This window comes from Lactuca virosa, chromosome 4 (assembly GCF_052849685.1).
Source record: "Lactuca virosa cultivar CGN04683 chromosome 4, Lactuca_virosa_CGN04683_v6, whole genome shotgun sequence".
Lineage (NCBI taxonomy): Eukaryota > Viridiplantae > Streptophyta > Magnoliopsida > Asterales > Asteraceae > Lactuca > Lactuca virosa.
In genome coordinates, this window is record NC_136429.1 from 46,774,497 (window position 1) to 46,894,361 (window position 119,865).

The following is a 119,865-nucleotide window of genomic DNA, read 5'->3' on the forward strand; positions in this document are numbered from 1 at the left end:
TTCAAGTTGGCTTTGCATAGGAGTTCTGAGAGTTCTCAATTGGTTGCACAACTACTTGGAAGCAATGGCAGGCACCTGAGCTGCCAAATGGCAAGAATTTAAGATTGCACAAGTTTAATCAATATGAGTTTGGATTTGTCACTAACCTTGTCTTGTGATTATGGTTTTGACAAATTCACATGGATAAGAACACATACACTATTAAATCTAAGTGTCATAAGGTTTCTCTCCGATTCATGAAAATGATGGTGAGGAAACACTTTCACTAAGTAGATTTTAGCTAGATAGCAATTGTGATATTTGCATTCTCAAAGTCGTTAGTGGAGCGTGTGTGGTTTACCGGCACACTAACATGGACTTGTGAGAAGTGGCAAAGGTCTAAACAATTGAGACTATGATTACGACATCCCTTTTCATAGTTCTAAAATTGATTAGACACACATGTGAGCTATCTAAGAGAGGTGTATGATTTTGATAAAGTTTTATCAAAACAATCTAGTATTAGAAATCTGAACTTTGGTAAGAAAGTCAGCTGATTTCTGAGTACATGTCAAAGCTAGTGGGAGCATAAGTGTTATGCTAATAATCATCATGTTAGTGGGAGCATGATAATTATGACAAAGGTTGCAAGTTAGCAATGTTAATTATAGAAAACAAAAGTTTCAATTCGTGAGGTTGCAGGGGTTGAAAAAGTTGTTTTGCTATAATTAAGGGAGAGGAAATTATACTTCATTTCAATTCTAAAAGCTTAGATTGAGATTTTAATCGTATTTAATCAAGGATATATATATGAATTTCATGTTGGAATGGCTCAACATAAGGAAATTCTATATATGGGTCCATTATTTGCGTTCTAAAATTCGATTATGATTACGGCATCCCTTTTCATAATCTGAATTTTGAGAACTTGGCAAATTGAAATGGAAATATTATAGCAAAAGACTGGTTTAGTCTTTATTTGAGTTCTAAAATTTGATTATGATTACGGCATCCCTTTTCATAATCTGATTTTTGAGAACTTGGCAAATTGAAATGGAAATATTATAGCAAAAGACTGGTTTAGTCTTTATGTGAGACATCATGAATCGTGTCCCATATGCTTCGGATATAGGATCGATTACATGTGCTATATTCATCCTTTCTAAAATTTTCCAAATGCCTGGGGCATTATGAAGGGAAAAGGTCTAGAATTGGATATGACTAAAATGATTAAGCAATTGTCGAGGACAATCTAAGGTTTACCAAAGATTGGTTGCTCAAGGACAGTTGGAAGTATAATGTTAATTCTGGAAGGACCATATTGACATAATCTGTAAGGAGGCAACTCTTGTTCAGAAGTGATAGTCAAAATGGAATATGGAAATGTTTCAAAGTTAGAAATTATTCAATCTGTGTAAGATTAGGAAACTTAATGAAAGAAGGATGTTTCCAAGGAGCTGATCTCCTTTGGAATGCTCTGTAATGATTGTTGTCAAGTCTTTCTGACTTTGTGCATAATCATTAAGAGGATCAATGCATATAAGTTTAGAATCTAACAGATTTCAGTAAATGGCATGAATTTGGAATTCTTGCATTTGCAGTAAGGATTTGGGACTGTGAAAAGAGGATCATTGGAGTGATGTTCAATTGATCTATTTTACAAAGTAAAGATCATAGACAAACATAGTATGCATACTTGGTGTATGGCATGACTAGTGTTTAGAAAACATAGTGTACATGCTTGGAGCATCGGACAACTATTGTTTTAAATTCAAGTATAAAGTTGATAAAACCGAAACAATGAATAATGAGTAATCAGTATGGTGATAAATAAAAGTGTTTATTTATATTCATAGGGTTTGATACCATATTTGATTCATTTATTCTTGTGTTTCACTTTGCATGTTTTGACTTCCAGAATAACTAAGTCGCTCTTCCTGAATGATTAAGTTATTCAAACCATCCACAGTCGGTCATATGTTGGAAGTAGATATGAATCAAGACTGTCATGGGTTGGTTTGTAGAGGTCCAAGTTGGTGGACAAAGTGGTGCTACAACACTCATGAGTGCTCATAAGTTCTGAGTATTTGATTCAACCCGCGCTCATTTGAATCACTTCATGGATTTTATCACGAGTGATCATGAGACGATAATATCTTATATTCTTCAAACCTAGAGATATGAGTTGTTACTATGAGTTGGTTATACATTGATTGCACGAAAACGCATTGGTAACTCGATGTTATAAAACGTGCCTTTGTGTATGATTCAACAAGTAGTAGAACAAGCCATATGAGTCGAAGTTTATCCATTCCTTTTACCTTCGGGATAAAAGCGATATCTGTGGGCCCTTCGATGATTTAAAGATGATACATGTGAGTGCTTGGCCAAGCCAGGACTGATTTGATTTGTTCAATCAGTCAGTCATCATGAATCGGAAATCGGGAAACAACAAATGGACAGAGAGAATGATTGATAATCCATGTCTCAGTCCATATGATATCTAGAATGGAGGAATATATGATCCCTTATCTAATGGACAAGTCATTGACAAAGGTCAGAGTTCATCGACAAGGTCAGAGTTCGATAGAAGCTTTTGAGAGCTACGATTGCTGATCGGTTCCTGAAGTCATACGCAATAATAGTTTTAGACTTATCCAAGTGGGAGACTGTTGGATTAATGTCTAAGTCCATAACTATAATTGGTAAGACTTGACCCGACCCGGCATGGTCCATTTGGGTTGCATGGCATCATGCATTTGGATAGACTATAATGAGAGAAATAACACTTAAGGTTGGTTAATATATTATAAGTTCTAATATATTAATAAGGTTATTTAATTAGTATTGATCAAGAATTAATTTGGAATTAATTAAGTGATCAAAAGGAGACTAATTAAATATATGGGTTGATTGTGTAAATCATTCATTCTTATATATGTGGGCTTGTGATCCAAGATTCCTTATGTTGGACTAAGTCCATGGGGTGACCCATGGATACTCCTGTTGGATTAATGTCTAAGTCCATAACTATAATTGGTAAGACTTAACCCGACCCGGCATGGTCCATTTGGGTTGCATGGCATCATGCATTTGGATAGACTATAATGAGAGAAATAACACTTAAGGTTGGTTAATATATTATAAGTTCTAATATATTAATAAGGTTATTTAATTAGTATTGATCAAGGATTAATTTGGAATTAATTAAGCGATCAAAAGGAGACTAATTAAATATATGGGTTGATTGTGTAAATCATTCATTCTTATATATGTGGGCTTGTGATCCAAGATTCCTTATGTTGGACTAAGTCCATGGGGTGACCCATGAATACTCCATGGAGGTTAAAATCCATGGAGCATAAGGAATGGGTAAAGTTATGAGTTACATGGTGTAACCCTAATAGCCACCATATAAAAGAATCCCATGGCTCAAGAAATCGTGCACTAATGTGTGAGTGTGAGGGCTAGACGATTTCAAGGAGTGTTCAAGTTTCTCTCAAGTTATTCCAAGTGTATTTGGTGTTGTGTGAACCATTTGAGGTGTCACACTTGGGGCACTAGGCACTCAAGCTTCATGGAGACAAGCTACATCAAACAAAGGTATGTATTCTATCCATTTGATTACCCAAGTATCAAGTATTGTATGCTAGATAGGGTAATACCTTGGAAAGTTCATAATTGCATGTATACTAGAGAAAACATAGATCCAAGGTATTTAGGGTTGCATGTACACTTAGGAGTGTTAGAGTGCTCAAAACCCATCAACTCCATAAAGGTTAAAATCCATGGAGCATAAGGAATGGGTAAAGTTATGAGTTACATGGTGTAACCCTAATAGCCACCATATAAAAGAATCTCATGGCTCAAGAAATCGTGCACTAATGTGTGAGTGTGAGGGCTAGACGATTTCAAGGAGTGTTCAAGTTTCTCTCAAGTTGTTCCAAGTGTATTTGGTGTTGTGTGAACCATTTGAGGTGTCACACTTGGGGCACTAGGCACTCAAGCTTCATGAAGACATTCTACATCAAAGAGGTATGTATTCTATCTTGTTATATTTATTATTTTGTATGCTAGATTAGGATAATACCTTGGATGTTCATAATTGTATGTATAATAGAGAAAACATAGATCCAAAGGTATTTAGGGTTGCATGTACACTTAGGAGTGTTAGAATGCTCATAACCCAACACCCTTATCTAATGGACAAGTCATTGACGAAATCAGAGTTCAGTTACAACGTCAGAGTTCGACAGCGGCTTTTGAGAGCTATGATTGCCAGTTGGTTCTTGAAGTCATACGCAATAATAGTTTTAGACTTATCCAAGTGGGAGACTGTTGGATTAGTGTCTAAGTCCATAACTATAATTGGTATGTACTTGACTCGACTTGGCATGGTCCATTTAGGTTGCATGGCATCATGCATTTGGATAGACTAAAATGAGAGAAATAACACTTAAGGTTTATTAATATATTATAAGTTCTAATATATTAATAAGATTATTTAATTAGTATTGATCAAGAATTAATCTAGAATTAATTAAGTGATCAAAAAAAGACTAATTAAATATATGGGTTGATTGTGTAAATCATCCATACTTGTATAGTGGGCTAAGACTCCATGGATTATCAAGTTGGGCTAAAACCCATAGGATGCTCCATGGATGCTCCATTGTGTATTTGAACCCATGGATCCAAGGAAATGGAAAGACATGACAATTAGGGTTTACCCTAATTGTGACACTATATAAAGATCATATTCTTGGGAAAAATCGGCCGACAAGTATGTGAAAGAAATGGCAAGCCGATTTCATGAAGTATCATTTCTCTCTAAGTCTTTACAAGTGCATATGATTTTGTGTGAACCATTTGAGGTGTCACACTTGGGGCACTAGGCTCTCGAGCTACATGGAGTCAAGCTACATCAACAAGGTATGTATTTCTATCTAGTTTATTACCCAATAGATTAATGTTTTGTATGCTAGTTAGGGTAATACCTTGGATATTCATATTTGCATGTATAATAGAGAAAACATAGATCCAAGGTATTTAGGGTTGCATGTACACTTAGGAGTGTTAGAATGCTCAAAAGCCAACAACATATACATGCATACAATCAATGGCTCACGACCTTTCGCTGATCCACCAATAATATGTGTATCTAGACTTACGGCCTACCTGCCATTTCCTCGTCAACACACGGGTCTATAGGCTCCCGACCTGTCGCTGTTCCGCCATCAACCCCTAACTTAACCGTAATAACTTAAATATAATAACATTTAAACACATAGAGGTTACATTTTCGGCTGTACTCAATAACTCGAGTATAATAACATAAAGCACATAAAGACTATAATTTTACTCTACTAGTTTTCTATCCTAACATACATGAATATATATTGTAATACATAGTATAGTGAGATAACTCACCTGAAAAGTCTCGAAACTTTTAGAGTTTTGCTAATTAAACTATGAATTGAGAAGTCGGATCACAAGGGATTGAGATATCGTAAAAGAAAGAAAATAACTTTAATGTAGATTGAGATCGTATGAATTGAAAATAAAGACCACACATCTATTTATAATAAGTGTTTGGAAGTATGAATGCTTAGTCATTCTCCCAAAAACTAACACGTATTATAACTACTATTATTTTAATGAGTTAGTTTTTCTTTGAACATATTCATTTCCTTTTACTTAGCCACCAAGTATATTTGTTTAATCATATTTTTTTTATCCAATAACCCTATATACGTGTAACCATTAATTACCGTAACTTGAAGTCCAAACATCAATACTTATGTCTTGTTTAATTGGTTTCTATCATAAATTCTAATATATCTTTTTATTATATACATATACTATTTTCTTTCTTTTTTGTTAAAAACAAAACTTAAATGAATTAAATTATATAATACGATTAATTCATTTTAATTGATACACACGTATGTATTTATCAAATGTATGTAATGATTACTTATACTTATATACATATTTTGGTAAAAATAATATAAATGGTAAGTTATGAAATATGCGTTGATAAATTTCAAAGCAATATAATATTGGAATACAAAATATTATCCGATATAATGGGTGTTATTTTACGACCTATTTAAATTTTATAATTTATAATTGACACTGTAAAATATAACATATAACAGGTTAATTGTTTATTGATAATACGAGTGTTACAATCAGCAACCCCTCTGTATTACTTTTCCGGAAGCTCAGAAGTTTGAGTTGAAATCTGGGCTGATACATCTTCTTCCTACATTCTGCGGTCTAGAAAATGAAGATCCACATAAATTCCTCAAGTAAATTCATGTGGTTTGTTCATGAATGAAGCCACATGCGATAACTGAAGACCAGATAAAGTTAAGGGCATTCCCCTTTTCACTTCAAGATTCAGCAAGAGAATGATAATACAAGCTCCCATCAAGTTCCATTAGCACTTGGACAGAACTCGCGAAGCTATTTTTAGAGAAATATTTTCCAAAAGCGCGAGTTTCCTGTCTCCGAAGAGAAATCATTGGGATCAAACAAGGAAAAAGAGAAGCTATACATACTTACTGGGAAAGGTTCAAGAAACTTCTGGTTCGGTGTCCACAACATGGGATCAACGATTATCAGCTCTACAATTGCTTTTGTGAAGGTTTGACACCCATGGAGACGTGCCTGATAAATGCTTCCGGTGGTGGTTCCTTAAGAGATATGACGCCAACTGAAATCCGGTAGTTGATCGACAAGTTGGCAATAGAATCAAAACATTCCGAAAACGAAGACAAGTGGTATCCAAATCAGCCAAGGGGTGTCAAGGAAGTCAGCAATGTTCATCTGGAAGCCCAAATATCTAAGCTGACGAAGGTTGTTCTGCTCCTAAAAAAAGAAAAAACAGCAGTGAAGAAACAATGTGGTATCTGCCTCAAGACTGAACACCCAACAAATATGTGTCCAATATTACAAGATGATGTTGCTCCAGTCAAAGCTTTCGGAGGATATCAACAACTGAAAAACTTTAATCAGCCTCCAAATTTTTATCAGAACAATTATCAGCAATAACATCAATTTCAACCACCGCTGGGTTTTCAGCAGACGAACGTTCAACAAAATTCTCATTTTTAGCCCAACTTTCAAAATCTGAATCAATAGAATTTTCAGAGTCTGAATTTTTAGAACCAGACTTCACAACGGCAACCCAGCAATTCCAGTGTGGCCTTAGAAGATATTGTGAAGAGTCTTGCCACAAGCACCCAATCATTCCAGACAGAAACCAGAGCTAGTATCAATAATCTGGAACAACAGGTGTCTCAGCTTGCCCCTTCTGTGGGTCGTCTGGAATCTCAAGGAAAGTTACCAGGACACACATAAAAAAATACAAAGCACAATGTGAGTGATATTTTCTTGAGAAGTGGGAAAAGTTATGGAGACCCAGACACATCTGAACCAGAAAAAGAAGCTGAAGAGGAATATGAAGAAGTTGTGGTAGAAGAAGGAGATTTAAAAGAGTCAGAAAAAGAAGAAGAAGAGTATGAAGATGTGTTGGTTGAAGAAGAATTTGAAAAGATGAAAGAAAAAGAAACTTCAACACCAGTGAAGTCAAATATGAAATAATACAAGCATTTACCTCCATTCCCATCAAGACTGAAGAGTTCGAAACATGAAAGAGAGGATGAGGACATTATGGAAATTTTTCGCCAAGTTTTAGATGTTATCAAACACATCCCTCGATATGCCAAGTTTCTGAAAGATTTATGTATTTCTAAGAAAAAAATGAAATTTAGTGAATCTATAAAAGTTGGAAAAAATATATCTTTAATTTTGCAAAAAAGGTTTGCCTCCAAATTGCAAGGATCCGGGTATTTTCTCGATTCCTTGTAAATTGGGGAACCTTAATTTTCCAAAAGCCATGCGTGACTTATGATCTTCAGTCAATATCCTTTCTTTTTCTGTTTTTGAAAAATTAAAAATCGAAACTTTACAAAAGACCATGACAATTATCCAGTTGACTGACCACTTGATAGTACACCCAAAAGGTGTACTGGAGGATGCTCTTGTCCAACTGGATAATCTGATTTTTCCCGCTGATTTTTACATTCTGGACATGGGTAATTTGGGCACTTCAAATACAAAATCTACGATTTTGGGAAGGTCATTTATGAAAACTGCAAAAACAAAAATAGATGTTTTTAATGGCATGATTTCAATGGAGTTTGATGAGGAAGTGGTTAATTTTAAAATTAATGATGATAATTTTTCTTCTAATAATATTTTTGTTAATTATCTGGGCACCAGCAGTCCTTTATCTGATGACTGCTGTGAATTTTCTAATGTCTCTGTGCAAGAAAAATTTATAGACAGAAATTTATCAGACATATCAGAAGAGCTAGAAAAGGGTAAGCTTGAGGAAAAAGATGAGAAGTTAGCTGCCAAGATGGAGCTGATCAGAAATAAGCTTGTAGAGGAAGAAGCGAAGGTCTCTGGAAAAAGGATTAAAGAAAAAGTGGTGATTTTTTATGAGAATGTTTCTGAAAAGAAAATTCTGAAAAGAAAAAAATTTAAATAAAAGAAGGAAATGGTTTCTGGAAAGAAAAAGAAGATCATAAAACGAAAGAAATCAAATCATATGAAAAACTTATCTGAACACAATATGGAGTCTTTCCAGTTTGCCGAGCAAGTTTCAGATCCACCCATATTGCCATAATTGAAGGGATCTGGAGTGACAAGGAAGAGAGTTGAGCTTCAGAGAAGTCCCAACCACATCAGTTAACAAATTCGGTTGGGCAAAGTTGAGCCAACGACTTTAAAAATGGGCAGCTTTCCGGGAGGCAACCCAAGGACTAGTTTTAGTTTTTTTACACTTACAATAAAGATATGGTCCTAGTCCCAACCAAGCTTGGGGAAATCAGAGAATCGATAGAGTTGTTGAAATTTAGAGTTTTTGTCACCATTAATCGTCAAAATCAGAAATTTCTACAAAGTTATCAGGTATATTCATTCCTAGCTGCACCTTTTTTTCTTTTATAAGTTTTATTGAGTTGTTCATGATGGGTTTTGAGTACTACAACAATCCTATGGTGTACATGCAAAACCCTAAAGCTTTTGGATCTAGTTTGTCTAATGAACATGCAATAATCATCCAAAGCTTATAAACCCTAGATCTAGCATACAATAATCGAATTAACATATGAATTAGGGTTTAGATCTTACCTTTCAATGGTTACAAGAGTTCTTTGATCTTCAAGAAGCTTAGTGTCACATGTGTCACACCTCTAATGGCTCACAAACACCAAGAGCAAGAGAATGATGAAGAGGAGAGAGGATGAGAGGCACCAAAAACGTCTAAGAACCCTTAGGGATTACTTCCACGCGTTTTTGGGGCCTTAGGGGTTCCTTATATAGTTAGGCTATTAGGGTTTTCAACCAGGAAACCCTAATCTGACTACTTAGGCCCTAAGCAGCCCATTGACTCCCTCCTTAGAGGCCTTGGACGAATTCTAATGGGTTTCCCCATAGATTTCGTCTACTCCAACTTTTATGTAGTCCATTAGCCCAATTTATGCAATTATCTTATAATTACAGTATCAGTCCCCCTTATTTAATTAATCTCTTTTAGCCACAAAATTAATTCTTATTAATTCTTGACTAATATTAATTAAACAATATGATTTCTCTTTTAATATATTATTCTCATAATATATTAATAAATCATAATAACCTTTCTCTTCATAAATCATCCTATCAAGTTGCTTTGGTGAAGGCAACCCAAAAGGACCATGCATAACCGGGTCAAGTACATACCAAAATAGTTACGGGCTTAGACACTAATCCAACAGTCTCCCACTTAGATAAGTCTAGTAACTATAGTGCAAGTACAATCCGATTAGCAATCGTAGCTTCTCAAAGACGCTGTCGAACTCTGATCTTATCAATAACCTGTCCTTTAGATAAGGGATGATATATTCCTCCATTCTGGATATCGTATGAACTGAGACATGGATTTAAATCATACTATATGTTCATGTGTTGTTTCCCGATTTCCGATTTATGAGGACTGATAACAGACTACAAGTGAACACATCAACTTAGTCCCGGCTTGGCCAAGCGCATAGGGTGTCATCACTAAATCATCGAGAGGCCCACATATATCGCTTTTATCCCACATTGGGTAAAAGGAACGGATAAACTTCGACTCAATGCTCGCTTGTACCTACTCATCAAATCACACACAACAATATGTTTTATAACACCAAGTTACTGATGCGTTTACATATTATCAATGTGCAACTGATTTGCAGAATACAACTCACACATCTCGGTTTCAAGAATATAAGATATTATCGTCTCACCAATCACTCGTGATAAAATCCATGAAGCGATCCAAGTGAGCGTGGGTTTAGTCCAATTCTCAAATCTTAATTCATAAGCACTCATGAACGTTGTAACAAACTTTTTCTATGTCTAATACGCTTTAGAAATTCTACAAGCCAATTCACGACAGTCTTCTTTCATACCTACTTCCAAAGTATGAGCGACTGTGGATGGTTTGAATAATCTTGTTATTCGGGAAGTCAAAACATGCAAAGTGAAACACAATAATAATTTACTCCAATATGGCCCCAAACTTTTGAGTAAAATAAAACCCCTTTTATTTAGTCACCATATTGATTACACATTATTCATTGTATAATGTTTCGGATAATCAACTTATTACTTGAATTATAACAGCAGTTGTCCCATGCACCAAGCATGCACACTCTGTTTACCTATGGTCCATACTTTGTGAAATAGATCAATTGAAAACATTTCTAATGATGCTCATTTCACAATCCCTAATCCTTATCGTTAGTGTAAGAACACAAAGTTCTCGCTACTACTAGAATATGTTAGATTCTAACATTTTATGCAATGATCATTTTGTAATCTTATTGCACAAAAGTCACCAAGACTTTTCCAATGCATTTACAAAGTGTTCTATTGGAGATTGATACAAGACAATTCCATAGATTTGAAGTCTCACATTCAAAGTACATTCCTTTGAACATCCTTCTTGCATAAAATTTTCTAATCTAGACATAAATTCTTAACATCCAACTCCCAATATGGAAACATTTCCATATTTTCCATATGACAACTCATTATTAATAGAATCATATCTAATCATAATAATTTCATTATGGTCCATTCATTATTATACTTCCAACAGCTCACAACCGATCAATCCTCAGCGAACCTTATATTGTCCTTGACAGTTGTTTAATTGTTTTAGTCAAATCCGGTTCTAGTCCTTTTTCCCTCTTAACGCCCTAGGCATTTGGAAAATTTAGAATGTTCGAATATTACAACATATGCAATCGGTCCTATACCAGAAGCGTATGGGACACGATTCACAATGAAAATGTGATACTTTACCAATTTCTTGCTATAATATTGCCATATATAGAATTCCTTTATGTTGAATCTTTTCAACATAACATTCATATATGTCCTTTGACTAAATTTGATTAAAATTTCTCGATCCAAGCTCTTAGACTTTGAAACGAAGTATAATATTCTCTCCCTTAATTATAGCAAAACAACTTTTCAACCCCTACAACTTTGCAAAGTGAAACGGTTGTTTTCTATAATTAACATCGCTAACTTGAAATACTTAAAATAATAATCATGCTCCCACTAACATGATGATTATATCCTTACCAGCATAACACTTATGCTCCCACTAGCTTTGACATGTATTCAGAAATCTGCTTCTAGAAAACAATACTTATTGATTTCCAAATATCATATTTCTAATACGATACGCTTTGACAATCTTTTATCTAAGCTTCTAGAAAACAACTCATACACCTTTCCTTAGATAGCTCACATGTGTGTCTAAACAATTCTAGAACTTATAGCAATAAGTCTCGAATGTTCAAACTAATTGTCAATTCTCACAATTCGAACTATGAAGAGGGATGCCGTAGTCATAATCGAATTTGAGAATGCAATTTACATAATCGCTATCTCATTAACATCTTCCTAGTGAAAGCGTTTCCTCACAATCATTTTCATGAAGGAGAGAAACCTTATGACACTTCGATTTTATGGTGTATGTGTTCCTATCCATGTGAATTTGTCATAACCATAATCATAAGATAATGTTTGTGACAAATCCAAACTCTTATGGACAGAACTTGTTCATTCTTTATTTCTTGCCATCATGGGTCCCACCATTGCTTCCAACTCTTTTAGTAGTTCGCCCCTACCTATCAATTTACTTTCCATTTATCAAGATGCCTTGCCTCTATGCAACCATTTGATAACTCATAGAACTCATATACATAGTTGACTTAAACTGGAATGGCACAGAAACAAAAATGTGTCAACACGATAGGTTACAAACCTCGAGTCGTGTGCTAGTGTTTAACAATAGGTTTACCCTTGATTAGTTATTGAAGTTTTTCAAGATCATTTAGACTCCCAGTGACCTCTTGACATATAAGATTCTCTTGTCAAGAAACATTTCTTGACAAAACAAATATTCAAGAGTTAGTGTAGGTCCTTATCAAGGCAAACACTACACACAATTGGTCTTAGTTGGTCTTTGCCTTATCCAAGACATCACAACTTACCAATTTCAAATGTGCAAGATTAAGAAAAACATTTTCTTCTACTCCACATTTGATGAGTGTGTTAAAACTTCTTAAGATGTGTCACTCAAGTCACAATCTTGGAGTATGACTCTAAGACTTGATTTTGGAACGAAGTATGATTCACCTTTTGATTTAACCATTTCAACAATTTCTGATTCCTCTTCTTATCCATACTAGTGTACTAAGGTGTCCTTAGAGGATCAATTGTGATACGGTTATATAATCACTAAGTTAATCATAAAACAGATACTTAAGTACTCTCCCATCTTTTCAGGTTGGAGAAACTTTTATCTTTCTGCTTAATTGATTCTTCTTATTCATTCTGCTACTCATTGAAACTTTTCCAATGATTCAGAATCATACTTAATCTTTTAAGTATAACCACATCTACCATTCTTTTAGAAAATCATGACGAATATTTTATCGTTCTTTGTGGTGGACTCGACCAGTGCACAACATTGTGTACCAGATCTCCTAGTCCTTCACTTGACTCACATACTTATGTGAACAAGGAATTAGTCTAAATTTCCCAAATACGAAGGTTCTCATTCATCACATAATATCAGTTGCATGATTCCAAGTTTCTGTCCAATTGAAACTTGGCCGATGAGAATCTTTCCTTATTTGGTAAATTTCTAACATTACCACAAATAACATAACTAAGAATCAAATCCATTCACAATATTGCTAACAATAGAAACATTCAAACACCAATTTTCATAAAATCCATCGCAAGGAAACATAAATAAGACTAAATCAAAATTTATTTTATTGCGGAAAAATCTTGTCCTTACAATGCGATTACAAATGAAAACTATGTAAGTATTATTTAGCAATCTGTCCTAACTCTAAAGTAGCAGCTAAAAATCCGATCTTTGAATCATGCGATCGAAATCCATTTCTTCATGACCAGATTCAGCTCACTTCTTTTAAGCTTCCTTTTTCTTCGATCCTACAAAACACCAAATGCAATCTTATCACCTTATGTATTAAGAATCTAAAAATGAACTTAATAGAGTTAAATAGTGGATTTTACCTGAAGTAGAGTCATACATCTTGACTCTCCCATCTCTTAGATCTCTCGGGTAGTCAGGGCAGCTTCGTAACCAATGCCCCCTCTTTTGGCAGTAGAAACATATGGATTCTTCTGGGATGGTACACGGGACTATCTCAGATTCATCCTTTCTCTTGCGTAGAGAAAACTTTCCTTGACTTCCAATGTTGCCATTTCCCATAGAAGGATGAGACATTGATTTTCCAGACAAATTTGCTTGACCAGTGCGCCAAATCATCGCTGATTCAGCAGCAATAAGCAAATAAGTCAAATCAATGAGGGTTACGTCATGGTCCATCACATAGTACTCTCTAATGAACTTACTATATGATTCGGGAAGTGACTGAATAACCAAATCAATAGCCAACTTCCTTGAGACATCGACACCCACCATTCCCAATTTATCAATATGCAACTTCATATCCACGACATGAGCACATACAAACTTTCCATCTTTGTGTCTTTTTGCCAATAGGGCTTGAGTAACCTTGAACTTTTCAAGTCTTCGAACATGTGGGTCAGGGAGAATTATTGGAGGAGGTGGAGGAAGTGAAGCATGATTTCCATTTCCACAATCCAATCATGTAACATCATCTTCATGTGAAAAAAAATTCTTAAGGATTCGGGAAGACCATAGTTGTCAGACTTTGACATCTACAAAATGGGAGAAATTCAAGTTAGTTGATTGAGTCCTTAATAAAACACCCAAATGAGATATTAAGGCTAGGATCCAACACAATATTCTACAACTTGGAAAAGGGATGTCGTAACCCAATTTGTAGAACATTTGAAGGTAGGTAAATGACGATTTACCAATTTTCACCATTAAAAACGAAAATTGAAGGTTTAAGTTTTAAATGAATTGAAATTCCTAGATCCTTTGAGATTCATTGAACTTTTCAATTGCATGTTTAATCTCGATTATGCCCTTCATTTGTGACTGGGATGCCGAGGATCACAAATAAGGTGTGAATAACCATGCGAATGTACGTGGTGCCCTCAATGTTACAGTCACCTAATCAACGTGCCGGTTAACCACACACGCTCCATCGATTCATGACAAACATTGAGTCACCCTTTGCCACCAATGTCAATCCCAACTTAGTGTGACGGTTAACCACACACGCTCCACTAATTGTCTCGACAAGGGTACAATGTGTAATTCCATGGAATTGCATCAAATTCACTTTTTCCTAAAGTAACTAAGATTTGGGAATTTATAAAAGCGTTTAGTTACTTCGTATTTCATTCTACTTATAATGGAAGGTTGTGTCATATCCTACCCGTTCGGCTAACGACCCTCCACTAGTCAAGAGTGCAGTGAGTAAGAGTGGATACCCATTCAATCGCCATTTTATAGGCAATTTCCTTAAACACCCCTTAAAGACCAGCTTCGTGAATGAGGCCTACTAACGGTAAGACTGACTCTTTACTCATACATATATAATGTGTTAAACTTTTAAATGTTATATAGTATAAGGTGTATTTTATACTTTTAAAATACTAGGTGGTCTAATTTAATAAATTATACTTTTAATTTAATTACATATAAACCAAAACATTTATGGAATTATTAACCCTCCTTTAATTATACATTTAATTAAGTTAATAAAACCATAAGGGTGTAATTTGAACTTTTCAAAACTAGGGTTTCAGAATTTAATATTTCAAAATTAAACTTTTAATCAAAATATTCAAATTCCAAAACTTGAGGGCAAGTTTTGAAACTTTTCAAAACATTAGGGTTTAGAATTTAAATATTTCGAAATTAAACTTTTTAATAAAATTTAAATTCAAAAACTTGAGGGCAAGTTTTGAAACTTTTCAAAACATTATCAAGAACATTCTAGATCAAATAATAACAATTAAACAATTAATTGGTGGTTATCTAAATTTGACCTAATCCAATTTCTTGCAAGACAATTCATCAAATAATTCAAATAATAAAATTTTATCATATAAGGAAATAATAATTCAATTAAATGACAATTATCTTCTATTTTGGCAATGATAATCACACAATATCAATAAAAGTCGGATTTTATCAATAAAAAACGTTTATGGTAATTATCTATCATCAAAATCAGCCAAAATCCGAAAAAATTTCGAAATATCCTTTGTCTGACCCCTGGACTCGCCGAGTCAGGGACTGGACTCGCCGAGTCAGGGACTGGACTCGCCGAGTCAGTCAGGCAGAGGACACAAAACTTCGATTTTCAGGCAAATAATGAACAATTAAGCATCAAATACATCAAACAAACAGCCTAGGCTCTGATACCACTGATGAGTTTTGAGCACTACAACAATCCTATGGTGTACATGTAAAACCCTAAAGCTTTTGGATCTAGTTTGTCTAATGAACATGCAATAATCATCCAAAGCTTATAAACCCTAGATCTAGCATACAATAGTCGAATTAACATATGAATTAGGGTTTAGATTTTACCTTTCAATGGTTACAAGAGTTCTTTGATCTTCAAGAAGCTTAGTGTCACATGTGTCACGCCTCTAATGGCTCACAAACACCAAGAGAAAGAGAATGATGAAGAGGAGAGAGGATGAGAGGCACCAAAAACGTCTAAGAACCCTTAGGGATTACTTCCACACGTTTTTGGGGCCTTAGGGGCTCCTTATATAGTTAGGCTATTAGGGTTTTCAACCAGGAAACCCTAATCTGACTGCTTAGGCCCTAAGCAGCCCATGGACTCCCTCCTTAGAGGCCTTGGACGAATTCTAATGGGTTTCCCCATAGATTTCGTCTACTCCAACTTCTATGGAGTCCATTAGCCCAGTTTATGCAATTATCTTATAATTACAGTATCAGTCCCCTTTATTTAATTAATCTCTTTTAGCCACAAAATTAATTCTTATTAATTCTTGACTAATATTAATTAAACAATAGGATTTCTCTTTTAATATATTATTCTCATAATATATTAATAAATCATAATAACCTTTCTCTTCATAAATTATCCTATCAAGTTGTTTTGGTGAAGGCAACCCAAAAGGACCATGCACAACCGGGTCAAGTACAAACCAAAATAGTTACGGGCTTAGACACTAATCCAACAATTCATTCCTCTCTAAGCATTGAGGACAATGCATCATTTTAAGCTTGGGGAGGGGGTTAGTGTAAAATTTTGCATTTAAAAAAAAATAATTTTTCAGTTTTTTAGGTTAAAATTTTCAAATATTATTTTTCTTTTTTCATTTTATTTGCATTTGCATATAAAAAATTTGAAAATCCAAAAAATTTTCCGTTTTATTTTTCTTCATTTATAAAAAAAACCAATAAGATTTTATTTCTAGTTATTTTTATTTTTTATTTTCTACATATTCTAAAATTTCCAAAAAATCAAAAAAAAAAATACATGAGATGGGGATATCTTTTTACATTCGATGGATCTGTTAAAGATAAAGTGTGATAGTTACCAAAAATAATAGTCTCGTTACAATCAATTTTGAGAATTATATTTTTAAGTGCTTTAAACACTTTTAATATGAACCCACATATGAGTAGCATAATTTTTACAATGGAAGTGTGGGATGAAAAAACGAACAGTGTTTTGAAAATAAATTCATTAAATGCCTTAAAAAGAACCTAGATTGGATAACCCTTTTCTTTCCTTGAAGTACTGAACCTTATAGTTTCTGCGCCTTTTGAGGTTGGGAGGGAACTCTTGTTATATCCACAATTTATTATCATTTTTGAAGTATTGAAGATATGGTGGGCCTCAAAGTAAAATCTATGCCCAGTCGATATATTTGTTAGAAATGGTATATCAAGCAACTTGAAGAAATCTGCAATTCAAAGTTAAATCCAAGTCAAGTTCAAGTCGAAATCAAGAAGCAATCAAAGCTAAATTTGAAGAGTGGATCAAGACAAAGAAGATGTATGGTATAATGAGATAGATCCCTCGATAGTGGAATCATAGGGGTAAGCTTGGATTTTCTGTCCATAATGGAGCTTACCGTGTTTACTAGACTAGTTCGAAAAAATGATAGGTTGGTCAAGCTAAGTTTTTATCAACGAATTTTCGTGAAATTTTTTTTAAAAATACACTATTTTCACAAATTTAATTTGGCGTAAAAATTATTTGCTCAAGCTTGGTTTGACTTAAATATAAATTTTGAATCGTCAAAATAAAGGTATTAAGACTGTTTTCTAGGTAGTGATTTCATTGGAGCTTCCTCGTTGTGAAATTTAATCATGTGAAAAAACAAAAGAGTGAAGTATTTTTATTTTCTTTATTTTATTCTAAATTATTTTTAGGTCATCTGCATCTTTCCAATTGTTTATAATGTTTAATTCTTTTTTCTTACTTGAGGGAAAGTAAGGTTCAAGCTTGTGGAGATTTGATAGATACCATTTTTTGCATATTTTAGGGTAGTTTTTATTATCATTTAGCATCATAATTTGTACATTTGCATGTCATTTGTTGAAATAGTGTTCAGCTCATGTGTTTTATCAGAATTCTCATACTGCTAGCATTTTTGTGTCAATTTCAGATAGTTTGAGTGAAGCAGTACTATAGGAGCAGTTGGATGCATATTCTGGGCCTAAACGAAGTTAGAACTGAAGGAGAATGTTGAGGAATGATTAGAAGATGTTTTGGTCAAGAAACATTCGATCAAATTGATCATACGAAGATATATTGTTACAATCTGAAGCTAAAGCATGTTGCTGGCAGATTTGACCCCCTGTCAGTATTTTGACCATATCTCATTAACCATAACTCTAATTGATGATATTCAAAATGTTCTGGAAACTAGACAAAATTTTGGATGACATAGGCCAAACATGCAATCGCAGGTTGGGCTTATGTGATCGCAAGTTGTCTTCGAGTTTTTTTCGTGCCAAAAATTCATCTGAGGAAAAAATCAAAAAGATGTGATCGCATAAAAAAACCTGCAGTCGCAGGTTTGCCAAATAGTCCCAGAAAAGCAATGTACATCATTAAATCAGCCCGATACGTGTTTTTATGAAAATATGAGATCGCATAAAACCAACCTGCGATTAAAAATTTCGGTTTCTTTCTCCGGAAGTTTCTGTCTCGCATATAAATACGACTCTCATTATCATATTCGAGAGTTAGACGATTCCAGACGAAATTAAACCCTTCTGAAGACGATTTCTAATACTTGCCAACAATTTTTGAAGATCTGAAGACTGCAAATCATCTGATTCGTTTAGATTAGAAGATTTATCAGTAATGTTTCTTTTATCTAGTTTAGTTTCGTTTTTAGCCATGTATGGCTAAACTTTAGTTTTCAGTTCTACATAAACTAGTACTTTTCATGTGATTGGTTTTCAGATTTTGTTTTCGTTTCGTGCTTCTATTTATATTTTTCTGTTTTGAGCTTAATGAACGTTTGATTTTTAAGTCTTGTTAGTCTGATCAACTAGCTAGGGTTTTTATCATTCCAGTTAATTAGTTAATAGAATCCGTAATTGTTCTTGTCAACCGGTAAAAGTAACAAGTATCAGATTGGTTCCGTTTTGGGATGTAATTCTGATATAAACAATAAAAATCATATCTTTATGCTTCCGAGCTTGTGAGAAGTATTGGGTATTCCTGCGAATTTTACACAGAACTTAATGCAATCTTTCTGATTTAATTAAGAGCTTATTTGATTGAACACTAAAAATTTACGGTTAATTCAAAGAGCTTGTTTTTTATTAACTAATTTAGGTAAAAGAGATTATATAGAGCTTGGTAGTTTTTCTCAGTACTAGCTTAGATAGAACGCATTTCAAATAACCAGATCTGAGCTAGTTGCATGATTAGGAAAGTCGCAGCATAGCTGAAATCTTTTTTATTATTGATTTTCGTTTAATTTAATATCACTGCAAATTTTTAGTTTTTGGTTTTAATCAAAATCCCCCTTTATAATTTATGTTTTTCACTAGAATGTGCCTAATGCAAAAATGTATTGACCGTTAGGCTGTGTCCCTGAGGATTCGACCCTGCTTCTCTATGTTATAGTTTTAGTGCAACCAGCAGTGATGAATTTATTTATTTAAATCGGATGTGAATACTGTTTTAACAATTATCATACCTTTTATTTTTAATAGCATGAGATTCAATCATTAATTCTAATATTTGTGTAATACAATCTGGAGGACAATACAAATAATTTTTACAAAAGACTTTTCTTACCCGATATTAATTTTGTAATATTGAGATACTATTTATTAACATGATTAGTTGTTTCAACATGATATCCATTAGACCGGATATCCTTAAAACATAATAAATTTTTTGGTGATTTGGATGAAAATAATGCATCACCAATTGTAATTATTGTCCCTTCTAGTAATACTATATTCGCTCTTCCAATGCCTTTAATCATTTTTTCACTACCCATTATTGTATTAACATTTGCTTATCCAATTGATAAGTAAGCAAAATATTTTTCATTATTAAAAATGTTAAGTGTTGTTGCACTGTCTGCAAGACATATATCTTCCTCACTTCTTTTGTGAATATCCATATTTCTCTTCAAAATAAATAAATAAGAAATAATCGACTCAGAGAAATAAAGTCATATTTTATTAATTTGAGAAGAACCATCTAGATCTCTTCTCATGACTCGACTATGACTCAAAAATTATAAAAAACATTAAACAAAACTAAATTTTATTCTTGACCTTGACGATGACCCTAAACGAACATAATGCAAAAATCAAATGATATTAGAAACCCAACAATTTTATGATATAGCGACATATCCATCTCCTTTTATGGGAAAAATTGGATACTTCCATCATATCCATAGCACCGCTTGTCCCTTCCGTGTATTTTGTGTAGACAAGATAATCGACAACACCAAATGTCCCATTTCTAGTTGATCTTCGAAAAAATTATTGTGAACAAAATTTGTTTATGCTTTTTTTCTTTCTTTAGATTTTAGAGAATCTTGATAAAGATCAAAAAAATGCTTTGGAGTGCGACATGTACGAGACCAATTACCGGTCATTCCACATCAGTGACAAACATTTTCAATTTTCTTTTTGCCTTGACCACTTTTATCACTAGGATGTGGGTTTTTGTTATTTTCCCACTTTTGGTGGTTGCATATATTCTAGTTATTGCTGGGATGATAATTATGACGGCCTCCACCATGTTCACGACCTCATCCATGACCATGGTCGTGACCACGGTTAGACCCATGACCTTTGTAATTAGATGATGTTGCATTAACTTCAGGGAATGGACTAGAACCGGCCAGATGTGGTGATTTTTCATTAAGAGCACATTATTTTGTTCACAAAAAGACATGAAATTAATTCATAATATTTTTTAAAACTTTTCTCACGATATTGATGTTACAGGAGTATGTTAGTGTCATGAAAAGTAGAGAAAGTTCTCTCTAGCATGTCTTCATCAGTTATAATCTCACAACATAGTTTTAGTTAAGAAGTAATTTTAAACATGGTTGAGTTATACTTACTCACAAATCTAAATTCTTGTAGCCGAAGGTATAACCAATCAAAACGAGCTCTAAAAAGTATCACTGTTTTTTTATGATCATACCACTCTTTCAGATTATTCCAAAGATCAGTTCGATCTTTCACAGTGAGGTATTCTACTTTTAATCATTCATCGAGATGGTGGCAAAGTAATGAGGAATCCAATGGTCATTCATAAAATAATATTTCATAACATAATGAAATTGTAGTTTTAACATTATTTCGCAAAAATCATATCCATTTGAATCAGCTTGATTACCAAGAACACAACCATAAGATGTTAGAATATGTTACTTTGCTTTGTAGGGATCCTTTGATGTAGGTATAATGATCAAAGCAAAGCATGTGATATCCTCTAATTTTTAGAACCAATTAAACTTTTCTTTACGCTTTAAAAATCATTTATTTATATTTTTGGAAAATCCCAGTACAAAAAAGTCATTTTGATTACAAATGTTTGTTTTCAAAATTTTAAAACCCTAAAGATGTCATAATCAATATAGATACATAAGTTACAGTGTAAAGACTGATGGTCTTGAATACTATTACAGGTTATCTCTTAATCACTCAACATCCTAATCAAGTTCCACTGGCTTAAGTCTTGATACCTGTGATGCATAAAAAGTACGTGGGTCAGTTTGAGGAAACCTGGTGAGATACAAAAGGATTTCAATCCCATAATATAGATGTAACACTCAGTTTCAGAGTTGCTCCGTTGCCTGGGGAGGCGGCCTAGTCATCAGCTGTCATGAGGCTTAGGGTTTCGAGAAAGGAAGGATTTAGCCCATTTCAGATGTATACGCCATGTTATAAGTGATCCAAGTATTCAAGTGTGTTTGCGGAGCCAAGGGTATGATTGTAATTGGGTATCTCGGTATTTTATAGATTTTGAGTTTTGTTCGGGAGGTTTTAAGGCTTGGGTGTGTTGTTAGGAGAGTAGGACTTCTCGCCACCTTTTCATGGATATAAGGTCTGTTGGAAACGGACCTAGAATGAGGGAGTTATGGTATTTTGAAGAATTTGGCAGATTTGGTCCCTAATGTAAATTTATGGCAAGGCAGTCCCATGCATGCAAGGATGCATGCGCGTGTTGGGCTGGTTACGCCCAGTGTAAGATTGGTATTGGACACAAGACTTAGAGTTGTACGCCCAACATACAAAGACTACGCCCAACGTAGTGGGCTGAGTACCAAAACCCTAATTTTTTTAGGGTTGGCTTACTATTTAAGCTCCTTAAGTCCATGGTGTGAGCCTCTCTTTCATCCTCCAGTGTCTTAAACCCTAAATCTCGAGCTATAGCTGCATCCAAGAGTGTTGTGAGCCTTATAAGTGCATTTTTGGTGGATTCTAGTGCATTTCCAGAAGTGGGAGCTTGGTACAAGGTGGTGGTTCAAGGAAAGGCTTGTGGATCTGGACTATTTGCTACGTTCTCAGCTCATAAAAGGTAAAAAGTTCTTAACTTGCTCATTAGAAGTTGAGATCTAAGATTATGTGGGTTTTGGTACCATTTTGACCTCAAGAGTGAGATCTAATGGTTGGACACCACTCCAGAAGCTTTGAGTTGCCACTCTTGGCAGATCTAAGGTTATAAGTTTATAAAAAATGATTGCTTGATGCTTAGATGAGGTCTATACATGTTCTTGTTGGGTTTTAATAGATTAAATTGGTGATTGGGTCCCATTGAGTCATGTAAATGCATAAAGTTTCCGACTTTATGCATTAAGAGCTTTGTAGGAAGGTATCATGAGGTTTTGACGGAAGGACTTAACGGATTAAGTCCTAATATGAGTTTTGGAGAAATAGCGGGTACGCCCCGCGTACTGACTTGAGGCCCCGATCTATATCTTCGAGTACGCTGAGTGTACCTAGGGGTACGCCTCGCGTACGTTCAGCTGTGGACTTTTGGGTTTATTATCGTTTGGGCTTCGGGCTTTGTGTGTTGGGCTTATTGGTCAGAGGAATTTTATAGCCTTGAACTCTTGATTAGGCATGTGTAGTTGGGCCAAGGTTTTGTATTGGGCCTCGGTGGGCCCAATGGTTTCGGACTTTGGTGGGCCCAATGGGCTTGGGTCTTTGGGCCAACGAAGAATTACTATTGGACCAAGAATTGTTGGGCTTTTGGGTAAGGCCCATATGGATTGGGCCCAATTTGGAAAATTGGGCCATTAATGGGTTTTTATGGATCTTATAGTTTTGGGCCTTGTTCGTTTTGGGCTTGGGCCTTGGTTGTAAGTCTTGTTGGGCCAGGGGTAAAATCGTCATTTTACCCCAAGTTTGGATTATGGATCATGGTTTGGAACCCAATTGCTAATTGGGTGATATTTTGGTATTGATAGCTCGAGAAGGCATCATAGCAGCAACTAGGGATTTCTTTCAGTAAGCTCCTGCATTCGAGACGAGTCTCCCTTCGTAGAATACGTGACTCGAAGGCACCAAGTCCGGCCCACTTGTATGTTATAGTACGATCATTGTCTGTGTGATAATTGTCAGTTGTGCATGTATTGCTTGATTCTTTATGTATGATATCATGTGGTAGTGGTATGGGGTGAAATAGACCCGGTATCTGGTTGAAATAGACCGAAGGGGTAGGTCGGGCACCCAGATATGTCTGACAATATGTTATGTATGATATTATGTGGTAGTGGTAGGGGTGAAATAGTCCCCGTATTCGGTTAAAATAAACCGAAGGGAAGGTCGGGCACCCAAATATGCCTGACAAGAGTAGGTCGGGCACCCAGATATGTCTGACAAGGGTAGGTCGAGCACCCAAATATGCTCGGTAGTATCCAGTTGAAATAGACCGAAGGGGTAGGTTGGGCACCCAGATATGTCTGACAGTATGTTTACATTATATATGGTATTTGGGGAACTCACTAAGCTTTGTGCTTACGGTTTTCAGTTTTTGTTTCAGGTACTCCAGTTTTCAAATGAAAGAGCTCGGGACAATCGCAGCACATACACTCGTGTTTTCCGTAATATATGATCTTTGGGATTAGACTCTGATATTTGTTTTAATTGAAATGTTTTTCAATGTCTTGAACAAAGTTACATTAGTGTTGTGGTTATAATGAAAATGAAATTTTTACTTTGGATTTTTGGGTCGTTACAATAGATATGATAATATTCCATAATTATCAGACCTGCAAACCAACCGTTACCATACAATAATCATATAGGCTTACATTCCTACATATCTATTCCTACCTATCCTCACAAATCCTAGGCTATCCATTTCTATCGATCCTCACAGATCCTAGACTATGATTATTAGGTAAAAATAATCTCGCGTGATGAATAATTGAGATTGACTACACAGCGAGGGACTTCCTTGGTTTGTGTAAGTCAAAAAGTCTTATAGGCTTTCAAAGTATTTGATGAATATGTTTCCAATTCATCTACGTCTGTGAGTAATGAGCTCACAGTAGCAACATAATTCACAAGACCGTCTAGAAATATCAAGTGTTGTCACCTACTCTGGGTTGATAAGACATATCGATGACAGTTGCCTGATCGGGACCCACCATTTATGGTCATCACATATGGAGTTACCGTACATCAACACCTGATAGTGTCATGGAACAGAACTTTACTCTCTGTTCCTAGGTTACGCACATTCTCCTAATGAGACTACCTAATATCAAACTTAATTGAGCTAGGTATCTTCCATGAGTCTAAGTTTATCCTTAGATTAGATTACAGAGCCCGTAACCAACTTTTAATACCAACTCTATTCTTGGGTGACACTAACCTATCTTAGTGTATATCTATTCCATAAGATTATTATGTATTATTAATCATTTATCTTCTCAACAAATTTTTTTTATCTTGAATATTATTATATAATATTATCTATTTATCCTAACATAAAATAGAACCATATATGGTTCACACATAGCACGTTAATATATATATATATATATATATATATATATATATATATATATATATATATATATATATATATATATATCCTAACATCTAATCCACACAATAAGCATATAATTCACATATGACTTCCAGCAAATATTTAGTATTTTAATCAATACTGATATTAAATCATATTCGTGAAAGGGACTATGCACTCACTTGATGAAATTGGGCGACTAACGATTTCAACAACGCTTCGCTTCGTACTTTGGAAAGACCTAGACGTATAAAGTATTAAGCCTTAGTCTAGTTTCGTAATCCTGGTGAATATAATAATTATAGTCTGGATTTGTCACTAATCCTAATTTCTACATCAAGATTTATCAGATAAGGATCAGCCAGACAGGATTATTGGGAGGCAGGATCATTTTGACATAATACCTTTTCTAAAATCCAACAATCAAGCCAACATGACCATTCTAGACACATCTCCCGTAAATAGATCAATCAGTATAATGACATGAAATTACTGATAAACTTTATTTATAGGTTCATAATAACGATTTATGACCATAAGTTACACCGAAAGCCATAGAGTGTAGCTTAACTTACAAATGATTTAGCGAAAAGCTAGGAATTATGTGGGCAGAATTCTAATCCTAGAGCTTCTATTCATCGTCTATCTGAAAGCGCATGGCTTCTACTTGATAGCTACTACTACTTCAGAGATCATAGGGCTTCACTGAAGCCTAAAACTAAAGGAAAATGGGGCAAAAATTGAAGGAAATCGAAAGAGAAAATGTGGGTGGTGTGAAAGAGAATGAGGCTGGGCACATCTATTTATAGCCCATATGCATGTCGTGCACATCGCGCACTCCAACTACATCGATACTCTCATTTTTCAACACATGTCAGGTCCAGATTTGTTCGCGTGCCTATGTCGGCAACCTACCGTGTGTCGTGCCCCTTGCACACACGCATGTGAGTTTCTGACTTTTCAAAAGTTCATATATTCTTCATATGAGCTCCATTTTCGATGTTCTTTATATCACCGAAAAGCTGTCGACGAGATCTACAACTTTCGTTTACACTCTGTCGGCTAATTTTAACTTTATTTTTAAAGCTATATTTTTAACAGGCTTAGACTGTTAAAGTCTGTTAAAAATTCAAAACTTTCTCATATGATATCCGTTCTCGAGTATCTTTATATCGATGGAACCATATGGACGTGATCTTCAACTCTCATGTAGATTGTTTTTCCTAACAATCAACCAATCTTTACTTCAGTATCTGAGTCGTATACTGTTGCGTTGAAGCTTCTAGAAATCCTAACTTCCTCTTACGAATTCAGATTTAGACGTTCACTATATTAATTCACTCAGTTTAGCGACTACTACGACTTTCATTTAGACCTCTTAGGCTAGAAAGCAATTTATCAAAAATTCACTTTTTACGATACGTAGAGCCGTGTCGGTTGAATCACGAAACTTCGAAGAAGCATAAATTCTTCATAGGAAGTTGGATTTTAGTGTTCTTTATATGTACAGAACCCTTGTCACATTCATTATGACTTTGGCTAAGATTATTTATCCTAAATAATCTTTTATCAGAAAGTCATTTCTACGTTTATTATCTCTAAAATGATAAGCCCGAATCTGTGGGCGTTACAATTATCTCCCCTTAGGATGATTACATCCTGGAATCATCAACAAAATAGGGCTTGTGTATTGACTCTGCACGTTACCGTTCCATCCTTGGTTGTAATCGTAACTCTTATGTCTTTTCTATTGAGTTTCTAACTCTTAGACTTCTTGACGAGTGACGACGTTGCATCAATTCTTCCTTATAGATTCGATCTCCATTGGAAGCTCCTATTCTTTCTTGAGGTAAATTAAGGTCCTCACTTTGACTATTGTAACAAACTGATGGTTCATGTCCTTAACGACCTATCATTAATGATACAACGGTTAGACTCACGTCTTTTTGAGTCAAACTCTTAACATGGCGGATATCTTTTCTTCATGTTATAACATGATACAATCACATTCTAGCATGTAGCACTTCTAGCTACAAGCTACGTCGTCGGTGATACTTCTATCGATCGCTTTGACTATCTCTTCCTTCAATCTAAAGTCGGACACTATGACGAACTTACTTCGTAGATTAGTCGGACTCGATTTGCTCTGACCACTAGGTTCGGAATAGAAATCATTGATGAGACAAAGGTAATGATGGAAATTAACAAGAATGAACGCAATCACAAGTGCGTTTGTAACCTTGTGACTCCGCCTGATCTAAGTACGAGTCCTTTGCTTCCGGTAGTATGGGCCCATATTACCTTCTACACATACTCATACTCGTCCCAAAAGTTGTCTTGCAATTTTCCTAAGGATCATAAAAGCGATTAACACATATAGATGTGTCCAAGTAATCATATACAACAAATTTCCTAGACTTTACTACGATATCTTTCATGCGTATCCTTAACCGTAATTTTACTCTCCAACCATAGGTATAAATTCTTTCTCGTGTGGTGTCCTGCTTTACAAGGCCCATTATACCATAATTTATTCTTAACCAACCCATTATGTTCAACTCATAATTTCTTAATTCTACACAGTGATGTAGCATAACTAGAAATTTCTTAACTTTGGCAAATGATTACAACATTTATTCTTACATTATACCTCTCTATATTAGGCTTCTCATCCTACTACTATCTATATAATAAACGACTACTCCATATCTTGAATTTGAGTATGTAGCTTCTTACCCCTAACTTCCTGAAGTGCCATGTGCTTCTTCCTTTACTATATTCAGAGTCGTTTGGAATGCTCGTGCCACTCCTTTCTTATTCATACAATCCTCCTTGAAATGCCTGACTTCTCCATACTTGAAACATGCCATAACTACACACTGGTTATCATAGTGACAACATTTCCCACACCTAAAGTAGGTTACAGCTTCTAAGCATTTTCCAAAATGAGTCATTTACATTTTTTGCACCATATTGCTTCATTTCCATCTACGGGTTTCTTTCCGTTAGGGTTACATTTCGGAAATCGTCCCCTCTTATTGGGTTCTGAAATTTCATTACCCTTCCTCTTCTCTTCAGCTTCATCCTTGGTGGCGATTTTCCTTTCAACTATGTATTCCAAGGACCTGGCAACATGGCTAGCTACTCTCAAGGTAGTTGCTTGCTTTACCAAAGGATCGAAATCTGTTGGTAATCCATTAGCAAATTTTTCTATCTTAGAAAGTTCAGTAGGAACTAGGTAAGTGACTAATTCCATGTTTTCAAAAAAGGCTCTAGCGTACTCTCTGATGTTCATCTCTCCCTTCTTCAGGTTTTGGAATTCATCTGCAATTTCCAGAAGGTCTATTTCTGAGTAGTACTCCTCCTTCAATTGCACAAGGAAGTTTTCCCATGATATCTTCCTTGCCTCTCCTTTCGGCATAGCATTTTCCAGCCACTTCCAACAACTCAATACTCCATTCTTTAGTTGTCTAGTTGCGAAGATTGTTTTCCATTGATCACCACAATCACAGCTCTCGGCACTGCCTCCATTTCGTAGATCCAATCCATGACTACTACTTGTGTGGTTCTCCAAAAATTCTTGGTGGTTGGGATGCCATGAAGTCTTCATACTTGCATCCATCTCTATCAACCTCTTTCCCGAAGTCGTCCTTCCTAACCGTTGACGATTCTATATTCCCACTGTAGTCACCTTCCTTGGAATGACCTTCATTTAACACTTGTTCCATACACAGTGCAGTGGGTTCTTTCCTATTTCCTTGGAATAGTTGTATAATCTCCTTTATATGTTCTTCCAGCATTGCTCGATTCATAGCTTGAACTTCTGCCCTCGTAACCGATTCAGGGCTTCGGTCTCCTATATCCTTTCCCACTCTACTACACGTCCTGGCCATGAAATTTTGTATTCATTCATTCTGAAGTCCCTTGCTTCCAGGGTTTATCCTTTCCCACTCTACTACACCTTAACAAATATGTTGGGTCTACCCTAGGAGTCATCTATCATGTATTCATTCATTCCGAAGTCCCTTGCTTCCAGGGTTTATAAGACAGGCACTAAGTCCACAGCTGCCAATGCTCATTTGTAAAGCACTAAATACAAAGTTGCTAAAGTTCGTTCATCGGGTACTAAATCCATAGCTACCAGTGTTTATATAATAGGTACGAAGTCCATAGCTACCAACGTTTATCTATCAGGTACTAAGTCCATAGCTACCAACGTTTATCCATCAGGTACTAAGTCCATAGCTACCAACGTTTATTCAATAGGCACTAAATCCATAGCTGCCAATGTTCACTCATATCATCTTTTATCTCTCATCCTTCATCTACCAATGTTATATCCAACATATTTGTAGATATAAAATACGTATACAGTTTAAATCATTTAAAGCATGTATAAAATCGTTCATCCATCATAGATAGCAAGTTTACATGTTATATGCACACATAGCATGTAATTTATATAAAATACTTCATATCTATGTGTAAGATGAAAGTAACTATGCACTCACTTGTTAAGGTGGTGATTCCGAACTCAGACAGCGCTTCGCTTCTTAAAAATAATTTCCTTCGACGAAACCTAGTATTTTACTACTAGATTTTAGTCTAATATTTACCGTGACTAATTATTAGTCTTATTATTATTATTATTATTATTATTATTATTATTATTATTATTATTATTATTATTATTATTATATAAGCGTTTAAACAATATTTTCCAACCACTATGTACAGACAGGGGCCAGACATAAAACACCGGAGGGCAGGACCATTTTGGCATATAGCACTTCTGAAATCCAACAACCCTATGCGGCCCTTTAAACCAGATTTCCCGTACCGCGAGTGGTTAAAAAGATATTATAACGACACTTATATAACTCATAATAATAGCCCAAATATTTATTATAAGGTCCTAATAACATTACTATATTTAAAAAACTATATTTAAAATAGCGTAGGCGTATCTTACCTACGAGGGGGTTTGGCTAGAATCCGGGCTCTACAGGGGCAGAACTTCCGAGTCGAAAGCTCTTCTTTTCGGAGCCGTCGAGCGCTCCAGGGCTTTCTTCTAACGCTAGGGGAGTTTTGGGAGGTTTAGAAAGAGTGTAGAGAGAAGAAAGAATGGGAAAGGTGTGAAGAAAATGAGGGTGAGAGAGGTTCTATTTATAGGGTGAAATATGGCTGAACTTGGTGCCACATGTCACCATCTGGTGGCAAGACTTGGGGAGAAAGCAATGGTCAAGATTGTGCCACGTCACCCATTTTCGCACACCACACTTCCGACTTCTAAAATCCGTAACTTTCGCATACGAGCTCTGTTTTGACGTTCTTTATATCCACGCGTAGGTAAAAATAAGATCTACAACTTTCATTTTGACTCCATCGGCTAATTCTCAGCCGATCTTAAATTTAACAGTAGGAGGAGATTATACTGTAAAATGACCGCGAAAAATTCGTAACTCCTTCATACGGACTCCGTTTTCGTCTGTATTTTTATCGTTAAGTTCCTATTAATGAGATCTTAAACTCTCATTTAGGTCGCGTAGGCCAAAAACCGCTCGATCTAAAATTCGAGTTTCGGGTCGTGCACTCCTATGCCAAATCTTAGAAAATTCATAACTTTCTCATTTGAAGTCATATTCGGGTGTTCTTTTTGTGGACGATCTTGGTTTAACATATTCTATGACTTTCGTTTAGATTACTAAGGCCAAAAAGTCATCTATCGTAAATTCACTATTTACATCTCCAGGTGCCGTGCCGGTTTTGCCGTAAAACTTCGACGGGCCATAACTTCTTCGTTATAACTCGGATTTCGACGTTCTTTATATGTACGGAACCCTTGTAACATATACTACCATTTGGTTAAAATTCTTCCTTGTAAATAATCATCCATCAAAAACTCATTTTTGATGTTTATTGTCTCTAAATTGACTAGCCCGAATCTGCGGGCGTTAAAATTATCTCCCCTTAGGATGATTACGTAACGGAATCATCAACGAAACAGGGCTTGTGTAATGACTCCATACGTTATCTCTTCATCCTAGGTAATAATCGTAACTTCTATGTCACTTCGAACGAGTATCTAACTCTTGGACTCCTTGACTGCATGTGGTGCTTGATCTTGCACTTGTTCCCTATCTCACGCTAGACTCCAAATTATGACCTTCAAGTCACGGTCTCGATCCTTACTGGAGACTCCTTCTTCTTCTTAACAAACTTAAGATAAGTTATTTTGACTTCCACAATAGACCGATGGGTCACGTTCTAATGACCTCTCATCGTATGTTGCAACGCTTAGAATCAGGTCTTTTAGAGTCAAATTCCAAAACTGACTACTTCTTCCTTCATGTTCTAATGTGATATAATCACATTCTATTATGTAGCATTTCTAGCTACCAACTCCTTTAACAATTAGCACGATACCTCTATTGATCGCTTCGATTATTTTTCACTTCAATCTTCTGGCTTAAGTCAGATGCTACATCGAACTTGGTTCTATGATCCACGTAACATACTCGTCTTAGTCGGACTCGATTTTATATGAACACTAGGGTCGGAATAACAACAATCTTCTTAGTCATTACCAAAACAATGGTAACGACATACTTGAATAAAACGAAATCAATTACTAGCTTCTTGGTAACCTTGTGACTTTCCCTGATCCAAGTGTGAGTCCTGTGCTTCCGGTAGTATATGCCTCTACTACCATTCACACCTACTCATACTCATCCCAAGTATTGTCTCGCAGTTTTCCAAGTCACCATACAAGAAAATCACATAACATTTTAACACACCAGATAACAAAACGAAGGTTTTATTATTATTTCTTGAAACTATTACATAGGTGTTCAAGTTCACCCTAGACTATGCCTCTAATAGGCTACATTATATGATTATATCCCCTTGGCTACTTCATAACTCGATCTTCGGGTATAAATTCCTCATCCTCGATTCCTTGCGTTGTTTTCTGCTTCGTCGAGGATCATGTGGAATGCCCTTGGCCTTAGTGGGGTTTCTGGCCTTGCTGCCTCGTTTTTCTCCGGGCAGTCTTTAGAAACGTGCCCTTCTTTGTTACATCTGTAGCACACCCTCTTGTTGGATGCGCACTTGCTGGCGTAATTCCCTGTCTTTCCACATTTGTAGCAAGTCACCTCCTCGCTACATTTCCCGAAGTGTTTCTTTTTACACTTCTCGCACCACTTAACTTCACCTCCTCTTCCTCCTTCAGTCTTTGAGAATTTCCTTTCTTTGTTGGATTTTAAAGATCCTTCATACTTCCTTTTCTCGCCAACTTCAGCTCTCTCCAGACCCTTTTCCCTAATCTGGGTCTCAACATTCCTGGCTGCTCTAACGGCTGTTTTCAAGGTAGTTGCCATTTTGACTGTTGGGCCAAAGTCTGTGGGCAGTCCGTTAGCAAACCTATCGCTCTTAGAGAGTTCAGTAGGCACCAAGTAGGGGAATAGCTTCATCCTCTCGGTGAATGCGGTGGCATACTCATCCACACTCATCTTTCCTTTCTTTAGGTTCTGAAATTCGTTGTTTAGGTCTATTAGATCTATCTATGAGCAAAACTGCATTTTCAACTGCTCCACGAATGTTTCCCAAGACATTCTCATGGCTTCTCCTCGTGGCATTGTATCTGCCAACAACTTCCACCAACTTAGCACTCCAGTCTTTAGTTGTCTGACTGTAAAGACGGCCTTTTGCTTGTCGCTACAGTCACAGCTCTCAAACACCATCTCCATTTTGGAGATCCAGTCCATAACCTCAACCGGCTTCGGGCTTCCGGAAAGGCTTGGTGACTTGGCACCCAAGAAGTTCTTATACATTCGTCCATCCTTGTCGTTTCCTCTCTTTGGGCCAGTCCTTCCTTCTCCTTGAGTCCCAACTTGACTCACAGGGCGGCTATAGTTCCTTTCCTCCGATTGCTCGGGAATCAGATCAGGTTGCTCAATGGGCATGGTAGGTTCGTCCCTATTTTCATGCAACATCCTCCTCATTTCTTCCCTTTGTTCAGCTTACATAGCCCGAATCATGGCTTGTACTCCAGCCATGGTGATTGGTTCAGGTGCAGCTTCTACTAAAATAGGTATTTGCTCAATCAATGGGGTTGTTGATTCCTATTTCCATTTGCGTTCCTGACTCCACTTCGGGTTCTTGCCATTTCGATCTATACACCAATTCAGACGTTCGGTGTCTAATGACGAGAATTAATATAGGAAAGATTTTATTTACGATCGACGTGTAAATTTCCCTATCACTCCGAAAAGTTACATGCCAGTTCTAATATCGTAATTATACGTTTAGAAATCTGAACACATAAAGTTTCCAGATCCGGTCGGCAACAGACCATAGATCCGATCAAAGGATAGCATAAAGCATCACAAATCATTTAGCACATAAAATCATGTTAGGCATTTTCCCTAAATAAGCTAGTGCTTGCGTCTATTTAGGTGTACTACCTAAAATATATTAGACACACTCCTCACAATCTTCGCTTAGCATTCTAAGTTTAAGTCTAGAAATAAATCCTTATTCCTAGTTCGCTTAAACTAATGCTCTGATACCAACTGTGATATCCCCATTTTCACGGCCAGAAAAGACCGATTTTGTTTATGCTTTATAAAAATCAGAGCACATCTTTTAATAAAAATGTTGCGGAATTTGTTCCCAGAAAAACATGATAAATACGTTATCAAAGCATTTTCGAAGAAATGTATTTTTATTCATTTTAAAACATTGGGATGTCATCGTCAACACAGAAACATAAGCATAAACAGAACTTACATTCATTATCACTAGTGATCTACATCTCTTTTAAATCTCTCGGTGTAAAGTAGCTTCGTATCGACACCTGTGATACACATAAGCTTGAGTGGGTCAGGTTGGGAAACCTGGTGAGTACATAGGGTTTTCAAACCACAATAATATAATTATTATGTTTAAACATCAAACAATCAACCCAATTACCCATCCCCATTATCTTCCTCACTCTTAAGGGTCTACCCTAAGAGTCATCTATCCTGTATTCATTCATTCCGAAGTCCCTTGCTTCCAGGGTTTATAAGACATGCACTAAGTCCATAGCTGCCAATGCTCATTTGTAAAGCACTAAATACAAAGTTGCTAAAGTTCGTTCATCGGGTACTAAATCCATAGCTACCAGTGTTTATATAATAGGTACTAAGTCCATAGCTACCAACGTTTATCTATCAGGTACTAAGTCCATAGCTACCAACGTTTATCCATCAGGTACTAAGTCCATAGCTACCAACGTTTATTCAATAGGCACTAAATCCATAGCTGCCAATGTTCACTCATATCATCTTTTATCTCTCATCCTTCATCTACCAATGTTATATCCAACATATTTGTAGATATAAAATACGTATACAGTTTAAATCATTTAAAGCATGTATAAAATCGTTCACCCATCATAGATAGCAAGTTTACATGTTATATGCACACATAGCACGTAATTTATATAAAATACTTCATATCTATGTGTAAGATGAAAGTAACTATGCACTCACTTGTTAAGGTGGTGATTCCGAACTCAGACAGCGTTTCGCTTCTTAAAAATAATTTCCTTCGACGAAACCTAGTATTTTACTACTAGATTTTAGTCTAATATTTACCGTGACTAATTATTAGTCTTATTATTATTATTATTATTATTATTATTATTATTATTATTATTATTATTATTATTATTATTATTATTATTATTATTATTATTATTATTATTATTATATAAGCGTTTAAACAATATTTTCCAACCACTATGTACAGACAGGAGCCAGACATAAAACACCGGAGGGCAGGACCATTTTGGCATATAGCACTTCTGAAATCCAACAACCCTATGCGGCCCTTTAAACCAGATTTCCCGTACCGCGAGTGGTTAAAAAGATATTATAACGACACTTATATAACTCATAATAATAGCCCAAATATTTATTATAAGGTCCTAATAACATTACTATATTTAAAAAACTATATTTAAAATAGCGTAGGCGTATCTTACCTACGAGGGGGTTTGGCTAGAATCCGGGCTCTGCAGGGGCAGAACTTCCGAGTCGAAAGCTCTTCTTCTCGGAGCCGTCGAGCGCTCCGGGGCTTTCTTCTAGCGCTAGGGGAGTTTTGGGAGGTTTAGAGAGAGTGTAGAGAGAAGAAAAAAGAATGGGAAAGGTGTGAAGAAAATGAGGGTGGGAGAGGTTCTATTTATAGGGTGAAATATGGTTGAACTTGGTGCCACATGTCACCATCTGGTGGCAAGACTTGGAGAGAAAGCAATGGCCAAGATTGTGCCACGTCACCCATTTTCGCACAGCACACTTCTGACTTCTAAAATCCGTAACTTTCGCATACAAGCTCCGTTTTTGACGTTCTTTATATCCACGCGTAGGTAAAAATAAGATCTACAACTTTCATTTTGACTCCGTCGGCTAATTCTCGACCGATCTTAAATTTAACAGTAGGAGGAGATTATATTGTTAAATGACCGCGAAAAATTCGTAACTCCTTCATACGGACTCCGTTCTCGTCTGTATTTTTATCGTTGAGTTCCTATTAATGAGATCTTCAACTCTCATTTAAGTCGCGTAGGCCAAAAACTGCTCGATCTAAAATTTGAGTGTCGGGTCGTGCACTGCTATGTCAAACCTTAGAAAATTCATAACTTCCTCATACGAAGTCAGATTTGGGCGTTCTTTTTGTGGACAATCTCGGTTTAACATATTCTACGAAATTTTTTTAGATTACTAAGGCCAAAAAGTCCTCTATCATAAATTCACTATTTACGTCTCCCGGTGTCGTGCCGGTTTTGCCGTAAAACTTCGACGGGCCATAACTTCTTCGTTATAACTCGGATTTCGACGTTATTTATATGTAAGGAACCCTTGTAACATATACTACCATTTGGTTAAGATTACTCCTTCTGAATAATCTTCCATCAAAAACTCATTTTTGATGCTTATTGTCTCTAAATTGACTAGCCCGAATCTACGGGCGTTACATTTTAATTAGGGAATAATTATTGTTTTGTGAAAATAATAGTTATAAGAGAGTATAAATAGTTATTATTTCATATGGTATGAATTAATAAGTCATGCACAATATTTTGGACTAGTTGGATTCTTTTGTCTTTTACCTAAAGACAAAGATTATATTTTATAAACTTAGAGTTTATAAAAAATAAAGAATTCACCCTCTTATGAGAGGTATGGACTAAATATATATAATATTATGGAGGTTGCTTGTCAACCTCCATGTCTTGCCCATGCTTCTTGAAAATAAGAGAGTTACTTTATATTATTTTAATGTAAAACCTTTACCTTCCATGGTCTATATAAGAGATGCATGAGGCTTGCATTTGAAACAAGTGAAACACTCTCTTCTTCTCCCTTTCTTCTCACCAAAACCGTAAGTAGAGCTACTTCTCTTGTTTTTTCTTGTGAATATCATTCAAGTCTTTGGTGGTTCAAAATGCTTCTCCTTTAGTGCTTATTTGATTTAAGCACTTAAAGGCTTAAGAAGTACTTTATACAAGAAGGAGCTAACATTCCAAGTGCCTTAATCTTGATAGTGGATACTTGTAGAGAAGATCATGTTCTTTGATCTTTACATCTTCATCAACACCCCAAAACCAAGTGGGTTCAAAGGCTTCAAATGTTATCTCTAAAACATCTTATGGTTGTTTTTATTTCATTCTAACCTCTATAAATGGATCCATGATGGTTTGGTTTTGTTATGAACTAACAATAAACTTGTTATTTTTAAAGTCTTTCGTTGCCTGTTTTTGTGAAAAACAAACTTATATTTCGTATCAAAACCCAACAATATATATATATATATATATATATATATATATATATATATATATATATATATATATATATCCTAACATATAATCCAGGAAATAAGGACATAATTCACATATGACTTCCAACAAATATTTAGTATTTTAATCAATAATTATATTAAATCATGTTTATGAAAGGGACTATGCACTCACTTGATGAAAATGGACGACTGAACATTTCGACAGCGCTTCGCTTCGTACTTTGGAAAGACCCAGACGTATAAAGTACTAAGCCTTAGTCTGGTTTCGTAATCCTTGTGACTATAATAATTATAGTCTAGATTCTTCACTAATCCCGAATGTCTACATCTAGATCTATCAAGTAAGGATCATCTAGGCAGGACAGTTGGGATGCAGGATCATTTCGGCATAATAGTTTTTCTGAAATCCAACAACTAAGCAAACATGACCGTTCTAGACACCTCTCTCGTAAGTAGATCAATCATTATAACGACATGGAATTACTGATAAATCTTATCTATAGCTTCATAATGATGACTTACGACCAAAAATATAAATTTCACTGAAAGCGATAGAGTGTAGCTTAACGTACACATGACTTAGCGAAAAACTGGGAATTATACAAACATAATTCTGATCCGAGAGCTTCTATTCAGGGCTTCACCAAAGCCTAAAACTAAAGGAAAATGGGGATAAAAGTGAAGGAAATAGAATGAGAAAGTATGGGTGGTGTGAAGGAAAATGTGGCTGAGCACATCTATTTATAGGCTATATGCGCATCGTGCATGAGGTGAGCGTCGCGCACTCCAGCTACATCGGTACTCTCATTTTGAGACACATATCATGTCCATATTTGTTCGCGTGTCGTGCCCCTCACGCGCACACGTGTGAATTTCTGATTTTTCAAAGTTCATATCTTCTTAATAGGAGCTCTGTTTTCGACGTTCTTTATATCCCCGGAAAGCTCTCGACGAGATCTACAACTTTTGTTTAGACTCCATCGGATAATTTTGACTTTATTTTTAAAACTATATTTTTAACAGACTTAGACTGTTAAAGTCCGTTAAAAATTCATAACTTTCTCATATGATATTCGTTCTCGACTATCTTTATATCGACATAACCATGTGGACGAGATCTTCAACTCTCGTTTAATTTGTTTTTCCTAACAATCAACCGATCTCTACTTCGGTATCTGAGTCATATATTGTTGCGTTGAAATTTTAAAAATCCTAACTTTCTCTTACGAAGTCAGAGTTGGACGTTCACTATATGCACGCTCTCGGTTTAACGACTACTACGACTTTCGTTTCGATCTCTTATTCTAAAAAGCAATTTATCAAAAATTCACTTTTTACGATTCGTAGAGCCGTGTCGGTTAAATCACGAAACTTCGAAGAAGCATAAATTTTTCATACGAAGTTGAATTTTAGCGTTCTTTATATGTACCGAACCCTTGTCACATACATTATAACTTTGGCTAAGATTATTTATCCTAAATAATCCTCTATCAAAAAATCATTTTTATGTTTATTATCCCTAAATTAACTAACTCGAATCTGCGGGCGTTACATATCACCACTATCTTTATATACACGGTCAATATGAGCTTTTGCCAGACATCAAACATAAATGATATTCTTGGTATTTCTTGTGTTAGATCGTCGACGAGAGGGATGGAAGAAACAAGGGGTGCCACTTTTAGGGTTAGGGAAGGAGGAAAATTTAGGTTTCAAATGTTGGTAGGATTTATGAAAAAGATTCATACCAACAAATTAAGCAACCAAACGTGTTATTTAACTGCTCTTGATTATATAACTAGGTTATAACCCGTGTACTACACGGGATAACTTAAAACAAATTTGAAATTTAATAAACCTTAAAAATAATATTACATTTGTTTTTTTAGAAACTTAGATGTTTAATTTGTCCGTAATTGTATGGTTGTTAATTTAAATTAGTTTTGTAATGTGTTTTTAAGATAACAACGTTCTTTATATCTAAATTTATCTAAATTAATGATAAACGATTATGTTGTATATAAGATATGTAATTATAAAAATTGTAAAAAAAAATTGCTTGAAGTAGGAATAAATGCAAGAAATGTTAAGTACCGACATAGAATTCTTAACATACAACGAAATTGTCCTAGATTGTCAAAAAATAAACGGCGAGTAATAAAAGAAAAAAATTATCTGTAAAATAAACCTAAAATATTGCAAGTGTTCTAGATTGACCTCCTACATGGGTTTTGGAACGGGTTTACATTGACCGCTCAGATGATACAATTTACCATTTTTTAAAACTCACCTCTATTATACTATTAACTAAATTTCACCTATCATCTTTATTACTTTCAAGTTACCTAACCTGATAAATTAATTTTCAAGTTTTCAAATTTTATAGGATCAAACTTTCAGTTGAGCTTCAAGTTACGATATCTAAGTACTTTTATTTATGAGTTTTACAATTTTAAAGTGTCCAACTTCAACTAATTAGTCCTAAAAAGATTGAAATGCATAGCAAACATATTGTTATATTGACATGTAACTGCCGACACATTTCAGTAGTAAAAGTGTATATCCATGAAAGGACCCCACACCAACCATCTCCGGTTGATCTATTTCATCTCTTGTGTTGCTAACTCCAATAACCAAACATGTTTATTTAAATAATCTTAACCATCTTTTGTCCAAATGACACTTACTATCCAAAACAACATTTTAATCCGGAAGTTAATTTGTGTATTGTTAAATATAGTTAAGTAATTTCATAGAACAAATAGACAAGAACAAAGCTGCAAGCACAACTCAAGACAAATGACATTTCAACTCATTCAGTCATTCTCATCTATATTGGTTTTGTAATGTGATTAACAAAGATTAAATGTTCGACTTGTGCTTTTTTAAAGCAAGTTAACCTCAAAATTTCAAATTATGTAGACTCGTTATGCTAAAAAATCCAGGAATGATCAGCGGACTTCTCTTCAGGAACATGAGCTTTGTTCTCGACATCGGGTGGAGGAGGTGGCGACTCTTTGGGCACTCAAATTTAGCCTCTACCTTTATTGATTTTTCTGCTGCTATATCCTGTTGATATTCACCAGTGGTATTGAAGCAAAGGTCTTTTAGTGTGTGAGAATTGAAGGGAGTGGGTGGTTTCCGATAGTCGGAGTTTTTTCTTTTTAATTATGATAGTTATAATAAACCTGTTCAGATTCAGTGCTTTTCTTGCTTTCACCTTTCAAAGATCTCATCGGTCATTTTCTTTATAGTCACACGTTTTCCTTTATAAACCTGCACATCCCACATCAAAACTGTTAACTCCTAAAATTTATTTTATTATCAAAACAATCTCACATCTAAATTTCCAGGTTACTACCTTCTCTCAAATTTTGGTTTACTACGTGAGCTTGATAAAGCATAGAACATTTTAGTAACGAACTAAGAAAATCAAGAACCAAGATTTAAATACATTGTTATCAAAACAGTTTCACATATACACTTACAATTCCAAATAAAAAAATCCTACAAACAAATATTGTCTCTCTTTCGATAAGTCCTTAAACCAATATTGCCAGCTCATACCAGAAATTCCAAGATACCGTTTTTACAAGACCGAAGGTTAAAATTTGGTTCATCCACATGGTAGTATAACCACCCATCTGCAAGTAGAACCATGTAAATTATTTATATACTGATTTGTTAGTCTTGTATACAAATTTTAACCTGGCAATTGAGCAAATAAAATGAAACGCATGCACTTTTCTTGAAAATTGTTGAGGAGCAAGTAGTTCAAGATAGCCTGGCCCAACAAACGATAGAAGGATTTTGTTTCATTTAAACGACTCTCCATCATGAGACAAAGATTAACAATGAAGGCCCTACATTAGAGCAAAGTATAAATGAACACAAATAAAAAAAATCAAAATGACTACAACCAACAAACAAAAGTGATTTTAAAATCACCATTCAGATTTACACCTGATACAAAAAAATTGACTTTATGGTTTAAAGGTCAAACATTTTACCTTTACACCAAGTATTCAAATTTGTAAATACCCATTAATTTGGGATGAAAGGGAAAATTTTAGATGCTTATAGATAATAGAAATATCTATTTAACGTGTTATCATAGTCGGATACTCCAATCTTACCATGGAGAAACCATAAAAGCCAATCGGATTGATGCATTATAATTGCAGACTCTTTATTCGAATGGTTTGAGTTGGAAGGCACCTGCAGAAACTCTAGTAACTTTACGGATTGAAACTAAGAAAAAAAGTATGTTAGTGCTAAATCGATCCATCGAATGTTCTTGTTTCATTTCAAAATATGAGTAGTTAATTATACCGCTGTCTACTATCGAAAAAATGCAATACAAATGATAATTACATTTCAAAGCCTTAAAAATTTAAAGTTTCAAACATTAAAACTTACTCAAATAGAAAACTCTACATAACCAAGAACACACATCAATCTCACCGCCTGATTTATATGGTTTGCTGATTATAGAATTTATATGGTTTGCTGATTATAGAATTTGGTTCAGTTATTTTATCAAACAGGTAGTGTGCAAAAAGAGTTACTGATTCAAGAGACCAAAAAACATATGGATAAACAGATGAAGGTGTTCTCTTTCCATCAGAAGACTTAGTTTAATCTCCATATCCTTCATATATCTGATATTTAAATATGAAACTGAAAGAAACTTCACTGGTAGGAATCTCATTATCTGAAACATGTATTTGGAAAAAAAAAACCTACGTTACTAAATATGAGTAGGCATAATAAGAAAGCCAAAGAGGGGTATTAAGGTTTGAGGGTGAGGTCGAATAGTAACCTCAACTTAGTAATGACAACCAATATTTTGAATGGATTTGGTGAGTTACAGATGATGTGAAGGAGAAGCGATGGAAATTAGAAGCGTGAAACAGGAGCTTCAGTTAAGATATGAACCATTTGTTGATCCAATTCAAATTTAGAGAAGATTTCCTGATTTCTTGCTGTAGCTATTGATATGTAACCTGATTTCTTGCTCGATGGTGATGTATTGTCTAAAAGAAAACCAAAAGGGCTAAGTGGTTAAGTGGTTAAGTGCTAACCTGGTTTTTATTTTATTTTCAGCTTGCTTCCTGATGCCATGGTTGAGTTCTTACTGATTCTTGGGGTGCGATGAATTTCTTGATTGGGTAAAGCGAGAGAAAATTTTCTAGGGCTTTTACCTTAAGCCTTTTGTCCTTTATCCTGTAGAAATCAAATAAAAGTGTAAAAAACACCAAAACATGTAACATTGTAAGACTAAGAACAAAGGATGTTACGACTGAGGTAGTGAGGGAAGAAAGACGGTGGATTAAGTCTTCATTAAGCAATGATGTGACGGTAGTGAGTCATGTGGGGTGCGACGCTGGTAAGGAAAAGAAACGGTGAGTAAACTTGGTCCGATTTATGTCCATTTTCATCAAATCAGAGCAGCCCTATGTGTTTACTGTAAACAAATCGTAACTGATAACATCAATGAAAAGAGGCATGAATCAAGAGCAAAACAACAACATGAAAAGTCGAGAAGGGATCAAGATTCTTCAAACCTCTGTGGATTTAAACCTACTTAACCAATTGATCGAGAAAATAAAGCCATTAGGTTTCAATCAACGTATGCTTAGAAAAAAAAAATCAATCCATTTATCTCATCATTTTACAACTATACAGGAATCATCGTGCGCAAATTAAGGCCATAATTTTGGGAAGGATTTAAAATTTGATTTTGATTTATGGAGAGGAAGAAACGTGGGTGAATATCATCGTCTGATTTTATGGCCTGATTTTCCGGATTTATAGGGTATGAAGGTCGAATACAACAATTAGCTGTTGGGCGGGAAAATCAGTGAGTAAAACGCTGGAATATTAACACGTGGCAAGGTATTAGTGTATAATGGCGACACGTGGCAGTTTTTAGGAGTCTTTTATTAAGAATAGATTTGCCATATAAAATAACTACTCTTAATTATATCCTTATTATGGAGTATTTGGAAATCAAAGGATGATATACTCTTCAATATGATCTGTATTTTTACAGCTAAACTGGTGGACCATGTTATTTCTTTGGCTTATAATTGGGTCAAAGTATAGATAACTATGAGGATTGTAATTATACTATGTGGTGTAGTTCCCCTTTTAATTCGGTCAAACATAAGGGTAACTATGGGGATTATACTAGTGGTGTTGTTCCCTTTTTAACATTATGTAATCTCTGTTTATCCATTAAGACAATTATATTCTACAAAATTTAATTTAAATTTGACAAGATTCAAATTCAAGGCTTTTGACCGGTCAAACCAACTAAAGCCTATATTGATGACAAATACTAATTTGGCAAAAATCAAACATGTAAAAAATGATAGATATCAAATTATTTGACAAATAAATGGATGAGTGTGTGTCGTTGTTGCACACTTCCAGTTGCGGTAAAGTCCACAATATCACAAACGGTTCAATTTCAATGGGTCTGGGTGTTGTTTCAAATTCAACATTTAAACCGTTAAACACACACTTAATCTATGAATTTAAAACATATATGTAAAACAAAAAACAAAAATAAAACAAAAAAACAAAAACAAAAAACAAGTTGATATGACCTGATTGAAACTTGAAACTTGAAATTGAGAAGTAAGATTTGTGGAGGTGATTCAACCCTTTAATAATAAACACAGATTTCTATCTTTTTTTTTTGGAAACAGCAAATGATTAAACGGAAGCCTATTCGCATATTTCAACGAGCATCCCGGGTTCGAGCTCCTTTACAGGGCAAACCCAGCCCCCATAGGGGTTTCCAGGGAAAATTTCCTCACATGTGGCACAAGTTTAAGAGGCACCCAAATTGGGTTTTGCAGGAATTGAACTCCCGACCTCTGACCCCACGTGGGTATTAAACCCGGTACCTCTTCCCAGCTAGGATGGAAGTCATTGGTCACATATTTCTATCTGTATAGGCTTCCACCATTGTAATGTTGAGGATATTCAGTTTAGTAATCTACAGTTTATGAGCATTTCTCTTTTATAACGTTGCACCCACCTTTCTTTGATTTTCGACTTCCAAATTCCAATGCAACGACTTCACATATCTACTCACGTTCCAATCTCGATTTAGATCAATAGAAGTTTTCCAAGAAGTCAGATTTGTTTATTTTGAGCCAACGAAATTCCTATTATTCCATGTGTGCAGGGGCGGACGTAGGATTTTACAGTAGGGGTTGCACGGTAGTATAAAAAATAAAAATTTCAAAAAATTTCAAAAATTTTTCCACTGTTGCCGGAAAAGTTAGGGGTTGTCGGTGCCACCGTGGACCACCCCTAGGTCCGCCCCTGCATGTGTGCTAACAGCTATGCTACCTAAACTTAGTTTTGGGCCCTTTGGGGTGGTGGGCTCGGGTCACACTTGGGACAGGCCTAATCGTATTCGAGATACATTCAAATCACACTTTGAACCCGTTAGTACATGTATAAATTTCAGATACATTCAAATGATTAGTTGATAGTAAAATCGTCACCACGATTTTTGATAGCATGAGACAACATTGAATGCAATGTGGTTCTGAATTGATTGTGTTTGAAGAAGAGTAGAGATTAGGAAAAAGGAAAGGTGATAATGATGATGGTGATTGTGGACTTGTTAGGGGGAAAACAAGTTATGTACGTAAATAGACTTCATGCATTAAAAAATTCATTGATCAATAGAGGGTTTGGTTGAGTTGTGTCATTTTCAAGATGAATAAATTAATTAGATAATAAATGAATCTTCGTCTTGTTGCATTTCCTATAAGGTTTAGAGAAAAAAATAAACATGAAAGTTTAGAATTACATCTTTTTCTTTGAATGTCCACTATTTAATTCTAATATTTAAGATCATTTGTTTAACAAATAACTACAAAACCCTTTAAAACCAAATAAACGAACAAACACAAACATATAAACAAACATATAAACGAACAAAACATCAATAAAAATAATATTAAATAATTATATTTGATCATTGACAGTTATCTTAGTTTTTATTAGAATGTGTGTAATAAAAAAAAACAAAAACAATGTTATATAATGTAGACATACATAATAATAATAATAATAAAATAATAAATATAATCAAAACCTCAAAAAATTCAAGTATTTTTAATTAAGAAAAATAAAGATAAATACATAAAAACAACAACAGTAAATAATAATATGATTTTGTATAATATCGATAATTGATTTTAAAATATTAAAATAATTTTATAAATAATGTATATTGTTTTATTAAAATAAAGAAAAAAAATAATAGAAAACTAATCATTAGAGGGTTTAATAAGAATGAAGTGATGGATTGAGTTTATTTAAAGTTTGAGTATTTTTAAGACTCTATATATATATATATATATATATATATATATATATATATATATATATATATATATATATATATATATATATATATATATATATATATATATATATATATATATATATATATATATATATATATATATTTGTTGTCTTGTTAATGCATTGGTCCAACATCTCTTTCTCTTTCCATCATTCCATCTTACATTTTTACTCACCATTCATGAGTAGTAGTGGTATGTGTTTCACAGTTGAGGTGATTGATAATGTAGTTGTGGGTGTAGAAGAACCATGGAATGATCATTGGTTACCATTTACGAATCTAGACTTGCTTGTCCCACCGTTTGACATTGGTTTTTTCTTCTGCTTCAAGAAAACATCTAATGAAAGTTTCTCCACCGTATTAAGCACCCTCAAAGCTTCCTTATCTCGATTTCTTGCAGTCTACTACCCCCTCGCCGGCGATATCATATGGAATCAAGCCGTCGGAGAGAATCAAATTCACTGCAACTATCAAGGCGTTGACTTTATCACAACTACTGCAGACTTGCAGCTCAAGGAACTCAATTTTTACAATCCTAATGAGATCATTGAGGGTAGACTAATGCCAAAGAAATCACGTGCAGCGTTAGCTATTCAGGTAATGTTTTATTATTGAATCAAAAGAAAGTCTATAGACGGTTAATAGGAAGGTTCGGTGACACATGAACGAGTTTGATTACATAAAATAATAGTACTACATTAGAGACAATAATCCAACAAACGACTTCCTGGTCAAGAACTATTTTATCCAAAGTCTTTAACCATATATTTGTAACTTTAATTAAAAAAAAAATGGAAACTCGATGCAAACGATATTGGAATTAACTTGGAAATGAAATGAACATGTGTTCAAATAAAATGTGACCATAATTATAATTATATGTTTTTTTCTTTTATCATATGATTATTTTTATTTTTAGATATGCACTAGAAATTAAAATGTGACCAGAATTATAATTATATGTTTTTTTATCATGAAAATTCTTTACTTTTGGATACTTAAGAAACTGAACTATGACTATGAAATACTTATAATTTTAGGTTTTAATTTTTATGAGTTTTTAATTTTCATAAGTTATATATAAAATTCAAAAAAATATATGCAATTTAAATAAATTATTTATTTAATAAATTTGACTATATAAATATAAAGGTTATTCAAATTCCACTTATTCTTTTATAATGGTTATTTAAATTCAAATTGATTAAATGCTTTAAATGATAATAAGGTGGAGAAATCAGACAATCCCTTCATATTAGGAAAGTTTGGGGGTATATCAATTTAATTAATGTCGATCCATATAACTAAGGAGCTCAAAATCTATTATCTGTTATACTTAATAAATCAAAAAATTATCATATTTCTTTTGTATAAGTATGTATTTATGTATTTAAAGAAGATAGTTTGCACCTTATATATATTTTGCGATGACAATAAATAAAATGTAATGGCAATCTCTATCGAAAATTGGTTTGCTTTTTAAACAACTAGTTTCCACACATGGACAATTCTATGTTGAAACATCTAGAGTTAAAAGTAGAGGACTTAAAACTTTTAATTTTAGATTGAGAAGACAAACTTATGAATAGAACATCAAATGTTGTATACAAAAAAATATTTGTAAATTTATGTTTTTTTTTTCATTTTGAATATTATTTTCTAAAACTGTTAATATAGTTATGTATTTGTAATATCCATTATATATTATATGAAAAATATTTGTTCCTTAGTCTTCATTGTTAACTATCGAATCTTTTCCTAATTAAATATTTGTAATAAACCATTCTACTTATGAACAAAATAAAAAAAAAAAAAAAACAGTTATTTCAATATTCTACTTCCAAACTTTTATATAACGTCCCAAAATTATTAAATATTTGAATATTATTTTCTAAAACTGTTAATATAGTTAGGGTTGGTCGATTCAGTCCCTAAAGTTTTTGCCGGGCTTTATGGATCCCTAAATTAGGATACGACCTGCTCTTTTAGTCCCTGTCAACCTGTAATAGTCGGTTCACCATGTGACAGTGACCATTTAGACCTAAAAAACTTACATTGTACCCTTGTAAAATCAAAAAAATAAGTTCGGGGATTATCTTGCCAATTGCATCAACAAATACCATATTGAAACCAATGCATTTTTTCTTTTAGTTAGGGACACAAGACATGAGTAGGGGTTTGAGCCATAAAATGTTGGAGAAACCGTTAAAGATTTGAAGTTACCTTATTGTTCTTGAACTTCTTGCGACTTTGACGGAAAAAATAATACGTTTATAAAGAATTCAAATGAAAGTAGGTTACATTTACACTTTGTTTGTGCTTTTATATACTAATCAAACATCTTCTTAATATATGTTTATAAAATTATCATATCTAAAGTAAACACAAACAAACATGACAAAAATGTTTTGGGAATTGGGATCGGCATTCCAAAGTCCCCTCTTATTCTCATTTATGGCCTCTAGGCATGCATGGTAATCTCCATAACCGACTAGAATCTGAATATCTATTAATCTAGTATTAATCTAATAAAGAAATCCAAATGTTTGAGAATCGATAAAGAATGGACATGTTAACTTTCTTATCTAATACTATCATTCTGAGACGTGGCTTTTCCAATTTTTTTTTATTTCTTTTTTAAGTTTTGCTTTTGGATGAGGTTCATTGTCTTAAAATAATGATAATAATAATAAATGAATAAACAACTTAAAATATACAGATAACCTTCGTCCTAGACGCCCATTGCTGTACAACTTCCCCTTCTCTGCCAACTTCCCCTTTGTAAGTTCCTATCTGTTCTTCATGTGCAATCAGGGTTATCGGAGTTAACGGAGTAAAGCTTTTTCATCAACTAAGCATTAAGGACCACTAAGACGCTCAAATGTCTTGTGTTTCGACGTTTGGTCGATTCAGTCCCCGAACTTATTTTTTTGGTTTTATAGGGTACAATATAAGTTTTTCTGGTCTAAATGGTCAACCGACTATTACAGGTTGACAGGGACTAAAAGAGCAGGTTGTATTCTAGTTTAGGGACCTATAAAGCCCGACAAAAACTTTAGGGATTGAATCGACCAACCCTAGAAACTTTGTAGGGCATTTATGTCATTTTCCCTAGATAGTTTCAAAAACAACATCAGAGTATCACAAACAAAAGTATGAAATCTCTACAGGATGTAATGCAATCATGTCGGGTCATTCCCTTTGCTACTAGAAGTACCTGAAATATTTTAAACATCAAATTGTAAGCACAAAGCTCCCCAGATACCACATACCAATATGGGTCGCAACCAACATACATGACGGGCCCTTCCCAACATACATAACGAGCACCGCCCAACATACATATATGAGTCGCAAAGACAGTCTAGCATTCTACATAATATAATGAGAAGACTAACCTTGATAATCAGAGTAGACTAAATCACAACTCACAAACATGGGAAGCTGGTAATACACACCACCTAATGAATCACAGAAGTTTAAGCCTTAGTCTACCAACCAAACTAGCATTTTGACTAAAAGTCAACAAGGTTAAAAGTCAATGGCCAATGGTCAAATTCAAATCAGGAGGTCACCACATCATGCCAACTGTTGGCCATGTCGTGGCTGTCACACGACAAAACAGTCGTGATGAGTCCCGCCACCACGTCGTGGAATTTAAACTAAAAAACTTAATGGATTAAGCCCTTAATCTCTTAAGACCCATACTTAAACTTTCTAGAAAGCTTCCTTACACTCATGAACATCATAAAAATCCTTACTTTATGGACATGCACTTCTCATGCATGTCATGTACTCAAATTATGTCTAAAAAAGAGAAATTGGGTCAAAACCCCATGTTTGAAACAAAAAGTACATAAAACTTCAGATCTGGAGCATAGAACCTCCTTGGGACCTCATGGATCAATAAAGTTGTCAACTTTATTGGATCCAACCATTCAAACCAACACAAATAGGAAGAAACATGCTACAAAGCTTAGATCTAAGAAGAATGAACAAAAGGTAAGAGCTTGTAGACTTACAAAATTCTAGAAATATACACAAGGAGTATAGAATGATGTTAACTTTCTGATCTATTTACACCACTACTCTTCTTCCTTCCTTCAAATAACCACGAATACTAACAAAGAACTTAGAAATGGAAGATAAGGGATTAGGGTATGGTTCAAGGAACTTGGAAGTGATGGAGGTTGAGGCACTGGCGGATCCACATTGGATCCCGGGGTAGCCCGGGATACCCCTCAAAATCATTCGAGATATGCACACTTTTGCTGTTTTATTCTTCAAGCCCCCCTTCCTTCTCTTGCAATCGATTAATTTCTCATCTGTCTTCTTTCTGTTCTGATTCAAATTTCATCGGCTGTCTCTCTCGTTTTCCCTTCAATCGCACAAAAGAACACGAGGTTCAACCTATTTCCCTTTAATCGACTTGCAGGTTTGATGAGCGAGATGGAGAAGGGTGCGTGGGTTTGATGGGATTCACATAGAGAACGAAGATTTATCTTTTTTTTTCGATTTGCAGGTGTGAGTATAGTGCAGCGAATCAGTGGTGGTTTTAGTAGGTTATGGTGGCTATTCTCACCAGACGTAGGGGAGGTTGGTTGATAGCCACTTACCAGTATGATCCGAAACTCACGATGCTAATAGGTTCACAAATGAGACAGTGAAAACTCATAAATAAGGTACACAAATGAGACAGTGAAAACTCATAAATAAGGTACGCATCAGTCATACAATCTATATGTAATGTTGGTATATGGTGCTCTTTCTTTCTTTTCCCCTTTCATACAAAATTACATAATTAAATACTAGTAAAAGCATTGATATGCGCACAAGGTGTTTGCATAAATGCTGTAGTGACATTTTATCAAAGAAAGTCTTTTTAATTTATCAGATGTTCTTTCTGAAGTTCAGTTCCTTGTAGGGGCGAAAGAAAAAATATGGGCTACCCCTTATGAATATTCCTGGTTCCGCCCCTGGGTTGAGGATGGATAAAACTCTAGTCATCACTTCTTTTAAAGAGGGCCATGGCCCGAAATCTAGGGTTTTGAGCTCCAGCCACCACCACGTCGTGGCTAGGATGCCACCATGTCATGGTCATGGAAAAAAAATCCCAAAACTACAAAGTCGCAAGGTTAAAGAACTATACCTGAAATTCTGGATGTTACATTTTACTATTTTAACACTATACTTTTAAAGTCTTGCTATTTCTCCGTGTATATGTGGTTTTTTGTTTATACATTTATTAAAGTACACTATTGTTCTACATTAAAAGTATAACTTTTGAATAGAAACAAATGAAGATTATAAAATCCATATTTCATATATATTCATCATATTACTTTCATATTCTTTCATATTCATTCATATACTTTTTTTATATTTCGTCATATTTTAGTATTGTATTTTTTTCATATTTTAGCAATGTAGTTTGATTTTCTAAGTTGTCAATCCGTGTAATACACATGTCTCTAACCTATATATACTAGGCAAATACATGCGCATTGCGCATGTTTCAAAAATTAATTATGCGTGTCCATATTCTATGTGTATTATTTATATAAGACAAATTGTATAAGGGCGTAGGTTATTATATAAATGGTGATTATTTAAGTTAGTGTTGGTAAGAGTAACTGAAATATATATCTTTAGCCACATTGATGTAATAAAAAGTTATTAATTGCATTGAAATTCTATTTTAATATTCAAACTTTCCAAATTCTAATTAAATGTTATTTATAAAGAAATCACTACAACCAATGAGGTTTTTTATTCGTAACACTTAATTGATACTTATGAGTATTAAATAAATAAGATTAATATATTAAAATTATGTTTAGTAAATTAAACGAATAATATAATCATATAATATATAGACTAAATATTATGTAAGAAAAACCTTAAAACCATTTATTAAAAACCTAAGTTATGTATGTATAAGGTTTTGTGTTCAAAAAAGTTAATAACATTTATATGTATTAAATTATAATAACACACAAATTGAAAAAAAAAAACAATAATGTTTTTATCCAAGAATGAAATTCAGATGATGATAATCAATTTTCATAAAAACTATGTTTTGTACATATATGATTTCGTGTTCAAAAAGTTAATAACATTTATGTGTATTAAATTACAATAACAAATACACAGTGAAAAAACAATAATGTTTTTTTATCCAAGAATGGAATTCAAATGATGATAACTAATTTTCATAAAAGTGTTGATTTGCCTTTAAATAATAATTGTTGTTTGTATTGTATTGTATTTAATTATAATATCTTTTAGGAAAAAAAAAGGACAGTTGAATCAAATCATAATAAATGATATTACCTTACAAATGTACATATGCAATGCATGACACCATTTACACATAAATGGATAAATAAATATAAGATATTAAATTCAAAAGGGCTTAAAATATATTTTTATGGCCTTTGAAATCCAGGATTTTTGAAATACCTTAAATATGTGGAAACTTTTTAAACCACGATTCTTAAAAAATATAAGAATGTTTTAAGGGTATTATAATAATCACATTTTGAATTAATTTACACCAACTAATAATGTAGTCAACATATTGTTCTTTTCATCGCAACACAATTTTTGATCATCAATGTGAAGAATAACAATAAAATATAGTTTTTATTGCAAAATTTTGTACTTGTTATCTTATTTCTTTGTTTGAAAAACAATTCAAACATATAAAATTTATATATTTTTTCCATGTTATGTATTGTATTTATTTCATCAATATGAACATAACCCATTAAAAGTCAATACTATATCTCATTTTTCTTTCAAAAACACACTTCAAACACATTTATATTCATACCACAATTCAAAAACATCAAAATCTACAACACTTTTCTTTTATCTTTAAATATTCAACCTTCACCTATAACTGACAACACACTTTCACATATTAAAATTGACAACACATATTAAAATTGACAACACTTTTTTTTGCCAATAATATACAACCTTGACACAATTATTCATTATCTCTAAATATCAAAAACTTTTGGATTGGCTCATATAGACAATAAACTTTAAATGGAATTTAACCAAAATAATAAAAGAAAAAAGAAAACAAACATATTTCAAACTACTTCATTTTCATACAATATAGATAACGAAAATTAAAAAAAAATTAAAAAAAAAAACAAAAGACGGCCAAATGCTTCTTTTATACACAAAAACATTTCAATAAAATAATCATTAAGTAGCATAAGGTGAAAGGTTGGAGGGTTTCCAATGAATATGGTTCAAGATATATGATTTATCTTCAACCATATTCATTTGAATAACATCCTCTATAAGATCTCTCTCTCTCTCTCTATATATATATATATATATATATATATATATATATATATATATATATATATAAGTCTAGGATCAAATGTGAATCACAAGTATTGTGTGAATGTGTGACCAAATTCTAGCCATTAGATTAAAATAAATGAAGGGATATGATCTTAGGATACATGGTAATAACATCAACTAACATTTACTATATAACTACACTTAATTAGTTATAAAGACAAATATGACATTTTATTAAGAGAGAGAAATGAAAATTACATGTATTTTTGGAAATTAAATAAAATTAATTAATAATAATAATAAAATTTAGAAATACAAATTAACTTTTTTTATACGTTTGTAGAATTTAATTTCCATTCTTATCATTCTCGTTTTTTTAAAATATATATATATATTTTTTATTGGAGATTGCTTTGGATGTTCCCAGTAATATAATTGGGTTTCCATTCTAAATTATTCTTATTCTTGAAGAATAAGTTTTTATTGAAAATTGTTTTGATCGTCTTCATTCTTATGATTCTTATTCTTGAGTAATGTCATAAGTACTAGTTCATATATTATATTTTTTAAGAATAATAGTTACAATCTTGAAAAAATAAATGACATTCATAAAGAATAAGGAATTACATATTATTAGATAACTAAAATTCTTGTAGAATAACATTTTTGAAAAAAATAAAATACATTCTTAAGAATAATACATGAAAGAAATAAAATAAATTCTTAAAGAATAACATAACATTGTTAATACAAACATGCATATGTTGTATTGTTCTTGCAGTGTGTGACATAAAGTGAAGTTTTGGATCATTTAGGTGGTACAGATTCATAACTTAGTATAGATTCATAACTTGTTGGTAGATGTTATCTTTGTTCATAACTTGTTAACAGAAAGTATCTTTGTTACATTCATGCAACAAAAATATAGCATATTGAATTGTTGTAACACATCATAAAGAATTCATGTTGGCAAAGTAATAAGCCTAAGTAATAAGATTTTCAAACTTGGAAAATAAAAATGGATTTCATTTAGGCGTTTTATTAAACAAACGTGTTCCATTGATTCATATGTAACAATGAAGGAAACATATGACAAAGAATAATTTTTTTTGAATAGAAAGAAGCAACACATACCTGTTACATAACATTGGTGATAGGATGATTAGTCATTGGAGGAATTTTTTGATGAATTTCTTGAGAGCTTTTATTGAATTGGAAGGTATCTTATTCCGCGGTTTATTAGAAAAGCCATTCTCATTCCATTGACACTTTAAATAAACTTATCATGACCAAGGAACACAATAACCAAGTCAAAAGCAAGTATCAGCAACCTCAGATTTAGTAGATGCAAAAGTATAGATTCGCTCCCCAATTAAGTAGACATGGGCCTTCAATTATGTATCTTACTATCCTCTGTATCATAACACCATGCCTCCTCATTAAACAACAAAAAGTTGAGCCCTAAATCAAATTAAATGACAAAAACGTTAAACCCATAATTGAATTAAACCCCAAAATTTGTTAAACAACAAAAACATTATACCATAAATGGAATTAAACCTAACTCGAATTGCACCTAGAAGAGAACCAAAAAACTTGCTTCACAATAAAAATGCATAACAAAATTCGATAAAATTAGTTGGGCAAGGGCTTTTCGAGAGATAAAAACTTTGGAGGTGAGAGCATAAAAAATCGACGGCCTTTTAAGTTGGGGGAAACTCTCATAAACAAGAACGACCATTAATCGAGACTATATGGATGTATAAAGTATTTTTTTTACCATTGAAGGAATCTCCACCGATCTCGTCTTCTTCGGTCTGCCCCCTTACAGAAGATGTGTAGCTCGAAATATACACTTAACGCCAACAATTACCGATTTGTGGGAAAAAGAAGAGGGATGAAAGTAGGAGTCTTCGATCTGGAATATGGACAACAGTGACGAGCAAAGCGAGATACAAAATGGTTGTGAAGACGACGGAGATTAAGGGTAGAGATAAAGAGCAAGAAGCAGACACGAGGTTTCATTCCATAAATATAGACTTATTAGTTTGAGTAATTAATTAATTAATTTTCTAGAATGTCACTATCTATTGATTGGTCTAAAATTAGTTATACATTCACACAATAGATAAATGTTTACAAATGAACCTAAGTCTTTCTTTATATATATATATATATATATATATATATATATATATATATATATATATATATATATATATATATAGAAAGAGAGACTTAGGTTCATTTGTAAACATTTATCTATTGTGTGAATATATATATATATATATATATATATATATATATATATATATATATATATATATATATATATATATATATATAGAGAGAGAGAGAGAGAAAGAGTGTTTATCTTCCTTTTGAACTCGGGGTGCGCAAAAGCAAGCCAAACCGAAAAAAATTGAGTAGCATAAGTCGGTTTTTGTTTGGATATTTAGATATTCGCAGATACCATAACCGTGTGTATATATATATATATATATATATATATATATATATATGTAAATATATAGACCTTATCAGCTTTTCAAAAAAATTCAAATTGATAGTTAGCTGGTAAATATGATAGGGCCTAATGACCCACACAAAATTCATAATCGACAGATCGAACTTCATGTTTACTTTACTCGCTAGTTGAACAATTTTTTTAATGTATAATTGGTTTATATTTAGTTTTCTACTGATTCTGAATTTTTCTATTTAACGGTTACCCGTGAACCAAACCGTAGTTATCCGTCTTTATATAATTCAGTTCGGTTCGGTTTTTAAGCAATTCTGTTTGGTTTCAGTTAGTTAGTGTATGTGAGGTACTCAGCCCGTGCTTACGATTCATTAGCATAAAGCTAGTCTGTCGGAGTCTATTGGCCTTCAGCATAGGGTTGGTGTGCCCTCAACTCCACACACATATCAACATACATATAGCAACATTCGATATAACATGCAACTAACTATCCTAGTGTAGGGTACCTATATCCTAACATACAGAGGATACATACTGGAGTATACAATATAGTGATAAGAACTCACTTGAACGGTTACTTCGAAGATCGATAACAAACCGGACGATCCTACTGACATGCAACGAGCCTATTAAGTATTAACCTATAGTACTGTAACTTATAAGATTCTAAGAGAGTCTAGTAAATAAGGCTAGATCTATAACTAATCCTAAGGAATACTGATAGCTCTATCAGATGGGGTCAGCCAGGCAGGACCGTTGAGAGCCAGGATCATTTTGGCATATAGCTTTTCTGAAATCCAATAACCAACCAAACGTGACCATTCTAGACACCTCTCCCGTAAGTAGATTAATCAACATTTTGAATTGCAATTACTGATTGATCTTATTTATAGGTCCATAACAACGACGCATTACTACAAATATAAGTTACACTGAAAATGGGAGAGTGTAGCTTAACTTATCGAGATTAAAGTGAAAACCGGGAGATTAAGCGGACCGTACTGCGAGACCGAAAGTTCTACTTTCCGAACACCTCGAACCCTCAAAACTTTACTAAACACTCTCAAGAAAAGCCCAAAAGTCAAACTCAATGAAGGCTAGAGGGAAATTGGATGAATGGGTGAGTAAATGAAGTGAAAATGAGGGATACATATACTGCAGCAGGAAGCGTGCCGCGCACATCCTGGAGGCGCGCCACACACCAGGGTTGTGCTGGCTCTTGCGCTTGCTAGCCACATGTCGCTCACCGGTTTGCCCACCTCATCGTTCTAGAAGGTGAACCGTGTCACACTCTCGTGGTGCCACGTGTCACGCCCGTATTGTGTCACATAATCGTGCCTCTTGGTGGAAAGGAAGAGTCGGCTTGCCACATGGCGCCCTCTGGTGCCGCCATGTCATTACCGCGCGTCGCGCATTGCTCGCACCCAATTTTCTAGATTTTTAAAATTGCATAACTTCTTCATACAAGCTCCGTTTTCGACGTTCTTTATATTGACGGAAAGCTCTTGACAAGATCTACAAATTTCCTGTAGACTTCAATAGCTAATTCTCAATCTATAAAAAAATTATATTTTTGATAGGCTTAGCCTGTTAGAGATCACTGCAGAAAGCAAAACTCCTATATACGGACTCCGTTCTCGATGTTCTTTACATCGACAGACTCCTTTGAACGAGATGTTCGATTATCGTTTAGATTATTGTGCCTAATAATCTACCTTTCTAAAAGTTGATATATGTGTGCACACTACTGCGCTGAAACTTAGAAAATCATAACTTCCTCTCTTGAAGTCAGATTTGGACGTTCTGTATACGCACAAATTCGCTTTAACGAGAACTACGACTTTTGTTTATATTACTAAGGATAACGAGTTATATATCTAAAATTTGAATTTCTGTTAGTCGTGAATATTTATAAAAACGATAAAATCGGGTGTTACAACACTCCCCCACTTATAAGGATTTTGTCCCCAAAATCTAACTAAATAACTTTGGGTAGTTGCTCGTTATCTCTTCTTCTGGCTCCCATGACCATTCTAATCCTTTTCGGTGTTGCCACTGAACCTTTACTAAGTTGATTACCATATTACGCAAGGTCTTTGTTTTCTTATCCAAGATCGTCACCGGCTTCTCCACATAGTTCAGACGCTCGTCTACGCAAATGTCTTCCGATGATACAATTACGGATTCACCCGTAATGCACTTTCTTAATTAGGAGATGTAGAAGGTGTTATGGATCTGAATTAACTCTTCTGGTAGATCCAAACGATAGATAACCTTGCCCACTCGAGCAATGACTCGAAAGGGTCCAATATACCTATGGCCTAGCTTGCCCCTCTTCCGGAACCTAATAACACCTTTCTAAGGTGAAACCTTAAGTAATACTAGGTCTCCTACTAGGAACTCAAGATTCAATCTTCGTCGATCTGCATAACTCTTCTGCCAACTCTGGGCAGTCTTCAACCTTTCGCGTACTTGTTGGATGAGTTTGGTGGGTTTGATCACAACATCAGTGCTCCCCATAACTCGATGGCCGATTTTCCCCCAACATATGGGCGTTCGACACTTCCTTCCGTAAATCAATTCAGAGGGAGGTCTACCAATACTGGAATGGTAGCTGTTGTTGTACAAAAAATTTGTGGAAAAAGTATGACATAGTGAAAAGTCATTAGAGTACAAAATCCTAAAATCACAAAATGAGGAAAAACATGGGCGGATGCGGTGCGATCAGGCTGGGCCCTTCCCTTTCGAGTTGGAAGTACCTGAAACATAAACTGAAAACCATAAGCACAAATCTTAGTGAGCTTCCTCAAAATACCCCATACCATACATACATAACAGACAATACATAACTGGGTCTATTTCACCCCCTTCAGTCTCCTTCAACCGATATTGGGTATATTTCACCTCCTTCGGTATCTTTCAACTGGTAAATGATCTATTTCACCCCCTTCGGTCTCTTTCAATCGGTACTAGGTATATTTCACCCCCTTCGATCTCTTTCAACTTGTATCGAGTCTATTTCACCCTATACAACTAGCATACATTCATATCAGCAAGAGTCATAAAGACAACAAGCACACACAGACATAACAGTAAGTGTCACAAAGTCAAAGATCATCCTAAAAACATAATCCAATGGGCCGGCATTGGTGCCTTCGACCCACGAGTACAGTGAAGGAACTCACCTCAGTCTGAAGATAAAAAAAATCACACTCGGGTTGCTGAATCGAAAATCCCCACACCAAATCACAAATAATATAACCCTAATTAGAAATTAGGTCATTAACACAAACTAGGAGTCCAAATCCTTAATCCCGACTCCTAAGGGTAAAAGACTGTTTTACCCTTCTCTTATTGGGCCTAACATATAGAGGTCCAAACCCAAACCAGCCCAAAGTCCAAAAGATACTCAAGGGCTTATATGGGCCCAATCCATAAAGGCCCAAATCAGAAGGACTCATGGCCACTAAGGGCCCAAAACCCTAAAGCCAAAGGTAGCCCAAAAACAAAAAGCCCAAAATGGGTGTTCTGAGAGAGTACGGCTAATGTACTTTTTCCTACGCCCCGCATACTACAGATTCAAAAGGAGAAGCTTACGGGGCCAAGACGCAGTACATGCAACGTACTTAGACTTACACCCGACGTACACATCAATGACCTAATCTTTCTATTAAGGTCTTAATGCTTTAAGACCCAACATCCAACTTCAGATCTAAGTCCAATAAAACGTATTAAGCCATAAAGCTGCAATCTATATGCTTTTTCATGGCTTAATAAGTTCCAAAACCCAACCTAAACACTTTATCCCACATTGAATGAACACCAACCTTTGCATGGTTCATCATAACCCACCAAGATGACATTTTTATGCACTAACAACATCAGAAATGCTAGAATCTAACATTCTAAGCTCCTTGAGTAGCTCATACTCACAAGGATGACTCAAGGGACCATAATATGTTTCAAAACAAGCCCTAGACCAGATCTAACACATAGAGTCATCAAGATAGAAGCTTTATACCTCCAATAAAATAAGCTGGAAAAGAGTGAATAACCTCTGGATCTACATGCTTCCACTTGATTAATACTCCTCTACAAGGCTTATCCTTCAAAGTGCAACACACACACCAAAACACGCACAAGGGTTAATTTCTACAAGGCTTCTTCTTCAAAGTGCAACACACCCGACGTACCTTATGTATGCCCAACATACTAGGGTCTTAAGTCGAAATACAAGAAAATAAATGGCTAAGAATTTACCTTGACATAACAGGTGTTACACCCATGAATGGTGTCAACCAATCACAATCTGCCATGCAACATCTTCTAATACATTTTTTCATGTCATACAACCCATGAGCATCAACAACACACATGATGGACCACCTTGACCATAATGGAGCAACATGATGCAGAGGTGGAGCATCATGATCACTAATGGCCAAACATACATCACGGTGGCACAACATGGTGTATTTATTGAGCAATCATCTTCTAAGTATACATGGATCAATATGGAACAACAAAGGAATCAAGATAGTGCATCATGTACCAAGATGGTCCATGATGGCGCAACATCTCCTCATAACGCAACTTCCCTTCTTGATGGAGCAACATCACCTCATGGCTCAACATCTCCTTGGCTCAACATTACCTTGGCGCAACTTCAGACATGATGGTGCATCATGCTATCATTTGGCACAACGTCCCCAAGGATGGCGCAACTTCCTTCTACATGGCACAACATGATGTTCCATGTTGTTCCATGTTGCTCGATGTTGCTCCAAGTTGCTCCCAGTTGCTCCAAGCCACTCCAATTTGCTCCAAGCCACTCCAAGTTGCTCCAAACCCCCTTTTGGAAGATTTTTTCCTTTGTCAATTGATCTGTTCCATTATCAGATAATCCAAAGCCATCTTAGATGATCCGTTCCTTTGTCACTTGCTCCATGAACCTCAAGTGATCCATTGAGATCTAAGTGCTCCAAATGCTCCATTAGAATGCTCCAAATGCTCAATGAGAATGCTCTAAATGCTCCATGAGAGTGCTTCAAATGCCCGAGTCACATTTAACAGAATCTTATTGGTCGTTTGCAAAGCTACTTGCTCATTGGTTGTCTTCGCGCGTAGAGCGTCACATCACAACACACCTACACTCATTTGGGGCGGTGTTCACACGTGAGTAGAGGTGACACATCGAATGTCACACGTGCTTTCCTCTACCATACTAGATAGCCTATATTGTTGAGGATGTTGGTAATAATTACTCACGTCCTTTTATCACACTTTTTAAATCAAAGGTAGGTAATGGATTTTCCGACTGGGAATTTGATTCAATACTTTTTTCTAGTGTAGTTGCTTTAGATGAAATTCTCCCTTTTGTGTATTATTATCTTATAAGAAAATGTGGAAAACATTTCGATATTCAATTAACTTGTACAATACATGATTATGTAGCCTTATATATTTAACCATTTAAATTAATAACTCTGTTGTATTTCCTTTTTCAGATTGGCTTGTAAAATATTTTTTTAATACAAACTAGATTCTAACAGCATTGCCTAAATCATAATTACAGGTTACTGAGTTAAAATGTGGAGGCATAGTGATAGGGTGCATTTTGACCATAGGATAGTGGATGGGTACTCGGCTGACATGTTTATCTCATCATGGGCAGACATAACTCGTACTGGAACTCCGTCTATGTTTCCCTCACTTGAAAGATCATATCTCAATCCGAGGCGTCCACCCATTTATTCGTCATCTATTGACAATGTGTTTGCACCCTTTTTACCCCCATCCAAGACTGTAAATGACCAAAATGATGATGATGGAGACCATTTACTCGTTAATCGCATATACTACGTTGAAGGTGAGCAAATTAAAAGGCTACAACTGTTGGCAAGTGAAAATGGATGCATGAGGTCAAAGGTAAAGGCATTTACCTCCTTCTTGTAGAAGAAATTTGCATTGAGCGTGGAAGACTCCGGGAAGCACAACGCAGTGTGTAACATGGCTGTTCCAGTCGATGGAAGGAGAAGGCTGAGTGAGGGGGTGGAGAAGAGAAAGAAAAACTGATGGCTTCTTACTTTGGTAATGTTTTATCAATGCCGTATGGGTCGAAAAAAGCACAGGTAATAAATTTAAACATGTGTCACCACTAGGGATTCTTTTTGTTCTTGATTTCTCAATCGTAAAAATCTATAATTTGCAAATCATGTTCGTTTTGAATTTTTTCAACTACAATGATTCTTTTACAACTAAGTTATGAATATTATTATATATTTTAATTTTGACTCGGTTTTTTTGACAAGTTAGGAGTTAAGGGGGATGTCTTTGGCTGATGTTGCTTTGGAGGTTCATGAGTTCTTGCAGACTGCAACTAACAAAGAGCATTTCCTGGAGCTGATAGATTGGGTGGCAGAAAAACGGCCACAACCACTGATATCGAAGGCATTTGCCGGTGAAGAGATGTCAGTGATGGTGTCAGCAGGACAAAGGTTTCACACCATGGACAGAAGCGATGGAAATTAGAAGCGTGAAACAGGAGCTTCAATTAAGATATGAACCATTTGTTGATCCAATTCAAATTTAGAGAAGATTTCCTGATTTCTTGCTGTAGCTATTGATATGTAACCTGATTTCTTGCTCGATGGTGATGTATTGTCTAAAAGAAAACCAAAAGGGCTAAGTGGTTAAGTGGTTAAGTGCTAACCTGGTTTTTATTTTATTTTCAGCTTGCTTCCTGATGCCATGGTTGAGTTCTTACTGATTCTTGGGGTGCGATGAATTTCTTGATTGGGTAAAGCGAGAGAAAATTTTCTAGGGCTTTTACCTTAAGCCTTTTGTCCTTTATCCTGTAGAAATCAAATAAAAGTGTAAAAAACACCAAAACATGTAACATTGTAAGACTAAGAACAAAGGATGTTACGACTGAGGTAGTGAGGGAAGAAAGACGGTGGATTAAGTCTTCATTGAGCAATAATGTGACGGTAGTGAGTCGTGTGGGGTGCGACGCTGGTAAGGAAAAGAAACGGTGAGTAAACTTGGTCCGATTTATGTCCATTTTCATCAAATCAAAGCAGCCCTATGTGTTTACTGTAAACAAATCGTAACTGATAACATCAATGAAAAGAGGCATGAATCAAGAGCAAAACAACAACATGAAAAGTCGAGAAGGGATCAAGATTCTTCAAACCTCTGTGGATTTAAACCTACTTAACCAATTGATCGAGAAAATAAAGCCATTAGGTTTCAATCAACGTATGCTTAGAAAAAAAAATCAATCCATTTATCTCATCATTTTACAACTATAGAGGAATCATCGTGCGCAAATTAAGGCCATAATTTTGGGAAGGATTTAAAATTTGATTTTGATTTATGGAGAGGAAGAAACGTGGGTGAATATCATCGTCTGATTTTATGGCCTGATTTTCCGGATTTATAGGGTATGAAGGTCGAATACAACAATTAGCTGTTGGGCGGGAAAATCAGTGAGTAAAACGCTGGAATATTAACACGTGGCAAGGTATTAGTGTATAATGGCGACACGTGGCAGTTTTTAGGAGTCTTTTATTAAGAATAGATTGGCCATATAAAATAACTACTCTTAATTATATCCTTATTATGAAGTATTTGGAAATCAAAGGATGATATACTCTTCAATATGATCTGTATTTTTACAGCTAAACTGGTGGACCATGTTATTTCTTTGGCTTATAATTGGGTCAAAGTATAGGTAACTATGAGGATTGTAATTATACTATGTGGTGTAGTTCCCCTTTTAATTCGGTCAAACATAAGGGTAACTATGGGGATTATACTAGTGGTGTTGTTCCCTTTTTAACATTATGTAATCTCTGTTTATCCATTAAGACAATTATATTCTACAAAATTTAATTTAAATTTGACAAGATTCAAATTCAAGGCTTTTGACCGGTCAAACCAACTAAAGCCTATATTGATGACAAATACTAATTTGGCAAAAATCAAACATGTAAAAAATGATAGATATCAAATTATTTGACAAATAAATGGATGAGTGTGTGTCGTTGTTGCACACTTCCAGTTGCGGTAAAGTCCACAATATCACAAACGGTTCAATTTCAATGGGTCTGGGTGTTGTTTCAAATTCAACATTTAAACCGTTAAACACACACTTAATCTATGAATTTAAAACATATATGTAAAACAAAAAACAAAAATAAAACAAAAAAACAAAAACAAAAAACAAGTTGATATGACATGATTGAAACTTGAAACTTGAAATTGAGAAGTAAGATTTGTGGAGGTGATTCAACCCTTTAATAATAAACACAGATTTCTATCTTTTTTTTTGGAAACAGCAAATGATTAAACGGAAGCCTATTCGCATATTTCAACGAGCATCCCGGGTTCGAGCTCCTTTACAGGGCAAACCCAGCCCCCATAGGGGTTTCCAGGGAAAATTTCCTCACATGTGGCACAAGTTTAAGAGGCACCCAAATTGGGTTTTGTAGGAATTGAACTCCCGACCTCTGACCCCACGTGGGTATTAAACCCGATACCTCTTCCCAGCTAGGATGGAAGTCATTGGTCACAGATTTCTATCTGTATAGGCTTCCACCATTGTAATGTTGAGGATATTCAGTTTAGTAATCTACAGTTTATGAGCATTTCTCTTTTATAACGTTGCACCCACCTTTCTTTGATTTTCGACTTCCAAATTCCAATGCAACGACTTCACATATCTACTCACGTTCCAATCTCGATTTAGATCAATAGAAGTTTTCCAAGAAGTCATATTTGTTTATTTTGAGCCAACCAAATTCCTATTATTCCATGTGTGCAGGGGCTGACGTAGGATTTTACAGTAGGGGTTGCACGGTAGTATAAAAAATAAAAATTTCAAAAATTTTCAAAAATTTTTCCACTGTTGCCGGAAAAGTTAGGGGTTGTCGGTGCCACCGTGGACCACCCCTAGGTCAGCCCCTGCATGTGTGCTAACAGCTATGCTACCTAAACTTAGTTTTGGGCCCTTTGGGGTGGTGGGCTCGGGTCACACTTGGGGCAGGCCTAATCGTATTCGAGATACATTCAAATCACACTTTGAACCCGTTAGTACATGTATAAATTTCAGATACATTCAAATGATTAGTTGATAGTAAAATCGTCACCACGATTTTTGATAGCATGAGACAACATTGAATGCAATGTGGTTCTGAATTGATTGTGTTTGAAGAAGAGTAGAGATTAGGAAAAAGGAAAGGTGATAATGATGATGGTGATTGTGGACTTGTTAGGGGGAAAACAAGTTATGTACGTAAATAGACTTCATGCATTAAAAAATTCATTGATCAATAGAGGGTTTGGTTGAGTTGTGTCATTTTCAAGATGAATAAATTAATTAGATAATAAATGAATCTTCGTCTTGTTGCATTTCCTATAAGGTTTAGAGAAAAAAATAAACATGAAAGTTTAGAATTACATCTTTTTCTTTGAATGTCCACTATTTAATTCTAATATTTAAGATGATTTGTTTAACAAATAACTACAAAACCATTTAAAACCAAATAAACGAACAAACACAAACATATAAACAAACATATAAACGAACAAAACATCAATAAAAATAATATTAAATAATTATATTTGATCATTGACAGTTATCTTAGTTTTTATTAGAATGTGTATAATAAAAAAAAAAACAAAAACAATGTTATATAATGTAGTCATACATAATAATAATAATAATAAAATAATAAATATAATCAAAACCTCAAAAAATTCAAGTATTTTTAAATAAGAAAAATAAAGATAAATACATAAAAACAACAACAGTAAATAATAATATGATTTTGTATAATATCGATAATTGATCTTAAAATATTAAAATAATTTTATAAATAATGTATATTGTTTTATTAAAATAAAGAAAAAAAATAATAGAAAACTAATCATTAGAGGGTTTAATAAGAATGAAGTGATGGATTGAGTTTATTTAAATTTTGAGTAGTTTTAAGACTCTCTCTCTCTCTCTCTCTATATATATATATATATATATATATATATATATATATATATATATATATATATATATATATATATATATTGTTGTCTTGTTAATGCATTGGTCCAACATCTCTTTCTCTTTCCATCATTCCATCTTACATTTTTACTCACCATTCATGAGTAGTAGTGGTATGTGTTTCACAGTTGAGGTGATTGATAATGTAGTTGTGGGTGTAGAAGAACCATGGAATGATCATTGGTTACCATTTACGAATCTAGACTTGCTTGTCCCACCGTTTGACATTGGTTTTTTCTTCTGCTTCAAGAAAACATCTAATGAAAGTTTCTCCACCGTATTAAGCACCCTCAAAGCTTCCTTATCTCGATCTCTCGCAGTCTACTACGCCCTCGCCGACGATATCATATGGAATCAAGCCGTCGGAGAGAATCAAATTCACTGCAACTATCAAGGCGTTGACTTTATCACAGCTACTGCAGACTTGCAGCTCAAGGAACTCAATTTTTACAATCCTAATGAGATCATTGAGGGTAGACTAATGCCAAAGAAATCACGTGCAGCGTTAGCTATTCAGGTAATGTTTTATTATTGAATCAAAAGAAAGTCTATAGACGGTTAATAGGAAGGTTCGGTGACACATGAACGAGTTTGATTACATAAAATAATAGTACTACATTAGAGACAATAATCCAACAAACGACTTCCTGGTCAAGAACTATTTTATCCAAAGTCTTTAACCATATATTTGTGACTTTAATTAAAAAAAAAATGGAAACTCGATGCAAACGATATTGGAATTAACTTGGAAATGAAATGAACATGTGTTCAAATAAAATGTGACCATAATTATAATTATATGTTTTTTTCTTTTATCATATGATTATTTTTATTTTTAGATATGCACTAGAAATTAAAATGTGACCAGAATTATAATTATATGTTTTTTTATCATGAAAATTCTTTACTTTAGGATACTTAAGAAACTGAACTATGACTATGAAATACTTATAATTTTAGGTTTTAATTTTTATGAGTTTTTAATTTTCATAAGTTATATATAAAATTCAAAAAAAATATATGCAATTTAAATAAATTATTTATTTAATAAATTTGACTATATAAATATAAAGGTTATTCAAATTCCACTTATTCTTTTATAATGGTTATTTAAATTCAAATTGATTAAATGCTTTAAATGATAATAAGGTGGAGAAATCAGACAATCCCTTCATATTAGGAAAGTTTGGGGGTATATCAATTTAATTAATGTCGATCCATATAACTAAGGAGCTCAAAATCTATTATCTGTTATACTTAATAAATCAAAAAATTATCATATTTCTTTTGTATAAGTATGTATTTATGTATTTAAAGAAGATAGTTTGCACCTTATATATATTTTGCGATGACAATAAATAAAATGTAATGGCAATCTCTATCGAAAATTGGTTTGCTTTTTAAACAACTAGTTTCCACACATGGACAATTCTATGTTGAAACATCTAGAGTTAAAAGTAGAGGACTTAAAACTTTTAATTTTAGATAGAGAAGACAAACTTATGAATAGAACATCAAATGTTGTATACAAAAAAATATTTGTAAATTTATGAATTTTTTTTTTCATTTTGAATATTATTTTCTAAAACTGTTAATATAGTTATGTATTTGTAATATCCATTATATATTATATGAAAAATATTTGTTCCTTAGTCCTCATTGTTAACTATCGAATCTTTTCCTAATTAAATATTTGTAATAAACCATTCTACTTACGAACAAAAAAAAAAAAAAAAAAAACAGTTATTTCAATATTCTACTTCCAAACTATTATATAACGTCCCAAAATTATTAAATATTTGAATATTATTTTCTAAAACTGTTAATATAGTTAGGGTTGGTCGATTCAGTCCCTAAAGTTTTTGCCGGGCTTTATGGATCCCTAAATTAGGATACGACCTGCTCTTTTAGTCCCTGTCAACCTGTAATAGTCGGTTCACCATGTGACAGTGACCATTTAGACCTAAAAAACTTACATTGTACCCTTGTAAAATCAAAAAAATAAGTTCGGGATTATCTTGCCAATTGCATCAACAAATACCATATTGAAACCAATGCATTTTTTCTTTTAGTTAGGGACACAAGACATGAGTAGGGGTTTGAGCCATAAAATGTTGGAGAAACCGTTAAAGATTTGAAGTTACCTTATTGTTCTTGAACTTCTTGCGACTTTGACGGAAAAAATAATACGTTTATAAAGAATTCAAATGAAAGTAGGTTACATTTACACTTTGTTTGTGCTTTTATATACTAATCAAACATCTTCTTAATATATGTTTATAGAATTATCATATCTAAAGTAAACACAAACAAACATGACAAAAATGTTTTGGGAATTGGGATCGGCATTCCAAAGTCCCCTCTTATTCTCATTTATGGCCTCTAGGCATGCATGGTAATCTCCATAACCGACTAGAATCTGAATATCTATTAATCTAGTATTAATCTAATAAAGAAATCCAAATGTTTGAGAATCGATAAAGAATGGACATGTTAACTTTCTTATCTAATACTATCATTTTGAGACGTGGCTTTTCCAATTTTTTTTTATTTCTTTTTTAAGTTTTGCTTTTGGACGAGGTTCATTGTCTTAAAATAATAATAATAATAATAAATGAATAAACAACTTAAAATATACAGATAACCTTCGTCCTAGACGCCCATTGCTGTACAACTTCCCCTTCTCTGCCAACTTCCCCTTTGTAAGTTCCTATCTGTTCTTCATGTGCAATCAGGGTTATCGGAGTTAACGGAGTAAAGCTTTTTCATCAACTAAGCATTAAGGACCACTAAGACGCTCAAATGTCTTGTGTTTCAACGTTTGGTCGATTCAGTCCCCGAACTTATTTTTTTGGTTTTATAGGGTACAATATAAGTTTTTCTGGTCTAAATGGTCAACCGACTATTACAGGTTGACAGGGACTAAAAGAGCAGGTTGTATTCTAGTTTAGGGACCCATAAAGCCCGACAAAAACTTTAGGGACTGAATCGACCAACCCTAGAAACTTTGTAGGGCATTTATGTCATTTTCCCTAGATAGTTTCAAAAACAACATCAGAGTATCACAAACAAAAGTATGAAATCTCTACAGGATGTAATGCAATCATGTCGGGTCATTCCCTTTGCTACTAGAAGTACCTGAAATATTTTAAACATCAAATTGTAAGCACAAAGCTCCCCAGATACCACATACCAATATGGGTCGCAACCAACATACATGACGGGCCCTTCCCAACATACATAACGAGCACCGCCCAACATACATATATGAGTCGCAAAGACAGTCTAGCAATCAACATAATATAATGAGAAGACTAACCTTGATAATCAGAGTAGACTAAATCACAACTCACAAACATGGGAAGCTGGTAATACACACCACCTAATGAATCACAGAAGTTTAAGCCTTAGTCTACCAACCAAACTAGCATTTTGACTAAAAGTCAACAAGGTTAAAAGTCAATGGCCAATGGTCAAATTCAAATCAGGAGGTCACCACATCATGCCAACTGTTGGCCATGTCGTGGCTGTCACACGACAAAACAGTCGTGATGAGTCCCGCCACCACGTCGTGGAATTTAAACTAAAAAACTTAATGGATTAAGCCCTTAATCTCTTAAGACCCATACTTAAACTTTCTAGAAAGCTTCCTTACACTCATGAACATCATAAAAATCCTTGCTTTATGGACATGCACTTCTCATGCATGTCATGTACTCAAATTATGTCTAAAAAAGAGAAATTGGGTCAAAACCCCATGTTTGAAACAAAAAGTACATAAAACTTCAGATCTGGAGCATAGAACCTCCTTGGGACCTCATGGATCAATAAAGTTGTCAACTTTATTGGATCCAACCATTCAAACCAACACAAATAGGAAGAAACATGCTACAAAGCTTAGATCTAAGAAGAATGAACAAAAGGTAAGAGCTTGTAGACTTACAAAATTCTAGAAATATACACAAGGAGTATAGAATGATGTTAACTTTCTGATCTATTTACACCACTACTCTTCTTCCTTCCTTCAAATAACCACGAATACTAACAAAGAACTTAGAAATGGAAGATAAGGGATTAGGGTATGGTTCAAGGAACTTGGAAGTGATGGAGGTTGAGGCACTGGCGGATCCACATTGGATCCCGGGGTAGCCCGGGATACCCCTCAAAATCATTCGAGATATGCACACTTTTGCTGTTTTATTCTTCAAGCCCCCCTTCCTTCTCTTGCAATCGATTAATTTCTCATCTGTCTTCTTTCTGTTCTGATTCAAATTTCATCGGCTGTCTCTCTCGTTTTCCCTTCAATCGCACAAAAGAACACGAGGTTCAACCTATTTCCCTTTAATCGACTTGCAGGTTTGATGAGCGAGATGGAGAAGGGTGCGTGGGTTTGATGGGATTCACATAGAGAACGAAGATTTATCTTTTTTTTCGATTTGCAGGTGTGAGTATAGTGCAGCGAATCAGTGGTGGTTTTAGTAGGTTATGGTGGCTATTCTCACCAAACGTAGGGGAGGTTGGTTGATAGCCACTTACCGGTATGATCCGAAACTCACGATGCTAATAGGTTCACAAATGAGACAGTGAAAACTCATAAATAAGGTACACAAATGAGACAGTGAAAACTCATAAATAAGGTACACAAATGAGACAGTGAAAACTCATAAATAAGGTACGCATCAGTCATACAATCTATATGTAATGTTGGTATATGGTGCTCTTACTTTCTTTTCCCCTTTCATACAAAATTACATAATTAAATACTAGTAAAAGCATTGATATGCGCACAAGGTGTTTGCATAAATGCTGTAGTGACATTTTATCAAAGAAAGTCTTTTTAATTTATCAGATGTTCTTTCTGAAGTTCAGTTCCTTGTAGGGGCGAAAGAAAAAATATGGGCTACCCCTTATGAATATTCCTGGTTCCGCCCCTGGGTTGAGGATGGATAAAACTCTAGTCATCACTTCTTTTAAAGAGGGTCATGGCCCGAGATCTAGGGTTTTGAGCTCCAGCCACCACCACGTCGTGGCTAGGATGCCACCATGTCATGGTCATGGAAAAAAATCCCAAAACTACAAAGTCGCAAGGTTAAAGAACTATACCTGAAATTCTGGATGTTACATTTTACTATTTTAACACTATACTTTTAAAGTCTTGCTATTTCTCCGTGTATATGTGGTTTTTTGTTTATACATTTATTAAAGTACGCTACTGTTCTACATTAAAAGTATAACTTTTGAATAGAAACAAATGAAGATTATAAAATCCATATTTCATATATATTCATCATATTACTTTCATATTCTTTCATATTCATTCATATACTTTTTTTATATTTCGTCATATTTTAGTATTGTATTTTTTTCATATTTTAGCAATGTAGTTTGATTTTCTAAGTTGTCAATCCGTGTAATACACATGTCTCTAACCTATATATACTAGGCAAATACATGCGCATTGCGCATGTTTCAAAAATTAATTATGCGTGTCCATATTCTATGTGTATTATTTATATAAGACAAATTGTATAAGGGCGTAGGTTATTATATAAATGGTGATTATTTAAGTTAGTGTTGGTAAGAGTAACTGAAATATATATCTTTAGCCACATTGATGTAATAAAAAGTTATTAATTGCATTGAAATTCTATTTTAATATTCAAACTTTCCAAATTCTAATTAAATGTTATTTATAAAGAAATCACTACAACCAATGATGTTTTTTATTCGTAACACTTAATTGATACTTATGAGTATTAAATAAATAAGATTAATATATTAAAATTATGTTTAGTAAATTAAACGAATAATATAATCATATAATATATAGACTAAATATTATGTAAGAAAAACCTTAAAACCATTTATTAAAAACCTAAGTTATGTATGTATACGGTTTTGTGTTCAAAAAAGTTAATAACATTTATATGTATTAAATTATAATAACACACAAATTGAAAAAAAAAACAATAATGTTTTTATCCAAGAATGAAATTCAGATGATGATAATCAATTTTCATAAAAACTATGTTTTGTACATATATGGTTTCGTGTTCAAAAAGTTAATAACATTTATGTGTATTAAATTACAATAACAAATACACAGTGAAAAAACAATAATGTTTTTTTATCCAAGAATGGAATTCAAATGATGATAACTAATTTTCATAAAAGTGTTGATTTGCCTTTAAATAATAATTGTTGTTTGTATTGTATTGTATTTAATTATAATATCTTTTAGGAAAAAAAAAGGACAGTTGAATCAAATCATAATAAATGATATTACCTTACAAATGTACATATGCAATGCATGACACCATTTACACATAAATGGATAAATAAATATAAGATATTAAATTCAAAAGGGCTTAAAATATATTTTTATGGCCTTTGAAATCCAGGATTTTTGAAATACCTTAAATATGTGGAAACTTTTTAAAGCACGATTCTTAAAAAATATAAGAATGTTTTAAGGGTATTATAATAATCACATTTTGAATTAATTTACACCAACTAATAATGTAGTCAACATATTGTTCTTTTCATCGCAACACAATTTTTGATCATCAATGTGAAGAATAACAATAAAATATAGTTTTTATTGCAAAATTTTGTACTTGTTATCTTATTTCTTTGTTTGAAAAACAATTCAAACATATAAAATTTATATATTTTTTCCATGTTATGTATTGTATTTATTTCATCAATATGAACATAACCCATTAAAAGTCAATACTATATCTCATTTTTCTTTCAAAAACACACTTCAAACACATTTATATTCATACCACAATTCAAAACATCAAAATCTACAACACTTTTCTTTTATCTTTAAATATTCAACCTTCACCTATAACTGACAACACACTTTCACATATTAAAATTGACAACACATATTAAAATTGACAACACTTTTTTTTGCCAATAATATACAACCTTGACACAATTATTCATTATCTCTAAATATCAAAAACTTTTGGGTTGGCTCATATAGACAATAAACTTTAAATGGAATTTAACCAAAATAATAAAAGAAAAAAGAAAACAAACATATTTCAAACTACTTCATTTTCATACAATATAGATAACGAAAATTAAAAAAAAATTAAAAAAAAAAACAAAAGACGGCCAAATGCTTCTTTTATACACAAAAACATTTCAATAAAATAATCATTAAGTAGCATAAGGTGAAAGGTTGGAGGGTTTCCAATGAATATGGTTCAAGATATATGATTTATCTTCAACCATATTCGTTTGAATAACATCCTCTATAAGATCTCTCTCTCTCTCTCTCTCTCTCTCTCTCTATATATATATATATATATATATATATATATATATATATATATATATATATATATATATATATATATATATATATATATATAAAAGGCTAGGATCAAATGTGAATCACAAGTATTGTGTGAATGTGTGACCAAATTCTAGCCATTAGATTAAAATAAATGAAGGGATATGATCTTAGGATACATGGTAATAACATCAACTAACATTTACTATATAACTACACTTAATTAGTTATAAAGACAAATATGACATTTTATTAAGAGAGAGAAATGAAAATTACATGTATTTTTGGAAATTAAATAAAATTAATTAATAATAATAATAAAATTTAGAAATACAAATTAACTTTTTTTATACGTTTGTAGAATTTAATTTCCATTCTTATCATTCTCGTTTTTTTAAAATATATATATATATTTTTTATTGGAGATTGCTTTGGATGTTCCCAGTAATATAATTGGGTTTCCATTCTAAATTATTCTTATTCTTGAAGAATAAGTTTTTATTGAAAATTGTTTTGATCGTCTTCATTTTTATGATTCTTATTCTTGAGTAATGTCATAAGTACTAGTTCATATATTATATTTTTTAAGAATAATAGTTACAATCTTGAAAAAATAAATGACATTCATAAAGAATAAGGAATTACATATTATTAGATAACTAAAATTCTTGTAGAATAACATTTTTGAAAAAAATAAAATACATTCTTAAGAATAATACATGAAAGAAATAAAATAAATTCTTAAAGAATAACATAACATTGTTAATACAAACATGCATATGTTGTATTGTTCTTGCAGTGTGTGACATAAAGTGAAGTTTTGGATCATTTAGGTGGTACAGATTCATAACTTAGTATAGATTCATAACTTGTTGGTAGATGTTATCTTTGTTCATAACTTGTTAACAGAAAGTATCTTTGTTACATTCATGCAACAAAAATATAGCATATTGAATTGTTGTAACACATCATAAAGAATTCATGTTGGCAAAGTAATAAGCCTAAGTAATAAGATTTTCAAACTTGGAAAATAAAAATGGATTTCATTTAGGCGTTTTATTAAACAAACGTGTTCCATTGATTCATATGTAACAATGAAGGAAACATATGACAAAGAATAATTTTTTTTGAATAGAAAGAAGCAACACATACCTGTTACATAACATTGGTGATAGGATGATTAGTCATTGGAGGAATTTTTTGATGAATTTCTTGAGAGCTTTTATTGAATTGGAAGGTATCTTATTCCGCGGTTTATTAGAAAAGCCATTCTCATTCCATTGACACTTTAAATAAACTTATCATGACCAAGGAACACAATAACCAAGTCAAAAGCAAGTATCAGCAACCTCAGATTTAGTAGATGCAAAAGTATAGATTCGCTCCCCAATTAAGTAGACATGGGCCTTCAATTATGTATCTTACTATCCTCTGTATCATAACACCATGCCTCCTCATTAAACAACAAAAAGTTGAGCCCTAAATCAAATTAAATGACAAAAACGTTAAACCCATAATTGAATTAAACCCCAAAATTTGTTAAACAACAAAAACATTATACCATAAATGGAATTAAACCTAACTCGAATTGCACCTAGAAGAGAACCAAAAAACTTGCTTCACAATAAAAATGCATAACAAAATTCGATAAAATTAGTTGGGCAAGGGCTTTTCGAGAGATAAAAACTTTGGAGGTGAGAGCATAAAAAATCGACGGCCTTTTAAGTTGGGGGAAACTCTCATAAACAAGAACGACCATTAATCGAGACTATATGGATGTATAAAGTATTTTTTTTACCATTGAAGGAATCTCCACCGATCTCGTCTTCTTCGGTCTGCCCCCTTACAGAAGATGTGTAGCTCGAAATATACACTTAACGCCAACAATTACCGATTTGTGGGAAAAAGAAGAGGGATGAAAGTAGGAGTCTTCGATCTGGAATATGGACAACAGTGACGAGCAAAGCGAGATACAAAATGGTTGTGAAGACGACGGAGATTAAGGGTAGAGATAAAGAGCAAGAAGCAGACACGAGGTTTCATTCCATAAATATAGACTTATTAGTTTGAGTAATTAATTAATTAATTTTCTAGAATGTCACTATCTATTGATTGGTCTAAAATTAGTTATACATTCACACAATAGATAAATGTTTACAAATGAACCTAAGTCTTTCTTTATATATATATATATATATATATATATATATATATATATATATATATATATATAGAAAGAGAGACTTAGGTTCATTTGTAAACATTTATCTATTGTGTGAATATATATATATATATATATATATATATATATATATATATATATATATATATATATATAGAGAGAGAGAGAGAGAGAGAGAGAAAGAGAGTTTATCTTCCTTTTGAACTCGGGGTGCGCAAAAGCAAGCCAAACCGAAAAAAATTGAGTAGCATAAGTCGGTTTCTGTTTGGATATTTAGATATTCGCAGATACCACAACCGTGTGTATATATATATATATATATATATATATATATATATATATATATATATATATATATATATATATATATATAAATATATAGACCTTATCAGCTTTTCAAAAAAATTCAAATTGATAGTTAGCTGGTAAATATGATAGGGCCTAATGACCCACACAAAATTCATAATCGACAGATCGAACTTCATGTTTACTTTACTCGCTAGTTGAACAATTTTTTTAATGTATAATTGGTTTATATTTAGTTTTCTACTGATTCTGAATTTTTCTATTTAACGGTTACCCGTGAACCAAACCGTAGTTATCCGTCTTTATATAATTCAGTTCGGTTCGGTTTTTAAGCAATTCTGTTTGGTTTCAGTTAGTTAGTGTATGTGAGGTACTCAGCCCGTGCTTACGATTCATTAGCATAAAGCTAGTCTGTCGGAGTCTATTGGCCTTCAGCATAGGGTTGGTGTGCCCTCAACTCCACACACATATCAACATACATATAGCAACATTCGATATAACATTCAACTAACTATCCTAGTGTAGGGTACCTATATCCTAACATACAGAGGATACATACTGGAGTATACAATATAGTGATAAGAACTCACTTGAACGGTTACTTCGAAGATCGATAACAAACCGGACGATCCTACTGACATGCAACGAGCCTATTAAGTATTAACCTATAGTACTGTAACTTATAAGATTCTAAGAGAGTCTAGTAAATAAGGCTAGATCTATAACTAATCCTAAGGAATACTGATAGCTCTATCAGATGGGGTCAGCCAGGCAGGACCGTTGAGAGCCAGGATCATTTTGGCATATAGCTTTTCTGAAATCCAATAACCAACCAAACGTGACCATTCTAGACACCTCTCCCGTAAGTAGATTAATCAACATTTTGAATTGCAATTACTGATTGATCTTATTTATAGGTCCATAACAACGACGCATTACTACAAATATAAGTTACACTGAAAATGGGAGAGTGTAGCTTAACTTATCGAGATTAAAGTGAAAACCGGGAGATTAAGCGGACCGTACTGCGAGACCGAAAGTTCTACTTTCCGAACACCTCGAACCCTCAAAACTTTACTAAACACTCTCAAGAAAAGCCCAAAAGTCAAACTCAATGAAGGCTAGAGGGAAATTGGATGAATGGGTGAGTAAATGAAGTGAAAATGAGGGATACATATACTGCAGCAGGAAGCGTGCCGCGCACATCCTGGAGGCGCGCCACACACCAGGGTTGTGCTGGCTCTTGCGCTTGCTCTTGCGCTTGCTAGCCACATGTCGCTCACCGGTTTGCCCACCTCATCGTTCTAGAAGGTGAACCGTGTCACACTCTCATGGTGCCACGTGTCACGCCCGTATTGTGTCACATAATCGTGCCTCTTGGTGGAAAGGAAGAGTCGGCTTGCCACATGGCGCCCTCTGGTGCCGCCATGTCATTACCGCGCGTCGCGCATTGCTCGCACCCAATTTTCTAGATTTTTAAAATTGCATAACTTCTTCATACAAGCTCCGTTTTCGACGTTCTTTATATTGACGGAAAGCTCTTGACAAGATCTACAAATTTCCTGTAGACTTCAATAGCTAATTCTCAATCTATAAAAAAATTATATTTTTGATAGGTTTAGCCTGTTAGAGATCACTGCAGAAAGCAAAACTCCTATATACGGACTCCGTTCTCGATGTTCTTTACATCGACAGACTCCTTTGAACGAGATGTTCGATTATCGTTTAGATTATTGTGCCTAATAATCTACCTTTCTAAAAGTTGATATATGTGTGCACACTACTGCGCTGAAACTTAGAAAATCATAACTTCCTCTCTTGAAGTCAGATTTGGACGTTCTGTATACGCACAAATTCGCTTTAACGAGAACTACGACTTTTGTTTATATTACTAAGGATAACGAGTTATATATCTAAAATTTGAATTTCTATTAGTCGTGAATATTTATAAAAACGATAAAATCGGGTGTTACAACACTCCCCCACTTATAAGGATTTTGTCCCCAAAATCTAACTAAATAACTTTGGGTAGTTGCTCGTTATCTCTTCTTCTGGCTCCCATGACCATTCTAATCCTTTTCGGTGTTGCCACTGAACCTTTACTAAGTTGATTACCATATTACGCAAGGTCTTTGTTTTCTTATCCAAGATCGTCACCGGCTTCTCCACATAGTTCAGACGCTCGTCTACGCAAATGTCTTCCGATGATACAATTACGGATTCACCCGTAATGCACTTTCTTAATTAGGAGATGTAGAAGGTGTTATGGATCTGAATTAACTCTTCTGGTAGATCCAAACGATAGATAACCTTGCCCACTCGAGCAATGACTCGAAAGGGTCCAATATACCTAGGGCCTAGCTTGCCCCTCTTCCGGAACCTAATAACACCTTTCTAAGGTGAAACCTTAAGTAATACTAGGTCTCCTACTAGGAACTCAAGATTCAATCTTCGTCGATCTGCATAACTCTTCTGCCAACTCTGGGCAGTCTTCAACCTTTCGCGTACTTGTTGGATGAGTTTGGTGGGTTTGATCACAACATCAGTGCTCCCCATAACTCGATGGCCGATTTTCCCCCAACATATGGGCGTTCGACACTTCCTTCCGTAAATCAATTCAGAGGGAGGTCTACCAATACTGGAATGGTAGCTGTTGTTGTACAAAAAATTTGTGGAAAAAGTATGACATAGTGAAAAGTCATTAGAGTACAAAATCCTAAAATCACAAAATGAGGAAAAACATGGGCGGATGCGGTGCGATCAGGCTGGGCCCTTCCCTTTCGAGTTGGAAGTACCTGAAACATAAACTGAAAACCATAAGCACAAATCTTAGTGAGCTTCCTCAAAATACCCCATACCATACATACATAACAGACAATACATAACTGGGTCTATTTCACCCCCTTCAGTCTCCTTCAACCGATATTGGGTATATTTCACCTCCTTCGGTATCTTTCAACTGGTAAATGATCTATTTCACCCCCTTCGGTCTCTTTCAATCGGTACTAGGTATATTTCACCCCCTTCGATCTCTTTCAACTTGTATCGAGTCTATTTCACCCTATACAACTAGCATACATTCATATCAGCAAGAGTCATAAAGACAACAAGCACACACAGACATAACAGTAAGTGTCACAAAGACAAAGATCATCCTAAAAACATAATCCAATGGGCCGGCATTGGTGCCTTCGACCCACGAGTACAGTGAAGGAACTCACCTCAGTCTGAAGATAAAAAAAAATCACACTCGGGTTGCTGAATCGAAAATCCCCACACCAAATCACAAATAATATAACCCTAATTAGAAATTAGGTCATTAACACAAACTAGGAGTCCAAATCCTTAATCCCGACTCCTAAGGGTAAAAGACTGTTTTACCCTTCTCTTATTGGGCCTAACATATAGAGGTCCAAACCCAAACCAGCCCAAAGTCCAAAAGATACTCAAGGGCTTATATGGGCCCAATCCATAAAGGCCCAAATCAGAAGGACTCATGGCCACTAAGGGCCCAAAACCCTAAAGCCAAAGGTAGCCCAAAAACAAAAAGCCCAAAATGGGTGTTCTGAGAGAGTACGGCTAATGTACTTTTTCCTACGCCCCGCATACTACAGATTCAAAAGGAGAAGCTTACGGGGCCAAGACGCAGTACATGCAACGTACTTAGACTTACACCCGACGTACACATCAATGACCTAATCTTTCTATTAAGGTCTTAATGCTTTAAGACCCAACATCCAACTTCAGATCTAAGTCCAATAAAACGTATTAAGCCATAAAGCTGCAATCTATATGCTTTTTCATGGCTTAATAAGTTCCAAAACCCAACCTAAACACTTTATCCCACATTGAATGAACACCAACCTTTGCATGGTTCATCATAACCCACCAAGATGACATTTTTATGCACTAACAACATCAGAAATGCTAGAATCTAACATTCTAAGCTCCTTGAGTAGCTCATACTCACAAGGATGACTCAAGGGACCATAATATGTTTCAAAACAAGCCCTAGACCAGATCTAACACATAGAGTCATCAAGATAGAAGCTTTATACCTCCAATAAAATAAGCTGGAAAAGAGTGAATAACCTCTGGATCTACATGCTTCCACTTGATTAATACTCCTCTACAAGGCTTATCCTTCAAAGTGCAACACACACACCAAAACACGCACAAGGGTTAATTTCTACAAGGCTTCTTCTTCAAAGTGCAACACACCCGACGTACCTTATGTATGCCCAACATACTAGGGTCTTAAGTCGAAATACAAGAAAATAAATGGCTAAGAATTTACCTTGACATAACAGGTGTTACACCCATGAATGGTGTCAACCAATCACAATCTGCCATGCAACATCTTCTAATACATTTTTTCATGTCATACAACCCATGAGCATCAACAACACACATGATGGACCACCTTGACCATAGTGGAGCAACATGATGCAGAGGTGGAGCATCATGATCACTAATGGCCAAACATACATCACGGTGGCACAACATGGTGTATTTATTGAGCAATCATCTTCTAAGCATACATGGATCAATATGGAACAACAAAGGAATCAAGATAGTGCATCATGTACCAAGATGGTCCATGATGGCGCAACATCTCCTCATAACGTAACTTCCCTTCTTGATGGAGCAACATCACCTCATGGCTCAACATCTCCTTGGCTCAACATTACCTTGGCGCAACTTCAGACATGATGGTGCATCATGCTATCATTTGGCACAACGTCCCCAAGGATGGCGCAACTTCCTTCTACATGGCACAACATGATGTTCCATGTTGTTCCATGTTGCTCGATGTTGCTCCAAGTTGCTCCCAGTTGCTCCAAGCCACTCCAATTTGCTCCAAGCCACTCCAAGTTGCTCCAAACCCCCTTTTGGAAGATTTTTTCCTTTGTCAATTGATCTGTTCCATTATCAGATAATCCAAAGCCATCTTAGATGATCCGTTCCTTTGTCACTTGCTCCATGAACCTCAAGTGATCCATTGAGATCTAAGTGCTCCAAATGCTCCATTAGAATGCTCCAAATGCTCAATGAGAATGCTCTAAATGCTCCATGAGAGTGCTTCAAATGCCCGAGTCACATTTAACAGAATCTTATTGGTCGTTTGCAAAGCTACTTGCTCATTGGTTGTCTTCGCGCGTAGAGCGTCACATCACAACACACCTACACTCATTTGGGGCGGTGTTCACACGTGAGTAGAGGTGACACATCGAATGTCACACGTGCTTTCCTCTACCATACTAGATAACCTATATTCTTGAGGATGTTGGTAATAATTACTCACGTCCTTTTATCACACTTTTTAAATCAAAGGTAGGTAATGTATTTTCCGACTGGGAATTTGATTCAATACTTTTTTCTAGTGTTGTTGCTTTAGATGAAATTCTCCCTTTTGTGTATTATTATCTTATAAGAAAATGTGGAAAACATTTCGATATTCAATTAACTTGTACAATACATGATTATGTAGCCTTATATATTTAACCATTTAAATTAATAACTCTGTTGTATTTCCTTTTTCAGATTGGCTTGTAAAATATTTTTTTAATACAAACTAGATTCTAACAGCATTGCCTAAATCATAATTACAGGTTACTGAGTTAAAATGTGGAGGCATAGTGATAGGGTGCATTTTTGACCATAGGATAGTGGATGGGTACTCGGCTGACATGTTTATCTCATCATGGGCAGACATAACTCGTACTGGAACTCCGTCTATGTTTCCCTCACTTGAAAGATCATATCTCAATCCGAGGCGTCCACCCATTTATTCGTCATCTATTGACAATGTGTTTGCACCCTTTTTACCCCCATCCAAGACTGTAAATGACCAAAATGATGATGATGGAGACCATTTACTCGTTAATCGCATATACTACGTTGAAGGTGAGCAAATTAAAAGGCTACAACTGTTGGCAAGTGAAAATGGATGCATGAGGTCAAAGGTAAAGGCATTTACCTCCTTCTTGTGGAAGAAATTTGCATTGAGCGTGGAAGACTCCGGGAAGCACAATGCAGTGTGTAACATGGCTGTTCCAGTCGATGGAAGGAGAAGGCTGAGTGAGGGGGTGGAGAAGAGAAAGAAAAACTGATGGCTTCTTACTTTGGTAATGTTTTATCAATGCCGTATGGGTCGAAAAAAGCACAGGTAATAAATTTAAACATGTGTCACCACTAGGGATTCTTTTTGTTCTTGATTTCTCAATCGTAAAAATCTATAATTTGCAAATCATGTTCGTTTTGAATTTTTTCAACTACAATGATTCTTTTACAACTAAGTTATGAATATTATTATATATTTTAATTTTGACTCGGTTTTTTTGACAAGTTAGGAGTTAAGGGGGATGTCTTTGGCTGATGTTGCTTTGGAGGTTCATGAGTTCTTGCAGACTGCAACTAACAAAGAGCATTTCTTGGAGCTGATAGATTGGGTGGCAGAAAAACGGCCACAACCACTTATATCGAAGGCATTTGCCGGTGAAGAGATGTCAGTGATGGTGTCAGCAGGACAAAGGTTTCACACCATGGACAGAAGCGATGGAAATTAGAAGCGTGAAACAGGAGCTTCAATTAAGATATGAACCATTTGTTGATCCAATTCAAATTTAGAGAAGATTTCCTGATTTCTTGCTGTAGCTATTGATATGTAACCTGATTTCTTGCTCGATGGTGATGTATTGTCTAAAAGAAAACCAAAAGGGCTAAGTGGTTAAGTGCTAACCTGGTTTTTATTTTATTTTCAGCTTGCTTCCTGATGCCATGGTTGAGTTCTTACTGATTCTTGGGGTGCGATGAATTTCTTGATTGGGTAAAGCGAGAGAAAATTTTCTAGGGCTTTTACCTTAAGCCTTTTGTCCTTTATCCTGTAGAAATCAAATAAAAGTGTAAAAAACACCAAAACATGTAACATTGTAAGACTAAGAACAAAGGATGTTACGACTGAGGTAGTGAGGGAAGAAAGACGGTGGATTAAGTCTTCATTGAGCAATAATGTGACGGTAGTGAGTCGTGTGGGGTGCGACGCTGGTAAGGAAAAGAAACGGTGAGTAAACTTGGTCCGATTTATGTCCATTTTCATCAAATCAAAGCAGCCCTATGTGTTTACTGTAAACAAATCGTAACTGATAACATCAATGAAAAGAGGCATGAATCAAGAGCAAAACAACAACATGAAAAGTCGAGAAGGGATCAAGATTCTTCAAACCTCTGTGGATTTAAACCTACTTAACCAATTGATCGAGAAAATAAAGCCATTAGGTTTCAATCAACGTATGCTTAGAAAAAAAAATCAATCCATTTATCTCATCATTTTACAACTATAGAGGAATCATCGTGCGCAAATTAAGGCCATAATTTTGGGAAGGATTTAAAATTTGATTTTGATTTATGGAGAGGAAGAAACGTGGGTGAATATCATCGTCTGATTTTATGGCCTGATTTTCCGGATTTATAGGGTATGAAGGTCGAATACAACAATTAGCTGTTGGGCGGGAAAATCAGTGAGTAAAACGCTGGAATATTAACACGTGGCAAGGTATTAGTGTATAATGGCGACACGTGGCAGTTTTTAGGAGTCTTTTATTAAGAATAGATTGGCCATATAAAATAACTACTCTTAATTATATCCTTATTATGAAGTATTTGGAAATCAAAGGATGATATACTCTTCAATATGATCTGTATTTTTACAGCTAAACTGGTGGACCATGTTATTTCTTTGGCTTATAATTGGGTCAAAGTATAGGTAACTATGAGGATTGTAATTATACTATGTGGTGTAGTTCCCCTTTTAATTCGGTCAAACATAAGGGTAACTATGGGGATTATACTAGTGGTGTTGTTCCCTTTTTAACATTATGTAATCTCTGTTTATCCATTAAGACAATTATATTCTACAAAATTTAATTTAAATTTGACAAGATTCAAATTCAAGGCTTTTGACCGGTCAAACCAACTAAAGCCTATATTGATGACAAATACTAATTTGGCAAAAATCAAACATGTAAAAAATGATAGATATCAAATTATTTGACAAATAAATGGATGAGTGTGTGTCGTTGTTGCACACTTCCAGTTGCGGTAAAGTCCACAATATCACAAACGGTTCAATTTCAATGGGTCTGGGTGTTGTTTCAAATTCAACATTTAAACCGTTAAACACACACTTAATCTATGAATTTAAAACATATATGTAAAACAAAAAACAAAAATAAAACAAAAAAATAAAAACAAAAAACAAGTTGATATGACATGATTGAAACTTGAAACTTGAAATTGAGAAGTAAGATTTGTGGAGGTGATTCAACCCTTTAATAATAAACACAGATTTCTATCTTTTTTTTTGGAAACAGCAAATGATTAAACGGAAGCCTATTCGCATATTTCAACGAGCATCCCGGGTTCGAGCTCCTTTACAGGGCAAACCCAGCCCCCATAGGGGTTTCCAGGGAAAATTTCCTCACATGTGGCACAAGTTTAAGAGGCACCCAAATTGGGTTTTGCAGGAATTGAACTCCCGACCTCTGACCCCACGTGGGTATTAAACCCGATACCTCTTCCCAGCTAGGATGGAAGTCATTGGTCACAGATTTCTATCTGTATAGGCTTCCACCATTGTAATGTTGAGGATATTCAGTTTAGTAATCTACAGTTTATGAGCATTTCTCTTTTATAACGTTGCACCCACCTTTCTTTGATTTTCGACTTCTAAATTCCAATGCAACGACTTCACATATCTACTCACGTTCCAATCTCGATTTAGATCAATAGAAGTTTTCCAAGAAGTCATATTTGTTTATTTTGAGCCAACAAAATTCCTATTATTCCATGTGTGCAGGGGCGGACGTAGGATTTTACAGTAGGGGTTGCACGGTAGTATAAAAAATAAAAATTTCAAAAATTTTCAAAAATTTTTCCACTGTTGCCGGAAAAGTTAGGGGTTGTCGGTGCCACCGTGGACCACCCCTAGGTCAGCCCCTGCATGTGTGCTAACAGCTATGCTACCTAAACTTAGTTTTGGGCCCTTTGGGGTGGTGGGCTCGGGTCACACTTGGGGCAGGCCTAATCGTATTCGAGATACATTCAAATCACACTTTGAACCCGTTAGTACATGTATAAATTTCAGATACATTCAAATGATTAGTTGATAGTAAAATCGTCACCACAATTTTTGATAGCATGAGACAACATTGAATGCAATGTGGTTCTGAATTGATTGTGTTTGAAGAAGAGTAGAGATTAGGAAAAAGGAAAGGTGATAATGATGATGGTGATTGTGGACTTGTTAGGGGGAAAACAAGTTATGTACGTAAATAGACTTCATGCATTAAAAAATTCATTGATCAATAGAGGGTTTGGTTGAGTTGTGTCATTTTCAAGATGAATAAATTAATTAGATAATAAATGAATCTTCGTCTTGTTGCATTTCCTATAAGGTTTAGAGAAAAAAATAAACATGAAAGTTTAGAATTACATCTTTTTCTTTGAATGTCCACTATTTAATTCTAATATTTAAGATCATTTGTTTAACAAATAACTACAAAACCCTTTAAAACCAAATAAACGAACAAACACAAACATATAAACAAACATATAAACGAACAAAACATCAATAAAAATAATATTAAATAATTATATTTGATCATTGACAGTTATCTTAGTTTTTATTAGAATGTGTGTAATAAAATAAAAAAAAAACAAAAACAATGTTATATAATGTAGACATACATAATAATAATAATAATAAAATAATAAATATAATCAAAACCTCAAAAAATTCAAGTATTTTTAAATAAGAAAAATAAAGATAAATACATAAAAACAACAACAGTAAATAATAATATGATTTTGTATAATATCGATAATTGATTTTAAAATATTAAAATAATTTTATAAATAATGTATATTGTTTTATTAAAATAAAGAAAAAAAATAATAGAAAACTAATCATTAGAGGGTTTAATAAGAATGAAGTGATGGATTGAGTTTATTTAAAGTTTGAGTATTTTTAAGACTCTATATATATATATATATATATATATATATATATATATATATATATATATATATATATATATATATATATATATTTTGTTGTCTTGTTAATGCATTGGTCCAACATCTCTTTCTCTTTCCATCATTCCATCTTACATTTTTACTCACCATTCATGAGTAGTAGTGGTATGTGTTTCACAGTTGAGGTGATTGATAATGTAGTTGTGGGTGTAGAAGAACCATGGAATGATCATTGGTTACCATTTACGAATCTAGACTTGCTTGTCCCACCGTTTGACATTGGTTTTTTCTTCTGCTTCAAGAAAACATCTAATGAAAGTTTCTCCACCGTATTAAGCACCCTCAAAGCTTCCTTATCTCGATCTCTCGCAGTCTACTACGCCCTCGCCGGCGATATCATATGGAATCAAGCCGTCGGAGAGAATCAAATTCACTGCAACTATCAAGGCGTTGACTTTATCACAGCTACTGCAGACTTGCAGCTCAAGGAACTCAATTTTTACAATCCTAATGAGATCATTGAGGGTAGACTAATGCCAAAGAAATCACGTGCAGCGTTAGCTATTCAGGTAATGTTTTATTATTGAATCAAAAGAAAGTCTATAGACGGTTAATAGGAAGGTTCGGTGACACATGAACGAGTTTGATTACATAAAATAATAGTACTACATTAGAGACAATAATCCAACAAACGACTTCCTGGTCAAGAACTATTTTATCCAAAGTCTTTAACCATATATTTGTGACTTTAATTAAAAAAAAATGGAAACTCGATGCAAACGATATTGGAATTAACTTGGAAATGAAATGAACATGTGTTCAAATAAAATGTGACCATAATTATAATTATATGTTTTTTTCTTTTATCATATGATTATTTTTATTTTTAGATATGCACTAGAAATTAAAATGTGACCAGAATTATAATTATATGTTTTTTTATCATGAAAATTCTTTACTTTTGGATACTTAAGAAACTGAACTATGACTATGAAATACTTATAATTTTAGGTTTTAATTTTTATGAGTTTTTAATTTTCATAAGTTATATATAAAATTCAAAAAAATATATGCAATTTAAATAAATTATTTATTTAATAAATTTGACTATATAAATATAAAGGTTATTCAAATTCCACTTATTCTTTTATAATGGTTATTTAAATTCAAATTGATTAAATGCTTTAAATGATAATAAGGTGGAGAAATCAGACAATCCCTTCATATTAGGAAAGTTTGGGGGTATATCAATTTAATTAATGTCGATCCATATAACTAAGGAGCTCAAAATCTATTATCTGTTATACTTAATAAATCAAAAAATTATCATATTTCTTTTGTATAAGTATGTATTTATGTATTTAAAGAAGATAGTTTGCACCTTATATATATTTTGCGATGACAATAAATAAAATGTAATGGCAATCTCTATCGAAAATTGGTTTGCTTTTTAAACAACTAGTTTCCACACATGGACAATTCTATGTTGAAACATCTAGAGTTAAAAGTAGAGGACTTAAAACTTTTAATTTTAGATAGAGAAGACAAACTTATGAATAGAACATCAAATGTTGTATACAAAAAAATATTTGTAAATTTATGTTTTTTTTTTCATTTTGAATATTATTTTTTAAAACTGTTATTATAGTTATGTATTTGTAATATCCATTATATATTATATAAAAAATATTTGTTCCTTAGTCTTCATTGTTAACTATCGAATCTTTTCCTAATTAAATATTTGTAATAAACCATTCTACTTACGAACAAAATAAAAAAAAAAAAAAAACAGTTATTTCAATATTCTACTTCCAAACTTTTATATAACGTCCCAAAATTATTAAATATTTGAATATTATTTTCTAAAACTGTTAATATAGTTAGGGTTGGTCGATTCAGTCCCTAAAGTTTTTGCCGGGCTTTATGGATCCCTAAATTAGGATACGACCTGCTCTTTTAGTCCCTGTCAACCTGTAATAGTCGGTTCACCATGTGACAGTGACCATTTAGACCTAAAAAACTTACATTGTACCCTTGTAAAATCAAAAAAATAAGTTCGGGGATTATCTTGCCAATTGCATCAACAAATACCATATTGAAACCAATGCATTTTTTCTTTTAGTTAGGGACACAAGACATGAGTAGGGGTTTGAGCCATAAAATGTTGGAGAAACCGTTAAAGATTTGAAGTTACCTTATTGTTCTTGAACTTCTTGCGACTTTGACGGAAAAAATAATACGTTTATAAAGAATTCAAATGAAAGTAGGTTACATTTACACTTTGTTTGTGCTTTTATATACTAATCAAACATCTTCTTAATATATGTTTATAAAATTATCATATCTAAAGTAAACACAAACAAACATGACAAAAATGTTTTGGGAATTGGGATCGGCATTCCAAAGTCCCCTCTTATTCTCATTTATGGCCTCTAGGCATGCATGGTAATCTCCATAACCGACTAGAATCTGAATATCTATTAATCTAGTATTAATCTAATAAAGAAATCCAAATGTTTGAGAATCGATAAAGAATGGACATGTTAACTTTCTTATTCAATACTATCATTCTGAGACGTGGCTTTTCCAATTTTTTTTTATTTCTTTTTTAAGTTTTGCTTTTGGATGAGGTTCATTGTCTTAAAATAATAATAATAATAATAAATGAATAAACAACTTAAAATATACAGATAACCTTCGTCCTAGACGCCCATTGCTGTACAACTTCCCCTTCTCTGCCAACTTCCCCTTTGTAAGTTCCTATCTGTTCTTCATGTGCAATCAGGGTTATCGGAGTTAACGGAGTAAAGCTTTTTCATCAACTAAGCATTAAGGACCACTAAGACGCTCAAATGTCTTGTGTTTCGACGTTTGGTCGATTCAGTCCCCGAACTTATTTTTTTGGTTTTATAGGGTACAATATAAGTTTTTCTGGTCTAAATGGTCAACCGACTATTACAAGTTGACAGGGACTAAAAGAGCAGGTTGTATTCTAGTTTAGGGACCCATAAAGCCCGACAAAAACTTTAGGGACTGAATCGACCAACCCTAGAAACTTTGTAGGGCATTTATGCCATTTTCCCTAGATAGTTTCAAAAACAACATCAGAGTATCACAAACAAAAGTATGAAATCTCTACAGGATGTAATGCAATCATGTCGGGTCATTCCCTTTGCTACTAGAAGTACCTGAAATATTTTAAACATCAAATTGTAAGCACAAAGCTCCCCAGATACCACATACCAATATGGGTCGCAACCAACATACATGACGGGCCCTTCCCAACATACATAACGAGCACCGCCCAACATACATATATGAGTCGCAAAGACAGTCTAGCATTCTACATAATATAATGAGAAGACTAACCTTGATAATCAGAGTAGACTAAATCACAACTCACAAACATGGGAAGCTGGTAATACACACCACCTAATGAATCACAGAAGTTTAAGCCTTAGTCTACCAACCAAACTAGCATTTTGACTAAAAGTCAACAAGGTTAAAAGTCAATGGCCAATGGTCAAATTCAAATCAGGAGGTCACCACATCATGCCAACTGTTGGCCATGTCGTGGCTGTCACACGACAAAACAGTCGTGATGAGTCCCGCCACCACGTCGTGGAATTTAAACTAAAAAACTTAATGGATTAAGCCCTTAATCTCTTAAGACCCATACTTAAACTTTCTAGAAAGCTTCCTTACACTCATGAACATCATAAAAATCCTTGCTTTATGGACATGCACTTCTCATGCATGTCATGTACTCAAATTATGTCTAAAAAAGAGAAATTGGGTCAAAACCCCATGTTTGAAACAAAAAGTACATAAAACTTCAGATCTGGAGCATAGAACCTCCTTGGGACCTCATGGATCAATAAAGTTGTCAACTTTATTGGATCCAACCATTCAAACCAACACAAATAGGAAGAAACATGCTACAAAGCTTAGATCTAAGAAGAATGAACAAAAGGTAAGAGCTTGTAGACTTACAAAATTCTAGAAATATACACAAGGAGTATAGAATGATGTTAACTTTCTGATCTATTTACACCACTACTCTTCTTCCTTCCTTCAAATAACCACGAATACTAACAAAGAACTTAGAAATGGAAGATAAGGGATTAGGGTATGGTTCAAGGAACTTGGAAGTGATGGAGGTTGAGGCACTGGCGGATCCACATTGGATCCCGGGGTAGCCCGGGATACCCCTCAAAATCATTCGAGATATGCACACTTTTGCTGTTTTATTCTTCAAGCCCCCCTTCCTTCTCTTGCAATCGATTAATTTCTCATCTGTCTTCTTTCTGTTCTGATTCAAATTTCATCGGCTGTCTCTCTCGTTTTCCCTTCAATCGCACAAAAGAACACGAGGTTCAACCTATTTCCCTTTAATCGACTTGCAGGTTTGATGAGCGAGATGGAGAAGGGTGCGTGGGTTTGATGGGATTCACATAGAGAACGAAGATTTATCTTTTTTTTTTCGATTTGCAGGTGTGAGTATAGTGCAGCGAATCAGTGGTGGTTTTAGTAGGTTATGGTGGCTATTCTCACCAGACGTAGGGGAGGTTGGTTGATAGCCACTTACCAGTATGATCCGAAACTCACGATGCTAATAGGTTCACAAATGAGACAGTGAAAACTCATAAATAAGGTACACAAATGAGACAGTGAAAACTCATAAATAAGGTACGCATCAGTCATACAATCTATATGTAATGTTGGTATATGGTGCTCTTACTTTCTTTTCCCCTTTCATACAAAATTACATAATTAAATACTAGTAAAAGCATTGATATGCGCACAAGGTGTTTGCATAAATGCTGTAGTGACATTTTATCAAAGAAAGTCTTTTTAATTTATCAGATGTTCTTTCTGAAGTTCAGTTCCTTGTAGGGGCGAAAGAAAAAATATGGGCTACCCCTTATGAATATTCCTGGTTCCGCCCCTGGGTTGAGGATGGATAAAACTCTAGTCATCACTTCTTTTAAAGAGGGCCATGGCCCGAAATCTAGGGTTTTGAGCTCCAGCCACCACCACGTCGTGGCTAGGATGCCACCATGTCATGGTCATGGAAAAAAATCCCAAAACTACAAAGTCGCAAGGTTAAAGAACTATACCTGAAATTCTGGATGTTACATTTTACTATTTTAACACTATACTTTTAAAGTCTTGCTATTTCTCCGTGTATATGTGGTTTTTTGTTTATACATTTATTAAAGTACACTATTGTTCTACATTAAAAGTATAACTTTTGAATAGAAACAAATGAAGATTATAAAATCCATATTTCATATATATTCATCATATTACTTTCATATTCTTTCATATTCATTCATATACTTTTTTTATATTTCGTCATATTTTAGTATTGTATTTTTTTCATATTTTAGCAATGTAGTTTGATTTTCTAAGTTGTCAATCCGTGTAATACACATGTCTCTAACCTATATATACTAGGCAAATACATGCGCATTGCGCATGTTTCAAAAATTAATTATGCGTGTCCATATTCTATGTGTATTATTTATATAAGACAAATTGTATAAGGGCGTAGGTTATTATATAAATGGTGATTATTTAAGTTAGTGTTGGTAAGAGTAACTGAAATATATATCTTTAGCCACATTGATGTAATAAAAAGTTATTAATTGCATTGAAATTCTATTTTAATATTCAAACTTTCCAAATTCTAATTAAATGTTATTTATAAAGAAATCACTACAACCAATGAGGTTTTTTATTCGTAACACTTAATTGATACTTATGAGTATTAAATAAATAAGATTAATATATTAAAATTATGTTTAGTAAATTAAACGAATAATATAATCATATAATATATAGACTAAATATTATGTAAGAAAAACCTTAAAACCATTTATTAAAAACCTAAGTTATGTATGTATACGGTTTTGTGTTCAAAAAAGTTAATAACATTTATATGTATTAAATTATAATAACACACAAATTGAAAAAAAAAAACAATAATGTTTTTATCCAAGAATGAAATTCAGATGATGATAATCAATTTTCATAAAAACTATGTTTTGTACATATATGATTTCGTGTTCAAAAAGTTAATAACATTTATGTGCATTAAATTACAATAACAAATACACAGTGAAAAAACAATAATGTTTTTTTATCCAAGAATGGAATTCAAATGATGATAACTAATTTTCATAAAAGTGTTGATTTGCCTTTAAATAATAATTGTTGTTTGTATTGTATTGTATTTAATTATAATATCTTTTAGGAAAAAAAAAGGACAGTTGAATCAAATCATAATAAATGATATTACCTTACAAATGTACATATGCAATGCATGACACCATTTACACATAAATGGATAAATAAATATAAGATATTAAATTCAAAAGGGCTTAAAATATATTTTTATGGCCTTTGAAATCCAGGATTTTTGAAATACCTTAAATATGTGGAAACTTTTTAAACCACGATTCTTAAAAAATATAAGAATGTTTTAAGGGTATTATAATAATCACATTTTGAATTAATTTACACAAACTAATAATGTAGTCAACATATTGTTCTTTTCATCGCAACACAATTTTTGATCATCAATGTGAAGAATAACAATAAAATATAGTTTTTATTGCAAAATTTTGTACTTGTTATCTTATTTCTTTGTTTGAAAAACAATTCAAACATATAAAATTTATATATTTTTTCCATGTTATGTATTGTATTTATTTCATCAATATGAACATAACCCATTAAAAGTCAATACTATATCTCATTTTTCTTTCAAAAACACACTTCAAACACATTTATATTCATACCACAATTCAAAAACATCAAAATCTACAACACTTTTCTTTTATCTTTAAATATTCAACCTTCACCTATAACTGACAACACACTTTCACATATTAAAATTGACAACACATATTAAAATTGACAACACTTTTTTTTGCCAATAATATACAACCTTGACACAATTATTCATTATCTCTAAATATCAAAAACTTTTGGATTGGCTCATATAGACAATAAACTTTAAATGGAATTTAACCAAAATAATAAAAGAAAAAAGAAAACAAACATATTTCAAACTACTTCATTTTCATACAATATAGATAACGAAAATTAAAAAAAAAATAAAAAAAAAACAAAAGACGGCCAAATGCTTCTTTTATACACAAAAACATTTCAATAAAATAATCATTAAGTAGCATAAGGTGAAAGGTTGGAGGGTTTCCAATGAATATGGTTCAAGATATATGATTTATCTTCAACCATATTCATTTGAATAACATCCTCTATAAGATCTCTCTCTCTCTCTCTCTCTCTCTCTCTCTCTCTATATATATATATATATATATATATATATATATATATATATATATATATATATATATAAGTCTAGGATCAAATGTGAATCACAAGTATTGTGTGAATGTGTGACCAAATTCTAGCCATTAGATTAAAATAAATGAAGGGATATGATCTTAGGATACATGGTAATAACATCAACTAACATTTACTATATAACTACACTTAATTAGTTATAAAGACAAATATGACATTTTATTAAGAGAGAGAAATGAAAATTACATGTATTTTTGGAAATTAAATAAAATTAATTAATAATAATAATAAAATTTAGAAATACAAATTAACTTTTTTTATACGTTTGTAGAATTTAATTTCCATTCTTATCATTCTCGTTTTTTTTAAAATATATATATATATATTTTTTATTGGAGATTGCTTTGGATGTTCCCAGTAATATAATTGGGTTTCCATTCTAAATTATTCTTATTCTTGAAGAATAAGTTTTTATTGAAAATTGTTTTGATCGTCTTCATTCTTATGATTCTTATTCTTGAGTAATGTCATAAGTACTAGTTCATATATTATATTTTTTAAGAATAATAGGTACAATCTTGAAAAAATAAATGACATTCATAAAGAATAAGGAATTACATATTATTAGATAACTAAAATTCTTGTAGAATAACATTTTTGAAAAAAATAAAATACATTCTTAAGAATAATACATGAAAGAAATAAAATAAATTCTTAAAGAATAACATAACATTGTTAATACAAACATGCATATGTTGTATTGTTCTTGCAGTGTGTGACATAAAGTGAAGTTTTGGATCATTTAGGTGGTATAGATTCATAACTTAGTATAGATTCATAACTTGTTGGTAGATGTTATCTTTGTTCATAACTTGTTAACAGAAAGTATCTTTGTTACATTCATGCAACAAAAATATAGCATATTGAATTGTTGTAACACATCATAAGGAATTCATGTTGGCAAAGTAATAAGCCTAAGTAATAAGATTTTCAAACTTGGAAAATAAAAATGGATTTCATTTAGGCGTTTTATTAAACAAACGTGTTCCATTGATTCATATGTAACAATGAAGGAAACATATGACAAAGAATAATTTTTTTTGAATAGAAAGAAGCAACACATACCTGTTACATAACATTGGTGATAGGATGATTAGTCATTGGAGGAATTTTTTGATGAATTTCTTGAGAGCTTTTATTGAATTGGAAGGTATCTTATTCCGCGGTTTATTAGAAAAGCCATTCTCATTCCATTGACACTTTAAATAAACTTATCATGACCAAGGAACACAATAACCAAGTCAAAAGCAAGTATCAGCAACCTCAGATTTAGTAGATGCAAAAGTATAGATTCGTTCCCCAATTAAGTAGACATGGGCCTTCAATTATGTATCTTACTATCCTCTGTATCATAACACCATGCCTCCTCATTAAACAACAAAAATTTGAGCCCTAAATCAAATTAAATGACAAAAACGTTAAACCCATAATTGAATTAAACCCCAAAATTTGTTAAACAACAAAAACATTATACCATAAATGGAATTAAACCTAACTCGAATTGCACCTAGAAGAGAACCAAAAAACTTGCTTCACAATAAAAATGCATAACAAAATTCGATAAAATTAGTTGGGCAAGGGCTTTTCGAGAGATAAAAACTTTGGAGGTGAGAGCATAAAAAATCGACGGCCTTTTAAGTTGGGGGAAACTCTCATAAACAAGAACGACCATTAATCGAGACTATATGGATGTATAAAGTATTTTTTTTTACCATTGAAGGAATCTCCACCGATCTCGTCTTCTTCGGTCTGCCCCCTTACAGAAGATGTGTAGCTCGAAATATACACTTAACGCCAACAATTACCGATTTGTGGGAAAAAGAAGAGGGATGAAAGTAGGAGTCTTCGATCTGGAATATGGACAACAGTGACGAGCAAAGCGAGATACAAAATGGTTGTGAAGACGACGGAGATTAAGGGTAGAGATAAAGAGCAAGAAGCAGACACGAGGTTTCATTCCATAAATATAGACTTATTAGTTTGAGTAATTAATTAATTAATTTTCTAGAATGTCACTATCTATTGATTGGTCTAAAATTAGTTATACATTCACACAATAGATAAATGTTTACAAATGAACCTAAGTCTTTCTTTATATATATATATATATATATATATATATATATATATATATATATAGAAAGAGAGACTTAGGTTCATTTGTAAACATTTATCTATTGTGTGAATATATATATATATATATATATATATATATATATATATATATATATATATATATATATATATATATATATATATATATATATAGAGAGAGAGAGAGAGAGAAAGAGAGTTTATCTTCCTTTTGAACTCGGGGTGCGCAAAAGCAAGCCAAACCGAAAAAAATTGAGTAGCATAAGTCGGTTTCTGTTTGGATATTTAGATATTCGCAGATACCATAACCGTGTGTATATATATATATATATATATATATATATATATATATATATATATATATATATATATATATATATATATATATAAATATATAGACCTTATCAGCTTTTCAAAAAAATTCAAATTGATAGTTAGCTGGTAAATATGATAGGGCCTAATGACCCACACAAAATTCATAATCGACAGATCGAACTTCATGTTTACTTTACTCGCTAGTTGAACAATTTTTTTAATGTATAATTGGTTTATATTTAGTTTTCTACTGATTCTGAATTTTTCTATTTAACGGTTACCCGTGAACCAAACCGTAGTTATCCGTCTTTATATAATTCAGTTCGGTTCGGTTTTTAAGCAATTCTGTTTGGTTTCAGTTAGTTAGTGTATGTGAGGTACTCAGCCCGTGCTTACGATTCATTAGCATAAAGCTAGTCTGTCGGAGTCTATTGGCCTTCAGCATAGGGTTGGTGTGCCCTCAACTCCACACACATATCAACATACATATAGCAACATTCGATATAACATGCAACTAACTATCCTAGTGTAGGGTACCTATATCCTAACATACAGAGGATACATACTGGAGTATACAATATAGTGATAAGAACTCACTTGAACGGTTACTTCGAAGATCGATAACAAACCGGACGATCCTACTGACATGCAACGAGCCTATTAAGTATTAACCTATAGTACTGTAACTTATAAGATTCTAAGAGAGTCTAGTAAATAAGGCTAGATCTATAACTAATCCTAAGGAATACTGATAGCTCTATCAGATGGGGTCAGCCAGGCAGGACCGTTGAGAGCCAGGATCATTTTGGCATATAGCTTTTCTGAAATCCAATAACCAACCAAACGTGACCATTCTAGACACCTCTCCCGTAAGTAGATTAATCAACATTTTGAATTGCAATTACTGATTGATCTTATTTATAGGTCCATAACAACGACGCATTACTACAAATATAAGTTACACTGAAAATGGGAGAGTGTAGCTTAACTTATCGAGATTAAAGTGAAAACCGGGAGATTAAGCGGACCGTACTGCGAGACCGAAAGTTCTACTTTCCGAACACCTCGAACCCTCAAAACTTTACTAAACACTCTCAAGAAAAGCCCAAAAGTCAAACTCAATGAAGGCTAGAGGGAAATTGGATGAATGGGTGAGTAAATGAAGTGAAAATGAGGGATACATATACTGCAGCAGGAAGCGTGCCGCGCACATCCTGGAGGCGCGCCACACACCAGGGTTGTGCTGGCTCTTGCGCTTGCTCTTGCGCTTGCTAGCCACATGTCGCTCACCGGTTTGCCCACCTCATCGTTCTAGAAGGTGAACCGTGTCACACTCTCATGGTGCCACGTGTCACGCCCGTATTGTGTCACATAATCGTGCCTCTTGGTGGAAAGGAAGAGTCGGCTTGCCACATGGCGCCCTCTGGTGCCGCCATGTCATTACCGCGCGTCGCGCATTGCTCGCACCCAATTTTCTAGATTTTTAAAATTGCATAACTTCTTCATACAAGCTCCGTTTTCGACGTTCTTTATATTGACGGAAAGCTCTTGACAAGATCTACAAATTTCCTGTAGACTTCAATAGCTAACTCTCAATCTATAAAAAAATTATATTTTTGATAGGCTTAGCCTGTTAGAGATCACTGCAGAAAGCAAAACTCCTATATACGGACTCCGTTCTCGATGTTCTTTACATCGACAGACTCCTTTGAACGAGATGTTCGATTATCGTTTAGATTATTGTGCCTAATAATCTACCTTTCTAAAAGTTGATATATGTGTGCACACTACTGCGCTGAAACTTAGAAAATCATAACTTCCTCTCTTGAAGTCAGATTTGGACGTTCTGTATACGCACAAATTCGCTTTAACAAGAACTACGACTTTTGTTTATATTACTAAGGATAACGAGTTATATATCTAAAATTTGAATTTCTGTTAGTCGTGAATATTTATAAAAACGATAAAATCGGGTGTTACAACACTCCCCCACTTATAAGGATTTTGTCCCCAAAATCTAACTAAATAACTTTGGGTAGTTGCTCGTTATCTCTTCTTCTGGCTCCCATGACCATTCTAATCCTTTTCGGTGTTGCCACTGAACCTTTACTAAGTTGATTACCATATTACGCAAGGTCTTTGTTTTCTTATCCAAGATCGTCACCGGCTTCTCCACATAGTTCAGACGCTCGTCTACGCAAATGTCTTCCGATGATACAATTACGGATTCACCCGTAATGCACTTTCTTAATTAGGAGATGTAGAAGGTGTTATGGATCTGAATTAACTCTTCTGGTAGATCCAAACGATAGATAACCTTGCCCACTCGAGCAATGACTCGAAAGGGTCCAATATACCTAGGGCCTAGCTTGCCCCTCTTCCGGAACCTAATAACACCTTTCTAAGGTGAAACCTTAAGTAATACTAGGTCTCCTACTAGGAACTCAAGATTCAATCTTCGTCGATCTGCATAACTCTTCTGCCAACTCTGGGCAGTCTTCAACCTTTCGCGTACTTGTTGGATGAGTTTGGTGGGTTTGATCACAACATCAGTGCTCCCCATAACTCGATGGCCGATTTTCCCCCAACATATGGGCGTTCGACACTTCCTTCCGTAAATCAATTCAGAGGGAGGTCTACCAATACTGGAATGGTAGCTGTTGTTGTACAAAAAATTTGTGGAAAAAGTATGACATAGTGAAAAGTCATTAGAGTACAAAATCCTAAAATCACAAAATGAGGAAAAACATGGGCGGATGCGGTGCGATCAGGCTGGGCCCTTCCCTTTCAAGTTGGAAGTACCTGAAACATAAACTGAAAACCATAAGCACAAATCTTAGTGAGCTTCCTCAAAATACCCCATACCATACATACATAACAAACAATACATAACTGGGTCTATTTCACCCCCTTCAGTCTCCTTCAACCGATATTGGGTATATTTCACCTCCTTCGGTATCTTTCAACTGGTAAATGATCTATTTCACCCCCTTCGGTCTCTTTCAATCGGTACTAGGTATATTTCACCCCCTTCGATCTCTTTCAACTTGTATCGAGTCTATTTCACCCTATACAACTAGCATACATTCATATCAGCAAGAGTCATAAAGACAACAAGCACACACAGACATAACAGTAAGTGTCACAAAGACAAAGATCATCCTAAAAACATAATCCAATGGGCCGGCATTGGTGCCTTCGACCCACGAGTACAGTGAAGGAACTCACCTCAGTCTGAAGATAAAAAAAAATCACACTCGGGTTGCTGAATCGAAAATCCCCACACCAAATCACAAATAATATAACCCTAATTAGAAATTAGGTCATTAACACAAACTAGGAGTCCAAATCCTTAATCCCGACTCCTAAGGGTAAAAGACTGTTTTACCCTTCTCTTATTGGGCCTAACATATAGAGGTCCAAACCCAAACCAGCCCAAAGTCCAAAAGATACTCAAGGGCTTATATGGGCCCAATCCATAAAGGCCCAAATCAGAAGGACTCATGGCCACTAAGGGCCCAAAACCCTAAAGCCAAAGGTAGCCCAAAAACAAAAAGCCCAAAATGGGTGTTCTGAGAGAGTACGGCTAATGTACTTTTTCCTACGCCCCGCATACTACAGATTCAAAAGGAGAAGCTTACGGGGCCAAGACGCAGTACATGCAACGTACTTAGACTTACACCCGACGTACACATCAATGACCTAATCTTTCTATTAAGGTCTTAATGCTTTAAGACCCAACATCCAACTTCAGATCTAAGTCCAATAAAACGTATTAAGCCATAAAGCTGCAATCTATATGCTTTTTCATGGCTTAATAAGTTCCAAAACCCAACCTAAACACTTTATCCCACATTGAATGAACACCAACCTTTGCATGGTTCATCATAACCCACCAAGATGACATTTTTATGCACTAACAACATCAGAAATGCTAGAATCTAACATTCTAAGCTCCTTGAGTAGCTCATACTCACAAGGATGACTCAAGGGACCATAATATGTTTCAAAACAAGCCCTAGACCAGATCTAACACATAGAGTCATCAAGATAGAAGCTTTATACCTCCAATAAAATAAGCTGGAAAAGAGTGAATAACCTCTGGATCTACATGCTTCCACTTGATTAATACTCCTCTACAAGGCTTATTCTTCAAAGTGCAACACACACACCAAAACACGCACAAGGGTTAATTTCTACAAGGCTTCTTCTTCAAAGTGCAACACACCCGACGTACCTTATGTATGCCCAACATACTAGGGTCTTAAGTCGAAATACAAGAAATAAATGGCTAAGAATTTACCTTGACATAACAGGTGTTACACCCATGAATGGTGTCAACCAATCACAATCTGCCATGCAACATCTTCTAATACATTTTTTCATGTCATACAACCCATGAGCATCAACAACACACATGATGGACCACCTTGACCATAGTGGAGCAACATGATGCAGAGGTGGATCATCATGATCACTAATGGCCAAACATACATCACGGTGGCACAACATGGTGTATTTATTGAGCAATCATCTTCTAAGCATACATGGATCAATATGGAACAACAAAGGAATCAAGATAGTGCATCATGTACCAAGATGGTCCATGATGGCGCAACATCTCCTCATAACGCAACTTCCCTTCTTGATGGAGCAACATCACCTCATGGGTCAACATCTCCTTGGCTCAACATTACCTTGGCGCAACTTCAGACATGATGGTGCATCATGCTATCATTTGGCACAACGTCCCCAAGGATGGCGCAACTTCCTTCTACATGGCACAACATGATGTTCCATGTTGTTCCATGTTGCTCGATGTTGCTCCAAGTTGCTCCCAGTTGCTCCAAGCCACTCCAATTTGCTCCAAGCCACTCCAAGTTGCTCCAAACCCCCTTTTGGAAGATTTTTTCCTTTGTCAATTGATCTGTTCCATTATCAGATAATCCAAAGCCATCTTAGATGATCCGTTCCTTTGTCACTTGCTCCATGAACCTCAAGTGATCCATTGAGATCTAAGTGCTCCAAATGCTCCATTAGAATGCTCCAAATGCTCAATGAGAATGCTCTAAATGCTCCATGAGAGTGCTTCAAATGCTCGAGTCACATTTAACAGAATCTTATTGGTCGTTTGCAAAGCTACTTGCTCATTGGTTGTCTTCGCGCGTAGAGCGTCACATCACAACACACCTACACTCATTTGGGGCGGTGTTCACACGTGAGTAGAGGTGACACATCGAATGTCACACGTGCTTTCCTCTACCATACTAGATAGCCTATATTGTTGAGGATGTTGGTAATAATTACTCACGTCCTTTTATCACACTTTTTAAATCAAAGGTAGGTAATGGATTTTCCGACTGGGAATTTGATTCAATACTTTTTTCTAGTGTAGTTGCTTTAGATGAAATTCTCCCTTTTGTGTATTATTATCTTATAAGAAAATGTGGAAAACATTTCGATATTCAATTAACTTGTACAATACATGATTATGTAGCCTTATATATTTAACCATTTAAATTAATAACTCTGTTGTATTTCCTTTTTCAGATTGGCTTGTAAAATATTTTTTTAATACAAACTAGATTCTAACAGCATTGCCTAAATCATAATTACAGGTTACTGAGTTAAAATGTGGAGGCATAGTGATAGGGTGCATTTTTGACCATAGGATAGTGGATGGGTACTCGGCTGACATGTTTATCTCATCATGGGCAGACATAACTCGTACTGGAACTCCGTCTATGTTTCCCTCACTTGAAAGATCATATCTCAATCCGAGGCGTCCACCCATTTATTCGTCATCTATTGACAATGTGTTTGCACCCTTTTTACCCCCATCCAAGACTGTAAATGACCAAAATGATGATGATGGAGACCATTTACTCGTTAATCGCATATACTACGTTGAAGGTGAGCAAATTAAAAGGCTACAACTGTTGGCAAGTGAAAATGGATGCATGAGGTCAAAGGTAAAGGCATTTACCTCCTTCTTGTGGAAGAAATTTGCATTGAGCGTGGAAGACTCCAGGAAGCACAACGCAGTGTGTAACATGGCTGTTCCAGTCGATGGAAGGAGAAGGCTGAGTGAGGGGGGTGGAGAAGAGAAAGAAAAACTGATGGCTTCTTACTTTGGTAATGTTTTATCAATGCCGTATGGGTCGAAAAAAGCACAGGTAATAAATTTAAACATGTGTCACCACTAGGGATTCTTTTTGTTCTTGATTTCTCAATCGTAAAAATCTATAATTTGCAAATCATGTTCGTTTTGAATTTTTTCAACTACAATGATTCTTTTACAACTAAGTTATGAATATTATTATATATTTTAATTTTGACTCGGTTTTTTTGACAAGTTAGGAGTTAAGGGGGATGTCTTTGGCTGATGTTGCTTTGGAGGTTCATGAGTTCTTGCAGACTGCAACTAACAAAGAGCATTTCCTGGAGCTGATAGATTGGGTGGCAGAAAAACGGCCACAACCACTGATATCGAAGGAATTTGCCGGTGAAGAGATGTCAGTGATGGTGTCAGCAGGACAAAGGTTTCACACCATGAACAGAATAGATTTCGGGTGGGGTAAGGTGGCTTTTGGATCATGTCATATACCGTCTGAAAGGACGGACTTTTTCGTGATGATAATTCCTGGACCAGTCAACGACGAGGATTGGATTGTTTACATGCATTTGCCACTGAAACACATAAACTACATCGAGGTAGATGCTAGTGACGTGTTGAAGCCATTGAACGTTGATTATCTCAAGCTTTAACTCAAGTTACATAATTCTTTAGGACTGTGTTGGATTGATGTTTTAGTTTGGAAAAACTACTTTATTCATACCTCCTAAATTGACGTTGCAAACGTTAACTATGTTGTGTTTGCTTGTGTGGTTTGGATTTGTTCTCAATAATTAGAAAGTGTGTATTTTAACCTTATCCTTATTTAAAAAGTAGTTTTTTTGTATAATATAACCAGTGGCGGACGCAAAATGTTTTAGTAGGGGTGTCACTCGTATTTTATGCCGGTGCACCTAAACCAAAAAACAATTTTTTTTATACACTACGTCCCGGAATTGAAGCAGTGGCTCGGGACCCCCCGGGCTCTACTAAGGTCCGCCCCTGAATATAACACTACAAAAAAATCAACCCTGGTGCAACCACAAACATTAATGTCATCGTTGAAGGTACACAAGTCTATGCTTAGATATCCAATGATGACAAGTGATCGCTAAAAGTTTCGAACTATCATTTTAGAATGCCGTCTATAGACCGGCCTCTGGAAACATCTCGTCACAAAATCCGGCTAGCCTTAAACATTAAAACTTTATAAAAAAAATAATAAATAAATAAAAACTACAATGTTACACATTTCGTTGTTGAAGACTTGAAGCTATTTTCTATTTAATTTCTAAATGCCTACGAGGAAATCGCAATACAATTTAGCAAATTAAATAGAAATTAAATATATACACCAAAAATATTCGTTACTAACTTATTATTATAGGGAAATGGAAAATACATACATCAAAAATTTGTACTTACTAACTTATTAGTATAAGCTTTGATTTTGAGTTTCTTTTTTATTTATTTACCTGTTTTTTTATTTATATCAAACATATTAAACTAAATTCAATTATCCATATATAATACACATATATTCAAATTTACTGGAAATTATTTAATGCTTTTAATCTGAAAACAATAATAATGTCAAAGTTTCATTAAAGTCAAACAATAAAGTAATGGATCTAACCAATGAAGGTAAAATCACAATTACGATTATTATATCAAAAGACTTTACGATCCTATCATCAGAAAATGATCAATATTGGATGATTGATTTCTTGGTACGAATCGGTATAAAAACATAGGATATGAAAATGATCTTCAAAAGGATAGCATGATATATATAGGGTGAGGTTCAATAGAGTACCATAATTAACCAAGGAACCAATCGTGAGCGTGCACACACATACCGGATTATACCAAAAAATCCACCATTTACAAAAAACTCACCACTTTTTTTCGTTTAAATTTTTTTTAGGCCATGTTTTTTATCAAAAAAAAACCGAATATACCGTTGTTCACGATTTTTCGTCCTCTTTCCATAGAGATCCATGATGATATATAAAAAACGAACTTTTTTTTTCGAAAAAAACTCACTTCATTTTCTTTGATGAAAAAAGTTAAGATCTATTTTTTAGGACCCTTGATGATGATGCCTCACCACCATAGTTGCCATGGAAAGCATCCAATTCTTCAAGAACAAGTTGTTAGGACCCTTGATGATCATCAAGAGAACAACAAAAGTGATAACGAAAGTCAAAACTCCCTCAGCAATGGCTCCGGTATGCAAATCTACTTTTTGAGTAGGTCCTTCTAGCAGATGTTTGTACTCTAATGGCATCAACTCCAAAAGAGACATCACACCACCGGCTGCACCAATCGTCTGTCAACAATTCAGAAACCAAACACTATTTTTACATGTTTAACACCAATAATCAACAAATACTAATCCAATTCTGCACTATTCATAGTTGAATGTAACGATCTGTTTTCGCAATTTCAACTGTAACCTAACAATTTGGGGAATTGGAAACCCTTAATTCCTCAAAAATCACGTCTATGAAAAGTAATTTTTGGTTAAATTACCTGAGCAGGAAAGCGGACGGCGGTGGACATGAGTGTATCATCGTCGCCACCGGCACTGGCGATACTAAACGCAATTGTACCGATCGCATTGAAGCTAGCGCCGCTGAAGGCATCAGCAATCAATCCAAACACGATGGAAGCCAGCCCTCCGGCACCCATCGAAAGAAGAACAGAAGAGAAGACAGAGAGAAGACTGAAGGTTTGTTGCCGCCTGCGCCCTGCTGTGCTGTGTTGCGTCTGCTGATTGCTGGTGTCGACGCCGCCTCTTCGAAGTCATCCAACACTGGTAATTGAATGAGGCGGGTGCATCGATTCAGTTGCTAAGGTTTCTGTCCTTGCCGCTTGTTCTAGCACTTCAAGTAAGAGCATTACAGAGAGTGTCCATGGGGTCGTTGTCAAAAAGGGTTGATTAGGGTTACGGTTTTAAAAGACGATGGGTGGAGAAAACTAAGTCAATTGTTACCTTAATTATAGGATATTATCTGTGGAAAGTAATTATCAAATTACCTATTTACCCTTATTTATTTATTTATTTATTTATTTTTATTTTAAATTTTGATTGGCCCATATTTATGCATACAATAACACAATACTTACTTTAAACACCTGAACCTATCTCTCTCTCTCTCTCTCTCTCTCTCTATATATATATATATATATATATATATATATATATATATATATATATATATATATATATATATATATCAAGGTTGCAGAAATCGTTCGACGGTACCTCGGCAGTGGATTGGGGTCAAGGGATTAATCGCCTAGGCGAGGATTAATCTGGGGATTAATCGGGGACCATTAACTATGCAAAAATTATTAAAAAAAAATAATAAATATAACATTAATCTTAAGAATATAGGGTACCTTTAACAAAAAAATATTGCATTTGGCAACTTAATTCTTATAAAAATATATGGGAAACTTTACATAGATCCACATTATATTACAAGCCTAAACTCCAACATTCAAAATTTAGGATTAAAACATTCAAAAATTTAGAATTACAACATCCAAAATTTAGGGAAACTTTACACAGATCCACCTCATATCACCATCTAGTGATTGGAATAAGATGTTACAAATACAAGCTTAACTAATCACAACAAACCTATTACAACACCAAAAAAGAACCACTTGATAGTATTATACACAAACTGGGAACAACAAAAATGGACCATTATACCCTCCAAATTTGAATAGCATCCAAATGGCACATCACTACAATCTACAACGAATAAGTTTTGAACATGAATCATATTACTCAATTAAAGAAATCACTTTGTAGAACATGAAGCAGCAAGAACACCCCTTGGAACATGAGAATTGAATAAATTCGGATGATGTTATTTTGCTTTCGTTCACTCCTTCCCCTTTCATTTTATGTTGATCGGACAAGAAGAGATGACTGGCCCATGAATACCAACACCTTTCTTTGATAATCAAGACTACAAGATTCACTCAGGCAATTGATCGAACACTTGGCGGGCATATGGTTTTATACACAAACCAACATCACTAGCACTTCTGCCCTACCTGGTTGTTACAACCAGAAACAACAAAGATATTGGAAGTAACTTACATACATACATACATAATCACGAGTTATTGCAGCAACAATATTCTAACATTGTTTCGATTCAACAAGATTCAATCTGGTAACATACGTATATACATATCCCTGAACTCAACTAAAATTTATAGCACATGATTAAGAAATTGAAAACCAAATAATCTTACATAATCAGGATAACGAACACTTGGTGTCGAAGGGAAAACGAGGTTGGTGTCGACTGTGTGTCTGTGATTCTGCAATCAGTGAAGTGATTCTTCAATCGATCAGCAATCGGTGACTTGCGAGCCTGCGAGAGAGATAGGGATGAGTTTGAATTGAAGGTGAATCTGAGTCGATTTCAATCAGAATGTTGAGGGATAGCAGTGGGGTTCCCAGATCGAGAGAGAAATGAGGTTCGATCCCACATCGTTGGTGGGATAAGAGATGAACGCAAAAGTTATTCTATAATAAAAAGGTGCTAGATCCTTTGAGACGCAAATCCAGCTAAGCTTTGGGCTAGCCGGCCCCTTTGAGCTGGTGGGTCTTTAAAAGTTAGCCGAGCCAATTTGGTCTGATTTGGAGTCCGAGTTGGTCCGATTTAGTCCGATTAGGACCGAATTGGACCGGTTTTGACCGATATTGACCAAGGCCGATTTTTTTACCCTCTAGCCCTTATTCGTAGGCGGTTGGAGGCCGTCAAGCGCCTAGGCGCCGATTAATCGGCCGCCTAGGCCGATATTTACAACACTGGTAATTAGTGATTCTTAAAGAATAAAATTCGTATTCTTTAGAAAATGTTATTATTGATAATATGTTGTATAAGTCTTTAAGCATGTTAATTTAAAAAATATATATATCTTGAATGTAACTATATTCTGCAAGAATAAAATCGAAAATATCTTTAGTAGTTTATGATTGACTTTTTTTCATTCTGACAGAATAAAAACGCTTATTACTACAAGTTATATTAAAATTAAATTCGAATTATTTTAAAAAATTCATATTTAAAAAAAACGGGAATTAATTATCCTTAAAATACGAAAATTTCCTTTTTTAATATAGGTTAAAAGACTAAAACATCTTTATGCTGAAATTTGTGTGATTATATGGTACCTGTTACCTTATTGTAATATCATAGACCCTAGATCATGACCATTGATTCTATTCCATCCGTTGTATACAAACACACAATAGTTGTTAGAAACATTTGAACCTAGCTATATATATATATATATATATATATATATATATATATATATATATATATATATATATATATATATATATATATATATATAATTACGATTATTATATCAAAAGACTTTACGATCCTACCATCAGAAAATGATCCATATTGGATGATTGATTTCTTGGTACGAATCGGTATAAAAACATAAGATATGAAAATGTATAAAAACATAAGATATGAAAATGATCTTCAAAAGGATATATATATATATATATATATATATATATATATATATATATATATATATATATATATATATATATATATATATATATATATAAAGTTCGCCTTGTGCTTTAAGAATTAAGCAAAGTGCGATCGGGGGAATTTTGTGGATTTTTCCTTGATTTTTGTGGATTTTAGTTTGAATTTTGGGGATTTTTGGTAAAGAAGAGAAGATGGCGACCTCTTGGTTCCTCTTCTTTAATCCGAGTCATTGCTGGCTCAACCTTCTTAAGACACGTTTGGGACACCTGGTTTCATTTCACAGTTTCCCAATATACAGTTGTAATCCACTACATGTGTTAGCTTCTTTTACACACTTCAAATCCCTTTTCAGTCAATTCTATAAAAAATCGGGGTTTCCATACCTCATCACCGCTTCATCTTAATTTGTCTCCTCCATATCCTACCTCCGCCACGAATTTCTGCTTAAACCACTATCGCTCCATCCCATGTTGTCTCTTTTCTTTCTTCATGTTAATATCTTTTGTGGAGCGGTTGCAATCGGAAAAATCACAACTTTCCACTTCTTCTATTCATATTAATTTCTCTTTAATTTGTAGAAAGAGATTTCAATTTTGTTTCTTTTTGTCGAGAAGAATCAAGCTAGGTGCCACTTGTAACATCCCAAAATTCAAGCCCGGAAATTTCATTTTTAAAACATTTTACCATAACACTGTAAATAAAGCAACACATTACAAATTCATAATGTTGTGTCCCAAACCATGACATCAAAAATAAGGAAAATCAGAGTACAATCCCAGAAAGTCCGATGCAGAATCATATGTGTGTGTGTGTGTGATGCGATGCTACGCCGTCGGCTCCTTCCCCTTAGACGAAGAGGTACCTGAAACCAAAACTGAAACCGTAAGCACAAAGCTTAGTGAGTTCCCCCATCATACCACATACCATACAATATCATCGGTATCTTTCAACATGTAATCATCGTCGGTATCTTTCAACCGGTAATCATCATCGGTATCTTTCAACCGGTAATCATCATCGGTATCTTCCAACCGGTAATCATCATCGGTATCTTTCAACCGGTAACTGGGGACTATTCCACCCCCTACCACTAGCATACAACAACAAGATATAAACATACAGTCAGGCATATCCGGGTACTGACCTACCCTTCGGTCCTAAGGACCGCTGTCAGGGAAACTAATCCCTATTATACACGTAACATATCATACAGATAAAACTCATGACCAAAACACGTAACCAGAACAAGATAATTATCACAAAGACAATAATCTTCTAAATACCCCTCTATGGTGGGCCGGCATTGTGGCCTTAGACCCACCCCTACTGGAAGGTAACTCACCTCGTACGAGTAGCTGCTGATAATCTGTGCGGGAAACCTCTGTCCGCTGCTACTCCGGAAATCCTCCGGCTACAATCCCCACAAAACACTCAGTCAGAATTTGATATCTACTCTTAGGGTAAAATGACCATTTTACCCCTGACCAAGTCCAAGTCAAAGTCAAAGTCAACTTCCAGTTGACCCGACTCGCCGAGTTGGGCCGCCAACTCGTCGAGTCCCTATCTCTTCAACTGTCCTCATCCACGACCCTACTCGTCGAGTTTAGCGATGACTCGACGAGTTCCTCTTCGATGTGAACATCGAATGAACCTTCATCCTACTCGCCGAGTTGTATGAACAACTCGTCGAGTTCACCTTCATCTGATGAACAAGTTCTGACCTTGACTCGCTGAGTGTATGAACAACTCGTCGAGTTCATCTTCAATCATAAGGAGATTGCCTTGGACTCGCCGAGTCTGTTCTAGCACTCGTCGAGTCCCATGAACTCCAGGTCTAAAACTAAGTCCAATGCGTTGGGTCACTCTTTCTGTCCTGCTACAACGCTTCTAACACCCAACTGAGTTCTTTGACCCTCAACAGATATGGGACTCAAAGCCTTGGACTCGTCGAGTCCCAAGAACGGACTCGCCGAGTCGATAACGTCCACACCCTAAATCCTCGATTTCTGATGTACAACACTTGTCCAAATGATAGATCCAAGCCCCTAAGCTCGATCTAGCATGTAAAGTTACGAACTTTACGTGCATGCATGGGACTTTTGAGCCAAAAAGGCTCTAAAATGGCTCTTTTCTTGCATGGGGCCTTCCTTGGGTGCAAAAGCAACCCAAATCTGCCTTGTGTCTCTTCCCAAGACTTAGATCCGAAGTCTTGACCCCCAACCATGTTTGCAATCATGGTTGGCTACCTCATATGGCTTAAAAAGCCCTAAATCTTCCCCAAAAAGGGATCTAACAATCAATCAAGCAAGGTAGAGACTTTATACCTTTCAAAGACTGCAAATGATGAACCAAACTCGAATCCTTCAGTCTCCTCTTGATCCTTCTATGTTCTTCCTCCTTCCTTGAGGTCAAAACCCACAAAAATCACTCAAAAGCCTTAGATCTTGCACCAAAACACTTAGGGTTTGCTATGGAGGGTTTCTGGGAGCATAAAGGGGCGATGGAGGCTGTATGAGGTTGTTTAAATAGGGTGCAAACCCTCATATTAGGGTTTTGTCCAGTCAGAGCCTACTCGTCAAGTCCGGGACCCGACTCGACGAGTCCATCACTTAAATCCCGCGTCTCATCCCGCTTCTACTCGGCGAGTTGGGCTTTCAACTCGCCGAGTCCCAGGCCAAAAATGTAAAATTACTTAATTAAAATACATACCAGGAACCAGGTGCTACAAATCTCCCCCACTTATTTTAGACTTCGTCCTCGAAGTCTGCTGGTCGTTCCTGGAAAAGCTCTGGGTAATGCTCCATCATCTATCCACCGGCTCCCAAGTCCATTCCGAGCCCTTCCGGTGCTGCCATTGCACCTTCACGAGCTCCACCCTCTTATTCCTCAGATCCTTCGACTTCCGGTCGAGAATCGCTACAGGCCGCTCAATGTAATTCAGGCTGTCATCGACCTGAATATCCTCTAATGGTACTACTGTCGAGTCGTCCACCAAACATTTCCGTAACTGGGAGACGTGAAAAATGCTATGAATCTGACTGAGTTCGGCTGGCAGATCCAGCCTATATGCCACCTTGCCCACCCGGGCTATAACCCTGAAGGATCCAATATACCTGGGACCCAACTTGCCTCTTTTCCTGAATCGGATGACGCCCTTCCATGGCAACACCTTCAGGAGAACCATATCCCCGACCTGAAACTCCAGGTCCGATCGGCGCTTGTCGGCATAACTTTTCTGCCGACTCTGAGCAGTCTGAAGTCTGCTCCGAACCTGTTGAATCCTCTCTGTCGTTTTGAGCACCACTTCGGTGCTCCCCATGACCCTCTGGCCAACCTCACCCCAACATATCGGGGTTCTGCACTTCCTCCCGTATAACATCTCGAAGGGAGGACGGTCGATACTCGCATGATAGCTATTATTATACGAGAACTCCGCCAACGGAAGGTAGGTATCCCAACTACCTCCGAAGTCTAAAACACATGCCCGCAGCATATCCTCTAGCGTCTGGATGGTCCGCTCGCTCTGACCATCTGTCTGCGGGTGAAAGGCGGTGCTAAAATGCAGACGAGTACCCAGCTCGTCATGAAACTTCTTCCAAAACCTGGAAGTGAACCGCACATCCCTGTCGGAAATCACTGAAACTGGCACTCCGTGCCGAGCTACCACCTCTCGGATATAGATGTCGGCCAACTTTTCGGCCGAAATGCTCTCCTGGATCGGTATGAAATGGGCACTCTTGGTCAACCGATCCACGATTACCCAAATCGAATCCACTCCCCGTGCAGTCTTGGGAAGCTTGGTAATGAAATCCATGGTAATATCTTCCCATTTCCACAAGGGAATATCTAACGGCTGCATCTTGCTGTGTGGCCTCTGGTGCTCGGCCTTTACCTTCCTGCAGGTCAAGCACCGTTCCACATACCATGCTACGTCCCGCTTCATGCAGGGCCACCAATAATCAGGACGAAGATCTCTATACATCTTCGTCGCTCCGGGATGGATAGAAAATCTGGATTTGTGTGCCTCCTCCATCAGGATCTGGCGCACGCCTCCATGATAAGGGACCCACACCCTACGGTGAAGATTCAATAACCCTCGGCTATCATAGTCGAAGGAGGAAACATGGCCCACTATACGCTCGCTCTTCCGATGTTCCTCCTTCATAGCCTCCTGCTGAGCCTCCCGGATCCGTTCCAACAATGGAGTCACCACTGTCATCCTCAGACAGATGTCCCTGATTGGCGCTGCCTTGCGGCTAAGCGCATCGGCCACCACATTGGCCTTTCCCGGGTGGTAGAGGATCTCACAGTCATAATCCTTTACCACATCAAGCCACCGACGCTGCCTCATATTCAGATTTGGCTGGTCCATGAGATACCTCAGGCTCTTGTGGTCCGTGTAAATTGTACAACGAACCCCATAGAGGTAATGACGCCAAATCTTGAGGGCGAACACAACAGTCCCCAGCTCCAAATCATGCGTCGGGTAGTTCGCCTCGTGAGGCTTCAGCTGCCTCGAAGCGTAAGCAATGACATGCCCTCTCTGCATCAATATTGCGCCCAAACTCGAGATGGACGCATCACAGTACACGACGAAATCCTCCATGCCCTCTGGCAGGGCTAAGATTTGCGCCTCGCACAATCTCTGCCTCAATGTCTCGAATGCAGCCTGCTGCTCAGGCCCCCAACGAAAGACCACGACCTTCCTCGTTAGCCTGGTCAGGGGTACGACTATCTTGGAGAAATTATGGATGAATCTCCGATAGTAGCCGGCTAATCCTAGGAAACTCTGAATCTCAGATGGAGACCTCGGAACCTCCCATCTCATCACGGCCTCCACTTTGGCCGGATCTACCGAAATCCCGTTCTGGTTGACAAGGTGCCCAAGAAACTGCACCTCGCGCAACCAGAACTCACACTTAGAGAACTTAGCATACAAGTTCTCTAAGTGTGAGTTCTGGTTGCGCGAGGTGCAGTTTCTTGGGCACCTTGTCTGTTCTCCCTTCTCAAAGTCTCCAGAACCTCTCGCAGATGCTCCTCGTGCTCCTCCTGCGTCTTGGAATAGACCAAGATGTCATCGATGAAAACTATCACAGACCGATCCAGCATCGGCCTGCACACACGGTTCATGAGATCCATGAACGCGGCAGGAGCGTTGGTGAGCCCGAAAGGCATCACCACAAACTCATAGTGACCATAACGGGTCCGAAAGGCAGTCTTCCGCACATCCTCATCTCTGACCTTCATCTGGTGATACCCTGAACGCAGATCAATCTTGGAGAACCAAGACGCTCCCTGTAGCTGGTCAAAGAGGTCATTAATCCTCGGGAGTGGGTAACGGTTCTTCACCGTTACCTTATTCAGCTCCCGATAATCTATACACATCCGATGCGACCCGTCCTTCTTCTTCACAAACAGAATCAGGGCTCCCTAGGGAGAACTACTCGGTCTAATGAATCCCTTGTCTAACAGCTCCTGCAGCTGTGTAGACAACTCCTGCATCTCAGGAGGAGCCAACCGATACGATGCCTTGGCTATCAGAGCCGCACCAGGGACTAGGTCGATCCTGAACTCCACCTGTCGCTCCGGAGGTATCCCAGGCAACTCCTCGGGGAATACGTCCGCAAACTCTCGTACCACGGGCACATCTCCCACCGTCGCCCTACCCGCCTCCCGGGTATCCATAACATAGGCGACATAACCTGCGCAACCCTGCTGGAGGTAGCGGCTAGCCCTCGCTGCCGAACATAAAGCTGGTCCTCGCTGTGGCCTTTCGCCCTGAACCACCAGCTCTCCCCCACTAGGGGTCCTAAGCCGTACTGATTGCTGCGTGCAGTCAATCACTGTCCCATTGGGCTCAGCCAATCCATACCAATAATAACCTTGTTCCCCCGCAAAGGTATGGGAACCAAGTCCACCAGGTAACGTTCCTCGAACAGCCTCAAAACATAATCCCGGTAGACCTCTGACGCTCGTACCGACCGGTCGTCCGCAATCTCGACCTCTAGAGGGCAATCCAACATGCCCGAAGACTCCGGAAACTTCTTGCTAAGCGCAAGAGAGACAAACGATCGAGTGGCACCCGAATCAAACAACACCTGAACTGGGATACCGTTCACATGGAACGATCCCGTCACCACATCGGGTGCAGCGCGTGCCTCCTCGGCTGTCAGCTGAAATGCTCGGCTCCGAACCACTGGAGCCTCCAACTTGGCCTTCCGGCCATCGACAACCCGTGCTGTCGCTGGAGTCGGCGCCACTGCCGGCGCCGCTGCTGCTGTCAATCTAGGGCAATTGGCCTTTTTATGGCCCTTCTGATTGCAATGAAAGCAAATCGGGTCTGATATCTGAATCGCAGGAGTAGGGGCAGTACAATCTCTGCCAAAATGCCCAACCTTGCCACACTTATAGCAGCCTGAACCCGGCCCAGTGCGACAAGCTCCCTCGTGTGACCGACCGCATTTCCCACAGCGGTCCCGCCCTGACTGGCCTTTCGGCCTACCATCGGATCCCTTGGGCTTCTTCCCCGAAGCCCCCGTCGTCAGCCCCTCCGCTGCCTTCCTCTTCCGGATGTGCTCCAGATCAATCTCCCTCTCCCTAGCCCTGTCAATCATGGAATCCAGGGTAGGGCAAGCTGAGAAACTGACATGCTCCCGGATGTCAGCTCGTAGCATGTCATGGTAGCGGGTCCTCTTCATGTCCTCATCACCCGCATACTAGGGCACCAGCAATGCCCTCTCCCGGAACTTGGCGGTGATCTCCACCACAGTCTCCGTAGTCTGTCTCATGTCCAAGAACTCCCTGGCCAGCTGCTAAAGCTCCACAGCTGGCGCAAACTCCGCCCTGAATCTGGTCACAAAGTCTGACCAGGTCATAGGCTCAACAGCCGAGGCTCCCAAAGAGTCGCCAACCGACTCCCACCAATCTCTGGCCCTGTCTCTCAAACACCCTGCCGCGAAACAGACCTTCGACCCTTCCGGGCAGAAGCTCGTCAGCTGCGCAGACTCGATGTCTGCGATCCATCTCCTAGCAGCAATGGGTTCTTTCACCCCATGGAAATCCGGCGCACCACTCCCTCTGAAGTCCTTAAAGGACAGTGTGCGTGATCCTGACTGGCTGGCCGCCATGTCACTCCTGAATGCCCTGAGGCGATCCTCCATCAGCTCAACAATCCATTCCTTGATCGACCCGAAAATGACCGGGGTCGACTCAAGAATGCCTCTCGTGATCTCAGACGCGATGAACTCGCGCAGCCCGTCATCAACCTTCTTGGATCCTGCACCCGAGCCTGATCCTGATCCTGATCCTGATCCGGAACCTCCTGCTCCATGTCGTGTGGTCACCATACTGAAAAATACACGCATAAATGTCAGGATCATACATACTCTCGAGAGGTCTAACACACTCTCCTAGTTTCTCGGTTCTGTCTCAACCTTCCTTGATTCGAGTACGGATCCTCTGCTTCCAGTAGTACGGGCCCATACTACCTTCCACATCTACCTGTACTTTCCTCAAGGATTGCTTCGACTTCACCAAGTCCCTTTACCGATACCCTTTCCACTGACCTCATCCTAGGCTTCCCTAAGGCACTCTCCGACCTACCCTCTGCCATCAACTGCACTAAGAGTCCCCACCCCTTCCCCCTAACAAACTTGCAGATACTGTTACATATCCGTTCCTTAGCTAGTGGAAGATGGCCAGAACCCCCATAACATAAAGCAAGCAGCATTCGTACATTGGGTAACCAAATCAGGCATAACCTACACAGGCCATCCTACTGCTGACTAAACAGTCCTAACATACAGCTCATACAACAGGCATATAAGGCATCCTCCCTAGACCCTTAGCCCTAACTAGCATGCAATTCTCAGAATCATACATCAGTCACACAAGGCATCCTCCTAGATCCTTAGTCCTATTCTAGCATGCAGTTTTCTGAATCAAAACCATATAGCATAACATAGCAAGTATGGGTATCTTGGGGAAAACTTACTTGAGCTCGGCTGGTCGCACGCATCACACACCTTGTTCTTTCTCAAAACCCTTTGACTCAGATTTTAGAAAACCATTTTCTTTGTAAAAATCTTTTAAATCCCTCGGTTTGAGTCCAGACACTCCCGAGGGTGTGTCTGAATCCCTCAAACCAGGGCTCTGATACCAACTTGTAACATCCCAAAATTCAAGCCCGAAAATTTCATTTTTAAAACATTTTACCATAACACTGTCAATAAAGCAACACATTACAAATTCATAATGTTGTGTCCCAAACCATGACATCAAAAATAAGGAAAATCAGAGTACAATCCCAAAAAGTCCGACGCTGAATCATATGTGTGTGTGTGATGCGATGCTACACCGCCGGCTCCTTCCCCTTAGACGAAGAGGTACCTGAAACCAAAACCGAAACCGTAAGCACAAAGCTTAGTGAGTTCCCCCATCATACCACATACCATACAATATCATCAGTATCTTTCAACCGGTAATCATCGTCGGTATCTTTCAACCGGTAATCATCATCGGTATCTTTCAACCGGTAATCATCATCGGTATCTTCCAACCGGTAATCATCATCGGTATCTTTGAACCGGTAACTGGGGACTATTCCACCCCCTACCACTAGCATACAACAACAAGATATAAACATACAGTCAGACATATCCAGGTACTGACCTACCCTTCGGTCCTAAGGACCGCTGTCAGGGAAACTAATCCCTATTATACACTTAACATATCATACAGATAAAACTCATGACCAAAACATGTAACCAGACCAAGATAATTATCACAAAGACAATCATCTTCTAAATACCCCTCTTTGGTGGGCCGACATTGTGGCCTTAGACCCACCCCTACTGGAAGGTAACTCACCTCGTACGAGTAGCTGCTGATAATCTGTGCGGGAAACCTCTGTCCGCTGCTGCTCCGGAAATCCTCCGGCTACAATCCCCACAAAACACTCAGTCAGAATCTGATATCTACTCTTAGGGTAAAATGACCATTTTACCCCTGACCAAGTCCAAGTCAAAGTCAAAGTCAACTTCCAGTTGACCTGACTCGCCGAGTTGGGCCGCCATCGAATGACCACAAAACACTCAGTCCCTATCTCTTCAACTGTCCTCATCCACGACCCTACTCATCGAGTTTAGCGACGACTCGACGAGTTCCTCTTCGATGTGAACATCGAATGAACCTTCATCCGACTCGCCGAGTTGTATGAACAACTCGTCGAGTTCACCTTCATCTGATGAACAAGTTCTGACCTTGACTCGCCGAGTGTATGAACAACTCGTCGAGTTCATCTTCAATCATAAGGAGATTGCCTTGGACTCGCCGAGTCTGTTCTAGCACTCGTCGAGTCCCATGAACTCCAGGTCTAAAACTAAGTCCAATGCGTTGGGTCACTCTTTCTGTCCTGCTACAACGCTTCTAACACCCAACTGAGTTCTTTGACCCTCAACAGATATGGGACTCAAAGCCTTGGACTCGTCGAGTCCTAAGAACGGACTCGCCGAGTCGATAACGTCCACACCCTAAATCCTCGATTTCTGATGTACAACACTTGTCCAAATGATAGATCCAAGCCCCTAAGCTCGATCTAGCACGTAAAGTTACGAACTTTACGTGCATGCATGGGACTTTTGAGCCAAAAAGGCTCTAAAATGGCTCTTTTGTTGCATGGGGCCTTCCTTGGGTGCAAAAGCAACCCAAATCTGCCTTGTGTCTCTTCCCAAGACTTAGATCCGAAGTCTTGACCCCCAACCATGTTTGCAATCATGGTTGGCTACCTCATATGGCTTAAAAAGCCCTAAATCTTCCCCAAAAAGGGATCTAACAATCAAGCAAGCAAGGTACAGACTTTATACCTTTCAAAGAGTGCAAATGATGAACCAAACTCGAATCCTTCAGTCTCCTCTTGATCCTTCTATGTTCTTCCTCCTTCCTTGAGGTCAAAACCCACAAAAATCACTCAAAAGCCTTAGATCTTGCACCAAAACACTTAGGGTTTGCTATGGAGGGTTTCTGGGAGCATAAAGGGCGATGGAGGCTGTATGAGGTTGTTTAAATAGGGTGCAAACCCTCAGATTAGGGTTTTGTCCAGTCAGAGCCTACTCGTCGAGTCCGGGACCCGACTCGACGAGTCCGGGACCCGACTCGACGAGTCCATCACTTAAATCCCGCGTCTCATCCCGCTTCTACTCGGCGAGTTGGGCCTTCAACTCGCCGAGTCCCAGGCCAAAAATGCAAAATTACTTAATTAAAATACATACCAGGAACCAGGTGCTACACCACTGGTGGTTGGTAGCCTAAATTTTCTGGTGCGGCCAGAACAAATCTACACGCCTCTAACATCCTCCATACGATGCAACTTACCTATATGCATATTCAACCCTTTGCCTTATGTTGCACCACCTACTCCACCAATGTTTTATGACTTTTCTCCCTGTAATCCACCACCACTTCTATCTTCACTCTAAAAGATTAGGTCGTTTAGACACCTCTATTCACCTCTCTCTCTCTCTCGGATAACCATACGACCTCCAAGCGTTCTTTACATTTTTGTATGAACAGAGAGAACTGAATGCCAACTCATGCATTGGTAGTCGTTAAAATCTATCGGCTTCGGATGACATGTCATCGATTATTTGTTCATCTCTATATTCTACAGGTGCTTACGATTCATGCAATCTTAAATCTATACATGATTCCCCTTCTTTCTTCTTGTTTGCAGATTATCGTAAGCCCTTATTTCAATACGTAATAGACGCAAGTATGCTGCATAAGGCTTTGTATAATCGTATTATAAGTTATTTTATTTGCTTTCGGTTTTGTCAGAAGATGAAGATGGCAGACGATCGGTTTATCTGAAGAATAAATTGTTGTTGCAAATTGATCAAGAGCAGGTGAGAGTAAACAACGATGTCTCATTAGACACGATCACCTGATATTGTTATTGTCTTCTTAATCGCTTGACGTTTTTTTTTTCTCTTTTCCTCTCCTCTTCCGTTTCAAACGATGTTTGAAGCGTCCACCATTTTTTTCTCCTATTGTATGCATCAAATCTATACAGTTCACATGCGACCACCTTCCGAGCCATGGGCATCAAAGTCGATGCACGCTACCTCACGATTTCAGTTACACCGATATCCGCCTTCTTCAAACAAATCAAGGTCACCGACTACGATTCTTAGGGTGCGTTTGGTTATGGAAAATTGTTTTCATTTTCTAAGAAAATGTTTTTAGAAAATAAAGTTAGTTTTCGCTTTCAATTTTCAATGAAAATTTTAGAAAACGCGTTTGGTTGAAATCGGGGGAGTTTTCATTTTTCATCTTAGAAATTTGCAAAACTTTGGAAAACTGTAAAAATCACTTTTCTAATTTACATACAATTTAGAAAACTGAAAATTTTCATTTACTTGGAAAATTTTGGAAAACTGAATGAACAAAAAGCGTTTTCAAAATTTCCGTTTTTCTTAGAAAGTTTTCGTAGAAAACTGGAAAATTTTCCACAACCAAACGTACCCTTACCGTTTCAGTTGCAATTCGAAGGCGTTTCGGTGTCCTGTTTTATTCTTTTCTTCTTTCCTTCTTCATTTAACCGAGATTTGGAAATTTGGTCATGAAATTGAAAAGTGATGGTGTAGATGAAGTCATTGAGTCGTAGTTTATGGTTCCTCTCTAACATTGCAGGATGTTCAGATTGAAACAACAAGATCAATTTCATCTTCTTCAATAGTCTCTTGCATTCAAGGTCAGTTTATCCTTAACCCTAACTTTTCTTCTATTTTTCTTCAAACCTTTCTCACACAAGATGAAGATTATTAGTTTGAGTCAATGTTGAAATCGGTAAAGAGGAAGTGAGAGGAGATGGAGGGGAAGAGAGTGATTGTGGGACGAAGATTGGTAGTGCTGGTTTAACCCACGACAAAACAACTTTTCAATTTCAGTTTTCAGTGAAAAAGGTGTACCAATCTCAATTTCAGTACTTATTTGCTTTTGTTGCGATGGTTTAGGAGATTAGGGCTCTATGAGTTCAGATTCAAGATACATTTGCTGGGTTTTCAAGAAATCTTATGAAGAATTTGTTACAGGTTTGATTTTTATATTTTTATTTTCAATATGCAAACAAAGAAATTATTAAATATGTAACTGATGTTTGAATTCTCAGGTTCCTGATTTCGAGAGTTGACATCGTGCAATAAAGTATGTGTGGAAATCATCTCCCTATCTAATAAACAAAACCTAAATCCACGTGTCCATTGAAAAGAGCTGAATTTTTACAAAGTTAAATACCTATTATACCCCTCTTTGATTCAGCTGCGTATCAAAACATATACTACGCCCTGTTTTCTTTAGAATTACTCGGTTATAACAGGTCTGGGCATTAACTCCAAAATTCATTACATTCCCATTTCATAGCATCTTATTATGGTATACGATCTTTTATATAAGGTATGCTATCAATGCTATCAATTGCATTCAATGGAAATCGTATTACAGTCAATATATATTTCAAACCTTTATATCAATCGTTTCTTTGGTAAATTGTGTCTCCTTCGTCCCTCATCAATCGTGCTCCAAAATCATCCACTCAATCACAGACGAAAATCCTCCACTCAATCGCAGAAAAGAGGTGTTCGGTAAGTTTCTTAAAAGCTTACTTTCAGATTGTTTGTTTATTAGTTGAATCTTCTTGTGTGTTTTTTTTTTTAATTTATGTGTTGTTTTTTACACAACAGTTTATGCTTCTCAATTCTCAATGTGTATGCGTATGATAATCATAATCGAAAATTGTTTCTGCTTCTTAAAAACCTACTTTCAGATTGCTAATCAAACAATAATGATGGCTAGGGCATTTTCGTCCTTCATCAATCGTTGTTAATTTTGATTTTTCATGCTTATCCATTCTATCCACTGGATCAAATGCTGGAGGGCATTTTCGTCTTTTGTTTTCTCTTTGTAGTGTATATACATGTACGCCCAAGAAGATGATATTAACAACCTATCTACCCCTTAAAAACCCTTTTTACCCTTTATTTATATATGTCAATCTTATCCACTTTTGGATCCTATTATTATATACTCTTAATTTGATATTTTTATAACTTAATTAAGTTGACCAATCTTACATCTTCGGGTAACATTGTTTTCAAATTAAAAAAAACACATCAAAGAGCATCCAAAAAAACAAAAACACAAAAAAACCACAAAAAATAAACATCCCGACAGAAAAAAAAAACCCCAAAAACAGGAACCAAACAATATCAAACAATAGGAAAATTGTACTTTTCAATTTGGCGTTGCTTTTATTTAGAAACCATAAAAAATTTGTACTTCTCAGCATGCTTTCATTTTCTGTGTTTGCTAACTTTAAAGGCCAAATCTGTCCTGCTGTTGGTACT

The 119,865-nt window shown here is 35.4% G+C and overlaps 2 protein-coding genes and 2 pseudogenes across 4 annotated transcripts; 3 read left to right on the forward strand and 1 right to left on the reverse strand.

Moving 5' to 3' along the window:
• Positions 1-45,425: 45,425 nt before the first annotated feature.
• Positions 45,426-61,758, forward strand: LOC145109724 (coniferyl alcohol acyltransferase-like; annotated as a pseudogene). The gene is made up of 3 exons (XR_013709173.1): positions 45,426-45,885; positions 60,675-61,230; positions 61,415-61,758. The product of XR_013709173.1 is annotated as a coniferyl alcohol acyltransferase-like (transcript).
• A 3,459-nt stretch (positions 61,759-65,217) lies between these two features.
• Positions 65,218-82,773, forward strand: LOC145109725 (coniferyl alcohol acyltransferase-like; annotated as a pseudogene). The gene is made up of 3 exons (XR_013709174.1): positions 65,218-65,679; positions 80,572-81,128; positions 81,313-82,773. The product of XR_013709174.1 is annotated as a coniferyl alcohol acyltransferase-like (transcript).
• Positions 82,774-85,101: 2,328 nt separating this feature from the next.
• LOC145109727 (coniferyl alcohol acyltransferase-like) lies at positions 85,102-101,709 on the forward strand. Its single transcript, XM_079046902.1, has 3 exons — positions 85,102-85,563; positions 100,417-100,974; positions 101,159-101,709. Exons 1-3 carry the CDS (start codon positions 85,147-85,149, stop codon positions 101,564-101,566), a joined length of 1,383 nt encoding a protein of 460 aa, XP_078903028.1. The 5' UTR covers positions 85,102-85,146; the 3' UTR covers positions 101,567-101,709.
• A 1,287-nt stretch (positions 101,710-102,996) lies between these two features.
• LOC145104389 (aquaporin SIP1-2-like) lies at positions 102,997-103,833 on the reverse strand. Its single transcript, XM_079041647.1, has 3 exons — positions 103,821-103,833; positions 103,449-103,711; positions 102,997-103,245 (listed from the first exon to the last, which is right to left on the reverse strand). The coding sequence occupies exons 1-3, from the start codon at positions 103,831-103,833 to the stop codon at positions 102,997-102,999; spliced, it is 525 nt and encodes a 174-aa protein (XP_078897773.1).
• Positions 103,834-119,865: the final 16,032 nt, after the last annotated feature.

Bases quoted from the DNA above. Each gene is read 5' to 3' on its own strand.
- LOC145104389 (XM_079041647.1), bottom strand. The intron at 103,246-103,448 runs GTAATTTAACCA...AATTGTTGACAG, and splicing joins CCGTCCGCTTTCCTGCTCAG to ACGATTGGTGCAGCCGGTGG.
- LOC145109727 (XM_079046902.1), top strand. From the start codon at position 85,147: ATGAGTAGTAGTGGTATGTGTTTCACAGTTGAGGTGATTGATAATGTA. The intron at 85,564-100,416 runs GTAATGTTTTAT...TCATAATTACAG, and splicing joins GTGCAGCGTTAGCTATTCAG to GTTACTGAGTTAAAATGTGG. The intron at 100,975-101,158 runs GTAATAAATTTA...TTGACAAGTTAG, and splicing joins ATGGGTCGAAAAAAGCACAG to GAGTTAAGGGGGATGTCTTT.